The sequence below is a fragment of the Tachysurus vachellii genome, chromosome 4, assembly GCF_030014155.1.
Source record: "Tachysurus vachellii isolate PV-2020 chromosome 4, HZAU_Pvac_v1, whole genome shotgun sequence".
Classification (NCBI taxonomy): Eukaryota; Metazoa; Chordata; class Actinopteri; order Siluriformes; family Bagridae; genus Tachysurus; species Tachysurus vachellii.
In genome coordinates this window covers 24,574,615-24,701,673 of record NC_083463.1, presented here as the reverse complement: position 1 = coordinate 24,701,673, position 127,059 = coordinate 24,574,615, and the positions used below count along the sequence as shown (strand labels likewise).

The window sequence follows — 127,059 nt, the reverse complement described above, 5'->3', positions numbered from 1 at the left end:
TTTGCTGAAATGCTATATTTGTTTTATGCCAAACATTCTCTCTATTATGGTCATCTGTCCAAAGCACATTATTCCAGAAGTCTTGGAGTTTGTCTCTGTGTTCTTTCACAACTTCAGTCTTGCCCTCATGTTTTTCTTAGACAGCAAAGGTTTCCTCCTTGCACACCTCCTATGATAATTAAAGTTGTGCAGTCTCTTTCTGATTGTAGATCAGAAAGCACTTTGCACTTTGACATTTACTGTAGCACGAGCTTGCTGTAGGTCCTGTGGTGATATTTTAGGGTTTTTGGAGAGTTCTTTAAGCATCTTGCAGTCTACTCTTGGGGTGAATTTGCTTGGATGGCCTGACCTGATGGCAGTTGTTTTAAATGTTCTTCACTTGATGAATGATCTCCAAATGATTTTACGGACAGTGGACTCCAAATTCTTCTGAGATCTTTTTATATCCCTTACCAGACTCATAAGCATCATCTTTCTGAAGGCCTTAGAGAGCTCTTTCGATCTCACCATGATGATACCTCTCACTTCAACAATTAAGAGCAAACCAAAGTAAATATATAAGGTATAAATAAGGCAACCTTCTTCTGTAAAAACATTTTAATAATTTTCACCCGATGTGGTACACCTGTAGGTAATTTTATCCATTTTCGTATACAAATATTTGGAATTCCCTCCGTTCTGAGTTAAGTGCTATCACTTTTAAGTTTGCCTTTAAACAAAAACAGGTCACTCAAATATTTAGAATGGCTTTTGGTTTATAGTAATTGTCTTGGTTTTGCTATTTTATTGCCATTTTATTGCCATTTTAACTGTTCACCACCATTCATTATTTATTATTATTATTATTATTATTATTATTATTATTATTATTATTATTTTAATGCTGTGAAGTACTTTGGTTCAGTAAATGTGGGGGTGCCCTTACTTTTTCCTCAGAAGAAATTATAGATCCTTAAAAAAACCTTGCTTTGCTTTTATTTGTTTAATTATATTACTTGAATCTTCCAAAATTGTTCAAATGAAGTTAACTTGCCCATATTTTGAATTATTTAAAAAAAAAAAAACACAGATTTTCAAGGAGCGTCCAATTTTTTTTTTTTTACATGACTTTATATAATATATGACCACTGACAGGTGAGGTGAATAACACTGATTATCTTTTCCTGGTCAGTATATATCAAAAGTGGTCCAAGGAAGGAACTGTGTCTGATTTTCATCATTAGTCAATTTTCACATTATTTCAGTGACCAATGTCTCTCTCTCTCTCTCTCTCTCTCTCTCTCTCTCTCTCTCTCTCTCTCTCTCTCTATCTCTCTATCTATCTATCTATATATATATATATATATATATATATATATATATATATGAATGTGTATGTATGTTTGTATATATATATATATATATATATATATATATATATATATATATATATATGTATGTATGTATGTGTGTGTGTATATATATATATATATATATATATATATATATATATATATATATATATATATATATATATGTATGTATATATATATATATATATATATACATACATATATATATACACACACACACACACACACACACATATATACAGAGTTTTGTGGCCAAGGCCAATTATTTTTAAGCTAGCTCATTCATTCATTCATTTTTGTACCGCTTATCCGAACTACCTCGGGTCACGGGGAGTCTGTGCCTATCTCAGGCGTCATCGGGCATCAAGGCAGGATACACCCTGGACGGAGTGCCTACCCATCGCAGGGCACACACACACACACTCATTCACTCACGCAATCATATTGAGCTAGCTCAATATGATTTAAAACCAGCATTGTCATTTAGGGCTGATTTATAGATCTCTGTAAGCAAGACAGGACTAAGTGTTCAGATGTTCCCGTTCTGTGAAATGTTTGTGAAACATACCAAAATTTACTGATTTTCACACCAAAGAAAAAACAAAAAAAGGCAATGCAAGTTCAGTGTTTCACTGTAGGAATAAAATAGAAATAGAAGATAGTCAGAAGATAGAAGATTCTAAATAGAAGATATTCATCATTTTGTTTTGAAACAAAAGTCCTGTGGAAAAGAAACCTTGCATGATTACTTATATAACCCAAATGAATTCTCACAGTGGTCTGAATTCAGCAGTATGAATGGGATTTGTATGGAAGCACACAATATTAATGTTTTCATATGAACTTTGAAAAATGCTTTGATTTTTAACTTGATTTAGTTGCTGTGGTTTATATCACCTACACTGTCTTTTTATTGGTGCCCAGTCCTGCAGGATTAAACTGGTAATTATGAACTCCAGTTGTTACATAGACTAAATATTATCTATTTACTGTATAATGAAAGAATATCATGATTGTATGGATGATCACGCAAACATGAAACTCTCCTTCTGGTCGAAGATAATTTTTTGACATTGGTCTGAGAAACTAATGTTTGAACTGAGGTTTCTAAAGGCAATTTTTCATCTTTTTCTGTCCTGAGCTGCTGTAAGCTTTTTAAAGGATTACAAAGTGTTTTGTAACATCAGCTGTCTATTGAAGACAAGGTACTGGAAGTGATGAGGAAAATTTTTATTTATTTATTAAACTCTTACAAATCAGAGTAATGCTGTTTAAAGAACAATATTAATCAGAATTTGATACAATCTATGGAAGAAATGTCAGATCATAACACAAATCTCGGCCAAACAATCAGCATATGCCCAAAATATATTATGATAGGCACATACAGCATGTAGTTAACTCATGGAAGGACCATGTACTAGCACATCTCTGTTTGTGTGCCACATTTATCCTTGATCCCCCTATATTAAACAGGTAGACAGATATTTTCTAGTCTAATGAGACATGTTGACGTTGGTACAAAGTGCTGTGTTTGGTGGAACCCCAGCATTGTTCATCACTCTGAGAACAACATGCCCACAGTAAAGCATGGTAGCATGGTGTTAAACTGGTTTATTTGGTACGGTTGAATCTCTGATTTTTTGTGGACACCCTGTTCTATTGTCATTGGTGTTAGGCCATATTCGTCTTCAGTTTTAGAAAAATCAAGTTGTGTTGTGCTGTAATCAGTGAGAATGTGGCACAGAGCAGGATGGATCACCTGATATGGCTGCTCCTCCAGGTAAGAAGTAAACCAGTCATGGTGGTTCCAAGACTCATGTTGAAAGCATGCTGAACTGTCAAGGAGTATGTTAAAGTATATGTTGTTTCTGAATGTCCATCAGGGCAGTTTCTGTGGTGCTTCAAAGCCATTGTGGCTCTTGAGTAAGACAGAGACATTTGAGTATACAGTTCATGGAAGAACCTTAGAAAGAATACAGATAACGGTGGGTAGGTGCTGATGTTTAGGTTTTCAGCTTCAGTCCACTTTCAGAGCTATATGTTAGCTTGGCCCTACATTCAGATTGGAAGCTGTGCAGCTCCTGCCTTAAAGCAAGATCCTTTTCCAAGGACCACACAGTCAAAATATTGTGCAAAGAGCCTGTGATTGAAGAGCTGATTACAGTACAACAATAAATCCATGTGACCTTACTTTTCACAAGAACTTTTCACTAGTCATTAACCCCATGAATCCCTTCCTTCAGAGCAGATTGTAACAGTGGCAGCAGCTGCTCAACCAGCAGAAGCCACCCAAAGTATTACAAAGTGGCAGAAGAGGACCTTGGCAATTACCACAATGGACCATGATGTCTGTCTGAGAGGGAGAGAAAATCCAGCTATTTCCATTGTCCAATCATTCAAAAAATACAGAGCATTTTCAAAATTTTGTCAACATTTTGAAGTCGTATGGGTTTTGCATGTGAAAACAAAGAGACAAAGTGACTGAGAAGTCATGTAGCCTGGACTATTCCCTTTTAAATCTAGTTCCTGTCAAGTTTTTTTCTGCATGTTTGCAAATCTGACGGAGATTTTCTTTGGCCCTATTACCTTTGGCTTGCTCATTGGGGATCTAAATCTACACTCATATAGCACATTATTAGGAACACTTGTACACCTACTTATTCATACTTGTGTCTAATCACCCACTTGTGTGCCAGCAGTTCAGTACATATAGATACAGTCCAGCAGCTTTGGATACTGTTCAATCACCAATCTTTATTATGGGGAAATGTGATCTCAGTGATTTTGTGCTATGATTGTTGGTGGTTTGATAGGCTGGTTTGTGTATTTCTAAAACTGTTGATCTGGGATTTTCAAGCAGAAAAGTCTCTAGAGTTTAATCAGAACGGTGTGATGAAGAAAAACATTCAGTCAGCAGCAGTTCTGCAGACAGAAATGCCTTGTTAAAGAGAGAGGTCAATAGAGAATGGTCAGACTGTGTTGAACTGACAGAAAGGCTACAGTAACTCAAATTAACACACTGTACATTTGTTGCATTTGAATAGAAAAGAATCTAAGCCAGGGGTGTCAAACTCAAATTCACAGTGGGCCAAAATATAAAACTGAGATAAAAAACCTGAATATTTATTGAACTGCAACTGATATGTAATGTTCAACCTTTTTCATATGGAAACAAACTTTAGTTTTGCTTGAACACAGGAATCGGAACAAACAGCTTGATATTACAAACACATAAGAAATTAAATTTGAAATAAAAGACACATCAATGGTGTTCATTTCTTATTTAAATAAATAAAATAAATTATGCCTCTCACTGTATCATTTTAAGTTCCTTTTTGAAGTGGATCTTTTTCAAAACCAACAAAACAACCAAAAATAATAATTTCATTCAATGAAAATCCAACTTTTCGACTAGTGTCTTCTTATGTTATATTCTTTCGTTACAGACACGTTAGCTCTGCACACAAGACAAACAGGTCTGTCCTTTATATTCGTGAACAGATAATCTGCCTCCCACCTGTCTTGAAAGCTCCTATTGTCCCTCTTTTGTTTGTGGAGGGTGGAGTTAACTTGCCCGCTTGCTGTTCGTGACTACGCGTCAATACAGTGGCAAGGCATTCTGGGATTTGTAGTATTAGCAGAGCATGCGGCTAGCCAGCTGTAATGCACATTTGATATGATCTCGTGGGCCAAATATAATTACACCTGAGTTTGACACCTCTGATCTCAGCTAAGTACAGAAAGCCAAGGCTGCAGTGGATCTAGTCTCAGCAAAACAGGACAGTTGAAGACTGGAAAAATTGTTGCATGGCCTGATTAATTTTGATTTCGGTCAAGGCACACGGATGGTAAAGTCAGAATTAGGCACCAACACCCAACCTACCTTTTGTCATGAGTCCTGGCTGGTGGATGTGGTGTAGTGTTGTGGGGAATTATTTTTGGCACACTTGATCTAAATTTAACGTATCTGAATCTTTCCTTAATTTATTATTTTCGTGTAAAACAACTGACTGACATTGCAGCCTTCCACAAAGATGAACTTGTTTCAATCATTCCTTGTTGAGCATAATACACTGTACTTTACCAACTGAGCAAGATTGATCATCAGATAAATTAGTTATTTGTGCTGGATAAAAGATTTTTCTTCTAGTTATCATATCTAGTTATTGCAAACTTGTATATACATGTTGCTAGTTGGAAAGAACTACAGATGCAATGCAAATGACTTGTTAATTGTTAAAATGAAATGACTTTTTCAAAAATCTATAGTATGATATTGCTGAGCTGGTCTGACAGTCCTGTATTATTAATTCTCATTCAGGGATGTTGGTTCTGGATTGGCTTGTAAATTTGTTTTATATCTTATGCCAGTGTACAGTAGCTGCATCAAACATTATGCCCCAGCTTTGTGCAGAAAAATAACTCTATAGTGATAGGTGAGAGCCATCAGCTAATCAGAGAGAGATTAAGTGTATGAGAGATTAAAGCAAAGAGCAAAAAGGAAAAATGGGGTCATGATTGATTTCTTTTAGGTTTTTCTGGTTGAACATGTAAGAAAAATTGTAAAGTGACCAGAAAGTTGTGTTTGAGAAAATCGCTATTATATAAATGATACTTATTACTATAAATTGCTAATACATTTCACCTCAGTGTGAATGAGTATTAATAATTACTATACAGTATGTTGCTCAAAGCAAACTTACATTGCAAACTCAGGTAGTGTCCCCAATTCGATCCTGAGCTCAAAACTTTTGTAGTTTCACATTGTCTGCTTGGGTGTCCACTAGGTCCTCTCAGGGTTTTCTCTCATCTCCCAAAAGGTAGGTGGGATAGTTAATAGTGGACAGATAAATGAATGAAATTTTTTAGCACATACACACATTTTATATGGTTTTACTTTTCTAATAATTACCCACTTAAATTGAACCTTTTCTTATATTTTTCCTTCTTAAAATCATTCACTGGATTGTCGCCTATGCTATAATTAGAGGAAGCAGAATCCCTAAAATGTGCTCTTATTAACATATACAGTAGGTAGGTGATTATTATAAAGTGGGTGATGGTAGAGTGCAAAAAACTGTCGTTAAGGATTAATTAATAATTATATTCTATTCCATGACCATGTCTTAGCACTATTATCATTAATCTCTTTGTTATTAACATTTCATACTATAGGAAAGAATCATTTCTGTTGTAAAAGACATTGAGTAGAGTTGTGTATTTGCTTTTTTGTTGTTTAACATGGTATGACATGATGCTGCTGGTGGTTTCTGTTAATTATTTAAGACTTGAAAATATTCCTAGATGGTTTCACACAGAAAATAAAAAATTAAAAGAGATGGGTTTAGCAACGTCACTATAGTACTGTTCTGCAACAGCTTTGAACTTGATGTACATGTATTAGTTGTGTTGAGGTCAGTTCTCTTTTATATAGTTATTAATATTTAATGGTCAATAATCATTGCATTGGAAACGTATTTGCAACCGGTCATCATGAAATGGAATAATTACATTTTTTAAACAAGTACAATATTGTTACTCGTCAGTAAGTCATATATAAATAATGCAAATGCTTCCAAATAGAGCCATACTGTAATATTGGCATTATAATATTTAATGTTCATAATATTCACTGTATTTTAATCTCTGAAAGGTAATTTTTATTTGTAGACCTTTGGAAACAACACCAGATTTCAGCCCATATGCAGATGGAATGCAATTTTGTCAGTGCCAAAACAGACCTACTATTGTCCATTGCTATCAAAAGTGCAGCAAATCCATCACTTTAGATGTTCATAACATGAATATTTTGAATAAATGTAACCATCTCCCTAACTAACTACCAACCTTTGTGGTAAAATAATTACTCCAGGATGGTAAAACATTTTGTTAATTATTTAGCAGCTTTTTTAAAGGTGGACCATTTAAGGTGGATATGTTATGATTAGATTTCATAGCATTTCTGATCAAGGAAATATGATACATTTTAGATATTATTTCAACAAGAATAATGTGACAGAAATAACCAAGTGTATATCCATGTACAGAATTATATTGGCAATAATATGGATGATTCTTGGTGATCTTGGTGATGGTTAAATCAGTAAGTATAATTTAATCCAGTCACATTTCTTTACCTGGTTACCGTTCTTAGGAAAACCTTAAAAAAGTAAAAAATATTCTAGTGAACCTATAAGGACCACCACCCAAAACAAAGTCAGAATAGTTCTGATTTTGAATGGATATAAATCTGCATGAATTTATGAGTATGAACTCGGACAGTTTTGGCTTTAATTTGAAACTTTGTACAAAATGTACAGCAATTGTGAGACATGGAAGGAAAAGCAACATGTACACTAAAACCATGTATCATCGAAAGAGTCGGGCATGAGGGTAATTTGAATCTCACTCACTTATTGCTGCAGCGAGTTTGGAATAGGAAACAACAGCAAAAGGGAAATAAATGTCATAAACATCTTGCAGAAGATATGACCGTCTCAGACTGGTCAGTAGTTCTCAGAAGGGTTTTTTACTCAAAAATGTTGCTTTGCAAAAACAAAACAAAGTATAAAATGACAAATAAATAAAAAGAATAAATATAATGCTGGTGACAAAGGTGGACCAATAGAGCACCAAGAGGCTGGCCCCTGCTCCTGTGTGATGGCTAGCAGGACAGGAATTTGGGTTAAGTCGTAGTTATGTTTACAAAAGCAGCTCTTGTCAGATGCAAAGTCTTTTAACCAAATCTGAATTTTCTGAACAAGTTTAACAATTAAATGGCACTTACTATTTCTCCCTGTTTTTGTCTTTTCACTCTTTTTTAGCAAAGGGATTTGGTTTGTCAGAAAAATGAGAGATTTTGCATTTGGATTTTTTTGGAATCTCCTTGGAGTTAAAGCTATAAAACAGTTAAGCCCAATTTCCAACCTCATGACACACAGTATATGGCCAAAGGTATGTGGACACCTGATTATTGCATTTAAATGTTTCCACCACATCCATTACTAACTTGTGCATAAAATAAAGCACATAGCAATGCAGTCTCTACCATCTATGCAAACTTGGTTGTACTGAAGAGCTCAGTGACTTTAAACTTGACACAGTTGTAGGATGCCATAAAATCGTGTAACCTGCTAAATCTGTCACTGTCATGTGTGTTAATATTGTCAAATAGAAGCATCTAGGAGCTACAGCACCTCATCTATAAAGCAGTAGACCACATAAATACACAGTGTAGTGCTGCCAACTGCTGAAGTACATAGTGCAAAAAAAAAGAAAGAACATTGCTCACTAAATATATTCACTCACTATATACATTCAATCACTATATATTACCAAACTGCCTCTTGAAGCCAAATCAGCACAAAAACATTGTTGTCTGAAGCTTTTTAAAATGGGTTTTTACAGCTAAGCAGCACACAAGCCTAAAAGCACTATGTGCAATGCCAAGCATTGGCTGAAGCAGTGTAAAGACCTGCTGGAAAAAAGTCCATATGGAAATGGAAAGTTATATGGTGTGATTTATTATGGGTCACTGTCTGCCAGTCTGATGGATCATTCTGGGTTTGAAGGATGTTAGAAGAACACTACCTTAACAGAATGCATAGTGCCAACAGGAAAGTTTGTTGGATGTGGGATAATGGTTTGGGTTAGTTTTTTAAGCGTTTGGGCTATGCCTTTTAGTTCCAGTGCATCAGTGCCTAAACTCATCAATTGGTCTATTGAATGAATTAGGACACATTCCCACAGACACTCTCCAACATCTTGTAAAAAGTCTTCTCAGAAGCATGCAGGTTTTTCAAGCTTCCTGTTGTATGTGTATGTGTGGCATCTTAACATCAAAATAGGTGTGATGGTCAGGTGTCTACTTACATTTGGCCATATAGCGTATGTATCAACTCATCAGGTTATGTTCAGAAATATTAGGACACTGACAATTGTATTATTTTAGCTGTCTACTAACATATACATACAGTATGTAGCTGAAATTAAATAATGCAAAAGTGAACACATTCAGCTCTAATTTTAGGGTATATACTCTACATCTTTGCTGTACAATTCCCACCCTTCTTTAATAAAGGACCAAAGGTAATTGGACAAATATTATATATATATATATATATATATATATATATATATATATATATATATATATATATATATATATATATATATATATATAATAAAAAAGTAATTTTTAATATTGGGTAGTAAACACATTAAATTTAGTGACTGGATGAAGCCTAGAACCTGTGGACATCACTAGACAATTTTTTCTTTCCTGCCGTTTTGCTTACTGCATGTTTTCAGCTTCAGGATGTGAAATGAATGCTTAATTAGTTTTGCTTAATGCTTATTTGACCAATTTATTTGACCAACATTGTACTTTCTTCTGAAGTACACGTTGGGTTATTGCCCATATGCAGTGAAAAAAGCCATCCAGTAAGTGTGATGTGATGTGTTTGAATGAATTTGCCAGCAATTGCATCAATGAATACAAGGGAACCAGGTCCACTGACAGCAATACATGCTCATGTCATTAAATGAGGTGGTATGCTTCAGAATATGAGTAGCTGATTCCCTTCTTCATACTCTTCTCATCATTCTACTACTAGATCATTATTTGTCTCAACTGTTCATAGAATGTTGTCCATAACTTGGACTTTTTAAAACAACATTGGCAAGATAATCAGTTCTTTCTAATTTGGGGTTTACATATAGTTTACATCTTGCTGTAAATTCTCTGTAATTCTTTTTTGGATTGTCGACTTTGACAAAGATATGCATACCTATTGGAAGGTGTATTTAATCTGGCCAAGAGTTTAAAGTAAAGTATTTTTTCTTCACTAGGGAAAGAATTTTTCTTTTGGTGTTCCTGATCTACTGAATGTGTTCTTGCTTTTTTAGACAGTACTAAATGATTGATTTGGTAAAATGGCAAACTTGAAATGAGCTTTAGACATCTGTTTACTTCTAAAATAATGAGGGAATAACTTGCGCCTGACCATTGAAGAGCTGAGCCAATTGTCCGATTACCATTGGTCCCTTAAAAGTAAATAATAAAAATAAATAAATGAAGTGTGTACATTTTATCCTATTTGGGTGTAAATACTGAAGGTATTTAGCTGAAAGTCTGTCCTGTGAGTTCATATTCTTTACTTAGAATAGAATAGCTACTTTAATAGACAACTAAAGAATAACTTTGTCAATGTCCAAATGTAATAAATATCTTTTCTCACACACACACACACACACACACACACACACACACACACACACACACACACACACACACACACAAAAGTGGCTATGAAACATTTACACACTCTTTTTAAACTGGATTTGTCTGTGATGTAAAAAAAATGAATCCCACATAAATCATGTCAGAGCTTACCCTCAATATGTAATTACAATGTAAATTAAGTAAGTGAGAAAGAATCAGAAACACATATATGAAATACAGGGAAAATTAGCTGGACAGGGACAATATCCTGGTTCCAGAAGTGTGCGAGCCTTTATAATTGTGGATGTGGCTGTAATCAGGATGAGCCAAAAGTATTCAATCTTGTTCAAAAGTAATTGTCAAACACATCATTCATAAAGTCGGTTAGCTAAACAGGAAAAGGAATTTTACATTTTAGCATGACAATCACCCAAATCCTACATCCAAATCTACAAAGTATTAGCTTAACCAATAAAAGATCAATGTTTTTGAATGACCTAACCACAGCCCTGACATGAACTAAAAATCTGTAGGGTAGTCTTTGCACAGGAGATGCCCTTACAATTTGATGGATTTAGAAGGATCAAGATGTGCCATGCCTATAGACTGTCACTATAAAGTATTACTATACTATTAAAGCATTACTGGGGTGTCCACACTTCTCTAAACATTTTCTGTTTTTTTCTCACTTAATTTTAATATGGTGTGATTTCACATTGAGGTTGGCGGTGGTTCAATGTTTTGTTTTTATGTCACAAAAACCACTTTGACAGGGTTGTGGACACTTTATATATCAATTGTGTGTGTATATATATATACTGCATATTAATTATGTTTCTCATTTTCTGTACTACATAGGATCAGTTTTTTCAATGATAAAATATACATTATGGTCAGGGAAAAATACATAAAAGAAACAAAGACGAATGGAAATGCATTAAAAGAAAATGTCGACCGTTATACACAGCAGCTCCCCACACTCCGACGAATGGCACTACATGGAGTCTTCTTCTCTTGACATAAGACCAGTTTTGCCATTTTTCTTCTATTAATTACATTTTTTTTTAAATTAAAAAGAAATTTGGTTTTAGATCAGTACAAAAAATGTTATGCAAGAGTGTGAAGAGACTGAAGATTTTTTTGGGTTGCATGGAAATGAAGGAGGTAGGGTGGAGCTGAACAGCGCAATGTAACATTACCTTACTTATATCTTAGCTCATTTTACACGTACAATCATGATCAAGGCACAGGGAGCTTCTACAATTACTTTTTTCTTCAATAAAGTTGTACAAAATATTACATTTTACAGTCTGTACAAGAATAATAACCAGCAAAAAAATACAAATAAATTCAAAAAGCCAAGATGAAGGGGGAAAGAGAGAGAGATAAAAACAGGAGTAAAGTTCCTTGAATTTTGCACCTCTTTTAAATCTCATGAAATTTTCTACTCTCAGTCCCAACATGTCAGTGTACAAGATGACTGCAGTAGGGTAAGGAAGTGTGAAAGGGAGAAGATGCAGAGAGACAGACTGATGGAGTGAATGGGAGAGAAGGTTTAAAACTGTGAATAAAGGCATTATTTGCACACACAGTGCATAACACTCATGAAACAGAAGAGCTCACGTGCTGTTACAGGAATACACAGATGTATATCTGTGTGCACGCACGTTTAATGATTTATTTTATTTTTTTGCACTGTAATTGTAATTCAGCATTAATCTATGCATTGTATGTTCTCACTGTACATTCTCCTTGTTGCATCTGGTGAAAGAATCATGTGATGGGTCTTGTGTTTGAGTCATTCTCTGCTCTGCAAGCACAGCAACCCGGAGCTGAAAATACTCCATAATTCTAACCCCTTTTTATGCATTCAAACTAACCATAAAGGTTTGCATTCTTTCACCATGTCTTTGAATTAAGCCATCATTTTAATTGTTTCCATTGGTTAGTCCATTTTGGGAGAAATGGGGAGACAACAGGCTCACTCAAGCAAAGAGCGGAGTTTCACAATAGTGGTGTGCATGTGTGTGGTTAGTACATCATTAGACACATGGCTATTGTTTAACATACACAGGACAGAGGGTGTGAAGACGGATTGTACAGGTGTAAATGCCATACAAATATCTTCCTCATCTTGGGCAGAGCCTCAAAAAGTGTGCAGATATTCGGTAGTCCTAGTCAAACTTTTATTATTTCCTTTCTTTCCAAGCATATGTGTATGTATTCACCCACTCTCCTTTGACATTGGTGGTCATTGGCTATATTGTCTTCTCTTGATTGCACAGTCACCCTTGTTCATGAATGATACAGTATTCGCTTTGCCCCTCAGCTATCTCATGATGGAGAAAGCTTGTGTCTGTGTGTCTCTTATATGTTGCTGTGTGTCCTGGAAACTCATAAATAGTAAGTTTCATGGTTGAATTTTTGGGGCATGTGTAGGAAGCCTGTAGAAAGTTCTAGACTGGGTTCCAGTGATGATTTGGCAATCACAACAGCTCGTATTGCCGGAGATGCATGCGCTGGATGATGTCACGGCAGTCATTGAATACCCGGCGGATGTTTTCTGTGTCCACAGCACAAGTAAAGTGTGGATAGCAGTAGTGGCGACCATCCCCACTTGCTGTACTGATCCTCTGATGGACAGATTTAGTTTCAGATTAGATACACACAGAATTTTTTTCCACAACTAATGGCTACAAGAGCAAAGTAATTGTCACAACTTATGAAAACATTTCATTCATATTTTACATGTTCTCTTTTATTTATTTGATTGATTGATTGGCCTGATTGATAGGCAGTCAAATCATGTTGTGTAGTGTGAATCTAGATATTAAAATATGGAAAATGGTCAGTGCAGCAGCTGTGCCATATTATTTTAAGAAACAGGAGAAGATGAAAAACCCAATGAAATGTGAGGGACTGAGTTGTAATAACATATAAGGCCTGTCAACTTCAGTATGAGAATCCAGGACATGGATGTGTACAGTGTACATATATAACATGGATGTTTACAGAGTAAATAACTCTCTATGGTAGCTACTATGTAGTCACTGTTATGCCAGAAACACTGTTATGCCAGAAGAAAATGTCTGATTTTCTTCACAAACAAATTTCATTATAATATATATCCGCCTAAAAAAATTTCATAAAAATTTTCCTAGACAAAGAAATGGTTAGTTGTGGGGAAAAGATAACAGTAGGGGGAAGATAGGAGCAGAGGAGCAGAAACCTTGTCACTGCAGAATTTACTGTACTGTAGAAATAGAGGCATGAGAATTTAAAATAAATACGCTAGGAAGATGGAGCTGCAATCAGGGTCTTTTACCCAAACTTCAGTAATTTAACTCCATATGGTTCATACAATCTATATTATGTGAGAATATGTAGTATTTATTTAGCTGAGGACAGCTTTAGAGATTTTCAGCAGAATATCATGGGATTAATTATATTCCTCATGAGGAACCAGACAGCACAGAAACTAGCAAGAGTTTCCACCTGAATAAACTCCAACTACACACTACCATGCAGTGATTTTCAGTTTTGGAAAAAAAAAAAAAAATCAATAAATAATCAGTAAATCAATAAGCTTGGACCAAATTACAATGTATGGCCAAAGGTTTATGGACATCTGACCCTCACATCCATATGGGCTTTTTGAACATTTTACTCCAGATCTGGCTCCCACTTTGCTATTATATTTTTATATTATACTTTTTTGCAAATGCTTTCCACTAGATTCTGAACCGTTGTAAGGATTTGCCCATTTAGACATTGATTTTGTGCAAGAAGGCCTGAGTGCAGTCATCATTCAAGCCAATCTTAAAGTTATTTAGTGTGGTTGAAATTTGGACTCGATGCAGACCACTCATGCTCTTGCACCTTAACTGTGGCAATGTCTTTGTTGAGCTTCCATTTTTTTGCAACACTTTTTTTGAAAGCCAAATATGTGCGATGGTCAGGTGTTCACAAACCTTTGGCCATATAGTGTTTGTGTTTGCCAACACAATGCATAACTTGGTCTGTGGTATATCATCTGCTATGTCAGTCAAAGTGCTCTTTCTTTGTATGTGGGCATTTATTGACTGTTTGTTGATTAAGTATATCGAATTCTCTAGCAGATGGTAGAAGCCTCCCTTGCAAGGCTAAGCAGGTGTCTCCAGGCTGGCTTCTAGGTATAGCTATTAACTACTGTCTGCTCTTCTATTGTTGGTTCCTTGGGGATAATCTTTGCATTAGAATGTCTGTGTTCACTTCCTATAACAAAGTATTTCTAATATTTGTAGACATGCTTGTGACAAAAACCTAGGCTAAAATAAAGATAGGGAGCAAGCTAACAGATCATGCTCATTTAAATACACATGTAAACCTGAAATATTTAATAAATGTATGCTAAAGTTTATCGTATTATTTCATCCATATACGTTTACCTCATGAAATCATTTGACTCACTTAAAATCTATAGTAAATAAAAGCCGAAATAAAGTTGTCTACCATTATTAAACCTCTTTATGAAAATAAAGTAGATTACCTAATTGACATGTCAATATATTATGTTAACAAGAAATATATGTTAAAAAGAAATGTGTGGATTTGAAAAAGTGAGCTTGAATTCCTTTAAACTAGGTATATGTAAACATTTAATATCAGCTGTACTTTATTTGTTAAAAGTCTAGCAGTCGCATGTTAACTGGTACAAATTAACCCTTATTCTGTCTCTCCCCACTCCCTATATAAGAAATAGAATATATTGCCAAGAATATTAATATTTGCTGCCAAAATGTTTTGCTGACATAGGGCAAGATGAGAAACATGCATGTACAGGGTCTGAGGCCATTATACACTAAATTTTATATATAGATATATGTATATATATATATATATTATACACACCTTGAAGTCTTACTTCATCTGCCTTGTTAATATACCAGTTTACCTAGGGGAATGTGTTGGGCTGGGAGTGTTTCCAAATGAGATATTCATAGAATCCTTGAACCTCCACATAGAGCAATATATTAGCATTAGTCAATATAGGGAAAAAAAATTCAAAAGCAAGTTCTCTTTGATCAAAAGCATGGTGTCCAGCTAAGGGAAAATATACAAAAATAAAATCTCTATGTCTGTGTGTGCATGTGTGTGCAAAGTGAAGTAGAAGTGTGTTCATGCATAGCTGTGTTACTGCAGCTGAATACACTCACCAGGAACTCATCTCGGATGAAATATTTTGCTCTTGTAACTCGTGGGTCCTCCCCCAATTCAGGTGTAGCTAGAAAAAGAAAATGTTTAGCAGGAAATGCACAGTGCATTTTTTTTTTTATTTACATTTGTGAAAGTGAAGAATTAAAAGAGAAGGATTGAGAGACAGGCAAATTTACTGTGTGGTTCTTACTGACCATCATCTGGTGTAGTGTAGCGTGAAAACTCTGGGAAATACTCCTCTATTTTCGATTTTCCCGCCAGAACCTTCTCAGCTAGTAGGTCTTGCTTGTTTAGGAAAAGAATAACAGAAATGGTTCGAAGCCACCTGGAAATGGTAGGGTGGGGGTTTGGTGAAATATGATAAGTTGCAAAATGAGATAAGCTATAACCACATATTGTAACCAAACTGGAAACACTTTTTAATAAATAAAAAACAATAATATGCCCTACCTATTGTTCCATATGTTCTTGAACAGGTTTAATGCTTCTTGGAGACGGTTGGTTTGATTGTCTTCTCGGATGACCATATTATAGCTGCTGCTGGCTACCACAAATATAATGGCAGTCACATCTAAAACCACACAGATATTAAATTACACAATAATCCACAGTAAATAGTTCTACAAATATATATATATATATATATATATATATATATATATATATATATATATATATATATATATATACCCGGAGTATCCTCCGGGTACTCCGGTTTCCTCCCCCGGTCCAAAGACATGCATGGTAGGTTGATTGGCATCTCTGGAAAATTGTCCCTAGTGTGTGATTGCGTGAGTGAATGAGAGTGTGTGTGTGCCCTGTGATGGGTTGGCACTCCGTCCAGGGTGTATCCTGCCTTGATGCCCGATGACGCCTGAGATAGGCACAGGCTCCCCGTGACCCGAGGTAGTTCGGATAAGCGGTAGAAGATGAATATATATATATATATATATATATATCATTCCACAATAGACATGACAGATTGTACTGCATTTGGAAAATAGTATACATCTTTGTACAATTGAGTCATTTAGACAATAAAGGACTACAATCTCACTCAAGAAATGTATGAAATATGCCATAAAAAAACCCTTTTACCTCCTTATTTAGGAGCACCAAATAAGAAAATCTACAGTATATATAATATTCATATCATGGTGTTTATGAAAAAAATTAATAATAAAATAAATAATGCATTTTTGTAGAATTGTACCCAGAAGTACAGTTTCCAGAGTTTAGATAAATAGTGTCATGAGTCTGTCTGGCTGTCTGTCTGATTGCAAATAACTAATCATCACAAATTCAGTCACTTTCCTAAGAAACAACACTATATGGTTACTCATGGACAATATAGTATTAAACATAAATATGTGTCTCACTCATCAACCTTGCTTACAGATAGTTTGGTGTAGAAACTATGCATATGATCATGGTGATGTATCAGCTCCTTTCAATTGTGTACACTTATGAGGAGCTTCCATCTTGCTTATTGTCAGATATATCAGCATAACTGACAAGGTAATTACTGATTTTATTAGTCACAACAAGGAGCAAACAGGGAACAGAGATGGAATATTAACAAATTTGTATAGAGTACATCTAAAGACTGATGATTCTTTCCTCAAAGATTTGACATACATATCTTTGTACAGAAAGGAATGGTCTTTTTTTTTTTTTTTAGCCAGAATCTCTTTGCTGAGACTGATGTTTGGCTTATCATTCAATTTCATTTGTACAGTTCAATTTTAGTTGTTCAATTTTGAAGGAACTTTTTCACAGGCAAAATTCAGTGAGAAACTGGAGACATGTCTTGCATTTTCAAGCCATGTGGTAAATAATGAAACATATTACATATATTCATATTGCTCATGCTACAGTTCATTACATGTACAAATGTGTCAAAAGTAAAATATACATTAATAAACAGGGGTTTGCACACCATCATAGGATGTCTAAATGTAATTGCGGCAAAAGAATGCACACATGCAGCCATACAATGTATATTAAACAATGTTATAATGTTAAAAAAAATGAATACATATATTTCTTAGACAAACCATTTAGGTATCACTCTCCTTCATGTGACATTATCTCTTATTTATTGGCACTTGCACGAGTAGCCCTGTTAAAGTTATTTTGATTATCTATGGGAATTTGAAAGCACTTTTGTGAAATTAATCAAAGTCTAATATGTACAGCTGTGCTTATGCATGTGTGATACAGTATGTGAATCCTTATGCATACTTTTAGTTTTAAGGCATATAAATTTCACAATTCTTGTTAAAAAAACACTTGAACTTATATGACATACAGTCTCCTCCAAAATGATACTAAGATGGTTCCCATTGTGGTAGATGTCTCTGCTAACTTGGCCACAAATGAGAATACCATCGTGGATCACTACTGTTTAAAAGGGACACACACTGTTTTTGTGCTTTCCTTATATCTGTTTTTTTTTTTTTAAATTATGTCAGAGGTTGCTGGAAGAGCTGCATGGTAAAAATATTACTGTATTGTGTAACTATCTGTTTCTTGTACAAATGGCAATCAACTTTTGAATCTTGTAATGTACTGGAAATAATCAAGACCATTACTTTTCATTTTGACAGAAAAACTAAGAATAAGAATGCAAAAATCACAAAAAAAAAAAAATACATAGCTGAGCCAAAATAACCATCCAACAAAAGTTATTTTTCTCTTGATTATCTAACTGGTCATGGTCAATTCCCTCCCTCAATTCAGCTCTCCCCTATCACATGACTATCAACCAGAGAGCAAACATCAAACGGAGAGGGCGAAAGCCATCAATTGCTTCCTCCCAATTATGTGAAGCCAAACAACCACATCTTATTGATCATGTATCATCAGAAAAAGTATGCCCACTTCCAAATACACGGTCTCACAGATGCCAATGATTGACACGTGTTGCTGTGATTGATAAAGGAGAGAGTATGCCACCTCTCCCTCATTCCCTGTGAGCACAGCCAATTTTATTCATGTGGACTCCCAATCTCTCAAAACAAACAACTGTACGAAGCTGTAGTGCAAGCCTGGAAAAGCATCACAAGTGGAGAATGGAGCAGTTTGGTGATGTCAATGGATTGCCAGTTTGATGCAGTTACTGCAACCAAATATCTAGTGTTATTTACTTTAGTTTTGTTCACCTAAAAATTGAGTTATCTGCCACCAAAGGTGCTACTAAAATCTGATCTATGCTTTCAAATTCTCAGATCTTTTCATCTCAAGCATAAATGTCTTCAGTGTATAGTCAAAACAAAAGAATGGGCCTTACATTTCCAGTACTCTTGAATGGGACTGTAATTTCATAAGACATCCTCTAGAAATTTACAACCATCTATGAAAGATACATCGAGTAAGAACATTAAAAACATTTACCATTAAAACACTGGATCCATTTCCTTCGTTCATCTCTTTGACCACCAACGTCAAACATGCTGGAAGGAGAGAATGGGAGTTGGTGACAGGAAAAGGCAAGTCCAGAAAATAAAAATTCCCACCATGGAAACACCTGCTTTTTATTAGTAAATTAAATAATGTTTAATCTTATATTTGATATATGTACTATATTTAACATATATTGTGTTATATAACATATGATGTGTTACTGTGAGGTAATAAACAATCACTCTAGTTGAGGTAATAAACAATCATTCTTGGTTTGTAGCTGCAATATGAATATATATATACTGTAATTTATTTATACTGTTACATGATGTCTCAGTTAAATAACTGTGACTACATTACTAGTATTTTCCACATTTCAACTCACTGAAAATTAACTTTGTCCACTTGGAACCTTGTCTCAAAGATCCCTGAGGTCAGCACTCTGCATCTCAACAAGTCCTAGCATGAGAAATAATCAAGAGAAAAATACATTTAAATTTTTTTTTTGCTTAATTGCTTTGATCCAGGAAAGACATTAACACCAATTCTACTAATAATATAGGCACAATAGTAAAGCTAATAATAATAAGCGTCATCATCATCATCATCATCATCACCATCATCATAAGAAGAAGAATTAGAATTTCTATAGACTTGTATTTTACCTGATCAGTAGGTGTATAGTCACTTTGCTTTATAGTGTCAATCCTATCTAGGAAGCTGAACAAAAGGGACAGAAAAAAAGATAATTAATAATGCCACATTAAAAGAGGAAATAAAGCATATCTGTGCAATGATTAAATTCTTATTTCCTGTTAACTCATGGTAGAGCTTATTTCTTGAACAATTCAAACTTCTGTAATGAAAAAGATTTAACTATTTGGCCAAAAGTATGTGGACAGCTGACAATTAAACATCCCATTCTAAGACCTTCTACTCCTACCTTGGCAAACCATGTCTTCATGAATCTTGCTTTGTGCACATGAGCACTGTCATTTTTGAAGTTACAGTGAAAGCCCACAGAAGGCTGTAACAGTCAGGTGTCCACATGCCCATGGCCATACATTTCATCTTGCTAGAAAATTTACGAGAGATCAGCATGAGAGGTCATGTTTTGATCTGAATGAACTAAGCACACCAAAAATCAGACTTTAATAAAAAAACATTGTAACTGCAGTGTCAGGGACAGACAGCAGGTGGCACATGTTTCTGTTGGATATCAAGGCAGGCAGTGTTCTGAGTCATAGTGATCAGAGTGTGTTCAGTCAGATGCCACTATAGTCAATGGATCTGCCCTAGTGGGAGGAAACAGCGACACAGAGAGTGAAGAGAACAAGAAACAGAGAGAGAGAAAGGGAGGATGCTGCTGTTTCAGTTCAGACACTTTCATGCTGAAAAGCATTGCTACATAGGGTGCAAAAATAAACCAGACAGCGAGCCTAATGTTATGGTAGTCTATGAATGGCTTTAAAACTAGTAATTAATGGTAAATAAATAAACAAATAAATCCCAGAATTCTTAAACTACATGACTGTGAATTTGCTGGTTGTTAATGTAAACAAAACAGTAATTATTAGAGACTTATTCATTTTGCTGATGAGCAAGAAATGACCAATTTGAACTGGCAGTATTCCAAACTAATTTATCTACTTTCCTCTTCAAATAATAATAATAAATAATCCTCAAACAGATACTACCAGATGAAATAAAACCTCTGTTAAAAATGATTAATTCTGCACTTAACACTGGTTATGCATTTATTCACCTAAATCATATAAACTTTCCAGAGAACAAACCTGACCTTGACTCTTGTCAGATTTCTATACACACTGACTGTCCACTTTATAACTAACACCTATACACCTGCCCGCTTATTCAGTTGCCCAATCTTGTGGCAGCAGTCCAATTCATAATGTCATGCATATACAGGTCATATACAGACTTTATAATGGGGGAAAAGCAAGTTTTTGTGACTTTAACCATGGCATGTATGCTACCAGATACAGGTACTGTTTCGACTGTTTTAGAAACTGTTGTTCTCCTGGGATTTTCACACAAAAAATTCTCTAGCGTTTATATAGAAATGTGAAAAACAACCTTGGTGAGCAGAAAACACTACAGCATGCACAAAACATCAAAGCTTGATATAGATATGCTACAACAGCAAAAGTCTAAAGTCTGAATATTAGAAAAAACCCCGCTAATCTTCTTCTAGACTCTTTCAACCATGGGTTGTTCATTAGGGGTAAAACTATCATAAAGCTTTTTTAAAAGAAATAAAAAATATAATACACAAAGACCAAAAGAAATAATACAAAGCTTTTTTATATCATGTAATAATATTCTGTAGACCATAGTGTTTAACCTGTTACACTTCCAGGGGCATATGTTCAGAAATCATAACACTACCACAAAATAAAAACACACTTGACAATGGTGAAGCCAAAAATAATCTTTAAATATGGGCCAGGGGATATTATGAAAAAACTCAACAGGCAGATAAACAGGCAGGCCAGTGGAATACCCAATTTTGTCTCACGCACACACACATATATATATTTATTTATTTATTTTACTATCTTGAAGATAGTTAAGATCAATTGTTAATTTCAACAGATGCATATAGCAAAGAATACACTCCAGGTTCAATAACCTCAACCTTGCACACACACACACACACACACACACACACACACACACACACACACACACACACACACACACACACACAGAGCATCACATGAGGCATATGACTTGTATAACAAAGAACCCTTTCTATTTAATATAATGCAAGCATTTATGCTCTCAGGTTAAAGATAGGCACATCAAAAATTTGCTTAAAAAAAACAAAACAAAACTACAACAAAAACAACAAAAAGACAGAACAGAAAAACAGCTGTATGAACTAAAATGTCATCTAAAACACCTCAAACTACACAATCAGGCTATTACCATTATTAATTTATTTAACCATTAAATCTAATGCTGTTATACCTAAAGTTTTTATTTGTAATACTGCATTATTTGAATCTATCAATATAACTCAGATCTGAGTTCTATTGATCTATAGTTAAAATGCTCACTGCATCTGAGAAAAATCTGCTCATGCATAGTTACATCTGAGCAAACTACTAATAAAACAAATTTTAAGTAGTACAATGTTCAATATGATCTGTTCTCCTTGATGCACATACACCACTTCAGTTTACATTGCCATAGAGGAGCAGCAAACGGAAGAGAGCTGAAAAGAGGGAGCGGTGAAAAAGAAAGAGAACAGGCTGGCTCTCCAAAAATAGCTCTCCGGCACCCTGGCCTCCAGTGCGGTTGTCATAGCGACAGAACCAAAGGCACTATAAATAGACTATCAGCTCCAAATCTTGTGTGACTAGAGAGAAGCCAAAGAGTGCAAAGGAGAGAAAGTAAGTGATAGAGAGAGATAAAGAGCATGCAAGAAAGGCAGAGAGAGAGAGTGGGAGTGTGCATATGTGTGTGTGAGAGAAAGAGTGAGCGAGAGAGTGAGCGAGTGAGCAAGTGTGTGTGCGTACATGTGTGTGCATACATGTGTGTATGAGGGAAAGAAAGAGCAAAAGAGTGAGTGAGTGAGAGAGAGAGAGAGAGAGAGAGAGAGAGAGAGAGAGAGAGAGAGACAAAAACAGTGGAAAGGAATGAGAGGGGGTTGGACTTTAACAGAAGAAAACAGATTTGTGCTTAGAGAATGGGAGGAGACAAGAAGAGAAAGAATGCAGCAAGGAGAAAGCTGTAAAAATGTAGGATTTACACAGCTGTACCATGTAATTGTTGAATACAACAATTTTTAATACAATGCAGGTGACTACATAATTTATAAAGTATGTAGATGCTTCAATTTGTCTGAGGACTAATAAATTTTGTAACAAATTATGTTGGGTTTTTATAAGAAGCTTCCAAAATTTACTCTCCTGTCATTTACAGTGATGATGGGATATAGCATGCTAGTTACTTGCATAACATATGAAACCTGGGTGACCTCCAGGGACAGTGTGAATCTGATTGGAATCCTGCCTTTTTTAAAAAAATTAATTTATGATCTGCAATTGACCAATTATTTTTTCATCTCTCTTAATGACAGTAAATATAAGTCAAATCACTGTACACTGAAAAAAATAGTTTGCTTAGGTGATACAGGTCATAAGGCTTTTCCACAATATCTCAGGCCAAGCCACATCATGAGTACATCATGAAGGGGATGAAAGAAATCATCACAAACTAGTAGAGACTAATAGCACAACACAAACCAATGAGCCAACCAAACTGTGCAGGCCACATTTCATTTCACATCGCCACATTACCGTAGCTGAAGTAAAGGCAGTGTAAAAGCAGTTATTGTGCTGGATAACCAAGTATTTTGGGTTAAGGATGCAGGATTGTGTTCTTAAAACCTCACCAGGAGCACTCGATGTACTTCACAGTCAGAAATAGTTTTCAGATATTGCCCTTCCCAACATCTATCAATCAGTATAAGGCCATCTTCTAAAAAATAATGTTGAGCTTTACAAACAATGTACAGAGTTCCATGTCAGCCCATGTCCATATTAAGCTTAAAAGCTCAGTGAATCTCACGTTTTAACAATAAGCCGACTCAGCAGCACAGCCATTTCCTGACTGTCTTTTAATTAAAATAGCCCAATTTTATCTTGATGTATTTTTAGAGTTATTATGAACTTTTGCAACAATTGTAAAACTTACTGACTGCTGCTACTATTAAAAAATAATATTTTAATTTATTTAAGGCACATAGCCTTTTTGTTCATGAAAGCTTTTGTTTTACAGCAAATGTTTTAATAAACGAAAATATATTACCCAATAAATCAATCCAGACCATCCCTAATTGGAAATGTCATTAGTATCGACCAAATGTATAATAACATAATAACAAAAGTCCTCTGAGCTATGACAAAAGTTGACTGAGATATCATTTGTAATGATGTATAATGTAGTACTTGGAATAATTAACTATCACAGCATGTATATACCAATCATCTTTTTTTTATTTATCAGGAGCTACCTCACAATTATGTGGTCCTCACCAATTTCTATAAACAAAAGTGACCAATATTCAGGCTGGGCAAAATAAGTAGAATATTCTGTAACATTTAAGGCCACCATAAACAACTACATTGTCTTTTACAATCTTTTGGACAAATTTGGGCAAAACTCTTGACATGGCCATTCCAAAATAATGATTTTTTTTTTATCATTAGTCATTCAGCTATCGATTTGCTGATGTGCTTGGGATCTTCTGCAAAGGCATAAGCTGCTGGACAGATGGCCTTTTGGACATTTGTCTCAAGAATAATCTGATATAAAGTGGCGTTCATAATTGTCTTAGTGACTGCAAGTACTCACGACAAAGAGATGCTTATTGTAGTGTTGCCTGCCACATCAGGTCTATAAGCCAAGATGTCTTTGTTAGTATGCATTAGCCCTGTGTTTCATACCACACAGAGCATGACATTTTAGTGCCAAAGATGCCCATTCAGAGCAGTGGCACTTGCAATTCAGTGAGCAAATTGCAGGTACCCGTCTTCTGTATTCAAGAGATTCAGGCACTGATTGCATGAGCAAATATCTTGTAGCATGGTTATTTGTAGTTTTCCACTTAGTATAGTATGAACTATGGGGGAAAGCTAGGCAAACATGGAGAAAATCTGTATGGTGTGCTGTCCTTTAAAACAAGGGGATACTAATTAACTGTAATCAAGCTAAATTAGCACACTCATCAAAACACAGTGCAGAGTATGTAGATTGTTAGCTACAAATAGACTTTGCTATTCAGTTAGTTGTTTGGGAATATATTATATTCACAGTCAAATACACTGAAAACAGAACCAGATGTGTCAATAAAACTCTGAAAAGAAAGTATTCAGAGCAGACAAAGCCAATGTAAACTCTGTATAAAGCAAGATTCAATTCTCTGGAGCCCATAAGGATGAATGCTCATAGACAAGAATATGAGGAACATACTATTGCCTCACATTTACAGTTGTGTTCAAAATTATTCAACCCCCAATGCTGTAAATGGTTTTAGGGAATTTAGTGTACATTTGTAATTGTATTCAGAATGAAATCCTACAAGGACTTCTTAAAGAACCATATGCAACTAAAATGACATCAATTAGTTTTGTAATACAGTAGTAAATGTTTCTTTTGTGAATTCTTCATTGACATAATTATTCAACCCCTTAAAGACTACCACTCTGAAGAACAGAGGTTCAATGAAGTGTTTTCAATCAGGTATTGAAAACACCTGTGGATATCAGGGAGCAGCAATAAAGCCTAATAAGCACCAATTAGGCAGCTTTAAAATGACTGTGATACTCAGCTCCTTCTAGACATTTACTGGTGTGGTTACAAACATGGTGAGGTCAAGAGAATGGTCCAGGAAGACAAGAGAACAGGTGATTACTCTTCACAGGAAGGGCAATGGCTATAAGAAGATTGCAAAGATGTTAAACATACCAAGAGACACCATAGGAAGCATCATTCGCAAATTCAAGGCAAAGGGCACTGTTGAAACGCTACCTGGTCGTGGCAGAAAGAAGATGCTGACTTCGACTGCTGTGCGCTACCTGAAGCGTAGAGTGGAGAAAAGTCCCCGTGTGACTGCTGAGGAACTGAGAAAAGATTTGTCAGATGTGGGTACTGAAGTTTCTGCTCAGACAATACGGCGCACCCTGCGTAATGAAGGCCTCCATGCCAGAACTCCCAGGCGCACCCCCTTGCTGTCCCCAAAGAATAAGAAGAGTCGACTGCAGTATGCCAAAAGTCATGTGGACAAACCACAGAAGTTTTGGGATAGTGTTCTGTGGACTGATGAAACAAAATTAGAACTGTTTGGGCCCATGGATCAACGCTATGTTTGGAGGAGGAAGAACAAGGCCTATGAAGAAAAGAACACCTTGCCTACTGTGAAGCATGGCGGGGGGTCAATCATGCTTTGGGGCTGTTTTGCTTCTGCAGGTACTGGGAAGCTTCAGCGTGTGCAAGGTACCATGAATTCTCTTCAGTATCAGAAGATATTGGATGACAATGTGATGCAGTCCGTCACAAACCTGAGGCTTGGAAGACGTTGGACCTTTCAACAGGACAATGATCCCAAGCATACCTCCAAGTCCACTAGAGCATGGTTGCAGAATAAAGGCTGGAACATTTTGAAGTGGCCATCGCAGTCACCAGACTTAAATCCGATTGAGAACCTCTGGTGGGACTTAAAGAAAGCAGTTGCAGTGCGCAAGCCTAAGAATGTGACTGAACTGGAGGCTTTTGCCCATGATGAATGGGCGAAAATACCCGTAGATCGCTGCAAGACACTTGTGTCAAGCTATGCTTCACGTTTAAAAGCTGTTATAACTGTAAAAGGTGTTGTACTAAGTACTAAGATTGAATGTCACTTGGGGGTTGAATAAAACTGATAATGATGTGAGCTCAGAAAAGACATTTGTGGTTATTTCATTATAAATGTTATGTTATATTTGTCTGACCTACATGTGCCTCTTTGATTTAATTGTAAGCAGGATGACTGAATGATCATAATCAATGTCAAACCGACCAAAACAATCAATTTCAGTGGGGGTTGAATAATTTTGAACACAACTGTACACCTGTTCCTCAACACCCTCTTGTTTTCATGAGAAAACTTACCATTGAAGGACATTTTGAAACTGTAGACCATTCCTTTTCTCTGAACACCATATTATTCAGGAGGTATGGTGTTTTTTGTTTTCTAGCATAAATAGCGCTCAATAATCAAAACTGGACATTTAAAGATTAGGAAAAATGAAACTGTCCAGATTTGATGACCAAATCTGATAATTTCAGATTCCTATTCTTGGCTGAGAAGTAAAACTCAATAAAATCTTGTTGTTGTAGCCCATGCAGATAGCTGTAAGAATTCTCATGTGTACAGGTGTTCCTAATAATGTGGATGGTAGGTGTATATTTGTATCTGCTTACCTAGACATCTACCATTTGTAACACACATTTGTATCCCAGCTGTAACCCTCATCTATTTTAGCTGTAATCTTCTTTAGTGCTACAGTGGTTACTATTCTCTAATATTGATTACTGTGTTTTCCAAAGGTTTTTGTTGAAGTACCTTGGTTATTTGTAGTAGTTGAGGCTCTCATATTTATCATCTCTCATATTTTTCAAGCACAAGACCACAAGAACTCTACATTCACAGTGGAGCATGATGGTGGCAGCATCATGCTTTAAAGCTGCTTTTTTTCCAGTCAGGACTGTGGATTTGACCAAGTTTTAATAAAATAAACTGGTGTAATAAAATCAAAATCTGCTTCAACAAGTATTAGTCCAGGGGTATGCTTCAAATCTTTACATTTTTCCACTGATAATGGTACTGATTATTGTTTCATTATTGTTTAGTTAAAAGTTATTTAACATCTGGTAAAAAAAAAAAACAAAAAAAAAAAATTAAGGCAAAGTCATTAAAATGTTCCAAAATTAAAAAAATGTAAAATTCTATTTAAACTTTATGCACCCTTAAATAGACTAAATAATACTGAAAAATATTTAAAATAAATTGATGGCTCCCAAAATATTTTTATAATGAATTTATAATGAAATACTGTAAATTAAGTAAAAATGAACACAAATGATAGACAATGACAGGCAGAAAGAATAGAACCATTTATCCCTGCCCACTTATATTTGCGACAGTGGGGACATGGTTGAGCATCAGCTGTGAATAGAGAAGAGGTGGGTCAAAGCAGCAGGTTTGACCCATGATTCCTTGATGATTCTCACCTGTGTCTTATTACTGCCAGTCTACTTATTTGGATTGGCTCTTTGTGTTTTCAGTAAATCCTGTAACCGACAAGAGTGAGAGAGAGTGATATAGCCGGAGGAGATTGTGAGACATGCGCACACACAAATACACCCATAGACATGCAGATGAGTGTTAATATGACTTGAAGCAAAAGCCACATAATACACAAGGCCACAACACCAACCCAGAGAGCAAATTAATCAGGCTTTTAGCATGTAATAGACACGTTTAAACAAACTTCAAGTATTTTAAAGATCTTGTGGTACAGTAGATAGGATTTCCTTACCAAAAACTTTGTACATTGTGCCAACTAATTCTTTCCAAAATAGCCGTAGCTGCTCACAGTGCAAAATATAATTAAATTATTCCCTCATGGGTTGCACACTATTATTTATATTTATATCAACTTTTCTGGTGTTGAATATGTTTTCATTATCCAATTATACTAGATAAATTTAAAGTATTGATTGATAATGTTTGTGCTTGAACAAAGCTATTTATCCATTTATTTTATGTTAACTTTCATCTGAAGATTATCAATCCAAACCAATCTTTCATTATTTCATGAAGCTTAGGACAGTACTTTGGCTTTTTTTTATTTTTTTAGCAGTACCATTTTTTCTACTGCCATTTCTTCTATACTGCTTAAGGAAGGACGCTGACACAAATGTTTCTTATAGATGATATAAAATTCTTAAGGTTTCAAAAGCCATCAGTGTTTTCTGTGCAGAAATGTCTGCTATCTTCTTTAAACCTTTATGCAAGCTCAGCTCCTGAGTTTGATTTACTTGGAATAAAACCGAATTGGAGAGAACTAATATAATACAGATGTCTCAGCTGTGACATATGCCATACCAAAAGGAGTTTTAGCAAAGGACTTCTGTTGCTGATGGCTGATTAGAGTAGTGGGGATGCAGAACAGATCATCAAGCTGGTCAAACTGGATTAATTGGTCGCTTGGCTCTTGATAAGAACAGCAAAGTGGGACTAGTGCCACTGGCAAGCATACCTGGCATACCTATCTGCCAGGGATCACTGGTCTAGGTGTCTTCTGTTTTCCTCCTTCTCTCCTTCTCTCTTTGTCCTATTCCACTACCGGTCATACAGTTCATGGAATTGATGTGTGGGAGCCTCAAAACCAGCCCTCCAAACCCAGTTTCCTTCCTACCTGCAACCCCTCCACGCTTGCATATCTACTTAACTCCATAATTCCTCATTCTCTCTACATTGGAGAAACCATTTCCCAATTATTCCCACCAGAACCAGGGCAAAATCCAGGCATGTTTTCAAGAATCCCACCAGGCACTTCCAGGGTCAGCATCCCCTCATGTAAGCAGAAACAATGAACTGGAATCCTGAAGTGCTGCAAGCCTTCCCCAGTTGAACAGGAACTGTGTATACAAGAAAGTACACATCGGTCCTTGGTGGACTCAGGGTATTACCAGACCACTGTCCATCAAAACCTAATTCGATATGTGTAACTGGGAAATACGTGATTAGTGATGGTGAAGTGTGTGCATAGGGATGTTCTTGAGTATCTGCTGGTGTTATTATTAAATTCTGCTGGCAAAAGCATACAGTCAAGAGAACAGTTAACCCTTATCTCGCCCATCCATTAATGCTTGGGACAAATTGCCCAGGGAATCAGGCAATAGTAAGAGTGCGTAATGGAGGTTTGGGAATGGGTCAGGATACTTAAACATAGTTATGAACAGCAGCTATGTTAATCCCTCTCCACTGCTTCTCTCTTTCTACCCATCCTGAGGCATCCAGAAATTGTACCAGATCCGAAGAAGATTGCAATGAAGATTTTTTTTACCTCCACTGAGATGAGGACGACTCTGAGAATCCTGAGGTATCTAGAGATCTACCAGCTCCAGTTGGATTCTGCGATACCACTGAGGAGATGTGAACTCCATGTGATATTTTGCATCAATACAACATTTGTCAGACTGTATATTTATAATCACACCCTCCAGTGTCACCCATATGAGGATGGGTTCCCCTTTGAGTCTGGTTCCTCTCAAGGTGTCTTCCTTTAACATCTAAGGGAGTTTTTCCTTGCCACTGCTGCCTGAGTCACCTCAGACTTGCTCATTGGGGATAAATACATACACATTTAAATATATCTAATATTAATCTTAAATTTTATATTCTATTAAACTTTATATTATTCTTTATATTAACCGTTTGTTCTATGTTTATGTTCTGTAAAGCTGCTTTGAGACAATGTCAATTGTAAAAAGCGCTATACAAATAAACTAGAACTGAATTGAACATAGTTATTGTTGGTTACTGGTACCAAAGATCTATTACATGTGCTCATCATGATACCATAGCTGGGCATTCGGGGAAGGATAAAACCAAAAACTGTCTAATGGCTCCTTTTTCTTGTCCAGACATGATACAGGTTTTTGCTAATTATTAAAATCATGTTGATATTTGTACCCAATATGGCCACCTCAATCAGTTCTAAGAAGGTAATCCTGGTTTAATCAAACAGTTGTAAGTTATGATTGCTGATATGGATCTGTTGTTTTTTTTTTTTTGTAATCCTCTTTTTTACTTATTCCTTTTTTACCTCCACTCACTTAATACCACATCTTTACAAATTTGGTGTCAAAATACTCACCATAAAGTGAAACTCAATAATAATCAAAAACATTTTCAGAATTTTAAAACAATATGACCAATAAGATAAAGGTTTAAAGAAAAAATAAAAAAGCTTAAAATGAAATGAATTTTAGATTTAAAAGTAAGACGTGTTGACGTGATCTTGGTAATGTCCAACTTGTTAAGCCATGGGCTTCAAAGAGCTTACCAAAAAGGCATATGATCGCAATGTTCAAAATATTAATCAGAAGAGGGCTACAAAAATTGACATTGGAACACTGTAAAGACAATAACTGTAAAGAGAAAATCTGGCACAACAGTGACATTGCTAAGAACAGGATGACCCTATTAAATCTATGAGAAGACTAGGAGAAAACAGCCCTACAGCAGCACTGCAACTTGTAAGCACTGGTTGCTCCTTACATGTGACAACAATCTCCTAAATTCTTCTGATGGGATGGCAAAAAAATGTATAAATAAAAATAAAACAGTGACCTGAAGCACACCTTCAAATCAACAAACCAAGATCAAGGTTTTGGAGTACAGATCTAAATCAATTTGAAAATTTATGGAATGACCTGAACAGGTCTGTGCAAAGCAGCTGCCAGGCCAAATGTTAAAATGCTTTTGTAAGGAAGAATGAAAACAATATAGGCAAAATATTGTCCAGATAACCATGCATGTGCTTTAAGTAACCATACCATTCTCCATTTGAGCCTTTCTTCTTGAACTTTCTTTCTTTGTCTTCTTCCTTCTTTGCAACACTCTTTTATTGGTAAAACACTCAATCAAGAGTCATCTTTGCTGACAAGATTTCTTAAAAAAAAAATCCACCTTGTCTATCTGTTTGTGTCTCTTAGTCTCTTACACATACACACTCCTGCTGTCTACTTGTGAACAGACTAAGGGAAGAGAGACCTAAACCTCTCTCTCTGTGCTCTGTGTTTATATAAGCACACAGAAAGGATGGGGCACTTCCAGTCTAAACAGCTCAGCCTAGCATCCACAACAACCAACTTAGAGAAAAACAAAGACAGACAATATTGAGCAGCTTGCCATTTAGTATGCGCATAATGCTTTCAAACATACTTTTCAGATATTTTTTTCACCATACTAAAAAATCTAATGTGCAAAACAAGAATGGAATTGATTTAGTATGAACACAGGGACACATTTTATCAAAAAGTTGCAAAATTCCCAGTCCTTCTTAGAAATCATAGTGTTCTTCCAGTGTTTATCTTCTCAATTAGCAGTGGCATGGCACATAAATATCTAAATAAGCTAAGAAATGATTAAGAGTAAAAAGCTAACATTTATCAAATATGCTTTTGTTTAAACACAGACTCTTCTCTTCTAGCGCTTCTTCAAAAACTCAAAGGAAAACAAGAGGAACAGTATAAGAGAACTGTAGTACATATTTCTGAAAATATTTAAATGCATTTCCAATTTTTCAACTTACTTTGTGGGATGCTTAAGTACCAGTACAATATAGCAAAGGTTAGTAAACTATTAAACAGAAACTCTTGACAACTTTTGCACAAAGAGGACTGATGATATGCCTGTGTTTAATTTCAATTAATCTGAATCCATATGCTAAGTTTAAGTCTTTGGTCCATGCTCCTCAAAGTGGGATCTGAGGACCACTCATCTATAATGTCTGACCTACCATTAGAAAAGCTTTATATGTTTTATAGAGATTACTGGTCACTTAATTACTCAAAAGTAAGGCCTATAAATAATTATAATGACTGGTTTATAAATGAAAGGTTAAGAAAAGGTGAAGAACAAAGCTTCATGGATACAATAAACAGCCAAAATACTATTCAACTCATAATTATAATGAGACTAATATTTAAATTGTTGGCTTATATTAGGATATGTAATGAGGTGGTTCTTTTTAACAGTTACAAAGATCTCTGGTTGTAAACAGAACCCTGATCTAAATCACAGTATAATGGGAAACATTTAAAGCAATACAGTTTTTAGATAAGAGATAGTAATTAAGGTCAGGTTATCTAAAGCCCACCATTTACCAACAGGGAAAGAAAGAGAGAGAGAAAGAAAGTGAGCAAAAGAGAAAGAGGAAGATTCAAAACTCTATACTCACTACTGAGCACAGTCAATCAGCTGATACTCATTGGATCTCTCAAAGCAGGCTCTTACTCCCTCGTCCTGCCACAGGGTCTTTGTGTGTTCATAAAATTCCTGCCAAAATAGATGGAAAAAGTCTGAGCATAAGAAAAGGAAAATAAACTAGGGTTTTACTAATTAGTATTTGGCATGATGTGTAATATAACATGAGGTATATGTTTTTTAATACTCACATTTATCTATGCTATACTGTCAATAACATTATTGATATCAATACTATGTTGATATGGCAGTAATCACAAATAGTGCCTTCACATATTGTTTCAAAGGAAATTCTGTATCCTTTTATAAACAACATTTAAAGTAAAGGATGTCTCAGTTAAATCTAGTCTTGTAGAGCCACATTATTGCAAGGTTTAATGTTTTCCTTACATCCAGATGATGGCATGACTATGATTATCAATGCAAGGGTGATGATCACATTAGACTGTCTGCCTATGTCATCTCATCAATCAATAAATTAGATGTGAAAGGTCACAACGGAGGGTGCAGCAGTGCTGCAAGATAGTGTGGCCACCTCACTGCTCATAGGATCCCTGGTCCAATCCTCAGTGCCAATGTTGTCCATGTATACACAAGGTTTTTTTTACTGGTTTTCTTCCACAAACATAGCGATAAGTGGCATATCTAAATTTCCCCTAGAGGATTAATGAGGGTGTGAATGTTCACAGTCTCTTCAACCACAAACTTGACCAGGAGATAATGTCTACTAAATTGAATAAATGAATGAATAAATAAATGACAAAATAAGTAGACCCAGACTAGTAACATTGTTGAAGTGCTGCACTTGCCCACTTCCACTTGATGGCAAAAATATGCTGTTTCGAGGCATTCACAAACATACACAAATAGTTCATTAAATGCACAGCAGGATTTCTATTTATAATTTAAATGTTACTATCAAACCAATATTTAGAATTCACAAACTATGGAACTTAAGGTATCAACATCCATGCGACAATCAAAGTCCCAAAGATTCTGATCACCTTTTCTTCGTTCTGATTCTAACATGATGTGAGCATTAACTGAAGCTCTTGACATACAGTATATACAGGATTCTTTGCACTATTCTCCTGATATGTGATTGGCTGGTTGGATAGCTGCATTAACAAGCAGGTATATTTATTAAAGTGGATGGTTAGTGTATTATAGTGTATAATATAGTAAAACACGTATAGCAAAAGAAGCATTATATAAAAATAATTGCTGCCATTTGATATTACTTGTTTGTAATATCTTTAAAAAGAATAGCTGAGAAGGACTGCTTTCGTCTCTTATTTTTATAGAACTGCTAGAATAAGAAAGCCTTGGTTCAGTTTACAAAGAAAGGGTAACTAGATGGAAACTTTGCATTTGCTGTTGGAGTAACTGAAAATAACTGACCTTTGGTTGCTGCAATTAAATGTGAATAACACAATTGTCAATTGTCTAACATCAATATTAATAGAATCAATGAAAATGTAAAATATAATTGTAAATATTTTGTATTCAAGATTCTGTACTATTATTAGGTCCCTGTTTAAATGTAATCAGAAATGGAATGCTTTATTAATCCCCAGGGGGAAATTGGGTAAGCAAACTAATATGCATTCCTTCAAGTACATATGACAAATCTTAGTGTAGTGGTGTTGGGTCAAGACTTAATGTTTATAAAATATCTGTCCTGGAACAAAACCAGTTGAGAACCTCTGCTCTAAGAAACTGCCATGTGTTTCCCTTGAGAGTGTTATTTTACCTAGCTGTGTGGTGTCTGCTTTGTTGTTAGCAAGTTTTTTCAGATAAGTTTTTCCCGGGAAAACAAAGCCAATATTTATGCATATTAGCTAGCTGCATAGCATTAAAAGTGATTGCATACATACATGCATACTGTATCTAGTAAACAGATGCTTATTTGTCTTATATTAGATCTTATATGAACATACATATCAAGTATTGTTCTAATTGTTTGACTGCTGAAATCTGATAGACATAGTGGTCATGTTTTATTTTTAGTAATTCAATGATGATTACAGCATCCATGTCAGATTATCCAGATCAATAGAGCGACAATACATTAATCTCAAAATGGACTTTGAAACAGCTGTTTGGACCTAAATACAGTCCCTTTTAATGAATACATCTGAACCTTTGCAGACATGCTCAGAAACTTTTATTGAATTGAGTTCATGTATTACAACTGTTTATGTAATCCAGCTCTACCTCCTTTAAATTTACTGAAATATGGCAGCCATATTGTTAACAGATATGTGTTTAATCAACATATAAATTCACACTCTGCTGTATAGTTTGGCACCACAATTCTGAAGATATAATAAAACCCTAGGACTAGTTAGCCTTAGTATTTTTAACATAGTAACATAGTATTTTTATTTCTAGCAATTGTTTTTTGTAATGTTTTTTTTCTCAATGTAAACCCTGTGAAGTGCCTGTTGAAAGCTAACTGTATGCAGGTGGATATATTTTTAAGTAACCAGGTCCATTAAGTTCCACTTGCAAATTAGTGGATTTTGGGTTTGAGCTTTTAGGTTTAAGTTTATGATATCTGGGTGAAATTACCCACAGCATAATAAATGAGACTTGAGCATAGCTTTTAGCAAGTGCAATTATTATTATGATGTATTATGCTGCAATTACTATTACTGGTGAGTTTAAAACCAATTCAAGTAATATATAGGACTCAAATTGTAATATTGTACAAAACTTTCTGGCTTAAAATCCTTAGTGTGATCCTATTAGTTTAGACTTCTATGAAGAATGCCTAGACAATATAATGGTTTGCTAGGCTCATAAGCATGCACATTGTTTCACTCAGTTGTTCAATTCACTTTCCAATGCTTCTGCCCCATTTCCAAAATTCCCAAAAAAATAAAAGCAATAGTATTATCCTATAGCAACATTGTAGTAAGAAAAACATAACTAAATCTTAAAAGGCAGATTAGAGTCTCTCCCCTGTCATCTCATGAAGAAAAGTACCTGCTAAAGTAGGCAAAGCACAAGAAGACCCTGAATAACACTGTGGATTATATAATTATTATAAGTGCTAATTACTGCAGTGGTATGACACAGGGTATTAAAAAATGATCATGATACATACCGAAGTGAATTCAAAGTCTTTTTGATTGGTTAAATTGAGGATGTACTCGATTCGAAACTGGTTTGCTGGACAGGCTAACTGAACTGGAGGTACCAAACTGTTCATTGCAGTCACAATAGTCTGTAGAAAGAGCAGTTTTCACATGGTTAAAGCACATCTTTAAATATAGTATTTCTTACAGCATTTGAAAATTCACTCAATGATCTGTGAGGATAAACACTTACCTCTATAGCTTCTTTTATGTTATTCTTAATATCCTGAATTTTCTGTTTTTTCTCTCTGTGAAACAAACAGCCTGTCAGTTATTTGGAGTGTATTAAAGATTTAAAATCAAGCATTTTTTACTGTCATCCAATCAATCAAAATACAAAATAAGACTCGGTGAAAAGGTTAATAGAATTGTTCAACAAACTCCACAAAAAATAAAAATAGTATAAACAAACATATTTTAATAACAGCATTAGTGCTTATTAAACATTAATTAAGTGTTCCTAATAAACAAGTCACAAGGTAAAAACCTTGAGAAGAACCAGACAAAATGACTGAGAAATAAATCAATAATCTTACACAAATGTACACAATTAGAAGTCATATAGTAGCTGGTATGTTGAAAGGATAAGCTTCAGGCTCATAATCATTGCAAATTTCTAAAAGAATTTAACTGCTATACTCAATTGAAATTGGAGTATAGCTGGTTTCAAATTATGGCCATAAATAGGCAGGGGACAAACCAACAATAAATACGTGTAATATAATTTTTCCCTAAATGAATATTATGCATTACTGTGACAGCAGGCAATTTTTATTTTGGGAGCCCTGCAGACTCCAAGTGTACAGAGGAACTGGGCTCAAGTCCTTCCTGTTAATGCTCATGGGCTTGTAGTAGCTCATAGTGTTACTTTAAAGCCCCAGTACTAGAGGTGAAGTGAACTTTGTGTACCAAATTAGTGGTGCATTTGGGCACCCAGACACTTATGCCAATTTAGACTGACTGACCCATCCATAAGACTCTACGAGGCCAACAGGGCAGCTTCCAAATCTAGAGAGCTCCATCCAGAAGTCAACGGGGCAGCCTCCAATGCTCAAGCGCTCCCTCCAGAGGCCGACAGGACAGACTCAAATGGTCGATTACTCCCACTGGAAGCTAATAGGATGGCCTCCAAACCTCAAGAGCTAACTCTAGAGGCCAACCGTACAACCCCAAACACTAAGCCCTCTCTAAAGGCTGCAGGGCATCATCCAAAGCAGTGCTCCAAGTCTCATTCCATGCTAAGGCAAACAGGTTGGCCTCCAGCACAGAGATCTCTCCAGAGGCAGACAGGATGGCCTCCACCACAGAGCTCCTGGCCAACAAGGCAAACTCCACAGTAGAGTTCCAAACCCCGTAGTAGTAGAGTTTTGCAAACAACCAAAACATATGCTTGGATGCTATCATTCATATGCATAGTATAAAGAATACATTAACATTCACAGGGATGGGTCACTCAGTGGCATGTCTGAACCAGGCGAGTTGTATTATATGCAGCTCAAAAAAAAATAAGGCAACACTTAATTATCACGCTATTGTCAATTAATCTTTAGGAATATTAATCTACCCAGTTAGGAAGCATTAAGCATCGCCATATAAAGGCATCAGCAAGACAACCCTCAAAAAGTGAATGGCCACAGACAATTGGTCTCTTTCATTCTTTGGCCTAATTTGTCTCTAATTGTGTGTTTTGTTAGGATCACTACTTTTGTCACTAGCACGAGGCAGTACTTGTAACCCAATCAGGTTGTTCAGGTAGTCCAGCTCCTCCAGGATGGCACAACCTTATATGCCCTACAAAATGACCTTCAGTAGGCTACTGGTATGTATGCTTACTAAACTGTCAGAAATGGGCTCTAGTAGGGTGGCATGAGTGTCCAACAATGTTATTATGCCTGCAACATCCTCCAACATGACTGGTTAGACAGCTGGTCAGTGATGGTCAGGAAAGGAATATCCTTAGCGGGTCACACAGACCTCCAAATGGTAGCCAATAGTACCCTTACTGCTGTTAAGTACCAGGATAAAATCCTGATATCCAATTTCAGAACTTGACCAGGCCCAGCATTATGTGGCATCTTGACTGGCCCTTACATGCTCCAGACCTGTATCCAGGTGAGAATATCTGGAACATTATGTATTGGAGCATCTGAAGCTGCCAAGTAGCACCACAGACTATCTAGAAGCTCACTGATACCCTGAAACCAGTCTGGGAAGAGATCTCCCAGGACATCACATTTAATCAGGAGCATGCACTTTCTTGGGCCATACACACTACTGTCGAACATCATGAATTGTCATGATAAATTTCATGCAGGTTGGTCAGCCTTAATTTTTTACTTTGATTTTCTGTGTGATTTTGAATCCAGAACTCAGTGGGTTGATACTGTTGGTTTCGATTGACCATTTTCACATCATTTTGTTCTCAACATTCATTCATTCATTCATCTTCTACCGCTTATCCGAACTACCTCGGGTCACGGGGAGCCTGTGCCTATCTCAGGCGTCATCGGGCATCAAGGCAGGATACACCCTGGACGGAGTGCCAACCCATCGCAGGGCACACACACACTCTCATTCACTCACACAATCACACACTAGGGACAATTTTCCAGAGATGCCAATCAACCTACCATGCATGTCTTTGGACCGGGGGAGGAAACCGGAGTACCCGGAGGAAACCCCCGAGGCACGGGGAGAACATGCAAACTCCACACACACAAGGTGGAGGCGGGAATCGAACCCCGACCCTGGAGGTGTGAGGCGAACGTGCTAACCACTAAGCCACCGTGCCCCCCCTTGTTCTCAACAAATAAGTAAAATTTCCAACTTGAATATTTCATTCACTAATAGATACATTTTTACCTTTTTTAAGCAGTATTATTATACACAGTCCTTAAAAATCAAAACAAAACCACAAAGAGTTGTCCACAGTATTCTCTCAGAAATTTCCTGTCTACTTGGTCACTGATTCATTAAATGATCAATTTGAATGCATACTTAATCTTTTTGAACACTGAAAATCTGACTGACAGATTAATATTGCTATGGCTGTGTAAGCTTAACACTGAATGTCTGGTTAAGAGGAGCATCAAGTTGTTCCAAACCTCATGCTCTATTTGAGGTTGCATAATTCATTCTCAGTTTGGGACTTCTGGAAAACTAAACATTTGTCCTGTTGTGCTAGCTTACATTATTTGTATTTCAATCTCAGTTTGACTTCCAATTAAGTTTGTGTTTAATCAGGAGATTGCTAATCATGCTTAATTGAGGGGAAAACTTAGTGCATTTGCCATAACATAATCCACTTAAATGGCTTAAATACAGTAAGTAAATAAGCTCCATCAGTGGAGGTGCCAATAAGGCTCAATAATAACACAATAATAAATGTAGCAACTTCAATCTTCAGTGTCTGTATATATATATATATGTGTGTGTGTGTGTGTGTGTGTGTGTGTGTGTGTGTGTGTGTGTGAGTGAGTGAGTGAGTGGGTGAGTGAGTGAGTGGGTGAGTGAGAGAGAGAGAGAGAGAGAGAGAGAGAGAGAGAGATGGGGAGAGAGATGGGGAGCCACCCAGTGTGGCTACATTTAAAGAGTCAGAATGCTACATACAGGTCTGCCATCATCAGCAAGACAACTTTTTATATATGTATTTTGTTCAGAGCTTGAGAGTTTCTCTAAGTGTTCTGAGAAAACCAAAAAAAATACATTTGAAAATGTAATATAAATTAATATAAATTTAATATAAATAAAAATATAATATGGTAATATAAAGCCATAAGGAACACATTAAGAACAGTAACACTACCACCGTCATACCAATTATTTAAGGACAAAAGATTTGAAAAATATAAATACATTTTCAATCGTGTTTCAAATAGTACGTATGCCCTAAATAAACACTAGCTATCTGCCCTCTCCAAGATTCTGTTTTTAAGTTACCTGAAACACCAAAGACACAATGACAGCATACTTTAAAACACTTTGTTTCTTATTTTCATGTGTACTTTGTACAATAGGTATATGTTGCTGTATAATATCAGAAAATATGTCATATTCAATATATATGTCGATATAGCCACGATATATACAGTAGTGTGAAAAGTGTTGGTGCTGATTTTATTTTTTTATTTGCACGTTTGTCACACTTTAATGTTGCAGATCATCAAACAAATTTAAATGTTAGTCAAAGATAACACAAGTAAACACAACATGTAGGTTTGGATTTTGTTTTCCCTTAATAATAAAAACCTTAATTTAAAAACTGTATGTTGTGTTTACTTGTGTTATCTTTGACTAATATTTAAAATTGATGATCTGAAACATTAAAGTGTGACAAACATGCAAAAAAATAAAAAATCAAGAAGGGGCAAACAATTTTTCACACCACTGTAGCACCATTATTTGACACCAATATCAGCAAAATAACAATATTCAGGGTCAGGATCTGTCCATCACTACCCTCAAGCTTCTTTACAAAAAATAAAAAAGTAATAACTAACAGCATAAATTACAGATGGTAAAAGGAAATGCACTGAAGTTTATAATACAATGAAAGTCTATTGTTTGCCATTTTTGTTATATCATAGATCATGCATAAAGTAGACATGGAAATGGCACTTACTCAGCATTGAAGCCATTGACATGTAAAATTCGCATCTGTTTTACTATAGTGCTTTTGCCCGATTCTCCAGCTCCTAAAGAAAAAGGAGATTCAAAGCATTTATGAAGAACAGGTCACTGAAAAAAATAATAATACAATTTACAGTTAAAACCAGTCTAAAAATGCACTCAATGGTATGGTACCAAATATGTGTACTATATTAAAAAATCTCCTAATCCTAATCTAAATCCTAAAACACTGCCCTAATTAAGTCATTGATCTGAGAGCTGTCTGGGTTATGGTCCCGACATTCTAATTGGCAGGCTCTATTGACATCTCACTAACAAGGTATGCTACCAGTATGCTAAACCAGTCAAGCATAAACATACACAGTGGTTCAAGGTTTTGGATTGTTAAGCCTTTATATGTGAACAACATAAAACTAAGTAAAGAAAAATCTAGTGACTGTAGCATGCATATTGCTGGTATGATTTGGCTCTACAGAACACCATTTGAAGGAGTATCAATTGGGAATAATGACAGTCATCCAGTACAGTTAAAATAACCCAGTTACTTTAATAAAAGCCAAGGGAGGGATTGGCAACATCAGCCTTGTGGTTGGTAGAGAGATTGGTGAGTCTAATATAGTGATATATAATGGAAAATCATGAATATTAATTCCAGTGTTTCATTTGAGTGAAAGTTGCTAGCAGGCCTTTAGTGAGACCTAAGTTCATGTTTTGTGATGACTACTCATTAGAAATCCTATCAAATGGGTGCTGAAATCTAACTGCTCAACGCCGACCATGTTTTTAGTCATATCTCCTTACAGATTTCTAAGTAGATTTTAGTTTCAGTCAGTGCAGATCAATCCAGAAAACCTAACTCTGTCCCATATTTAATGACCACGCCACAAAATCTGCATACGTATTCAGAACCTTGTTTCATGTGAATCTATGCAAATAAGCATAAGTTGCAACTATTTTAATTAATTAGGCTTTGCCCCTTCAGATTTGATTGTTAGGTGTTAGCCATATTTTTCTAAACATATTTTGACAAGTATTGTTCATCAAATGCTGCTGACTCAGCTGACAAAACAAAATCCTAAAATACAAAAATCCTAAGACTAATTCACAAAAGTAGGTTCCACAAATTATGCAAATTGGCTCAAAATATGTATTTGAAGCTAAATTGTCCAAATTGGATATTGGTTTAAAATTAGCCAAGGAATTAAAAGAAAAAGAAATTTGTTCTTTAGGCATCAGATTTATGGGCTAGAAAATACAATGCTTCACAGTGCTGCTATTAACCCACAGTGCTGCTTATCTCTCTTGAATATGAATAGAAGATTCTAGTACCCACATCATGGAAAACCCTTATTTTTCTTGCATTTCACAGGAGGTTAATGTAATACTGTATATAAACATTGTTATAGTTCCATTTACCCCAAACCATTCAGCCCATATATATAACTGACGTTAATTCTTCAATGTTGTGATTCACATTTACAGATCAACACTATTCAGTCTAAAGCGCAATTCACTCTACATTTTTTTTACTTGAATAGTTTTGTTTTTTGTTGTTTTAAAAACAGGGCAGCCAATTAGTACAGGGGCCACTTCATATACATCTATATAAAAGGCATACCAAAATGGATATTAAAAAAAATGTTATTCTGATTCTTTGATTTAATAAAATGAAAGCATTCACTAACACTACAATGTTAAAAGTTATTTTTCCTGCCATGTGCTATGTGTGTGCAAGGCAAATTATTTTTGACTGTGAAATCAACCCCGGAACTTTGAGGTTGAATTTTTCAGTGGCTGGATTCAGTGAATTGACTATTTTCACATAGTTTACTTACGACTTACAAGAGAATTAATTCAAATAGCTTCACTACTTCTTGCTATAACAATGCATAATACATATAATTCATGAAAAAATTATATTTTGAAAAGATAAAACTTTTGTTTTGTATACTATTTAATCATCTGAGCCAATTTTAAATTTAAACAAATAATTTATACACAGTACAAATTTTTATCTAAAACAGTTTGTGGACACCATCACACCTGATTGTGTGTTTTAACATCCCATTCCAGATTTTATCCCCATTTTTCTGTCATAACAAAACAAAATTGTATTTTTACTAGATTTTGGACAGTGGCTATGATTGGCTATGAGGATTTGTACATTTAGCCACAAGGGAATTAGTGAGGTCGGACACTGACATTGGGCGAAGAACTCTGGGCACAGCTGGAGTTCCAATTTATCCCAAAAGTGTTCAGTAGGATTGAGATCATAGCTCTATGCAGGCCGCACTTGTCCTTCCTCACCAACCTTGGCAAACTTGTCATAATGTACTTTTCATTTCGCAGAGGGAAACTGTCATGTCGCAACATGTTTGGCCTAGGTCACTTGCCAGTGCCAGTAAAGGGAAATTGTAAAGCTATAGCCTACAAAGAAATCCTATACATTGCTTCCAACTTTGTGGCAATAATTTGAGGAAGGCGCGCATATGGGTGTAATAGCCAGGTGTCTAAAAACTTGTGGACATGTGGTGTAACATGAGATAAGCCTTGGACAGATCAATACAAGCCAAACCACTTAATTTGATAGATATACTTAATTGGTAAATGGGCCTTACTCAAGCAGTTACAACATGCTTCCTCTGTTTCTTACACTGTCCACACTGAGGTGATTTTTCACACTTTAGAGAGGTCATACTATTATTTGAAATGTTCTCCTAAATGCACTGCCCCAACATGCCACATCATGTTTCATAACACGGTTAAACTAGTTAAAGATCTTCCGATTAGTTACTGAATGAAACAATAAAATCATTCAAAATATTATTCATGGCTGTGAACAGAAATAGACCAATACTGCTTAAAACTAACAGGACATTTTTGTTTTTGTTTTTGCCTGTTGGCAAGTTCGGTCAATTGAGTAAATTGCTGTTGTAACTGCTTGGACCATGTAAACTACATACTACAAAAACTTATATTTAAGTAGCACATTGGGTACTGAAGAGGAAAAAAGATATGATTGGGAAAAATACTGAAAAAATCCTTCTGTTACCATGCCTCAACAGATTTGTAAAGATGATTCTGATGAGGGAGAATGTAATTTTTGTACACAGCTTTTTCTTACCACAAACTGACTTCAAATAGCACATTAAAATTATACTGTCAATATAAAATTGAATGGCACTATTTGTAAAAATAAGCAAACATACAAAATGAATAATACAAAAACTTACTCATGGAACACTTTATTAGGAACACTACACTTTATTAGGAACACTATATCTTTGCTTTCAAAACAGCCTCATTTATTCATAAAACATTTGATTTGAGATTTTAGTCCATGTTGTCCTGATTGCATCCTGCAATTCCAGCAGATATTTCAGGTGCATTTTCATTCTTCGAATCTCCCATTCTACCACATCCGAATGGATGGATTCAGATCCGATTACAGGAAAAGCCACTGAACAACACTGAACCCATTGTCATTCATAAATCCAGTTTCACACGACTTTTGCTTCGTGATATGGTGCATTATCATGCTGGATGTAGCCATTATAAGATTGGTAATCTGTGGCTATGAAGGGATGCACATGGTCAGCAACAAGACTATGCTACAGTATTCAAGAGATGTCTGATTGGTGTTAACTGGCTCAAAGTGTGCTAAGAAAACATTCCCCACACATTGCACTACCACCAACAGCCTCACTGTTGACACAAGGAATGTTGAAACCATGCTTTTAGCACCAAATTATGACCCTTCCATCTTTCTGCCTCAGAAATCAAAATTCATCAGACCAGGCCATGCTTTTCCAGTCTTCTTGTGCATTCTGAGGTGCTTTTCTGTTCACTGCAATAGTACAGAATAGTTATCTGAGTTACTGTAGCCTTTCTGTCAGCTTGAAACAGTCTGGCCAATCTCTGTGGAACTCTCTCATCAACAATCCATTTCTATCTGCAAAACTGTCATTCACTGGACTTTTTTATTCACTGCACCATTATAAGTAACCTCTCATTCTAAGAAACTGCATTAAAAATCGCAGCAGATCAGTTACTGAAATACTCAAATCAGCCAAACATTCAAGCCATATTCAAATTGAACAAGATCACATTTTTGGTTGATGTGAACATTATCCAAAGCTTTCATTCCAAATCTGCATGATTTTATGCTCTGAAATCTTGCCACACAATTGGCAGACTAGATAATAGCATGAATGCTTAGGTATACGTATTTTCCTAATAAAATGCTCTGTGTTTATATTGATGTACTGTATAGTTTCATATGAAATGCAAATTCTTTTCACAATTAGTACAATATTTTCAGTAAAATACTATTTTTCAAATTATCAAAACACCCAGAATATTTGTATGGTGAAATATTTCACTCCTGAATTGAGACCATGGGTTTTTAACAAGGTTAAAAGGTTTAACAAGGACATGAGCAATAATTTGGGCATTATTCTAAAGAGATGCTACACAAAATTCTTGTCTTTTTTGTTAATCACTTTTTTTTTAACAAAAAATAACAATTCTTCAGTAGTGGGGGAAAAGAAGGGGATGCTTTTGGTTCTGAGTACCATGTGTCACAGGTTTTGGACATCTAGTCTCTGGAAGGATATCCTTTGTTAAATTTTTCCTAATATTGAATCTGTGCATCTTGTTTGCTTCACTCTATCTTTCTCACATGCCAAACTCCTGTTTAATGTTTGCTATAGTTACAGCCAAGGGGGTCGTTCTAAATGAATAGAAGTCTACAGCTTATCCTAGTTTTCATGCCTGGCTTATTCTTTTTTATATACTTTTTTCCTTACACTTTAGTAACATGTAGAAACTGTAGCAACAATAACTTAATAATTTTTGAGAACTTTTGGCACACTCTTGTTAACAATATTGCTTAAGTTCTTTGAAATTTTAGGGCATTCAATTATACACACCAACTACACCAATTACACTAATTTCCAACACCTTGATTTTTTTATTTAGCCACTCAGATTTGCTAATTTGCTGGTATGATTGAGATCACTGTCCTGTTGCATAACCCAAGTTTAGTCCAACTTAAGTAGACTTCATTGTTGTCTCATTAACTACAAATATTCCAGGTCCTGTGTCCAAGGAAAAGGCGCAAAAAAAAATCATCCATGAAGGTGTTTGTGGAAGCATGATTTTACTATAAGCTTTTAACTGTCTCTCATCAACAAGGAATTTCTGTAGAACTCCTGTTCACTAGATAAATAAAGGCATAAGTGCAAACTGCTTGTATCACAACTGGAATTGTTAGGATTTTTTCCCTAATTATCAGGGCCCAAGCATATAGTCCTACAGCCATTAAACTTGGTCAACAAGTAGTACAAAGGCAAATGAGATGGGCCCACATGGGCTTTCAATCACATTGTAGCCCATGTCTCAAGAAAATAAAAGAAACCCTACTTTTGCAAACTAGTAAAAGGATTTGGGACTGAATTAGGATTTACTCAGAATGATGTAAAGCTCAATAAATATCCAAAATATGTTTATAAACAATATGGACATGCTATGTCTATCAATTTTAAGGACACTAATTTTGCTCATTATATAGTGGATAACTTCATCTGAATATTTTTAAATTAAATCTAAAATAATACTGTAATCAACAATGACCCTGATGAAGATCTTTCCATTACAGCACTGCTGGACACTATAGTATACAATCTTAAAAAATTAATGGTTTCCCATTTGAGTCTAGTTCCTCTCAAGTTTTCTTCCACAGGTCATCTCAGTGAATTCTTCCTTGTCGTTGTCTTAGCTGACTTGTTTATTAGGGATCCAGTTAAATCTATATCTATATCTGTAAAGTTGCTTTGTGATAATGACCATTATAAGGCCAAGTGCCATATAAAGAAAAATTCAATTGAACTAAACTGTAATGAATAAAGGCTCATCACTTATTGAAAAATATTATGCTGCATTGCAATCTATACTGATGTTTTGTAAATATCATTTAATTTACTTAAACTAAGTGTCATACATACACACCCAAAAATATCCCAATCTTCACATGCTTGGTATAAGGGTTATGGTGGCTAGACTGAAGTCCTTTTTCAGGAAAAACAAACAAGCAAACAAACATACAGAAAACATCCAGGTTTTCCTAAATTATGTCAAAACATGACAAAATGTATTATGGTCTGATAAAACAAAGGTAGTCCTTTCTGGTAGTAACTACACAATATATCTGGAACAAAACAAAACAGTTCATCATCTGAAGGATATCTGTGATCTACCTCAGTATTTTTGTATTATTGTTTTGTAGTGTACAGATTTCACTCCAATGCATCACCACTTACTTATACTTACATGTATTGCATCACTACTAAGGGATTAATGTCTTCAGAAATTAATTAATTAATTAATTAATTAGTTAATTAACAAATTAATGTCTTCAGAAGATGATCAAGACTCCGTCAGGGACCAGAACTAAATCCTATCAAGAAACATGTGGAACTTTTTAACCAATGGTATACACACTTATGAAACAAGGAAACTGTCAATGTGTTTCTATATTTTTCACTTTACTTTTGCTATGTCGGTTGTTATAATACGTTAAAGGTGGAAAAAGATCGGACATGGTACATCTTGGTTCTATATTTGAAACAGAGATGTGTGACTTAACATCACTTAAGTGACAGTTTTTATTCTCATTCCATTTCTAAATATTGGTTTTACTCTCACATGTATTTAGGCTATGTTTCACTGGTTTAGTAAATATATCATGCAAATATCTATATTGAATAATTGAAATATATCCATTTTCAACTCTAATAACTTTCACATAGATTAATTTGAAATGCTGAGATTTAACACAAACTTTTCTGTGCTAGTTTTTTAAATTGTCAATATTGCATGTCGAGGACCTGCTGGAGGAGAGACCTTTTCTCCTATCATTAAGGTTAAATGTTTAACTCTTGCAGGTATTTCAATATTATATATTAGGCAAGGGCATTTTTTGTCAGTGTACATGAATAAACATGTATGTGCCTTATGTATACGTAATGCAAATAAAGGATTAGCAGGCAAGAGGATTTTTCATAGGAAAGTTTAATTAATCAGACACAGATTGGTTTATATACCATTCTATGAACTCATTAAGCAGTCTAGAAGCTAACAAGTTTAAGCTTAACTACCAGATGTAGTACAGTGATATTTCAATTATTTAGTTCAAACTAGTGCACTTTTGTCATTTTGACAGCTTGGGCACTAAAGTGTTTATATACATTATTATATCTTGCTACAGTATACACACTACAAAACATTACTCATAAGATATTGTAATTACAAAAAGCACCTAGGGTACATCTCAACATGTCTTCATTCTGCAGCAGTTTTAGTTATTTAGGTACCCCTTGATCTATTTCCAAATTTGTAAAAATGCCTACCGCCAGTATGTATTTTATCTAATTTGATTGTTCTTGGTAGTATCCATGTTTCCACTAATTCAAAACCATTGCAGACATTTCAACAATGTTGTTAACTTTTACAATGTGTAACTCAGTCGTAACAATAATTAAATCCAAAGAAATCTATGAATTAACACAAATATAATGCTGTACAAAAGGAGGAACAGTCTTTGCTTATAGTAGATAAATAGCTTTAATGGCTGAGCTACTAGAAGATTTACAGTCATGGGGAAGGAAAATCATTGAAGTACACCTCCATGGTATATATAATTGCTTAAACAATAGTTATGTATTCACTAGCTTCTATATTATAACAAACAAATAACCTCGGGTATGCAAATACCTGTGCCTATACAGCTTCTCATTGTAGTTGAGGTTTGGACTTGGCCATTCCAACAACTTTATCTTTGGTTTTTTTCATGTTGCTAAAAAGAATAATATTGGTCTGGAACATCTGTTATTTGTTACAATACATTTTTGTAAACCAAAAAGTTGTGCTCCATAATCTTTTTGGAATAAAGAGACTTTTTCCTAGCCAGGTTTTCCTGAAAACCATACTTGTTTAGCCCTTTACTGATTGTACTGTCATGAACATAAATATTTAAAATGCTTACAGAGGCATGTAGGTCACATGATGTAGCTCTTGGGATTTTCTTTATATCTCCAAGCATTGACCTTGGTCTGAATTAGCTGGGACACCCACTACTGGGAAGATCAGCAATCGTCTGGAATGCTCTCTATTTGCAAACAATCATTCTTGAATGGTGAATTTCAAATTATCTGGAGATGAGATAACCTCATAAAACTTCTTGTATTCGTGTGCAGCAACATTTGCTTCTCTGGGGTCATGGCCAATGTTCTTTCAACTTGGTATCATATAACATACAAGGTGTTCCAGAACACCACTGTACCAAATGTTAAGCTTTTATAGCAATAATCAAACTTCTTGTAGCTTGATAGCTTATTTGAACTAATTTGTTTCCCTTTAATAATAGTAATTAATGTCAATACATTTTTTTTTTATTTCACAATAATACTTCCTCATTGCTTGTCTGGGAGTGCCTAGCTACTGTGTCTGCATTCACCACCACCTTGGAAGGAAAAAACTAGTGAAGGATTTAAATTGGAATTCCATCTAGACCTGGATCTATTATTGAAAAATGTAATGAATTTACCGAACAATTTACACAGATACAAAAATATAATTTCTTGTGAAATTCAAAAAGGATAATAAGTTGATAGATTGTTCTTTTTGTAATCACTAATTTAATTTATTTTTGCACTGTACTCATGCAAGGAAATGGTGTCAAGAATTGGCTAGATTCGGACATCTTTTTGTTAAGAAAATACTTTATTTGGCCTTATTACTTCCACACAAAAGAAAGAAAATATACATCAAGACTATTTCTCGTTCAGATAAAAAATATGGACAGTATACAGTATGCTCATCAGCACAATCATCTGTTCAGCACATTTTTTGTATTGGTCCTCACCTGAAAGGTGCTCTAAATTGCAATCAACTTCGACATCACTTGCAAACACTCACTCCCACAACTCTGACTGACAAGTTTCCGTGCAAGGTATCAGGAACGCTAATGCAAAAGGATTTATGATTCTGTTTGAATGTTGCCAGGTTTTGTATACAAGTCAGAGGAAGTGGAAAAGCACTGTACATTGTACATTTCTGTAAATGAAAAGGCCAACAGTAATACACAATTAGCATTTTCGTTTTAATTGAACACCACCGTACCAAAAGTTAAGCTTTTTTTTTTTTTTTAGCAATAATCAAACTTCTTGATGATTAACTAATCTTGTGCATTTCATTAGTAACACTGAGTTGCTAATTACTCTCAATGATTGTTGGAAGGCTGCACTATTTTTTTACTCCTTGTTTCTGAATGAGGTGTACATTTGTGGGGAAAAAGTCACTAAATATCTATGTTATTCTATGTTTATAGAAGTTGGTGATGGCCACACAATTGTTATTTAGGTGCTAATAAATAAAAAAATAAGATAATGCTTCCCCTTTCCCATTAGCTTATTGCATGATTTGGTGACATATTTCATTATTGTTTTCAGCTCTCTATGAGTTTGGCCTTATAGAGTTTTTTTTGTCATCACTAAATGTAAATCCACTGTGCCATTGTGGTACTTTACAGGCATTTACTCACATAATCTATATAATAGCATCCACATGAATGCCAGGACCCAAAGTATTGAAATGGCCAATTCTGTTGTTTTTTTTCAATATAGGATTGAAAAATACTTTTGCATTTGAGATCAAAATATGGACGACTAGATGATTTAATTTTCTGATAGTCTGTGACAGCCCACTCTAGGTATAGATAGGCAACAGATAAACATATAGCAACAGATATTTTTCTAGAACATTAATTTAAATAACACTTAAATAACACATTTGATATCCCATGCTTCCAAAAATTACATCAAGCCAATGATCCAATGAAATCACTGTACTTTTATACTCTCCTTTTCCTATGCTTTTCTACTTTTGTGCCGCAGTATGAAAGTATTTTCAGAACAATTTTCAAAAGGAATTACAAACTGTATTGCTATTGTTTTTTTTTTGTTTTGTTTTGTTTGTGGATGCATAAATTGTGACATAATTAAAAGGAAAATGCAAACTGCATAATACTGATTTTGTTTACACCAACGTAGAATTTCTGGCAAATTTTAAATGGGAATGCAAAGTCATTGGAAATTACATTTCCCAAGTCTTACAAGTTATGACCCTGTCATACTGAAATAGCAACAGAAATTACCCCATTTGCTATTTTATTTTCTCTGATGCACACAAAGTCTGCAAAAAATTTAAATGGAATCGTAATTCACTTTGCATTTGTATTTCCAATCTCTTGCACAATAACCTGTCAATAAGTCTTGAATTGTGCTGAGCATCCCATCTGTTTCTGATTTACTTGACAGGTCAACTAATTGCTTCCTCTTAATAATAGTATTTCTCAATAAAACCTTTTTTATTTTACAATAAAACTGCCTCACTCCAAATTGTATATTTTGAAGAACATTGCTAGTTTGGGAGTGTCTAGCCACTGTGTCTGCATTCGCCGCCATCTTGGAAGGAATAAATTAGTGAAGGATTTAAATCTGGACCTGGATTTATTATTAAACAAAGTGAATGAATTTACTGAACATTTTATGCAAATAAAAAAATATATAATTTCTTGTGAAATTTAAAAAGGATATTAATTTGAATTGTTCTTTTTGTAATCACTAATTTAATTTATTTTTGCATTGTACTCATGTAAGGAAATGGTAGAAGTGAAATAACAAATTGGTTAATAGATATTGCTATATCAATATGATAGGGTCATAAGACTTGTAAAATGCAATTGCAAATGGACTTTCCTTTTCAATTTGAAATTTGACAGACATTGTACATTTCTGTAAATAAAAAGGCAAACATTAATACATAGTTAGCATTTTCATTTTAATTCTGTCACGATCTGTGTGCAAAGACAATTTGCAACTCCTTTGGAAAAATGGCTGAAAAAATACTTTCATATTTCAGCTTCTTTAAAGTTGTTTTTGGGTCCTTTACTCTTGTCCTGAGGAGGGAAAATGAATGGTCAATTGATTTAACATCTAGTGATTGACTTGGCCATTCCAAAACCTTTTATTTGTCTGCTGATGAAATCCTCTGTTGTGTTTGTTGTCTGTTCTGTGTCATTGTCTTGCTACATAATGAAGTTCCAATTTGATGGGATGTATTTCTTTGTAAATTAACAGACATTGTTTCTGTAGACTTCCGAGTTCATTATGTTTCTATCATCAGTAGTTAAATCATCAATACATGTTAGCAAACATATTCTAGAAGCAACCGTGCAAGCCCAAGTCATATCACTACCTGAAACTTGCTTGAGCAGTAAGGTTGTATGTTTGGAATTATGTGCAGATCCTTCCTTACCCGCATTTTGGCCATTTTAACCATTACTTTGATAGAAGAAAATTCCACTTTGGCCTTCTGAATATTACTGCAGAAAAGTAGTTTGCATCTTGATGTTTGTACTCTATATTTCTGCTCTGAATGTCTTCTTCTGATGGTGAATTTACTAGCCTCTGATCAGAGTTGTGTCTCTTTGATGGTGTTGCTTGATCTTATCGCAGCTTTTTATACCAATGACCATGCTATTTTACTTAATAGGCTAGAACATCTTGTTGGTGTTAAAGGGACAGCCCTCTCCTGGCTGAGGCCTTATTTGACTGATTGCTATCAGTTCCTAGATCTAAATGTTGACTACTTTAAGCAAACTACGGTGTTTGGTATTCCGCAAGGTTCTGTTTTAGGCCCATTGCTTTTCTCCCTATATATGCTACCTCTTGGTGCAATTATTTCTAAACATGATATTAGCTTACTCTGTTATGTAGCTATATGTTTCAGCTAAGTCAGATGTGAGTCACCAGCTTAATAAGATTGTGTGTAAGATGACAGTGGATGCTTACTAACTTCCTTCTGCTTAACTCTGACAAGACAGAAGTGCTTTTACTAGGACTACAGGCACCCAGAAGTAAGCTTTCTGATTACAGAGTAACTCTGGATGGTCTTTCAATTACATCATGTGCAGCAGTAAAAGACCTTGGTGTGATTATTGATACCGGTCTCTCATTTGAAGCTCACATAAATAATATCACAAGGGTAGCCTTCTTAGAAATATCACCAAGATAAGAAATATGATGTCATTGCATGATGCAGAAACACTAGTTCATGCATTTGTTACCTCTAGGTTGGATTATTGTAATGCTTTACTGTCTGGATGTTCCTGTAGGAGCATAAACAAGCTCCAGTTTTACAGAATGCAGCAGCTAGAATACTAACTAGAACCAGAACATATGAACACATCACCCCTATCTTATTCACATGGCATTGAATCCAATTAAAATTCCGCACTGATTATAAAATACTATTACTAACCTATAAAGCACTTAGTGGTCACGCACCATAGTACATGTCTGATCTTTTGTTTTTGGTAGTATTGCAAGTACAAAAGGCTACAATGGGGGGCAAAGCCTTTTCTCACACAGCCCTGCAGTTATGGAACAGACTTACAGTTAGTGTTCGGGACTGAGTGTTTAATTTCAGGCTGAAACTGAAATGTCTGAATGCTGTCGCATTACCACCCTTGCAAATCGCTCAGGTTTGCAGGCTATGGAGTGGTGGGACACTTTATGGCCCAGGAAGCCCTCATGTCTGTGTCACCTTCTGGCTCTAGCCTTTTAGTTATTCTGTCATAGCTAGTCTTTGTGGAGTCCCTGTCTGACCTTTGCACATAATTTACATTGTCCATCACCTGATTACAATCATACCAAACAATTTTCTTCTCCCTCTCTCTCTCTCTCTCTCTCTCTCTCTCTCTAGCTATACATGCCACTACCGAGCTCCCAGAGTTCTGAGTTCCTAGTCTGATCATCTCTTCTTACAGACCTACTTCGTCAGTCCTCACATTCTACCGCTGGATGGAGTCTCGTCACCCTAATGGTCACCCTGCCGGGATTGATCTGCATGGTCAGACAGTGACTCATGGGATTGCAGTGGATGGAGCCACCCGGAGACTGTCATGCCTTCTTTAAACCATTGCTGTGTCAGACAGCGATATGGTCTGGTCTTTATCAGCAACCATTTGAAGACTTTGGCAGGAAGGAATTAGTGTTGGGTCCATGGTGAACTCAGAGTATGCGCTGACCAATTAGTTCCTCAGGAGCTTTCGTTTGCACTATTATAAACTGCTGTAGAAAGGATATTATTTACATTTACATTATTTCCTGTCCAGTGTCACCCAAATGAGGATGGGTTCCATTCTGAGCCAGTATCCTCTCAAGGTTTCTTCCTCAAATCATCTCAGGGAGTTTTTCCTTGCCACCATCACCTCTGGCTTGTTTATTAGGGATAGATGTTAGAGATATATAGTCTTTTATTTTCATTTTAAACTTTAAATGTATGCCTTTATTTATATTCTTATTTTTATTTATTTTTATTATTTTTTTCTGTGTCTATATTTCTGTAAAGCTGCTTTGATACAATGTGAATTGTTAAATGCACTATGCAAATACATTTAATTGAACTGAAATTGAATTAAATTGAACTGTGAACTTTACATGGTACATTAGGATGATGCAAATTGTACTTTTGCAATACTTGTCTTCAATTTCCCCCCTTTCTCAACTTCAAAATGGTTTGCTTTTCTCCAACAGACATCTCTCTGGACTTCATGATGGTTCAACCTTTTTAACAACAAATACAGTCTTCACAGGTGAAACCCAGGTCTCAAAATAAGAGTAGACTTTCAGAAATATTAATTGTTTAAAACAAACAATCTAAGAGTTACAAGAAACACCTGTCAGTCATACTTACTATAATACTTCTGGTTGGGTTCAAGTTCTAAGTTGTTTAGCACATGCAATGTAGATGTAAATATCTAATGTCACACCCAATTGCATTTAGTGTACAGCAAAAACAATGGAACTGTCCTTATTGTTCCAATATTTTGGATATGCGACTGTATAAATATTGTTCGTTTGAAAAAAAATACACCTTATGATATCTTTTTATTTATTAGGCCCTAAAAAACAATTGTGTGGTCCTTACCAATTCCTAAAAACAAACTAAGTACCTTAGATGACAACACAAAATATTCAACATAAAAAAATGTTTTTTTTTGAAAGCGGCCATACTTTCTTTTCTGCATCTCTCTCTCTCTCTCTCTCTCTCTCTCTCTCTCACACACACACACACGGCCATAGTTTTTGTATGAGGATACGATTCCTAATTATTGAAGAGTTTCAGCAACATCTGTTGCTAACTGCTGAATGGGTCATGCTGAAGTAAGTGTTTTACTGTGAAATGGAAGTGTCTAGGAACAACAGCAATGGTTGTTACACAAACCCATAGAACGGGGTTGCCGAGTGTTGAAGCACATAAATATTTCCCATCATGTTGCATCACTTAGTACAGAGTTCCAAATTGACTCGGAAAACAACTTCAGGAACAGTGTGTCTGGAGCTTCATGAAATGAGTTTCCATGGCTGAGCAAAAGTATACCGGCAAAAGATCTCAAAGCCAAGCATCAATTGGAATGGTGTAAAGCATGCTGCTACTGGACTCTGGAGCAGTAGAAATGTGATGAATCACGTTTTACTATCTGGAAGTCTAATGGATGAATCTGGGTTTGGCAGATGCCAGGAGAATCCCACCTAATGTAATTCTTAATACCAACAGTAAAGGAGGAATAATGGTCTGGGGCTGTAGGGTAAGGGTAATGTTCAGGTTAACAGCATACAAAGCTTTTAAAATTCATGGAAACAGTTTGGTGAGGACCCTTTCTGGTTCCAGCAGGGCTCTGCCCCTTTACAGAAAGTGAGGGACATAAATAAAGGGTCTGATGAGTCTGGTATTGAGGAACTCCAGTGGTTTGCATAGAGCCCTGACCTCAAACCCACTGAACACCTTTGGAATAAGCTGGAATGCTGACTGTACCCCAAGCCTCCTTGCCAAACATCAGTGCCTAACCACACTAATGCTCTTGTGGCAGAATGGGCAAATACCCACAGTCACATTCCAAAATCTAATGGAAAGCCTTCCATTAGTGTGAGCAAAAAATATCAAATGTTGTCAAATGCTGGAATAACAGAATATATTATACTGGAAAATGTTGGCAGATGGTGATGCTTTTAAGAGTCAGAATTAACACACAAGCTGTAAAGAAGTGTGTATTTCTAATATGGCCAAAGTGATGCAGCTGGTTATCTACGCAGATAATATTCACAGTGAACACAACGATTCTGGTTCACAGCTATGTCTCTTGCTCTTTGTCTCACACTCACAAGCACAAACACACACACACACACACACACACACACCTGAGTCACCTCAGACAAATTAGGTCATCAGAAAGCCATCAACAGTTGATAAGGCATAAAATGATCAGTACATATATTTTTGCAGCAATAAGCAGTACTATTGCATTTGAAAAAACCTACCCAACAGTAGTAGCCGATGGGTCGCTCTGTATATCTGTTTGTCTTTCTGTAACTGTTTCTCTATCTTTTTGTTTGCTTCTCTCTGGGCCTTCTCCTCATTACGTTGGTCTTCTGTTTTACTGTTGCCCAAACACCCCATCTTCCCAATGTCCCAATAAAAAAAAGGAAAATGTTTGTGGATGGGGAATGAATGTAAAGAAATGTGTAAAAAAAAAAAAATAATAAAAAAAAAAAAAATAATAATAATAATAATAATAATAATAATAATAAATAAATCCTTGTTCAAGGATTTACGTTTTCAAATTCCAATTATTGGGAATTCTGACATTTCTATGTGCACATTCCGAGGAAGAACAGCACACGGGATGAATGGGGCAATCGTTTAAAGGGATGAAGGGGCAATTTTTAAGCAGTGCCTTTAAGTGAGTGCTCAGTAGGAGCTTTAGGAAAGAGACGGAGGGCTTGTGATGGTGGTGAAAACACCAAGGCCGGCCTACACACAAGGCCGAGTCCTCCCGAGCGCTTTGGTGCAGTAATATCCGAGCGGGAGTTTTACACTTCGCCTTGTGCTTCACGGCGTTACATCAACATCTTAGTCTTGCTGTTCCAGAAATCCGAGTGTGATTTAACACGTTTCTCGTCGTCAATCCATAGTCGCTTCCCCAAAATGACAGTCGCGGCCGGCGCTCGGCGCAAAACCATCAGTCACCACGAAACGGGGTTTTAATGTTCGTTCCTGTTACATCCGTTCATCGACACATTAAGACGTGGAAAAACGAATTATTAGCGTTTTAATAAAAAACCTGAAGAGATAAATGTCTCCCACAAACTGTCGGCCTGTGGTTCATTCCGCCTGGAGCCCGTGGCCGACATGAACCTCTTTAAACTCCGCTATGAAATAATGTCACATCACAAGTTGTTGTTTTTTTTTTGAGTGCTGTTGTTTTCTTTTGTTGTTTTAATTAAATCCCAAAGTTAAACGTTTCTTTTCCTGCTGGAATACAATGATAACAGACGGTTTTTGTGGCTATTCAGATCAAGAGGCTTTTTGTCTTCTCCGTTAGCTGATGTCATTTGAATTCGTCCTCACATCCGTCAGATTTACGCAAACGTTCCGAGTGGCAACGCAGCGGCTCCGAGCAACGCGAAATTTTTCACTGCATCTCAGTCCGCTGTCAGCTTACGTTTTGTGTTACTCGTTTTGAATTCTCCTTGCAGATAGACAGGATTATACATGTGCACGTACAGCCGTGAAGAGAACCCGTTTAAAAAGACAAATACCGCAATGACAGCGAGCTTTTGGCGGACGGATCGTGTCACTTCTTGGATGGACGCGAGCGGATCCGCTTGCCGAGAGTGTTTTTGGCGATTTTTCCCTTTTCTCATTGAATCGTACATTGAGCTAGATAGCGTTGAAGAGATGGGTGGGGCAAACAGCTCTCATTGAACCCTGTATACCGACCGCGGCTAATCACATGACATTCACAAAAACGTCAGCAAGTAGGACTTCTGTGGCCCGAAGGCGCCCTCTTTAAACACACACCAGCACCGTACACTGGAGCTTAGTGCACATGCAACCTTCTATAACAATCCAGCGGCAGCACATCTGTCCTGAGGAATTTCCCGTGCTGGGAAACTGAGTTTTATTAAAAGCGCGAGTCAAACAGCTGTTCACTAGACCCAGTAACGCTGTAGAATGAGCGCGTTAATACAAAGAAAACATCGTTCACGTTACAGCTGGAGCTATTGTGCTGTCATTTAGACACCATCACACGAGCAGGAGCATGTTGCATTAAATACAAGCTCAGTACAGACAGACACAGAAGCAAAACAAAGTCCATGTCGGTCCCGGTACCGAAACAACGTCGGTTGTGAACATTGTTTTGCCTCCGTACGTTGAAACGATGTTGATTTCTGTTGGTTGAAACATCACACATTCAACAATTTTCTGCTTTTTTAATATCAAGTACTTTAACAAATAGATAAACCAGCCTGTGTAATCATTTATTAAACACAGACCATATTCAGATCACACATTCAATTCATGTATACATTAATAAATCTATGTTAATATACAGAAAATTATTTACAAAAATACAAAGACAAAATATGGGAAAGGGATAGATATATAGTACTTCAAATGTTAAGTTAATCTTTTTTTAAAAAATAATTTTAAACTTTAATTGTATATATTCATTTATTTATCTTTATCCTTATTTCTTCTTCTTCTTCTTCTTCTTCTTCTTCTTCTTCTTCTTCTTCTTCTTCTTCTTCTGTTTCCATACTTCTGTAAATCTGCTTTGAGACAATGGGAAATTGTTAAAAGCTCTATATAAATAAATTGAATTGAATTGAAATATAAAAATATAGAAAAAATCCAAAAGAAATGAAAGTAGACTGAGAAATGAAGCTTGTCATTATCAGCACCCTTTTCTTCAGCATGACATGAAGGGGAGATGTAAGAGCGCACTTTAAGAGACATGACTTACAGTACATCAGAGTTCTCAGACATCTTTGCATCTTTATTAGTCTTAGTAGATAACAGGATTTTTTAAACTATACCTCACAGTGAGCACTTGAAATGTTACCACTGAAGACAGAGCACAAAGAAACCACTAGTTTCCACTTTCTACTAGTAAAGCACTAGTAGAAAGCTTTCCATTGCAATTTATTTATGAACTAAGTAAGTACTTTGCTCCTGCAATATTTAGTTGGTTATGTACCTTTATACTCCCATGCATCAAGGCAGGGAGAAGTCTGTTGTGCTGTAGGTAGGGCTGATAGGTACAGGCTGACAGGTTAAGGCCACCTATAAGATCCTGATGTCTTCAACTGGGGCTCACAGAAAACTTGTAATAAAAATAATTTAGAAACCTATTATAAATGATCTTATCTTCTCACAAAAGGGATAAAGGTTCATGTACTTTATATGTAGCAAATAGATCAGTTACTAATCTGTTATATCACAGAAAAATTCTCTTCATAATGTAAAATATCTTGCTAATATTTTGGAAATCAAATAAATAACAATGACAGTATGTCTTAAGACACATAGTGAAACTTTAGAGCACAATCAACACAATCCGTATAAAAAGGTGAGACAATGCACTTGTATGACAGTACACCAGGATATGGAAATTGGTCACATTATTGTCATGCTGTACCAATACAGTTGATGTTACTAACAAATAAAACAGCCACATTTAAGAGTAAACTGTATTTTACTTTATATTGATATACTGAAAGTCATTTTCTCTGCTTTAAATCTATTTTATTTTTTTTTTTAAAAATTAACTTGAGTGGTGATTTCTTCACAATTTTACATGACATAATGTTAGCTTTTTGGAATTCCAACCAAAACAGAAAAACACATACTCAGGAAAAAAGCTGTCAGGACATCTGTGTATTATTAATGTTGTTAAAGCAACGAAATGCAATTAAGAAGTTAAAATTACTTTAAAATGCATTGATCACTCTAAAGTTTTGTAACCAGGATAAAAAAAATGTATTGTGCAAATATAATTCATGTATTACTCCAGGAGGTGGCAGCATTTCATTAATATTGCTCTTAGGAATTGTATAAAAACATCTCTCTCTAAGGCCCAGCAACCGGTAATTATACAATTAATAACACTATTTACTTTTTTTGTTCTTGGTTAAATCCTTAATTGCTTATGCCATAAAATTGTAAAAAAAAAATAGCCATTATAAACAGGATATCAATATTTTAAAATTTACATATTTTAATAACTATTTTCCTTGAGTAAAGTGGTGAATTTACATATTATTAGTCACATAAAATCAGAAAAAAACAAGTAAATATTAAAATCTGTTTCTGACTGTAAAGGATTACCACAGTGCCAAGACATTGGTAGATGCCTGGAAGTGTGATGAGTGTGGCTGGGTGCCCATCAGAGACTTCCAAAGGTTTTGACTAAGGTTTTCTTCTATCTGTGTCTTTAGGACTGGCCACAGCAGACCAAGATTGCTGTGGTAAGGAATCACATCAAAATGCCACCACTGCACAGGGAACTCGGCATTCCTAATCCTCAGTTCTAACATTAACAGTTTTCAAATTGAAGGTGAACATGACAGTGTCAGAGGAGCAAGTCAAGGACAATATAACAAAAAATTACATGAGCATACATTTGGGGGCTGCTTTGTCAAAGTAATTTAAAATAGAATAGTACATTTAAAAAACATTTATATCATATAAATGGATGTTATTTTTTATTTATATGGTGTTTTTTCTGACTTTTCATGGATGAAAGATTTGTCCATTTTCTCAATAAAAATCAGCACGTTTCTGATTCTGGTGCTATTACTCTGTGCTGTTATGTTCTCTGAGGCAGAAGTAGCAATCAAGCAGATAGTAATTACAGTTCACATTCACTTAAATGCATTTTTAAGTTTTCTTACCGTGGGTGGCATATACTTGTTGATAATTGTTGTTATATGGTATGATGATAGACAAACACTATCACATTAAAAATTTTGGTTGAATTACAAGAATAAGAGTTCAGAGTTATTTTATGTAGTGTCTTCTGCACCCCACCACTTTATTTGTCCCATAAAACAATACTACCACCTAATGGATGAGGCAGAGACATTTGACTTCTGAAGTATTCATAGCAAATAGTTGATTTCCCTCACTCCTCTACAAGCAGAAAAAGAATTTAAACAACAAATGTAATTATTAAAGATCGTCGCAAACAAATTGGTTCACAGGCTAAACAAATATATATATATATATATATATATATATATATATATATATATATATATATATATATATAAACCATATTTATATATTTAAATATGGTTATTCTTTTATGTTAAGTATGTTAAGTGTGTAATGCTAAGTGCTTTATTAAATTGATGTGGATGTCGAAAATAAATTCAGTGCTGCAATATAATAAAATTAGATCAACTTTAAAGGCTCAGAATACTTTCTAAATGCATTGTGGGTGGGTAAAAGCAACCAGTTACCATTACATTAAGTTTAGCACTCCAGGAGCTAAGGCCAATGGTGACGTGCCGGTAATGGCGTGAATGAATGTGACACCAATTTGTGTCTGAATGTCCCAGATAGTCTTATCATACACAGGCATGATGGCCAGAAAGTCATCTCACATACCTACTTGCCAACATTTTTTGTCATGTTGTATTTACTTTGCCTGTCAGTATTAATTTTTCATTCTCATTTATAAAGACTAATAGCATTATAACATTTAAAAAAAATTCACAAGGTAAGTTGTAATACACTTTAACAATACAATTTTAATAATGTGAATTACTTGAATTACTAATGATGTAACATTGCTTAATAATGTTATGTCTGGAATTCAACAGTTTAGAAATGGTAAAATATGCATTCATGATTTCACTGAAACAATATTCCATTACATCTTAACCAAAAGTAACTGTAAAAGAGTTTCTGTATATAAATAAACAAGAGAGTGGGAGAGACTCCCGCATAATGACATCATCATCAGTATAATACTAACAGTCGGCACGCACAGTTATCTTCTGCTTTGTATTGTGAGTCTGATCACCATGCGTGAGATTGTTCATCTTCAGATCGGACAGTGTGGAAATCAAATCAGTTCAAAGGTATGTAATAGCAAAATTGTTATTTTAATTTCAACTGCAATAGTAAGATTATATGGCTTGCCCTATGAGAAAAATAATATGGTTTAAAAGTTTTTAAACATTTAACATATTCAAATACATTGCCAAATAAACCCTTTGGTTCTTTTGAAAACATGCAAATATTTGTACAATTAAGTAAAATTTAATGTAGCGTTTGAGAAGAGAAGTATAGTATATTAGTAGTATATAGTAGAGTAGTTTACATAGTTGACAAATAATAATAAGTACAGCTAACATAGTTTTTGTTAGGGCACTGCTGTGAATTACATCAGCATTTTGTTTTGGACAAGAAAAATGACCAGAATTAACCAAAATAATGGTTAGCTACCGAAGATTGCAATATTGTGTACATATCTAGTGTATTGCACAGGAGTCTTAGTATTTTGAACATATTTAATTGTACATTCTCTTCATTTTAGTTAGTTTGAGAATCAATTCAATGACAAAAGTTGATGTGCAGGTTTGTATTTGAACATTATTTCTGTTTAAAGTTCTGGGAAGTTATCAGTGAGGAACATGGTATCAATGCAGTGGGAACCTATGAGGGGGACACAGCGCTTCAGCTGGAGAGAGTCAGTGTCTACTTTAATGAAGCAAACGGTAAGAGATATTAATTCGGTATCTTAAATTTGCTCTATAGTTATATATAATTGTCTGTGTCTAGTTATAGTACTGCAGACATTTACAGACACATGCTGTATTACTTATGTGTATTTATTTAAGTCTATGAACAAATCTTGTAAATTTTTTATTCTGAAAATGCCTTTTCTGTTTCTCAAACTCTTTCCAAATTATTTTCCTGACACCCCCTCCTTCCATTCATGAGTACTCATAAAATAAACTTTTTTTAAATAAACGAATTTATTGTCCTTATAATTTGGTTAATCACCACCTAAATTAAAAAGCATTTCCCACATCAATATAAACAGGGTTGAAACTGAACATGCATACATTAATAAGATTGAAATAATAGAGATACTAATAAAGAAAAGAGTGTACAAGAGTGTCTTATCATTATCAGTAGTTTACTCCAGTAGCCATACTGCTTTAATGAGCTCCAAAATAACCATGTTTCTACCATAATTTGCTGATATAAAAGTCACAGAAATAATGCTTTCAGTTATTTAGTTGTTGCTTTGTATAGCCCACATGCTGTGGCACTGTTCATAGGCCAACATGTCTCTGCTGGAAACTCTCAAAAATAATTATTTTATATTAACTTGTATGTTCTTTTGCATGATTTTTGGTCATTCCTGAGTGAACATTCCCCACTGTTGTAGGAAATTCTTCCCCTAAAATCAAATAGCATTACAATGAATTGCTATTTAAAGGACCCCATTTTGTCTAGCAGCAAAACTGTATCCCAGAGTCATAGTAGATTGTAATAGTTTGCACATGGAATTTTTCCTGAATACAACAATTCAAGATAAGTAAATCTTGGAACATGTGACTGACAGGTGTTTCTTGTCGCCCAGGTTTGCCCTATAAGATATGAATGTCAATTGTATCTAAGGGATGAGCCACAAAGGTTCTGGAACCAAGATTATCTCATACCAAAGGCTTATGATCCAAAACAAACAATCTTATAATTCAAGAACAGTGGAGGTGATGTCATGGCTTGGGCTTGCATGGTTGCTTCTGGAATAGGCTCACAACTGTTTATTGATTATGTAACTCATGATGCTAACAGCAGGATGAGTTCAGATCCCTACAGAAACATACTGTCAGCCAATTTCCAGAAAAACACATCCAATCTAATTGATAAGGAGCTTCATTATGAAACAAGACAATTTCCCAAAACACATTGGCTACACAAAAAAGGACTTCATCAGAAAAAACAGTGGAAGGTTTTAGACTGACCAAGGAAATCACCTGACCTTAACCCAATGCATTTTGTTCATGCATTTCACTGAACAGCAACTGTTTGATGATATCACTGTGTTGTCAGCTTGAAACAGACTTGAAGGGACAAGCAAGCAAATATTGAGTGTTATTTGCTTTCATTGACTATTGCAAAGACCATTGTAAGACTATTTATAATGTGCCTTTACTTTTTACTAAATGTAAGTTCTTATTCATATTTTTTGATATAAAATCCAAATGTCTTTCATTTATAGTAAAAACAAAGAAACTGGCCTTGCCATTCTAATATTTTTGAAGGGCAATGCATATAAGAACAAACAGCTCATAAACAGCATTTACTGTTCTCTTTAGAATCACAAGTTTTAGAGTCATTCAAAAAATGGATCTACATCGAGATTAAAATATTCATTTGAGTAATTACTAAATTTTTCTTGTTTTGTTTACTTAGGTGGGAAGTATGTCCCCCGGGCATTGTTGGTGGATTTGGAACCAGGAACAATAGACAGTGTGAGGAGCAGTCACATTGGAGAACTCTTCAGACCGGACAACTTCATTCATGGTGAGATCAAGAAAGAGATTTATCAATTAAAGTAAAATATACTGATGGGAATAAATCAAATAGTAAGATTAATTGTTTTTCCCTCAGTAACCTGTGTGACCAGAAGCTCAGGTGTTAAGGCTGAGGCATAATGCACCAAATAATATGTAGAGGACTGAATTAGCTAAAAACTCTTTGGGATTTTTTTGCGTGTAAGTTTAGATACATAATAGCTAAAGGTTACAAAGTGAGATGTATATTGCTATAAGTAGAAAGCCTAACTATTTTAACCATTCTTAGGTTTCTGTTTCTGTTAGTGTAACTGATTTTCTCATGCATTGAACTGACAGGGACTTCTGGAGCTGGAAATAACTGGGCAAAAGGTCACTACACAGAAGGTGCTGAGCTAGTTGAGCAAGTATTAGACCGTGTCCGTACTGAAGCTGAAAGCTGTGACTGCCTGCAAGGCTTCCAGTTTGTTCACTCCTTGGGTGGTGGTACTGGTTCAGGAATGGGCACCCTTCTCATCAACAAAATCCGTGAAGAGTTTCCAGATCGAATAATGAATAGCTTTAGTGTCATGCCCTCTCCTAAAGTCTCTGACACGGTAGTGGAGCCTTATAATGCCACACTGTCCATTCACCAACTCATTGAGAGTACAGATGAGACATTCTGCATTGACAATGAAGCTCTTTATGATATCTGTTTCCGAACACTGAAGCTCACCAACCCAACATATGGAGATCTCAATCATCTTGTGTCTATGACTATGAGTGGAGTCACAACTTCTCTGCGCTTCCCTGGTCAGCTGAACGCTGACCTCCGCAAGCTGGCTGTCAACATGGTGCCTTTTCCCCGCCTTCACTTCTTTATGCCTGGCTTTGCACCTCTCACACCTCGAGGGTGTCAACAATACCAGGCCCTTTCTGTTCCCGAGCTCACCCAGCAGATGTTTGATGCCCGGAACATGATGACGGCATGTGATCCCCGTCATGGCCGCTACCTCACTGTTGCAGCAGTTTTTCGTGGCCACATGTCCACTAAAGAGGTGGATGAGCAAATGCTTGCTGTTCAGAAGAAGAACAGCAATTACTTTGTGGATTGGATCCCCCACAATGTTAAAGTGGCCGTTTGTGACATCCCACCACGTGGCCTTAAAATGGCAGCTACCTTCATTGGAAACAACACAGCAATCCAAGAAATATTCCGGCGGGTCGGGGAGCAATTTGCCATGATGTTCCGCAGGAAGGCTTTTCTGCACTGGTACACAGGAGAAGGAATGGATGAGATGGAGTTCACAGAGGCCGAGAGCAACCTGAATGATCTGGTATCCGAATACCAGCAATATCAGGATGCCACAGCTGAGATGGAGTGTGAGCCAGAGGAAGAAATAACAGAGGTAGAGGGAAATCCAGCAACAGTAATAAACAGCAGAGTAGATATAAAAACTGAGACTATGAGTGAAGATTAGTCTAGTGAACATTTATTGTGAAGAGGGTTATTATGTTACCAACTGTGTTACATCTTGAATACCAAAATATGTTTTATTAAAAATGATACTATTACTACAATTTATTGATATGAAACCACTGGAGTGACATCATCCATAATTTTGTTTTCATTAACGACTATTAATTTCTACTATAATGAATTCTTTGTAATGTTTGTAATATTTTTCAAAACATGTACAACTAACATGTTAATGTTTCAAAATTTAGTAGATATAGTATATAAAGATGCTAAATACAATAATTATGTTTGAAAAACTTTTTAACATTAGATGACATTTTTTCTTCTTTCATTTTTTAATAGATTGAATTAATACCTAACCTTTCTTTCTTTCTTTCTTTCTTTCTTTCTTTCTTTTTTGAATAGACTAAATATCTTTAAAATACTAAACATGCTAATACCCCCATGAAGATCTGAAAGGCAACCCTAGACTTCCAAACAGGCTTTCTGACAGGACATGATTAAACACGTGGCTCTGAAGATAGTGATAAGCAGCACAGAAAAAGTTTCATTAACCACAGATGACAGCGAACGCCACTGTAAGCTACAGTATATTGACAGCATTTTAACTTCCTTTAGACTTAGCCACTGAAAAGGATCACCCCTCCCTTTAGTCTCATGCCTTTCTTCCTAAGACATGTACTTGCTCAGAATATAGATCTAGTACCATAATGCAGGAAGTGCTGGTGAAAGCAGGGTTTTGCCACACATGGATTCTAAGTTAGAGAAGTTATTACACTGACTGAATTTGTTTAATTAGGCTGGTGTGCATCTTAATCTCAAAGTCTGCCTCCACATTGCTTTTTTGTAATCAATATTTAAAAAAATTATACTCATAAAAACAATAAAACTGTATGAAATCTGTGAATATTTTATTTTTAATACTTTATTACTGACCTCCATAAATAAATAAATATATACCGAATGGCCATTTGAAAACAAAAGGGTGATCAGTGACCTTTGCACAATACTGTACATTCCTTTTATGCTTAATTATCATATACACATTAAAACACATTATACACAAGCCATGAGGATAAAAAAACTATCCCTCTGGTTAGATACATAGCGTCTTAGCTTAACGCTAGCATTCGTCACAATCACTTAACACAGTTCCAGACAACACCCAGATGAGCTTATCTATTTGAGCCCTGTGTGTTCTGCACACTGTGTTCTTTGAATGGGGAACATTGGCTTAGTGGTTATCAATTTTTGCCTCACACCTTCCGGTTCGGGGTTTCATTCTTGCTTTTGCCCTATGGGTGAGTTTATCATGCTTTACCTAGGTTTGGGGGGGTTCCTTCTACATACTCTGGTTTCCTCCTCCAGTCCAAAGACATGTGTTGTAGACTCACTGGCATCCAAATATATTTTCCAAAGTGTGTGAATGGTTCTGTAAGTGTGAGCAAACTTGCCTGGGTTGGTACTCCATCCAGGTTGCCTCAAATGTCCAAGTCCCCTGGAATCCCCCTGTGACAATGTTTAATGTAAGCAGTACAGGATATTTATGTATGTATGTATGTATGTATGTATGTATGTATGTATGTATGTATGTATGTATGTATGTATGTATGTATGTGTGTATGTACTTACGTATGTACAGTATCTCACAGAAGTATCTCACCCCTCAAGTTTTTGTAAATATTTTATTATAACTTTTTATGTGGGGGGCACGGTGGCTTAGTGGTTAGCATGTTTGCCTCACACCTCCAGGGTTGGGGGTTTGATTCCCGCCTCCGCCTTGTGTGTGTGGAGTTTGCATGTTCTCCCTGTGCCTCCGTGGTTTCCTCCGGGTACTCTGGTTTCCTCCCCCGGTCCAAAGACATGCATGGTAGGTTGATTGGCATCTCTGGAATATTGTCCGTAGTGTGTGATTGTGTGAGTGAATGAGAGTGTGTGTGTGCCCTGCGATGGGTTGGCACTCCATCCAGGGTGTATCCTGCCTTGATGCCCAATGACCCCTGAGATAGGCACAGGCTCCCCGTGACCATTTCGGATAAGCGGTAGAAAATGAGTGAGAGAAATGAGTGAACTTTTCATGTGACAACACTGAAAAAATTACACTTTGCTAGAGTGTAAAGTAGTGAGTGTACAGCTTGTATAACAGTGTACATTTGCTGTCCCCTCAAAATAACTCAACACACATCCATTAGTGTCTAAACCGCTTGTCACAAAAGTGAATACACCCCTAAGTGAAAATGTCTAAATTGAGCCCAATTAGCCGTTTTCTCTCCCCAGTTTCATGTGACTTGTTAGTGTTACAAGGTCTCAGGTGTGAATGGGGAGCAGGTGTGTTCAGTTTGATGTTATCAATCTCACTCTCTTATACTGGTCACTGGAAGCAACATGGCACCTCATGGCAAAGAACTCTCTGAGGATCTGAAAAAAATAATTGTTGCTAGGCTATAAGAAAATTGCCAAGTCCCTGAAACTGAGCTGCAGCATGGTGGCCATGACCATACAGCGGTTTGTAACAGGCCTCACCATGGTCAACCAAAGAAGTTGAGTGCACGTGGTCAGCGTCATATACAGAGGTTGTATTTGGGAAATAGAATGCTGTTGTTGTATGAATGCTGCCAGCATTAGTATGAATACATGTTGTATGAATTCTGCCAGCATTAGTATGAATGCTGCCAGCATTGCTGCAGAGATTGAAGGGGTTTGGGATCAGGCTGTCAGTGCTCAGACCATACGCCACACACTGCATCAAATTGTTCTGCATGGCTGTCGTCCCAGAAGGAAGCCTCTTTTAAAGATTATGCAAAGAAAGCCAGCAAACAGTTTGCTGAAGACAAGCAGACTAAGGACATGGACTACTGGAACCATGTCCTGTGGTCTGATGAGACCAAGATAAACTTATTTGGTTCAGATGGTGTCAAGTGTGTATGGAGGCAACCAGGTGAGGAGTACAAAGACAAGTGTGTCTGGGGGGACCATGAATAACAAGATCAGAATCAGAATCAGAACGATCTTTATTGCCAAATATGTTTTCACATACGAGGTATTTGTTCTAGTACAGAAGCTCCACAGTGTAAACAGAATGGCATTGACAAGACATGAACATATATATAATATGGACAGTTGTATGTATAGTGAAAAAATGTGCAAATTGAAATATAAATGTGCAAATTGAAATATAAATAAGTACGTATGTGTTTTAAGTAAATAATGTAAGAATAGAGTTGTGTGTTCGGTGTATGTCAAGTGTAAACATCTGTGGCAAAGCACGATCACCCTTTGGAGACTGGGTCTCAGGGAAGTATTTCAACATGACCCATGACCACAAACACACCTCTAAGACAACCACTGCCTTGCTAAAGAAGCTGAGTTTAAAGGTGATGGACTGGCCAAGCATGTTTCCAGACCTAAGCCCTATTGAGCATCTGTGGGGCATCCTCTAAAGGAAGGTGGAGAAGGGCACGGTCTCTAACATCCACCAGCTCTGTGATGTTATCATGGAGTGGAAGAGGGCTCTAGTGGCAACCTGTGATGCTCTGGTGAACTCCATGCCCAAGAGTGTTCAGGCAGTGCTGTAAAAAAAATGGTGGCCACACAAAATATTGACACTTTGGGCTCAATTTGGACATTTTCACTTTTGTGCTCACTTTTTTTTTTTGTTTCACTTTTGTGCTCAAAAGTGGTGTACTCACTTTTGTGGCCAGTGGTTTAGACACTAATGGCTGTGTTGAGTTATTTTGAGGGGACAGGAAATTTACACTGTTATACAAGCTTTACACTCACCACTTTACATTGTAGCAAAGTGTCATTTCTTTAGTGTTGTCACATGAAAAGATATAATAAAATATTTACAAAAATGTGAGAGGTGTACTCACTTCTGATTAAAGTTAATATGATGCTGTGAAAATGAGCTGACCAGACTACTGAACTGGGAAAACCATGGGAACATATGACCCTTTGTCATGTGCTCATTCTATGCCATATAAATGTGGGGAAGATATTATCCCTTTATGACATCCCACATAACTAACATAACTAACAGAACAATTGTTATTGGACTCAAATATAGAAGGGTTTGGAAAACAATTTAACTATGATGCAATTATTCAGGCCTTATTCTGATGTCAGTACATATTGGGTGTATTGTGGCCATTGGAGCTTATTTAAATGTCTTCATTTTCCAAGTAGTTGAGGATCAGAAAGTCTACATGAGCAGTGCGTCTTTATACTTTTCAGCCTGATTTTGCCTGTTCAATCATATTGTGGATTCTCCTATAGCATGTGTGAAATTCGGATGCATTTTTGTTCAATGTTATTCAACTAACATCAGTATTTATAATAGAAGACAAACATTTCAAATTTTAATGTACATTTAGTTTTATTCTTCACCAAAAGTGAACAAAAGTAAAAGCATACTTTAGACCACTTCAGACATTTCATTCAGAGATAAGGAGATCCTTAAATCAAAGTGTTAACCACAGATATTTCTTGTACAGCTTAAAACCCCTAGGTTTTTGCAGTTTATTATACTAAAATACAATAAACAGAATATTTGATTTATTTTAATATGTTATTGTTATATATACATGTTTTATTTATATTTATTTAGAAATAACAAAAATTAATGTTTATATTAATAATAAAGAATATTGATAGGTGTTGTCCCTCAGAACAGGTAATAATTTATTACTTAACAGATTAAATAAATAAAATAATGACGTCATCTCGGCAAGTGTTTAAATATTGTAGTATTTTCGTGCTTAGTCCTAGAAAGCATGAGGTTTCGCTTATATTTGAGAGAATTTAACAAGGTTACATTCGTTTTTTATAGGTTAAACCCAGAGAACCTCAGTGCCATCACCTGGACAAGCGACCGGATTGACATCCATCGCCGAGATCCTCTGGAGACTTTGGAGTATTGAAGATAAATAAGAGACGTCACGAGGCGTTTTCCACCTTTTAATGATTTCTGTATTCGTTTTGCTTTAATGGGAAAAGCCACTGTTTACTTCTCCCGTGATCGTCCACAGTAAGACGACATCATCTCACCAGCTGTCGCGCACCATCAGGCTGTGACGTCACGGCGAGTCTGTCTCACGGCAACACAGCAATTCAGTTCGGATATATTTGTAGCGCACTATACCATTTGTCATTGTACGGTTTAGTACATATAGTGGTTGAAAGGTCACGTGTTTTGAACACAGCGAACCGAACGTCAAGTGCAACATAGTGGAAGTGCGAGAGCTTCAGCAGGTCTGTTTGTGCACTGAGGTATAACGCGACTGCCAGAATCGCAGGGACATGGCCAGGCCAGAGCAGATCCTGATTTTAGAGCCTCAACACGAGCTGAAATTCCGAGGTGAGTTATGAAATGCGCGCTAGACGTGGATTTGGGTGTAAGTTAAGGAGGTCATTTGATGCAAAGAAGCGGTTCTGTGACATGGCGTTAAATACAGGCCTCAGTTCTGTATTAGACGTCGTGAATGTCGACTTGCTTTTCGTTAGCTTGGTTGCTAAATAGACAAAAATGCACTTTAGTTTACAGTAAGAGTTTTAGGCGTTGAGCAAAGCGAAGGTAAGCGATGTTAGCGTTAACAGTAACTAGCTAGCTTTATAATGGATGTGTGTCCACAGTGGAGCAACATCAACCAGGCCCACTGTATTCTTTCCATTAGACACTCGATAGTCCAAGGTCTTCCTAAGACGGCTTTTCACCTAGCAAGATGTTTGTTAACAGTCACACAGAGATGTTACACTGCGCTTTACTGCAGGTGCTTCTGTTAAATCAAAATTTGTCAGTATTAAAAAACAATAACGGAAGTGTGTTAACACACACACACACACACACACACACACACACACACACATGCATTTTGGAATCCAAACAAATATGATATGACTAATGAAAATGGGCTGTTTTTCACTTTTACCTTCATGAATAATTCATTTATAAGCTAATATGAATTTGTCAGAATTAAACAAAGTATTATTTAGGTAGAATATCATACCACGAAGCTTATTACTAAAAAGAGTTTATGGACACTATTCGTTTGCTTTGCCTGGTCACCCTTAAAACGCAGGTACAGTGACAAGCTGCTAAAGTTTCTGACCGTTTTCTGTTCTTTATGCAACGTGTTATGACAAAATCACAGAAAGTTGTTTTCTGCATTCATTTAATTTTTTTCCTAAGACACTGTCCAGGTGTTTACGATATATTATAATATTACATTATTAAATAATTATTACCCAAACTAATAAGAAAATAGCATAAACTTTTATTCAGATCCAAACATTTCTGGTCATTGACAAAGCTTCTGTTATCATACTTGTCTTCCACAGTATGTTGGAGTTAAAATAAAATCATAAGACAACAAAGTGCAAACTTTCAGGTGTAATTTAAAGGTATTTACATCCAAATCTGTGAATTGAGTAGGAATTACGACACTTTGGAATCTGTTGCTGTTACCTCTCATGAAAGGCTAAACAATTTGAACACACCATTAGATAGATGACCATGTCAACTATTTGGTACATTCCTAAAAATAAAGAAGACAAAGGTGAGCTCAGCACCAACAAAAGACTACCGAAAGCAACTGCAATAGATAACAAAATAATTATTTATCAGAAGAACAGCTGGCCAGGTCAAGGACACCCACCAAGGTAGGTGTATCTGTGTCGGTGTCAAAAATCCAGTAAAATATCACAACCAGAAATACAACAGGTTACATACAAGATGTAAACCGTTGGAAAGCCTTAAATACAGGAAGACAGGATTAGATTTTTCCACAAACATTTATTTATTTATTTTTTTAAAAAAAGAAAGAAATAGAAACAATATGGACAGATGAGACAAAGAACAGATGTACCAGAATTATGACAAGAGAAGGGAGAGGGCTGCTTGTGATTAAAAGCATCCCGTCCAATCCTATGGTGTAGACATTTGGGCTTTGAGATCAAAAGATGATCAGAAGGGGGTCCCTCAAGAACAGTTTGGTGAGGAACAACTCATTTTCCAGCATGATGGAGTACCTTGCCATAAGTCAAAAGTCATAACTAAGTGGCTCGTGAAACAAAACAAAAACTTTTTGGTCCATGTCCAGGACACTCCCCAGATCTTAATCCCATAAGGACTTGTGGTCAATCCTCAAGAGGTGGGTGGATAAAACTCCCCCACAAATTCTTACAAACCTTTATGCAAGAATGGGCTTTTATCAGTCAGAATGTGGCCCAGTTGATGATTGGCAGCATGTCAGGGCAAATTGCAGAGGTTCAACATAGCAAATATTGACTTTTTGCATAAACTTAATGTAATTGTAAATAAAACCTTTGACATATATGAAATGCTTGTATTCATACTTTAGTATACAATTCTAACATACTGACAAAAAGATCTAAAAACACTGAAGTAGCAGACTTTGTGAAAATAATATTTGTGTCATTCTCACAAAATTGATACATTGGTCATTTCAAAAACATTTTTTAAAATTTGCATACAATAAAAATCTGATGTTTAATAACATTGTGTACCACACAAAAAGTAAATTTTTATGTTTTAGAATTAGTATTCCACTGAAGTACTTGCATTCAGAAAACACAGCACTGCTTGATCAGGATTATCTCTTGGTGGTCAGCAGTAATTGGCCAAACAGATAACCAGCAAAAACCAGCAAAATTAAACACAGTCTCCTTTATCTTGATTAAAGTCCATTATAACAAGGATGTTCTCCAGAACTAAGGCAGTCCAACACATCCTCCTGCAGATTCAAATATTTCAGGGACATTGTCTCTACCATCTGCCATGCCCCTAAGAATAGTATAGATTGTGCTACTGCTACTATGATTACCATTACGCTGCATTTTCTAGAGATGCACTGATGGCACAAACCACTGTATAACGTTTGAGCAGTGCTAAACACAGCAATGTTTAGGACAGAAATGCAATTTAGGGAAAACTTCAGATAAAATATGTTTGTTGTCACCAGTCTAACTGCAAATAATGTAATATTACATCTGTAAATGCAGGGGATAGTGACAACTAAAAAATCTCAAGACCTTTTAAAATCATTAAGACGTTTTTGTAGCTCACCATCCTTCTAGCAGTCTAAAGTAACATCAGAATCAGAAAGAGCTTTATTGCCAGGGATGTTTTCACATGCGAGGAATTTGTTATAGTGACAGCAGCTCCACAGTGTAGCAGAATGACATATACAATATGTCAATTAGTATACAATTAATTAAGTAATATACAATTAGTATGTACAAATGTACAAGTGTGAAATGTGCAATTGAAGTATACATAGTATATGTTTTATGTAAATAGTGTGTGAGAATAGTGTGTGTTCCGTGTATGTTAAGTGTTCATCAGATGGATTGCCTGAGGGAAGAAACTGTTCCTATATCTGTTTCTTCTGGTGCTCAGGGCTCTGTAGCATTGACCAGATGGCAACAGTTCAAAGAGGGAGCGTGCTGGATGTGAGGGGTCCAGAGTGATTGTTTTTGCCCTTTTGCTCACTCTGGAGAAGTACAGGTCTTGGAGAGTGGGGAGAGTTGTGCCAATGGTTCGCTCAGCAGTCCGGACTACCCTCTGTAGTATTCTGAGGTCAGATTTGGTAGCTGAGCTGAACCAAACAGTAATTGAGGTGCAGAGGATGGATTCATTGATGGCAGTGTAGAACTGTTTCAGCAGATCCTATGGCAGGTTGAACTTCCTCAGCTGGCGATCTCTTCATTTTCACAATGGAGCCTATGTGACTGTCCCACTTCAGGTCCTGGGAGATTGTGGTTACCAGGAATCTGAATGACTCCACTGCTGTAACAATGCTGTCCATGATGATGAGTGGGGGGAGAGCAGGGGGGTTTCTCCTGAAGTCCACGATCATCTCCACTGTCTTGAGCGTGTTCAGCTCCAGGTTGTTGAGGCTGCACTAGACAGCCAGCTGTTCCACCTCCAGTCTAAGCAGACCTTGATGAGGCCGATCAGTATGGTGTCATCTGCAAACTTCAGGAGCTTGACGGAGGGGTCATTAGAGGTGCAGTTGTTTGTGTACAGGGAGAAGAGCAGTGGGGAGAGGACACAACCCTGGGGGGCACCAGTGCTGATGGTGCGGGTGCTGTATTTGAGTTTTTCCAGTGGCACTAGCTGCTGCCTGTCTGTCAGAAAGCTGATGATCCACTGACAGACAGAGGATGGCACTGAGAGCTGGGTTAGTTTAGGCTGGAGGAGTGATGGGACGATAGTGTTAAAGGCAGAGCTGAAGTCCACAAACAGGATCCTCACATAACTCCCTGGTCTGTCCAGATGCTGCAAAACATAATGCAGTCCCATATTGTTTGCGTCATTCACAGACCTGTTTGCTCTGTAGGCAAACTACAGAGGGTCCAATAAGGGTCCAGTGATGTCCTTCAGATAAGCCAACACCAGTCTTTCAAATGATTTCATGACCACAGACGTTAGAGCCACAGCTCTAGTCATTTAGTCCAGTAATTTTGGATTTCTTTGTAACAGGGATGATAGTGGAGCTTTTGAAGTATGAGGGGACTTCACACAGCTCCAGTGATCTGTTGAAGATCCGTGTGAAGATGGGGGCCAGTTGATCAGCACAGGATTTCAGACAGGCTGGTGAAACGCTGTCTGGGCCTGGTGCCTTTCTTCTCTTGATCTTCTTGAAGACCTGACACACATCATCTTCACTGAACTGAATTTTAGGTGTGTGCAGAGTCTGGGGTTCCGGGAGGTGTGAATTGGGCTTTTTTTAAACCTGCAGTAGAACCCATTCAGGTCGTCTGCCAGTTGTTGATTCATCACAGTGCACATGGTGTCGTGTAGTTGATGATGGCTTTCAGACCTTAAGAGCTAAACTAAAGTAAAGTAACATGCCCATATACTCCAACATCTCCTTTTGTGGTCCAAGGATCTGGGCACAGGGTGTGGTTTGTCAGCACCATTTCCATACAAACACACAAAAATCTGTCTCGCTGTTTATGAAGTAAAATACTCAGATTAAAAAGCTGTTGAAGGCAAATGCACAACTCGACTGGTACAAGACCTTCCAATAGGTTGTGGCGGATATCAGAAGGGAAGCCTGTGATTGAGTGGCAGTTTTGCAGTGTTTCACACAGAACACACAGTCACCTTTTACACCACACAATCAGGTTGTTAAAATATCATGAACAGAAATGTCATGACTGTCCTGTGTCCTCATGGGACAGTCCCCCCTCAGTCACACTTTTAAGCTGCATTTTATATATTATGGCTAAACAGAACAAATGTATTTAGCTCTGAAATTCTCAAATGTCAACCGAGTCAATTTAAAAATAAAAATAATACTCGGGAGTCATTTTACTTAAAGCCTGCAAAGTGTCAATTAAAAATAATTTCTTATTTAATTAATATTAGTTTATTTATTAATTTTTGCTATATGTTAGGTACTGTACATATGCTGTTATCATTAAACAGAAGTTAACAGTAAATGCAAAGATAATTGAAATGCTAACCTAAGCCACCCACATGTCTATACTTGAAGTACTTACAGTACTTATTTATATAGCATATCAGGTTCTTAATGTGGCATTAGCAGTAATATTTATGGATATGTTCTGAGAGAACTTTGAATGACTTGCATTTTAATCCAGTCGGTCTGAAGTGAAGCATCTATCTTTGTAAGAGGGAATTTATCAGGCTCTCAGTAGGTTCAAAACGTCCTTAAAAGTCAAAAGTCGCCACATGGGGGCGTTTTTGTTCATGTTGAAAAATATGATGATAAGTGAATCTATTATTTGAAGTTAAATTAATTTAAAACTTTGCCTTTAGTTGAAACAATAAGTTAACTTTGTTAGATGAAATTAAGAAAAATAAATTAAGATAGTGGAACTGCTTTACGCTTTTGAGGGTTTTTTGCTTTCTTTCTTTTTTGTTAATAATTAACACTGTTGTTTGGGGTTTAACAGTGTACTAAAAAATAAATACCGCTATAACCACAAATACCTTATACAAACTTTCAAGCATGGTGGTGGAGGTGATGATCTACAGGACATGGGGAAACTTGTACATACTGAGACAATGTTGAATTCCATATATACCAAAATATTCTTGAGATCAATTTGATCTGTTCAGCAGCTTAAACTGACACAAAATTTGGTCATGCAACAGGATAATGATCCCAAAAAAAAAAAGGAATACTTTCAGAATTTTCCAGACCTCACTTCATTGAGATGCTGTGTGCATAAACAACTGCCTAAAAATAAGAAGTGAAGTAAAGCAATGCTCTGAAGTAAAGCAGAGGGCCAAACCTTCTCTAAAACAATACTGAGAAAGATAAACTCGTTCAGAAAATAAGATAATTGTTATTGTTTCTTAAGGTGGGCTTGACGTTATTGAATTATAAGGTGCACATATTTTTTACCTCCACCTGGTTTCTGAATGTTTGCTTTTTGTTTTAATTTATGGATTAAAATGATTACACATTGATTTATTTTTAGAAATTGGTTAGGATCATACAATGTTTTATTTATATATATATATATATATATATATATATATATATATATATAAAATATGGCCTGTTATATTGACCTATAAGTTAAATCACATGCAAAAAACACTATTTTAGCTAAGCAAAGTAATTGGAAAATGTTTACAGTAGCGCTGTAAAATACTGTATGGAACTGTAACTGTAGGCAGCACATTAATTTAGAATGATTAAACTAACTGGATCTACCTGTGCATTCATGAGTTTGAACACACACCTTCCTTCCAATCAGAATCAAGTATTTAGACAAGTGTGTGTTTGTGTGGGAGAGAGTGAGAGAGAGAGAATTGAGCTGAGCTGAGTTGAATTTTGCTGAGAATAGAAGCCCCCCAATTGTTATTATAAAAGGTGCCATTTTCTAAGGTTTCTACTATATTTTGGAAAATGGCTGTGAATTTGTGCTCATTGAGCTATAAGGGGATTTATGAGGTTAGGTACTGATCAGTCAGATGAGAAGGTCTGGTGCTCACGTTCCATTTTATCCAAAAGACCTCAAGGCTATATGCAGGACAGTAGAGTTCTTCCACACATATCTTATGGTATATATTAAATAGATATTATGCTATACTACAACCTCTGGCAAAAAGTATGGAATCACCCCTCTCAGAAGATGTTCATTCAAATGTTTAATTGTGTAGAAAAAAACACAAGCACATATATGCCACAAAACAATTTTCACTCAACAATCCAAACTTCTGGCTGTATAAAACACTTTAAAAAAAAAAAAAACAAAGAAAGATAACTATAGTCAATTACAACTGTTTTTACAGATCAAACAGAGGAAAAAAATATGGAATCACACAAATCTGAGGAAAATGATATGGAATCACCATGCACTTTGAATTTCTAAAACAAACACCTGTATCTGATTACAACTGCTAATTAGTCTGCAGTTAAAAAAGAGTGCTTGCACACATTAGTGATGTGTTGAACCAAGATGATTGACATAACTCATGGCTCCAACACGAGAGATGTCAGTTGAAACAAAGGAGAGGATTATCAAACTTCTCAAAGAAGGTAAATCTTCACAGAATGTTTCAAAAGATGTTGGTTGTTCCCAGTCAGCTGTGTCTAAAATCTGGACCAATTACAAATCAAATGGAAAGGTTGTAAAAGGGAAGCGTACTGGTAGACCAAGAAAGACATCAAAGCGCCAAGACAGAAAACTTAAAGCAGTATGCCTTGAAAACAGAAAATGCACAACAAAACAAATGAGGAACAAATGGGCAGAAAGTGGAGTCAATGTCTGTGACCGGACTGTAAGAAATCACCTAAAAGAAATGGGATTTACATACAGAAAAGCCAAACGAAAACCATCATTAACATCTAAACAGAAAAAAACAAGGTTTCAGTGGGCTAAAGAAACACAATCTTGGACTGTGGATGACTGGATGAGAGTTATACTCAGTGATGAATCACAAATCTGCATTGGGCAGGGTGTTGATGCTGGAACTTTTGTTTGGTGCTGTTCCAATGAAATTTATAAAGACAACTGCCTGAAGAAAAAAATCATTAATGATATGGGGTTGTACTGTATGTCAGGTAAAGGTATGGGAGAGATGACAGTCATTACATCTTCTATAAATGCACAAGTTTATGTTGAGATTTTGGACACTTTTCTTATTCCATCAATTGAAAGGGTGTTTGGTGATGGTAGCATCATTTTTCAGGATGATAATGCATCGTGCCATAGGGCAAAATGTGTGAAAACATTCCTACAGGAAAGACGTATAATGTCAGTGGCATGGCCTGCAAATTATCGATGGGCGTTTTCCGCAAATTTCACATTCGAATATTTGAGCTCACAAAAAACGAATATTCGAATATTCGTTTATTTAAATTAAGTTTAATGAGAGATGTTATTTTTCAGTAACATTTATTGTTTCCGTCATTTTTGAACAAGCTTATACACAATAACCTTTAACAATGTGTGCAAACAAACAAAAAAGTACAGAGCAAAAGCAAAAAAAAGTGAACAAAAAAAAAAACCGTAAATAAAGCCGCCTGCAGCAATTAGGCTATTGTACAGAACGTAGCCTAGGCTACATTTAACTTTGAACCTTTTAAACTGTCAGCAAATCTTTTTTGCTTTCTTTCTATTGTTTTACATGTTCTTGTTAAGGAACACAAGCATGTCAACATGATCGAAGGAAAGTCGGCTCCTTAGTCTGTTAGCAATAAGGCCGGCTGCGGAGAAAACGCCCTCTGATGGCACAGACGTTGCTGGGACACACAAGTAACGGTGTGCTAAGCGACTAAGTTTTGTGAAGCGCTTCATGTTTTCGTTCCACCACTGAATGGGATCCTCATCTGGTGGAATACATGGCTCCAGCAAGAACTGTTCCCACTCGTCTCGGCTGGATTCTCTGTAATCATCGCCGAAGAACTGGCTCAGCCTTTTCCGACGAGCGGGCATTGCCGCATCCTCTTCATCGTTGGTGGCGGCGGCTGCATCCACGCCAAAGATATAGCGAAATTCGAATAGCATTTTTATTTATCGAATAATTACAGCAGACCGAATATTCGAATGTTCGACTATCCGTGCACACCCCTACTGCAAATAGTCCGGACCTCAATCCAATTGAAAATCTGTGGTGGAAATTAAAGAAAATGGTCCATGACAAGGCTCCAACCTGCAAAGCTGATCTGGCAACTGCAATAAGACAAAGCTGGAGACAGATTGATGAAGTATACTGTTTGTCATTAGTTAAATCCATGCCTCAGAGAATTCAAGCTGTTATAAAAGCCAGAGGTGGTGCAACAAAGTACTAGTATTGTTTTTATTTGGTGATTCCATATAATTTTCCTGATTTGTGTGCTTCCATTTTTTCCTCTGTTTGATCTGTAAAAACAGTTGTAATTGATTATAGTTATCGTTCTTTGTTTTTTTTTTTTTTTAAATGTTTTATACAGCCTGAAGTTTGGATTGTTGAGTGAAAATTGTTTTGTGGCATATATGTGCTTGTGTTTTTTTCTACACAATTATACATTTGAATGAACATCTTCTGAGAGGGTTGATTCCATACTTTTTGCCAGGGAGTGTATACTAGGGATTTGACTAAACCATTGTGACAAAGTTATAATGAATACAAAAGCATCTAACTGCCCTCTGTCTGTGTTTTTAGGTCCATTCACAGATGTGGTGACCACAACTTTGAAGCTTTCTAACCCCACAGATAGAAATGTGTGCTTTAAAGTGAAGACAACTGCACCACGTCGCTATTGTGTGCGTCCAAACAGTGGAGTGATTGAAGCTGGGACCTCGGTTAATGTCTCCGGTAAATAAATCATTTGACCATGCTGAGCATAATTTGATAGTTTGTGATCATTTATTTAAAACTTAAATTCCAATTTCAATTCAAAGTTAAATTTTCTTATTCAAGTCAAGATCACACAGTTATTTATAACATTTCTTTTCTTCTTATGTGAAAAATGAACAAGACCAGTTCATGTTTGCTACACCACAATGCAGTCCTTTTTATAGTTTTATTTTTATTGCAGTGTGCACTGTAGCTGGGCATTTGTAGCTCTTTTAAAAACCTATAGTAGAATCCTCCGCAAGTAATGCACAGCTAATAGCATAGATCTTAATGGTCAATGCCTGTAGGAATAGAACATAAATTCTTTTTACTTTTAATAATTTATTCAGCTTTTCAATATCTTTATACTAGACTCCTATTTTTATTATAATCAATAAATTAAATTAATACATTTAAATGAAATAATAATCAGGTAATATTTAAGAAGGTTGTACTATGCCCCAGATGATAAAACCGGAGTTACTCTGTAGTGAGAGCTTACTTCTGGCACCATGTGGTCTTAGGACAAGCACTTCTTTCTTATCAGAGCTTACGTAGTAGGAAGTAAGTAAGCTTCTGCAGTCTAATGTCCTTCAAACATTTCTCAATCTAATTAAGCTGGTGCCTCTCATCTGGCTTTGCTGAAACATGTTTGTTGAAGCTAATACCATGTTTACAAAAAATATTATCCAAAGGTAGCATTTATTAGAAGATATACCATTTATTAGTATGTCTATAGAAGTCAACATTTACATCTATAAACTGATAAGGATAAGTCAATTAAGACCTGAGCCAAGAGAAGGCTGTTCCCTTAACTCCAACCGTTTTTTTTTTTAGAGTATTATGATCATCTGGCGTTGTAATTATATAGCAGACCAACATTGAGGTTCAGAGTCGTAATTAATGTTGTCTCATGAGATTTGATCAATTCTAACAAAAAGAATGCCCTTTCTTCTTTAGCTTTTTTGCCTTGTTTGATTGATAAAGAGAGAAGCAGCTGGCACTTAAGGTAAATTCTAAAGAATTATGTTTGCTTTTGCATATCTCGTAAATATAATTAGAAATTAAAATGGCAAATTTAACTAAATTGGTAATATTATCTGGTTCACTTCAAACTTATCATCTTGGGGAGTTTTTCCTTGTGCCACTTGTCCCATTGTTTAAAGTGAAATACAATTGCTCATGTAATACCCCAAAGAGAATTTGACATTGTTATGCACACTGTATGCAGAAATTTAAAGGACTGATTTGGAATAAAATATGATTTAGACATATGAATACATTATCATTTATTATTTTATTTTTATTATAATTGCCAAAATTGATGCTGTCTTATCAATCTGAGGACACACCTGCCCATGATACAGTATTACTCCTTCACAATATCTTTTGAAGAGGGCCTTGATCAATAGAAGAGGACACAGTGACACTTTTTAAAAGATGAAAAACATTTTCATACAGATCTTCAGTAGTAATAATTGTGTCCTCTCTTCCTTGGTTTGAGTGTACTGCATTACTTGATTAATCTTGTCAAAGGTCCACTGGTAAATTCTCTAGGGCAATCCACTCAAAGACTGAAGAGGAGGAGGTCTCATTACAAACTGAGTCCACCAAGGCCTCATGTGTCCTGCCTTATATACTCCTAGAAACTCCTAGCCTCACTGCCAGACCAGAAACCCTGCTTGGGTTTTCTGTTCCCAGCTATACCTCTCTCTTTCACTTATGACAGCATTGCCAGGGTATGTTTATATGCAGTGTTTCTGCCTCATCTTGGGTCTGTCAGAGCTGTGCAGTGTACTGCTCAGTTCACATGGCCCAGACACTCCTAAAATATGAAATAACCAGTAATATTAAATGTAAATGTAAAATGTAAACAATTGCTAACAATGAACGATGCAGACCACAATACTTGCATAAAATGACATTATAATGATTATCATTTATAGAGACAAATTAGAATTAAACTGACTACTGTCAGAAAAAGAAATCATTTCAGTAAAAAAACAAAAGATTCCTGTAATTGGAATGACATCAGATAACATCACAAAACAATGACGTTCATAGCCTGAGATTTATTCTGCATTGAAAAATACTCTAATGTTAACTCGTTAGATGTTACTAGTCAGAATGGTTTTGCTTATTTTCAAATACATTTTTGATGTGTTTTTTGCAGTTATGCTGCAGCCATTTGATTATGATCCCAATGAGAAGAGCAAGCACAAGTTTATGGTGCAGTCGTTAATGGCCCCACCTGACATGACTGACATGGAGGGTCTGGTGAGTACTCATCCAAAAGCGGTAAAGACTTGGGTGAAAAGCGGTAAAAGATTATATGGGACTAAATCTCGGAACTGTGTGGAATAAACAGTGTACCTGCAGTACATTTAATGTTAGATTGCTATTTTATTATCACAGTTTACCAGTAATTATATAATGTATACTATATGTCCATAGGTTTGTGGACACCTGACTATCACAGCAATATGTGCTTGAATGAAAATCCCATTTCAGATTTGTCTAGGAAGGCATTCCATTTACTATAATTTTAAAATTAGAGTATTAGTGAGATCAGGCACTGATATCAAGTGGGAAGGCCAGTATATACATTCTTCTCTGAAAGAATTGGAAAAGCAAGGCCATTTTTTGTTTTTGCAATACTCTATGTACACTCCCTGACAAAAGTCTTGTCGCCTATCCAAGTTGTAGGAACAACAAATTAATAACTTGTCCTCTAGTTGATCATTTGGAATCAGAAGTAGCTTATATGAAAGGCAAAGGCCTCTAGATTATGTTTATTTTACCAAATTAAAATCTTATCATGCCTTGATTTTTAATTATTTAATTAGGACAGAAAGGTCAGACTTTGTGTGATCAAAAGTCTTGTCACTTAACAGAAATAATGTACAGTACAGAACATAAAGTCATGGTGCAGTGGAAAAAGAATTAATATTGTGTATAACTCCCATGAGCTTGGAGGTCTACATCCAAACGTCTCTGCAATAACTCAAATAACTTATTAATAAAGTCCTCTGAAATGGCAAAGAAAGCATTCTTGCAGGACTCAAGATTCTTTGGTTTCATCTTCAATGCCTCCTCCTTCATCTTACCCCAGACATGCTCATTAATGTTCATAATGATTGGGCTGGCCAATCCTGGAGCACCTTGACCTTCTTTGCTTTCAGGAACTTTTGCCCCTTTTCCACCGAGGCAGTTTGAGTGCTGGTTCGGAGCCAGAGCCTACTGTAATATAGAACCAGTTCTGTCTTTTTCGACAGCCAAAGCACCGGCTCTGAACCAGGAAAAGTGGTTCTTAAGTAGCACCAAAACGTTGCTGGTCTACACTTAAGAACCGCTTGTGACAGGGGCTGTGGGCGGGGCTACTTTTAGCGCATTTGTTAATGTACCTTAAGTATACTAATGTTTAATACACTTTTACTTTACCGCGATATGATACATTATCAGCACACATGATAGTAGATAGCTACATGCTAAGGCTAAGTTTTTTCTGTGTTAATGATAAAATAACGTTATGTACTTTCTCGATAACAACCTCCGTTTATACAAATTACATGGAGCTGCACGTACACATTGGATTCGCCACGTTTGGATGTTAATGTAGGTTCACAAAGCCATGAGCATTAACAGTAAAGCAACATCCACCATTGATGTGTTTGTATTTGCCGCTGCTGTGCTAACGTTGCTGTGTAACGTGACACGTATACAGTGATGTAAGACTTTGCTCTGTGGTGGCTCTCTAGCCGGTGGAAAGGCAAACTGGTTCTTAGAAGGTTCGCCAGTGGAACCAACTTTGAACCAGCACTAGCTCTGAACCAACACCCGGTTCTTTTTGGTGGAAAAGGGGCATTTGATGTGGAGGCTGAAGTATGAGAAGGAGCACTATCCTGCTGAAGAATTTGCCCTCTCCTGTGGTTTGAAATGTAATGGGCAGCAAGAATGTCTTGATACCTGAGGCTGTTGATGTTGGAGTCCACTCTGCAGATCTCTCGCATGCCCCCGTAGTGAATGTAACCCCAAACCATGATTTTTCCTCCACCGAACTTTTTCTGTGTGAATCTTTAGTCCATGCGGGTTCCAATAGGTCTTCTGCAGTATTTGCGACGATTGGGATGCAGTTCAATAGATGATTCATTGGAAAAACCAACCTTCTGCCACTTTTCCACAGTCCATCCTTTCTGCAAGCTGTGGGCCTTGGCAAATGCAACACGATTTTTTTAGTTGTCTTCTGTTTAATGCTGGTTTTTAATACAGGGGTTTCTGGTGACCAGTTGTTATGTACCTCTGCTGCAGTTGAAAAAGGTCTGGCCCTGGACTGTCGAACCAACAAACGGTCCTCTCAAACAGTTGTCTGCCTGACCTGGGCCTGTCATGAACTTCTCCTGTTTCTTCAAATCTTTTTCTTATCCTCTCCACTTGACGTTTAGATACATTAAAGATGTCTGCCACCTCAGCAGGAGACTTGGTCTTAAGGCTCTTGATGATCAGTACTTTGGTCTGTGGTTGAATCTTTGACATGCTGTCAGAGGTCAGGATGCATTTCAAATGAAGGTTGGTTGTGCTGAGGTTCTTCTTCTACACACCTGGGAATGTGTTAATTGCAGTATTTCTCACAGGTGATGCTCTAATCTGAGATTGGTTGAATCCTTTAAAGATGTGACAAGACTTTTGTTCACACAAAGTCTGTCCTTTCTGTACTAATTAAATAATTAAAAATCAAGGCATGATAAGATTTTATTTTGGTAAAATAAGCATAATCTAGAGGCCTTTGCCTTTCATATAAACCACTTCTGATTCCAAATGATCAACATTTACAGCAATCTCTATCTCTATTGGATACATCAATGCTGGTACACTAGGTTACATAGTTAAGATACCATGAGTTTAAAACATTGTTCAAAGTTACAATGAAATTTGTATGTATGTATTTATTTATTTATTTTTTAAAATACATGCAAAAGATAGGGAAAGAAGTGCTAGTTGAAGTGTTTCCTGAATAAGTAGGTCTTCAACCGCCGTTTGAAAATAGCCAGTGACTCAGCTGTCCGGACCCCTAGGGGAAGTTCATTCCACCACCTTGGTGCCAGAACATAGAAGAGTCTTGTAGTATACTTGCCTCTTACCCTGAGAGATGGTGGAACCAGTCGAGCAGTGCTGGTAGATCGGAGGGTGCGGGGTGCAGTGCGAGGAGTGATGAGGGCTTTGATCAACTAGAAGTCAAGTTATTATTTGTTGTTTCTACAACTTGGATAGGTGACAAGACTTTTGTGAGTGTAGACATTTGGGTTTGATCATATGATGTGTATGATCAGATAAAACTCAGAATTTCAGCTTTAATTTACTGATATTTATATCTAGATGCATTAAACAACTTGGATCATGGCACCTTTTGTGGCAGACCACCCAACTTTTAGGTGAGCAAAAGTATAGAAACAGATTTTCTCAGAGAAAGTAATACTTAGTATTTAGCAAAAGTAGTAAGTTGCATTCTTCATTTTTGTTTCTTTTCCAGGTTTGTACTACAGCTTCTTTCAGCTATTTGTTTTGGGTGGGGAGGGTTAACTTCCGCTCTTAAGGAGGTGAAATGCATGCTCAGTTGTGTTGAGGTCTGGTGATTGACTTGACCATCTTTAAACCTTCCAAAATTTCCTAAGTTCCTACAAATTTGATTGGCTGCATTTCACTGTAAATTGGCAGAAATTAGGTTTCTGTACAGTTCTGAATTCCTGGTGCTTCGATTATCATGAGTTTGCAAGCCCAAACCATTATGCTACCTCTACCATGCTTCCCTGATATTCTTGTGTGTTTTGGATCATGAGCAGATAATTATTTTCTCTCAACACTTTGGGTTTTTCATCAGTTTGATAGGGTTTAATTTTGGTTCCATATCTTTTGCGCTATGCATTCAATCTATATATTTTTCTGAATAATTACCTTACAGTTCTTAAAAGCTGATGTGTACCTTGCATATGGTGTGGGCACTACATATATTTTTGCTTTATTATAAGTGTAATATAGTCTTCATTATACAGTGTAATATGATACCTTCACCTGTTCTCTATTTTCCCTTGAATTTTAAATTGCTGTATTTGCTATGCCCAATGTTTTATAAAATGGCTATGTTAAATATTCCCTCTATTCTCAGCTTTACAATGGCAGGCTTTTCTATGCAACAAATTAAATGCAGCATTCACAGTACAAAACTTATGGGACATTACTCAGGTCTCAAACTAAGGTTATATATTCAGTACGATTAACTGTTTAAACAGTCGATCTAACAAGGAAAAGAATGAAGTCCTCTCCATGCTTTTGATCACTTGAAATATAGATGGGTTCAAACAAAAGATATTTAAATATAGATGTAAATATCAGGAAATGTAAGCTGAAATTCTGTTCTCTCATCTTCATCATCTCTATCTATCTATCTACTGTATATTCTATTGAAGAGTATAAGAGAAAACAACTAAATTGGTTATGCCATTCCAATACTTTTGAAGGGGACAAGGCCTTTACAAGGTTTATTTACAAGGCCTTCTAATTCATCTGAGGTATTAAGTGTGGTTTTAGTCAGTGCTCTGTACAGAACACTAAAATTCTTCTACACTAGCTTTAACCTGCACACATCTTTAGTTTAGACCAGTTGAACTGGAGTTCATATGTCATCAGAGACTGACATTACTACTATTTCTAATCCTTGAGATCCAACTAACTATAAATACTTGAAAAAATATCAGATTTCTGGCTCTTAGGTGATTTTTATACAGGTAATTGGCTGACATTAGGACCAGTCACTTAAAGGAAGTGCTTCTAATCTCAGCTGTTTAACTGTACAAAAGACACCTGTCCAAGAAAGCAATCAATCAGATTCCAAACTCTCTACCATGGCCAAGACCAAAAACATGGCCAAAGATGTCAGGGACAAGATTGTAGACCTACACAAGGCTGGAATGGGCTACAAAACCATCGCCAAACAGCTTGGTAAGAAGATGACAACAGTTAGTGAAATTATTTGCAAATGGAAGAAGCACAAATTAACTTTCAATCTTCCCCGGTCTGAGGCTCCATGCAAGATCTTACCTCATGGAGTTTCAATGATTATGAGAACAGTGAGGAATCAGCCCAGAATTATACATGTATGGGAGGATCTTGTCAATGATCTCAAAGTAGCTGGGACCATAGTCACCAAGAAATTGGTAACACAACACAGTGAAGGACTGAAATCCTGCAGAGCCCGCAAGGTCCCCCAGCTCAAGAAAGCACATGTAAAGGCTTGTCTGAAGTTTGCCAATGAACATCTGAATGATTCATAAAACTGGGTGAAAGTGTTGTGATCAGTTGAGACTAAAGTCTAGCTTTTTGGCATCAACTCAACTTGCTGTGCTTGGAGGAGGAGGAATGCTCGTTATGACCCCAAGAATACCATCCCCACCACCAAACATGGAGGTGGAAACATTTTGCTTTGGGGTGTTTTTCTGCTGAGGGGACAGGCCAACTTCATTACATCAAGAGTGGATGTTGTGGAGGTTTTGGATGGGCTTTCCAGCATAACAATGATGCAAAACACACGGCTAATGCAACAAAAGAGACTGGGGACTGAGAACGGACTGCAAAACACCAGAGCAGTTAATGCAGACACTTCTCTGGCAGACGAGCTGAACAGCCAAGACGAGCTCTGGCAGACGAGCCTAGTTTCGAGGCTGCAGCTAACAGCACTAACAGAAAACACGTTCACGATCTTGGAGCATGACGTGAGGAAGGCGTTCAGGAGAGTAAACACCAGGAAATCAGCAGGACCAGAGGGCATCACAAGTTGGGTCTTGAATGCCTGCACCAACCAGCTAGCACCAGTGTTCACAGTGATATTCAACCTCTCCCATGTGTAATATCCACGTGCTTCAAACAATCCATCATTGTTTCTGTCCCGAAGAAACCCCAGCCCGCCTGCCTTAATGACTATCGCCCTGTAGCCCTGACCTGTGTCTTGATGAATTGCTTCGAAAGACTAGTCAGAGACTTCATTCCTTCTTCACTGTCTAGGCCATCTTCAGTTTGTGTACCGTCTCAAACACTCCACGGACACCATCACATACCTTTACCACACTGCCCTGAGCCACCTGGACAGCAGAAATGGCAATTATATGAAAATGCTGTTTGTCAACTATTTAACTATTCAAGCATTTAACTGCATAATTCCCTCCACACCACAACCCCAGGGTAGTGTACTGAGCCCCCTGCTGTGCTCTCTGCACACTCATGACTGTGTGGCCACTTCCAGCTACACCAACATCAAGTTGTGGTGGGCCTCATCTCCAAACAATGATGAGACAGCATACCTACAGGAGATTAAAAGCCTAGAGACATGGTGCCAGACGAACAATCTCCTTCTCACTGTCAGCAAGGAGCTGACAGTGGACTTCAGTACGAAGCAGGAGGGGAACTACCAACCACTCACGATCAACAGGACCCCAGTGGAGAGAGTGGACAGTTTCTGGTACCTAGGTGTTCAAATCTCGTAGGAGCTGTCATGGTCCTGTCACATCAACACTAACACTGTGGTAAATAAGGCTTGGCAGCGTCTTCTCCACCTCAGACGCTTTTGCACAGTATACATTGCACACTTCACTTTAATATTACTTTGCATACTGTCATGTATAGAAATATATATCTGCCCTGTATATATCTAAATTGTAAATATAACACTCATCCACATTCCATCCTTTCACTGCTTATTGTACAGATATGTTTTTATTTTTTATTTTATTTATTTTTATATTTTTGTATTACGTTTCAATTGTATCTCTCTTTTGCACCCATTTTACTATCTTGTTCCTTATACTTAAATTTAACTTCATAAGGATCAGTCATAAAACACATTTCATTACATGTCATACTGTGTACACTCTTCTTTTGGGCCTTCTCCCTCAACATCCACTTGGAGCTACCCCTTCCCCAGAGAAGCATTTTATGTCAGTATTTTGTATCACCCATTTCAGCCATTAGGAGAGCCAGTGTTCCTACATCTGCAACATAACCTGAACAGGCCAGATGGTACATGGTACTGACTGTTACTATCTTTGTTTCACTTGTGTTCATGTTTTGCATTTTCTATCTTTTATTTTGCTCATTAATATGCCATTTGGAGACAAAGTTTGTGACATTTCTTGGTTTGGTGGTACCATTTTAGCTCTGCGTGCTATTTCTGGAAGTTGGCTGATTATTCTTAGAGACTTGTTCCATTTCTAGGGGAATTATGCCTTTTTTTGCCATTTGGAAACATTTTATCTCTGAGTAACCTTACACAGAATTTTAGTGATTGAAGGTAACTCCTCTAAATGTTTATGCCTCTGGACAAGCACTCAGGAATGGGATTTAAGATTACCATTTGCTTTTATGTTATAAATGTCTGTGTAAAAAAATCGTGTGCGTGTGTGTGTCTATATATGTCTATATATATGTTTATATATAAATTTTAATTCATATATTGTTTATAGGTAATTGTCTAGGCCTTCTACTATAAAATTCCACTTCTTTTTTAATTATCCTGCAAATAAATCTTACTTTATTTCTGTTGCTTGTACATGCACCATACATGTGTACATAAAAAAATACACCATGTAAAATAAATATTTATTCAAATACAACAAAATATATACGTTATGTACAAAAAACATAAAAGACTCCTGATACCTTGGCAAACCAGTTTGTCTTTCTTACCCTCTCTTCCTGACCTCAGTAGCATTTTCTATGATTGCTTTAAACACTAGCCAAAGCAGCTTTTCCATTTTACTGTATATCGTCCTTCTGGAAGTTTCCAAGGTATTTGAAGTGTCTGGCAGCACCAGCGTTGGCTTTAAATGCATATGTTTTTAAAACAACCATAAATTAAATGGTTCCCACCTGATCTACACATTTTTGCACCAGGTCAGTGTTCAAAGTGTCATTAATTGAACCTGTCATTGGGTGGTGAATATTTTCAAAACAAAAGACAACATTTAAAAAAAAGAAGTAGGTCTTCAACCAGAATAAGCGTACGTGTCAGGCTTACCAGATTTTTTAAATGTTCCCATCAAAAAACTGGCATTATCAGTCAGAGATCATAGAGGATCAAAAAGAACTGAAAAAGAAATAAAATAAAAAGAACTGGAGTTTGTCAGAGAGCTGACATTTATATTTACTGCATGTGTCAAATGCCCTTATCCAGTGCAACTTACAACAGTGCTTTGAAGTTTCTATAAAATTGATATATCAATGTTGGTTAATTAGATCACAGACTAAGAATACCATCAGTGTAAAAACTGTTGCTAGATAATATAGCAAAAATGCATAGACATTTTTTCTACCTTAAGGAGAGTGAGAGAGATGCTGTTTGTAGAGAAAACACTGAGAGGGAATTCATATGTCTAACTGAAAAAGATGTAACAATCTACATAAACTTATAGTAGTCAATCTACATAAACTACATAAAAATATCTATCTACATTTTGTGTCTTACTGTTAAACATTTTTGCCTCTATTTCCTGCGGAGTATACCTTAAATATATCTTAGTAAGCTCTGCCCACAATTTATACCTGAGAGGAAACCATGACTACTCTTGATTAGACATCTGTGAGAACTAATTAACATAGACCTAATTAATTAATTAGCACAGTCACCTTCAAACAACACTACAGAATCATAAGTACTAAAAGCATAAGGTTCTGCTTCCTGCTTCTGTTATCTGCCATTATAGATAGGGAAAAGAGACTCTTTTTTTCTCATACTGGTAATGTTAATGAGGAAAAGTGAAAAATTTGTACCTTTGCGAAATATGGATAATGTGTTAAATGTCACACAAGTGTTCAAGATGGCGCCGCAGATGACCGCCTCGGCACGACTCTCTCTCTAGTACTTTCACTAGTGATAACTTACACTAGAGAAGAACTGCTTAACATCGGGCAGTTCACTCCAGACAACTTTTCACCAGTTTTCCCAAACCCAGACAGTTTTTTGGAAATCTTAGTTGGAGGAGCAGCTGCGCTCTATGGTACATGGAGGAGACGCCGGCGAGGGAAGCGCACCGGTGCGCTAGTGAAGCTGTGACAGAGGGGATTTATAACTGCGCTCCCATCGATTCTACATGGCACACCTCCGCTCACTGCCGAACAAAATGGACGAACTGTTTCTTCTCAATGGAACAAACAAGGACTTTTCATGCTCCGCTGTTCTCTGTTTTACTGAAACTTGGCTCAGTCACTCAATCCCGGACAGTGGATTACTTCTCTCGGGCTTCCACTTACACCGAGCGGATCGTGTAACGGTGCTATCGGGTAAAATGAAAGGCGGCGAAATCTGTTTCTACATTAACGAACGTTGGTGTACAGATGTCACAGTGCTGAATAAATACTGCAGCCCAAACCTGGAATCAGTGTTCGTTAACTGTAAACCGTTTTATTCACCGTGGGAATTCTCATTCATTCTGATCGGAGTTTACATCCCACCGCAGGCCAACGTGATTGATGCACTGCAAAACCTTCTGCAAATACAGTAACAACAAGCCATGGTTCACAGCCAAACTGAAAAAACTTCAACAAGCCAAGGAAGATGCTTAGAGTTTGCCTACCGTGCAAACACATCAGTGGGTGATGCAGTCAACATTGGACTGCACTACATTCTGCAACACCTGGACTGCCCAGGGACATATGCCCGGATTTTGTTTGTTGACTTCAGTTCGGCTTTTAATACAATAATTCCGGAAATTCTCCACTCCAAACTCCTAAGGCTCACTATACCCCCTTCCATCTGTCAGTGGATCACCAGCTTCCTGACAGGCAGGAAACAACAGGTGAGACTGGGTGTCACCTCCAGCATTCGGACAGCCAGCACTGGCGCTCCACAGGGATGTGTCCTCTCCCCACTTCTATTCTCCCTCTATACTAAATGACTGCACTTCAAGTGACCAAACTGTTAAACTCCTGAAATTTGCAGATGATACTACGCTCATCGGTCTCATCCAAGATGGCCATGAGTCTGCATACCGGCAGGAGGTAAAGCGGCTGGTGCTATGGTGCAGTCAGAACAGTCTGGAGATAAACACCCTCAAAACTGTGGAGATGATAGTGGACTTTAGGAAAGACCCCTCAACACTACTCCCCCTCACAATATCCAACAGCCCGGTGTCATCTGTGGAGGCCTTCAAGTTTCTGGGCACTACCATTTCCCAAGACCTGAAATGGGAGTGCAATATGAACTCTATCATCAAAAAGGCCCAGCAGAGGATGTACTTTTTAAGTCAATTAAGGAAGTACAGTCTGCCACAGGAGCTGTTGGTGCTGTTCTACACTGCAGTCATTGAATCTGTCCTGTGCACATCCATCACCATCTGGTTTGGTGCAGCAACAAAATAGATTGCAACAGATTGCAACGCACGGTAAAAACAGCAGAAAAATAATTGGCGCCCCCCTGCCCACTCTCCAGGACTTGTACGACACAAGAACCAGAAACCGGGCGGGAAAAATCACCACTGACCCTTCACACTCTGGACACAACCTCTTTCAGCTCCTCCCTTCTGGCAGGCGCTACAGAACTTTGCTTACTAAAACTGCCAGACACAGGAACAGTTTCTTTCCCCAGGCAATCACCCTAATCAACAACTCACCATAATTATATTCACTGCTTCTTATCATAAGTGCTGCATTATCAGAACTGTCAGTCATCACATCATCTGTATATTACACACTACTTCTGCTGTATATTGTACAAAAAGCATAATATTGCACAATATTGTTATTTGCACTCCTACACTTTATGTACATAACTGATCAGTCATATTCTATATTCATATTTAATACTCATTCTGTCTATATTGTATCTCATCGTCTGCATTGTCTTGTATAGTTTATATAGTATAGTGTTATTTATGTCTGTACTTTTGAGAGTCACAAACAGCTGGAACCAAATTCCTTGTGTGTGTCAACACACTTGGCCAATAAATCTGATTCTGATTCTGATCATGTATGTGCAGAATTTATGTAAATTAAATGTGTGTGAGCAACCACTGAATGCTGAAGATTTGTGTCTTAGTCACAGTTTCTTCAGGAACTGCACATTCTAGTTACTCTTGCAGACCATTTTTATTGTCTACTGTCTACTTCTTTCACATTTTTCTTGTTTTTCTCCTTTTCTCATACAGTGGAAGGAGGCCAAGCCAGAGGAACTGATGGACTCTAAGCTGCGATGTGTCTTTGAAATTCCAAACGAGAATGAGAAAACGGTATCAATGCTTTTAAAACCACTAACTCAAAAACCAAAAACGTATGATCCCTCTGATCAAGATACTATGGAAATGTTTGTGTCAACGTGAAAACAAATGTTGTACACTCACTTTCCATTTTATTATTAACACATGTACAACTATACACTGTGTGCACAATTATTAAGCAAGTTGTATTTTTGAGGATTACTTTTGTTATTATACAACTACAGTGTTCTTGGTCAATCCAAAATGTTAACAAACCCTCAATCCTGAACATTTAAGTAGTAAAAGTGAAGTTTTGGGTTTCTTAGGAGAATATTTATATGCACACCGTTATTAGGCAACTATCACTGAAATTAAAAAAAAAAACCCTCAGTGACCAAAATAGCCACCCTTCTTTTCGATAACAGTCACAAACCTTCCATTCACGGAGTCAGTCAGTTTCTTGATCTGATCAGAATCAACTTTTTGTGCAGCCGCAACCACAGCCTCCCAGACACTGTTCAGAGAGGTGTACTGTTTACTTTCACTGTAAATTTCCTGCTTAAGAAGGGCCCTAAAGTTCTCAATAGGGTTTAGGTCAGGTGAAGAAGGAGGCCATGTCATTAGTTTTCCATCTTTAAGGCCTTTACTGGCCAGCTACGCAGTGGAGTACTTTGATGCATGTGATGTAGCGTTGTCTTGCATAAAAATCAAAGTCTTCTTGAAAGATGAAGACTTTTTCCTGTACCACTGCTTGAAGAAAATGTATTCTAAAAATTGATTGGCTGTAGGTCGGGAGGCACGGTGGCTTAGTGGTTAGCATGTTTGCCTCACACCTCCAGGGTTGGGGGTTCGTTTCCCGCCTCCGCCTTGTGTGTGGAATTTGCATGTTCTCCCCGTGCCTTGGGGGTTTCCTCCGGGTGCTCCGGTTTCCTCCCCCGGTCCAAAGACATGCATGGTAGGTTGATTAGCATCTCTGGAAAATTGTCCGTAGTGTGTGTGTGTGCCCTGCGATGGGTTGGCACTCCATCCAGGGTGTATCCTGCCTTGATGCCCGATGATGCCTGAGATAGGCACAGGCTCCCCGTGACCCGATATAGTTCGGATAAGCGGTAGAAAATGAGTGAGTGAGAGTGAGAGTGGCTGTAGGTCTGAGAGTTGATTTTGAGTCCATTTTCAACCCGAAAAGGTCCAACTAGCTCATCTTTAATAATATCTGCCCATACCAGTACCCCACCTCCACCTTGCTGCCTTCTGAGTTGAAGTGGAGCTCTGTGTCCGTTAGTGATCCAACCTCGGGCCAAGCCATCTGGTCCGTCAAGGGTCACACTCATCTCATGATTCCACAAAACCTTTGAAAAATCTGTGTTCAGATATTTCTTGGCCCATTCTTAACGTTTCAACTTATGTGGCTTGTTCAGAGGTGGTCGGGTTTCAGCCTTTCTTACCTTGGCCATGTCTCTGAGAATTGAACACCTCATACTTCTTGACACTCCAGGTAGGTTGCAGTTGTGGAATATGGCAGCACTGGAGGATAATGGGATAATGTTTGATTCTTCTCAAATCTTTGGCAGTTAATTTGCATCTTTTCTTCTCGACACATTCCTTGTGCAGTCAGTTAAATCTCTTTTTTGGCCCATGTTTCCTGAGGAGAAGATTATGCCTAATAATTACGCACACCTTGATATAGGGTGTTGATCTCCTTAGGCCACACCCTCCCTCGTTACACAAATACACATCACCTGATATGCATTAAATCCAATAAGCATTCAAGTTTATATAGCTTGGAGTTGGAAATTATGGATAAAATGATGATATGGTCAAAATAATCACTTGCCTAATAATTGTGCACACAGTGTACATTCATGGAGTTAACAAATCAGCCAATTATATGGTAGCAGCACAATGCAAAAATCATGCATATACAGGTCAAGAGCTTCTGGTAATGTTTACATCAAACAACAGAAGGGATTAAAAATGTGGTGATGGTGATCTCTGTGACTGTAGCTGTGGAATAGTTGTAGGCTGGTATCAGTATAATCACTGATCTGATATTACATATACCACTGATTTTACAGTATAAACCACTGATTTTCACAAGCAACAAAGAATGACATTCCATCTGAGCTGACATTCCATCTCAGCTCAGAACAAGAATCTAAGGATAGACTTTGCCCATGATGGCCCCAGATCAGTCAAGCATATGCCCATTGTAGCCTCAGATGTCTGTTCTTGAGTGGAACCTGATGTCTTCTGCTGTTGTAGTTCATCCACCTAAAGTTTTGATGTTTTGTGCATGCTGATATAACTTAATTATGGTGGTAAAGAATGATGACATGAGTAATATATCCTTTCTGACAGCTTAAACAAACCTAAAGGTTTTCCTTGGGCCTGTCTTTATTAAAATGGTACTTCCTCCCTCAAAACTCATTATGATTTCTCATTATGATTTTTGATGTGATTGCTGTGTTCATCGCTATTATGATTTTTTTTTTTTTTGCGCTACTGACACGATTGGCTGATTAGATACCTGCATGAAAGTGAACAGTGAGTGTGTATTTTGCATTTCTGTGAAGTGTGTATGTTTGTACTTTCTCCTTTTAGATGATCAGATTTAATCTCATGAGTTTACTCTCTGTGTGTGTGTGTGTGTGTGTGTGTGTGCGTGCGTGTGTGCGCAAACTGTTCATAGCATGATATGGACACAAGTAAGATGATTTCCTCTAGTTTTTTTAAATCGGATTCATCCACATTGTCCATGAAGTTGGGGTCCAGTTTAGATGATGGAGATGTGAAGAGGATTATGGAAGAGTGCAGAAGACTTCAGGTGGAGGTGCAACGACTAAGAGAAGAAAACAAACAGATCAGGGTAATTTTTTTGTTTCATAGACTAGCTGGCAGATAGCTTGAAATATGACATAATACTGTATGTGTGACAAGATGAAGGATCGAGTGTTAAATACTATGGAAAAGTACATCACAGTCCCTATTTCTTATACTTAGCAGGAAGATGACTGTCTGCGGATGAGGAAGAACACAGTGATGGCAGCTCAGCATTCCACACCTTCATCTGTCACTGTGAAGGACGAGGGCTTGAGCATCAGGGTCATCGCTATAATTGTGCTATTCTTTGTCATTGGCGTCACTGTAGGGAAGTTGCTCCTGTAAAGATAATGGAGAGTTTCGTGACAGCATGCAATGTGAATGAAACAAACCTAACAAACGTATTTTGATGCTGAATATTCAGTTGCAATGCCATATCATTTTTGGATAGTGCTGGGTCACTGAATTATGTAAAATGAAAATAAACATTATTCCACCTTGTGTGCAAAATATTAGGGGAATACATAAACCAAGCACTGTCCCTATAGTGACAAAATGACATCATTCAGGCCATTCACTGAACTATTTTAGAAACACTAGTGCTCAAATATTCATACAAAGCTGTTATCTTATATACTGTCATCTTAATTTCAGAGTTCAACTAAGGTCAGTTAAAGATTATGACTGTTTTGTTTAGACAGAGTGCAGAAGCTTATTACATTTACTTATATTTACACTAAAAGCTCTTTCAAATAATGACCATACAAATGATTATTTATTAAATGTATATGTGCGTGCACACACAATGAATATTAAAAGTCTACACACTCCTTTTAAAATGAAAGTTGTTTGTTTTGGAAAAATGAAATGAAGCCTGGTATTTATAGCACAGACAAGTGAAGAATAGACAGTCAGAAAATATCAGTACTATATATACTAATTATATTTCTGCAGCTCCTTTAATGATAACATAGGTCTCTTGGCAGCTTACCAGTTCTTGGTGATGTTGCTGTTGTGTTTATGTTTTCTGTTTGTTGATGATTTGTTTTTGCTGTGTTTCATTAAATATCTTATGTTTTGGAAATTAATTATACTCCTCTAATATTTTATACCTTACCATAATTTGTGCATCATCTTCAGCAGTCAGACGAGACCAAAAAGATAAGAAAATACTGCAGACAGATGTTTATTGGGTCAGTCGGAACAATTTTATTGGTGACATCTGTATAATAATTACTTTTGACCATGACACTGAATGTGATTGGTTAATTCTGTACAAAGCCACATCCATAATTATACAAGGGTGTGCAGACTTATGCAACCAGATAATAGGAATATTGCTTTTGCTTAAATGTATGCATTGTAATGACTGTGTAGACTTTTTATATCCATTGTCTATAATCCATGGTGTGTCTATGAACTCAAACCTTGCATCCAAAGTTATTTAATTAAGCCAGAGAGGAGTAAGGCATAGGGCTGATGTCAGAGAAATGCTTCCAGTGTTGATCTTGAGCTTGGGGCAGATAAACTTTCCTATAGTGTTGGTTTCAATATTTCTTTATCTTTTTTCTTTTAACGGTTGATAGTGTCTGATAGTGTGTCTAATTGTGTGTCAACTAGGGCATAAACCTTTTTGTTTTAATTTTTTTTTAGATATTTATATTTTTTGTTTGTTTGCATATTATATTATGTATTTACTACAGGTCCCTTGTCTAAGCATGACAAAGCTGTAGTTTTCTTAAAAGTGGTGTGGTTGGCAATTCCCTTAGAGATGCTCATGAGAAATAAACTTGCCGGTCCAACACTATGTGCAAACTTAACAAACTGAAAAAACCCTATAGGTTTATGCTATAGCTTTGACAACCACTACACTACCCAGTGGCATTTCCTGTATCCAGTACTGCTCATGTACAGTCAATTCCATAAATGTTTCGAAATTGAGGGAGATGTTATTTTAGCTGTCTACCGCAGTATATTGTAGTTGTTAACTAATTAACATTAGTTCAAAATGTAGACTTTCTGTTTTAAGGGCATTTTCAACCATATGGATGAAAAGAACCCATGGACATCACCAAATACTGGGTTTCTTCCCTGGTGATTCTCTGCCAGGCCTTTATCGAAGCTTAATTCTGTTACTATTACTTCTTCTGCCATTTCTTTTCAGTTGTTTAATTAAAAAATAAAATGCCTGCTTAATTGGATTCAGGTCAGTCACTGTCCAATGACTTGATGCAGCCGACTGAATCAGAACAGATAATATAGTCCTATAGACTTCTATAGACAGAATTCATCTTGCAGCAGTTACATCATCAACAAATAGAATGAATCCGTTCTATGAATGAGTTCTATTGGCAGACATACAGACCAAGGGGAGGTGGTATGCTCTGGATTATGACCCATTCCCTTTCTTCTACATACCTGTCTTTCCTTATAATTCTGGAACAAATTGAACTTTGTTTTATCTGATGTTGTTCTAGAACTGTAAACTTTGTGGTAAAGTTTGTTGAAACCTGATCATCCTTTTCAAACACCCTATTATTTCTTTAGTCCCCTTTAATACCCTCTTGTTACTACCACCTCTCTTCTTGGAAGGATTTCTTTTAGATTGTAGAGGTCAGGGCTCTATGTGACCCACATGAGTTCCTCTACTCCACTCTTAGCAAACTGTATTTATGGACCTCCCTCTTTTACACAGGGGCATTTATCATGCGGGAAGTAGTTTCAAGCCAATGGAATAGGACCCCTTCCCTTTCAGTGAAGGAAAATTGTAATGCTTCTGCATACAAAGCACACCCTTTACAATTCTGTGCTTCCAATTTTGTGGCACCAGTTTCTGAAAGGCAGAAATATGTGTGTAAATTTCATGTGTCTCCAAACTTTGGGAGAGTTATGAAGGGATTATTCTTTACAATGGAAAGTAACCTACTGCAATATTCCACAGTTGTTTTCCATGTTTTTTTAGGCCATTGGTTACCTTTCGCCAGTACATATTTTCTTTCTAGGAATCTATCAAATATTTGATTTGGCCACACCTGATATTTTGTTTGTACATCATAAAGAGAGTTAACAGCATAAAACTTTACAAACACAAATGCCACACACCTCTAGACCTTTAATCTGCTAACTTCTATGCAGTTATAATGTGTAAGGTTCACCTGGCCATGAAACATGAGCAAATTATTGTCCCTTAAAAAAGAATATATAAAAAGAACTGTAATCCTTACATTTTCATTCTGTTTGCATTCATATGCATATCTACGGTATGATGTGGTAGACTACTAAATAACAATATCTTTGAAAATGTCCAAATGTTTATGGACCTGTCTGGTTTTTTTTAAGCCAAAAGGTATTAAGACAATTGCATGGCTCAGAATTAATCTTATAGTGTTTCTGTTGTATGTTATACACTGTTTATTCTGCTGCATTAGGCTGTAAAGTTGCTGTACTATTGAAAGACCTCTGATTTGACTTTTTTCTTGTTTTTTGAGATCCTTTCATTTAAGCTATGAATAAAGACTTTTATTGCACAGCACTGTTTCTGTAAAAGGAATGCACTAAATATAAAGAATATTTTCTCAGTATCTGTCCATGAAACAGTCTTTTCTGCCATTTATTCAGTGTTTGAACCATGAATGATGGCATCTAAGAACTCCTCTTATGCACACTTAGACTCCTCAAACTCCATTTTTGTATGCTGTGTTATCATTGAACAGCTTTTTTTTAATGTGTGTTGGGGCTCTTTCAATATTTCATTACATGTATTTATATAATCTGAAAAGTTTTTGAAAGTAGTTCCTTTTATAAGACATCTACCAGGAACATAAATTTTAATGAATTTATCTGCATTTTGCTTTCAGGCTTTGTGAGATTATTTAGTCCAACATGTATTTAGTACAACATACATTTGTTGTCTTCTTGTGCCACAAACCATTTCATATCATGAGGAGATAAGTTAACAGTTTTGTATGAAAAAATAAATACTAATATTCATAGTGAAAAGTCTATTATGGTGTAAAAAATATTTCCCAACTTGTTGGGCTATATAGCATTGAAGAATTAAATAAAGTCCTAAGTTTCACATGGTTTAAAGTGTTCCCTATATCTAATGTCACTTTTTAAAATGTACTATATTGCCAGGATTATACATATTTAAAAATTTAATATTTATTGGTGATAAAAGCAAGGACATACTGTGTTGTTAAGTAGATAGCTCACTATATCTTATTGTTCAGTAGTAGCCTCAGGATTTTACACAGTAAAATATACACTGAACAAAATTATAAACACAACACTGTACATTTTAGAGAGGCCTTTTATTGTGGCCAGCCTAACTCACACCTGTGCAATAATCATGCTGTCTAATCAGCATCTTGATTTGCTACACCTGTGAGGTGGATGGATTATCTGGGCAAAGGAGAAGTGCTCACTAACACAGATTTAGACAGATTTGTGAACAATATGAGAGAGAAATATACCTTTTGTGTATGTAGAAAAAGCATTAAATCTTTGAGTTCAGCTCATGAAAAATGCGGGCAAAAACAAAGTGTTGCGTTTATATTCCTGAGGATATTGCACAGGTTATGCATAAAATGAAAGGGTGGGCATGTGGTAGCCTATTCATTGGGCTACCAAACGGAAGGTTGTGAGTTCAATCCACCAGGCTACCACTGTTGGGACCCTGAGCAAGGCCCTTAACCCTCAATTGCTCAGTTGTATAAAAATGAGATCATGTAAGTCACTCTGGATAAGGGCGTCTGCAAAACTGGGAAATGTGATAAATGTATGATCCAATGCACATTCTGGAGATTCTGATGTTTCCTGGAGGCAAATCAGTTTCTCTCTGGACCAACATGCTCTTGAATGTGGTATAAGTGCCTTCCTTTTGTTCCTGTGCCCCACTCTTTCTGCCATATCTTATTTATTTCTCTATAATCCTTCTTACTTCCTTTTTACTTTAGGATAAATGAACGTCAATATGTGATTGTTTCAAAGCCTGCTTGGTCATAATGTCTGCCTCCTCATTTCCTTTCACCCCTATATGTGATGAGCCCCACAGGAAGTTCACGCTAAGTCTTTACCTACTAGATCTAAAGAGAATCATCAGTGCTTCATCAATCAAGTCTTGTCTTGCTGTAGTTGTTCCATTTGACAGGCTACTTAACTCAGACAGTGCAGCTGTACAGATTGCTGACCTATTAGGCTGTACTTTCTCTATCCTCTGAAGTGCAAGCCCTATGGCTGATATCTCAGTTGAAAAGACAGAAAGGTTATCTGAAGTTCTTTTTAACATTTTTACTTTAGCTTGTGGGATATAGAATAATGCTGCTGTATATCCGGTGTCTGGATCCTTTGATACATCTATATATTTTGGACTGCTTTGTAATATGTGTAGTCAATGTATGGTAACACTGATTCACTGATTATCATGTTCTGTTATTTATTCTGTTTTTCATTATGTAGCTGAGTATCCAATAGAGGCATAGGGTAGAGCCAGGGAGGAATTGATACATCAATCATGTGTTTTTCTATAATTTTTATGTTCTTTTATAGTATTCTGTGTGCCAGACTAGGGAGAAAGAACAAGAGGCCCTTGTTCTAGCATTTAACATTGTACATGCTAGAAAGTTGGGAACTTTAGTGGAGTATGTGTGCATGTGCTCTATAAGAAATGAAAATGAAATGTGGCCTTGTTGAGGTGATAATTCAAAGGGATCTTCGGTAACCAGAGAGGTGACAGCATTCTACATATACCTCTCCATGTGTCTGTCCTCTTTTCCACAATGCCCCTTAAATTCACCTCACCATACCATTTTATAGCTTTGTTTTCCTTTCCTTACTAAGCCTTTCACATGGTTTATAAAGATTAATTAGAGATATACTTCCTAATATTTATAACTATAATTGGGCGGACAAGCTTCGTTCAATGTGACAAACTTGTTTGGTTTGACCTATGTTTCTGTCAAACACAAAACACTAAACATCTGATCAGTAATCATTTCATTAGCCATAAGAGTTTTAGATGTAACAGTCCTAGCTTCAGCAGATGCTTCACTGAGAAGAGAAAACCTGTTAGACATGTGAAGTGGAGAGGAGTTGGGCTCCCGTGGGCAAGCCTTAGCATTAGCGTTGGCTTCGCGACTATGCTGCTGAGTCATCACCCATTCGCCCTGCTGTGAGGGCTCTAATGCTAGAGATGGATGGTTACTAACTTTGCCTAAGGCATCCAGATTTCCCCCTACAGAAACTACACTACTATTGCTATCTCTCTCTAGGGTATGAATGTGCACCTCTAAAGCTAAGATCTTCTCCATCAGAGAGCTAACTAAAATACACTTATCACAAGTAAAATTAAAGCCAAAGACAGAGGAAGAATAAATGAATGATTACATTCCTTTGACTTGAATCAGATCGAAATATTAATAAGATCTGAAGAGCCACTTCCAACTTTCATGGGTATTTAAACCAAACACACGTTACTGTTAGTGTGAAGTATTATTCCTTAGTTTTTATTACAAGCGGTTTGTTTACTTAGCAGTAAACAAACCGCTTGTTATAAACATATATAATTGTTAAATAATTACAATTAATTACAAATAATATGTTATATAAATAATTGTTCAGACTGTGTTTCAACCTATGCTTTCTTTATGACAACGATTTTTGCCATACAGTTTATTGGATTATCGAAATACACACTGAATTCACACTGAAGATTCACATGTTTAAATTTGCCACATTTTACGCCGGATGCCCTTCCTAACATAACCCTCTCTATTTATCTGGGTTTGGGACTTGCACAGAAATCACTGGCTTGCAAGCACTCTGGCTAGGTTACCTTTTAATAGTGTCAATGTTACATAAACATTCAGCTGTCGTTAAGGTCAAGGGTCAAGATTCATGTGACCTGGAGATGATTGTCAGCAAATACACGGCTCAGAATTTACTCTTTATTGATAACTGGAATGTTTTCTGGGAGCGTCCTGAAAAGCGACCACGGCTATTCCGTGCTGATGGCCTTCACCCCAGCAGAGTTGGAGCAGAAATCCTCTCGGACAACATCTCCAGGGCGCTGCACACCTTCTGACTGGTAAACTACGATTTAAATCTAGATTTCAATGGCCATCCTTCACCTCATCATCACATTGATACAAATGCACACATAGCTTATCCTATAGAAACTGTGTCTGTTCCCCGCATAGTGAGATCAAAAAGTAAATGCATGAGAAGTTCTCTAAATAATCTTACTGTAATTAGACCAGACAAATGCCAAAGAAACAAACAAAAACAGCTCCTAAAGTTTGGGCTTCTGAACATTAGATCACTTGCACCCAAAGCACTTATTGTAAATGAAATCATCTCAGAAAATAGTCTTACTGCACTCTGCCTTACTGAAATTTGGATTAAACCAAATGATTACATTGGTCTAAATGAGTCTACCCTGACAGGATATATCTACAGTATAAGCATGAGCCTTCTCAGAATCTTTAGTGATTTCCTTACTGTTACTCAAAGAACACGGAATAGATTTAATTATTTTGAAGAGCTTGTTCTTAATGTTACACACTCGCACATGCACATTGCTATAGTGAACGTGTATAAACACCCAGTGCCCTACACTGATTTTCTTAGAGAATTTGCAGATTTTCTTTCAGACCTATTGGTTCGTTTTGATAAAGCATTAATTGTAGGAGACTTTAACATTCACATTGACGATACAAACGATGCTTTAGGACATTTATGGACCTACTCAACTCATTTGGGCTTAAACAAAACATGACTAGAGCAACTCATCATCTTAATCATACACTAGATTTAATAATATCACACAGAATAGATGTCACTGATATAGATATCATACCTCAAAGTGATGACGTCACAGACCATTACCTCATAATGTACACACTACCTGTAGAAAAGACTATCTGTGTCTCCACGTTGGGGGGCACGGTGGCTTAGTGGTTAGCACATTCGCCTCACACCCCCAGGGTTGGGGCTTCGATTCCCGCCTCCGCCTTGTGTGTGGAGTTTTCATGTTCTCCCTGTGCCTCAGGGGTTTCCTCCGGGTAGACTGGTTTCCTCCCCTGGTCCAAAGACATGCATGGTAGGTTGATTGACCGTGTGTGATTGCGTGAGTGAATGAGAGTGTGTGAGACAAAACACCTGCACCATGGTATAATAGTCATACTCACACCCTCAAGAGAGAAACCTGTAACCTTGAGCGAAAGTGTATAAAAACTAAATTAGATGTTTTTAGAATTGCGTATAAGGACAGTATGTCCAGCTATAGACAGGCTCTAAAAACTGCTAGGGCTGAGCACCTGAAACTCATAGAAAATAACCAGTACAATCCCAGGTTTTTATTTAGCACAGTGGCTAGATTAACAAAAAAACAAAAATCCAAACACACTATTCCATCACAGTTCAGTAGTAATGACTTTATGAGATTTTTCACTGATAAAATTGAAAGCACCAGGAACAAAATAGTTGATGTTCAACATATGAGAGCACTTTGTGACCCAGTCTGACCTAAAGCTCTACACTCACAACTACAGTGCTTTACAAGTACAGGACAGGAAGAGTTAGATAAGCTTATTACTACAGCTAAATCACCAACTTGTTCACTTGTACCATTCCAACTAAATTACTGAAAGAAGTGTAACATAAAGACGGTGAGCCTCTTTATATTATTTATATTCAAGTTGGCAGTTATTAAGCCACTCATTAAGAAACAGAATTTAGATCCTAATGAACTATCAAATTACAGACCAATTTCATATCTGCTGTTTATGTCTAAAATACTAGAAAAGGTTGTGTCTGTTCAACTGAGTTCTTTCTTACAGGAGAACAATATCTTTGAAGAATTTCAGTCAGGTTTCAGGCCCCATCATAGCACAGAAACTGCACTTGTGAAAGTTACAAATTACTTGTTTTTAGCTTCGGACTAAGACTGTATGTCCCTATTAGTTCTACTTGACCTTAGGGCTGCATTTGAAACTATAGATCACAACATTCTCCTAGATCGCTTACAAAATTACACAGGTATTCATGGACAGGCTTTAAGTTGGTTTAGATCCTACTTGTCTGACCGATACCTTTTTGTAGAATTAAATGGTGAATCCTCCAGTTTATTGCCAGTTAATTATGGGGTCCCTCAAGGATCAGTCCTAGGACTTCCACTTACAGTTTCCACTGTTGTGCTGACGATACACAGTTATATATCTCACCAAAACCAGATGAAATAGCTAAATTGTCCAAAGTAACTGAGTGTGTTAGAGAGAAAAAAGATTGGATGAGCTGTAATTTTCTGTTGTTAAACTCTGATAAGACAGAAATACTACTTATCGGTCCAAAAGCCAGTACACAGAAACTCTCACAATTCAACTTCCATTTAGAGGGATGTTCTGTTACTAGTAGCATGACAGTGAAAGACCAGGGTGTTATATTAGACAGCAACCTGTCTTTTGAAAATGCTATCGCCCATACTACAAAAACAGCCTTCTTCCACCTTTAGAAATATTGCCAAGCTGAGAAACATCCTGTCTGTATCTGATGCTGAGAAGCTAGTTCATGCATTCATGACCTCTAGACTGGGCTATTGTAATGCATTACTAGGCGGTTCTCTAATTGTTCCATGTCAACCTCCCAGTGAAACTTCTGATGTTTAATATGAACCTGATGTTGAAAATATTGAGGTGACAGACAATGTAATGACTGAAACTTACAAGAGTACTACCTTTCAGAATAGTGCACCAACTGATATTGAAACTCAGCCAGAGATTGTACCTCCTGAAATATGTAGATCAAAAAGGGAAAGGAAGCCTAATTTACAAGTGATACCTTGGGGGTGCCATATATTGAAGCTGTTGCATCTAAGCAATTTGCGGGAATGTAGCAGCTACAGATGATAGTGGCTATAACCATTTACATGCTTGGTGGTGCAATTCAGATGCATTGTGTATTACCCAGATGTTTACCAGTCATGTATAACTACGTTTGGAAAAAGATAAGCTCCATTTAGATAGTCCCAGTGCTTTGTTATATTGCCAGGGGGGATGTAGGGATGTCTAAAACTATACTTAGAACTGGTATAATTGCTTTTTTTTATTGAATGTTTATTTTACATTTAACTACATGTACCAGCATTCTTTGTTTTTATGTTATGCATGTTGTTACTGCACGAAATATTGTTTGAACATTCAGTATTCACATACAGTATGTGTCGGTCGGTTGGTCTGGTCGGTCGGCACTGTTTCTGTTACTGTTTACTGTTTATTATCTCTTGTGTATTGCATTTTTTGTACTTTTTGTATTGTCTTGTAACTTTGTGTCTGCACTGTCTTTTGTCCTGCACTGTCTTGTTTGTCTTGTCCTGCACTGTTTGCACCAGGTTGCACAGTTGCACTTTATGTGGCTAAGAATACTTACAAGTCTTTAGCCCTGTCTTTGTTTTTATGTAGCATCATGATCCTGGAGAAACGTTGTCTCATTTCACTGTGTACTGCAACAGCTATATATGGTTGAAATGACAATAAAAGCTTCTTGACTTGACTTGTTGTGCCAACACATGACATTTTTATTTCTTTTTTTACAATAATTTTTTACATTTGTTGTATTTATGTTGGTCAATCAGCATTTAGTTACTTCCTACTTACAAGTAAACATTATGTTACGTGAAAAGGACTACGGTGGAAGAGGAATGCACATGACGATTGGTATGTTGTGGAAGTTTTGAGAAAATAGCACACAAGTAGGCACAGGAGGACAACATGGACTTGCACAACAGGACTCAACAGTATTCGTTAGCAAGAGAGAGGAAGGGCCCTGATAATTTGTTGCATTAAGTTTTTAGAAACATGATTCAAATACAGAAACTGAAGAAAGAAATACATCGTTAGTCATTGGCTACATTACTAAGCCTGATCATCTCTGGATCAGGATAACATTACAAGGTCTGCCTAAGCTGATTTTTAGCCTTGAGCCTAGCTATCTCATCTCTGATTCACTCTGATGCTCTAATATTTTACACAAACTGTCTCTGGTAACAACAATTTCTAGTCAGAAGCAACGTCTATTCATGCATACAGAAGGTCAGACCTTGACAAACAACCTAAGGTGTGAGCAGCACAGGTGTTTGATCCTGTTGAAAGTAAGTGACACTTTTGGAGAATTAATTATTTGTTGTACAGGGCATAAATTGATAGACGGAACTTTTTGTCACCCATTATGTTTGTTACAGGGTGCATTTTTCTTTATGTTATTATTTTGGATCCATATAAAAACATTCATCTGCAAATGGTAGCACCTAACTGAAGACTGGTATCCAAGCAATGACATTATAAGGATTACAACTACATCAAGACTATTAGAGATTCTTCTAGATGGCTTGAGAAATGCTTGAGAAAAGGATGGAAATCATTGCGAGTTTTATGATCGTGTGCGTGAAGTCGACATGGATTTGAGGTTTGCCCGTGTTTCCACCCAGCTGCAAGTCATTATTGTCAGGATGGTGAGCATAAGGACCCAAACAGAGATTGTAGCAATAGGTTTGAGAGAGTCTTTAATAAGGTCTAAAACCTACCAGTAACAGGAGTAATCACAGGTCAGAATCAAAATGCAGTTAATGAGTACAAAACACAGTCTCTGGAACAGGTAATAACAGGGCAGTGAATAACAGGGAAGAAGGTGTACAGGAAATCCTGTATAATTCAATAATCAGAGCAGAAAGGCAAACAGGAGCAGAGTCAGAGCATTCCAGAGTTCAATAACAGTGTCAGAAACAGTCCAATACCTGAAATACCGAGTAATGCAGAGCAGGCAGGACCAGAGAGGAGGAACAGGCAAACCAAGAAGGAGAATCACATATAACAGGCAGGGTCGTCAACAGGCAGGCAAAGTAGGAGAAGCAAAGATGGGATGACTATCAGGAGTGTAAACAAGCTGAGTAAACCATTTGGTGAAGAACAATGTGTTGGCAGCATGCTTATATAGCACAGGCCAGTAAAATGACCGATACCTAAAAAGTGAAACTCAAAGATGTTTGCCGACCTGTACATAATGTCATAGAAACCAGAAATGCACATCGCGAACCAGGAAATGCGGTGGAGTGCCGTGACAGTTCTTGTGGTCTGTGCCATGTGTGAACTGGCCATCATGTTGACATTTTCCTTTGGACGGGACACAAGTGAACTTCATTTTAAACTTATTCATATTGAATTATCCTTGATTTCTCAGTTTGTTTGAATGTGCACCTACGATTGGGCCCCAACAGCTAGCTAAAAGAAGGTGGAACAGTAACTAAGCGACTTGATCGAACTGATGTATTGGTCTTACTGTAGGTTTTATACTTTAGAGTGTGCAATTTGATTCTATAGGTTTTTGGTGTTCCATATTCTGCCCAACATATTCTTCCTGAGATAAGTGTGAGGAGTGCATATTGGTGAGCTTTTTACAAACACTTTTTTTTACCTCAGGATCAGTGGTCAATATGGCTTTGACTATTTCTAGTGCTTGCCTTTTAAGATTTTCCATAAATCCCTGTATTTTCTCCCAATATTCCTGGTTGTTCCCTACAGTACTTAGATTGTCAGAGAACAGGGTGTCTTCACCAAGTGCAGGGATAACATAAAAAGAGGTTTAATTAACAAACAATAATTAAATAACAAAGGCTACAAATAGTAGGAACATGGGAACACAAAACACAGAAACAAAAAACAACTCTGTCTGTTTACACATTGTTTTTTGTCTCGCACTGTTGCACTAGGTTGCACCCGTTGCACATCATGTGGCTAGGACTTAAGTCCTTAGCTCTGTGTTGTTTTATGTAGCTTTATGTCATTTTATGTAGCACCATGGTCCTGGAAAAATGTTGTTTCCCTTTTTTCAATTTAGCTGGCCTCTGTTTCTTTTGCAACCATGACCATGAGCACAAGCCAGCTTAGGTTTTCAAACACCTCCCATGTTACTGGCAGATTTAGGTCACATTTCTTTTTTGGCTAGGTAAGCAGTCAATTTGTCTTTGTCATCTTCTTTTAAAACCTTTGTTCATTGTTTGCCCCAACAAATAACACTGGGTATTTATAAGGCATTTATTTGGCATCTGCCACAATTTCTATGTGAATTGGCAGACAGGTGAAGAGAGACAGGTGAATATAAGACCATGTCTCTTAAGCTTTTTATGGTCTTGCTTTGAAAAGACCCAAAACAATCCATTCAGTTTACAAGAATGGTAGAGAGGGATCGCAATTTAAATATACACATACACACACAAGCTCACACAGCTCTCTCAGCACTCAGCTCTTCCTTGCAGTTTTTATTTTCTTTCTCACCACTATTGATCACAGAAACACACACAACACTGATGAGTCTCAATCACCACAGGTGTGTGATCCTTGCCATGCTTCAGCCATCTCACTCCTCATAAATTGGTGCTCAACCACAACTCCGCTTCCACACTTTCCTACCCTGAGAACAGCAGGGCAATACTGCATTATTTGTGGAAGTGGGGTGTGGTTGATCGCAGGTAGTGAACTTTTTCGAGTGTGTCTCAAAAGCGTGGGACTGGCCCAACACCCAGTAGGCAGTCTGTTTGTTGCTGCTACTGTCAGGGGAGCACTGCCTTGTGGCTTAATAGCTGCCAGTTGTGAAGTCAACCTTAAGAAGCAGTTCATCTTCTCCCCGACTTCTGAATGAGCCAGTGAAAGGGTCCTGAGTCACCACCCACTGTCACTAGAAAAGGCAGCCCAGCGTTATCTTCTCCTTCCCCCTTTCTCTTTTCTTCTTTCTCTTTCTTCTTTCTCTCACGCTTCCTCTCTTCCCTCTCACCTTCCCCCATCCCAAATAGGTAAATTGCCCAGAAACCAGTGTTCTGAACCCAAGCTTTTCCTCCCCCTCTGGGCTTGGGCCTGTATGTTGGCCTTGTGTGGAATTTGGGGATTTCCAAGAACAATGGCCTGTGATGGAGGTGGAAATGTTGGTCTGAATCCCTGTTGCTTCAAAAGCAGTCTAAATTGAGCTGAAGCATACCGTAAAATAATAAATGTCCAATATGCTGGTGGATTCAGTATGCAAACAAACCTCATTTCATCAGTAATTGGTTCAAGGATAGACATCAGGAAATTTAGTTAAGGTAAAGTGTGTACATGAGGATGTCTATATATGTTGATGCCCATCATTATTAAATTCCAGGGAAAAAACATAGTGTGGATGGGACAGTTAGTCCTTGCCTCACACATCCTATGAGCTAAGGCAAATAAGGCAGGGCATGACAGGTTTACCACCACAACCTCCTCAAACTGTGGAGAGAGATGGACCCTGTGGTTGTGGTTGAGCTGGGACTGAAGGTAAAACTAAATTTGGTGGCTAATCCACCCATACCCTGTCTCCTATCTCTAAACTATATGCCTGAATAACAACACTGTTTTGAATTAGTTTAAGCAAATCAATGGATACACCCCTACAATTAAAATTACAATTAAACTTACTGGACCAAAATACTACACATTTTGATAATCTCAAATTGTTACACTCAACAATGTCATAATTCACTTAAATCTTAAATAGATCCAGCATGAATTGTATAATAAATTCCCATCCAAATACTCTACAAGTCACCCAAACAACACATTTACAACTTTTTCAATTAACAAAATTTATTTGTTAAAAGTGTGTAGGATCCATGTACAGATTTATGGACAAAGATCAACAGCAAACAAATTCAACTAATGTAATGGCAAGCAACAGTAGGAAAATAATCAAACACCAGTAGGACAAAATGCATTGGCAAACAAATCCGAGAAAAATCATCAAACAAGGAAAAGCGGTAAAAGATACAAAATGAGAGTACTCATAAGAAAAATGTATTCATATGGCTTTATACATACACCAAGAAACAATACTGCACTGTCTGTAAAAACCGGGAGTAACTTTGACCCGATAGTTATATCTCCTCAAAAATCTTTAAATTGTACAGTCATTTCTACAGATCTAAATTTTCTAAAAGTAGATGAAAAGTAGATAAAATTTCCAAGTAGATTACTGTAAACAAAGATGCGATAACCATATAACAATCAAAGATCTGGATGCAAAGATCCCAGATTTATAGAAAACAGAAGGCAGTCTGTAATTACTCTTAGAAACTCAGACTATAAACTGCTTACCTATATGTTTACTATTCGTCTTCAAACACGGATTTCAAACCTTATGACAGAAACACAATCTGGCTTCTTAAAACAAAAGATCAATGCATTATAAAATAAGGCTAGTTAAGGAAACCTACAATAATTAAAATTTTGGTCAATGTTCAATCTCAATTAACTGTTAAAAAGATTCAGATATTTTCAAATGATTTAGGGTTAATATTAAGCTTTAATAAATTATACTGGATGGAAAAAAACGTATTTTATTTTTCCGACATTTGAAAACTCTGACCTCTCATCTTATTAAGGGCTTTGGAAAAACATTTTAAGTCATTTTTGAATATTTTCAAAAATGACTTAAAATGTTTTTCCAGTAGTGGGGTAGTAGTGGGGGGATTTAAAGAATCTACATTTAAGGATGAAATGTTTTGCTAAAATAACAATATCATTCATAGATATACACTAGATGTCGCATTGAGGTCATAAAAATGCGTCAAAACCGCCGCTTTGTACGGTGTTCCTTTACCTCAAATGCATGGACGATGCCGGACTTTTGTGCTGCATTTGGTTGTTCAAATGAACGAAATCTAAAAACCAAACAGCAAGGGATTACGGTTCACAAGTGAGAATGTGTTTTATGATATTGAATGTTAGGAAATTTTATTTCTTGTTCCGTTGGTTTGTTTCAGTCCTTGGTTAACGACCACAGCTAATCCATGCTAGTTACCCATTAGTTTTTGACAGTTAGGAAAACAGACAATGTTTGTAGATTCTGAAGCTCTTAATAAGGACATTAAAAATTGACCCATGCTTTTTTGCTTAAAGGTGAAAAGACCCAACTTTATGTTTGTTCTGTAAGATTCCCTTATCTGTCAAACATATTTTATTAGATTGTCCTGGACTTAACACAAGCAGAATGCTCTTTTATCAAGTTACTTCACTTAAGGACATTTAATGACATTATGTCTGAAAAGGTTTTGGATTTTTTTTATCGTATGTTAATAAAAAAATGTATAATATGACGCTGTTTATATTTGTTTTGTTTTTATTGTATTTATATGATATTTGTGTTTTTGTAATTGAATTTTTGCCATGACAATAACTTTTGATTGCTGACATGGTATTAAATAAAATAATCAGAATCTGAATCTGTTTGTAGATTCCCAAGTGATAAACAGAGACGTCAGTCATGGAGACGTCAGTCAAGTTGAGGGACACTAAACACTTTTTTTTAATGGTTAACTCAGTTGGCAGTCCTGGAAGGATGTCACCAGTTAGGTTGGCAGTTCAGCCACAAAGTCAAACTTTGTGGGGTTTTTTTTTTTTGGTTTATGTGACTTTAGTACATACTTATTTAATGTTACAAAAATATTGCAGGAAAAGAATAAGTAAAAGATTGAACAGTCTTTGGCACCTCAACTATCTAACTTTCACATTATGGTCTCAAATTTGTGATTTGCTTCCACCTGCAAATTGCTTTGTGTATCATATTTAATAAACCAATACAATTTAAATGTTTAAATGAACATGTATAGTCACACCATTGTAGCAGTGTTGCATGCAGTAGGTTAAGGTAAGTAGTGATTGTTCATTTGAAGTTTACTCAAGTGGAAGAACGTAACTAATAAACTTACACCTACTAGCACTATGCATTATATTGTGAAAAAGTAGATTACCTTAATATCAAAACCTTAAATTTTCCCTGTACTTAATGATAAATAGATGTCTAACCTTTGGAACGACCAAAAAAAAACTAGAAATCGCATTCATGACGATTTACGGTGATTTTATTTCTTTGCCTACATTGACGCTAATGCATTAAGAGGAGGGGGTCCCCTGTACCAAGATGGCGGCTCAGTTGACGCATTCGTTCCAATGTACTGCCGTATACAAGGCGACATCTAGTGTATATATCTATGAATATTATTAAGCAAAACAGAGCAGTCTTTGGGTATTCCAAATAAGACATGATGTAAAAAAAAAAAAACTATCAGCAACCACCTTTTTTTCTATCAACAGTTCTATAACATTCCACTTCCGTCGCATTTCTTCAACGTCATCACCACTACGCTAAATGTTTTCTGTTCCCTGATAATGAACTTTTGCTTGCAAGAGCGAGAGAATAAACACAACGAGACGGTAGAGAAGTTTTTCTTTTCGGCATGATGACGTTCATTATACCCGACAATCTCAGTTAACACAGTGTAGCTATTAAACCACATGTATCCGTGCTACTTATTTGCTCCCGTGTGAGTGTCGCACAATCTGCAACGTCAATCCTATGCGACAAATGTTATTTGGCTAAGTAGTTAGCTTGGATAAAGTGTCTAATGGACTGTGTACGATAAATTGCCGAAGTAATGTAAGTAATAGTTACTTTAAACAGTCATTTTTTAGTTGCATATATGAATTATACATACATTTAACCATGTCGTTTTTTAAATGAAGGGCGGATTACTGGAAATCTCAGCCCAAAAAATTCTGCCAGTATTGCAAATGCTGGATTGCAGACAACAAGCCTGTGAGTATCTCATATTCCTGGTGCCAATCCCCTACATCTACAATTAGTATTCTAGTTGTTGCTGTAACGTAGTTGTTTTGTGACTTAATATATTGAACACGTTCTTTTTGTTATGTTGGAGCAGAGTGTAGAATTTCACGAGAGAGGAAAAAATCACAAACAAAATGTCACGGACAAAATCGAAGAGGTAAGTTTAAGTCCGTTGCTACGTTTAAGGAGCTCTAAATGGGCTTTGATAACGCAATAAACCATCGAAAATGACATATTTCACTTGTGCTGTTTTTGTGGGGGTACGTTACAGACCACTAGGGGCCGCTATAATCAAAGATTCAGACAAAAATATTTATCATCTCCAGCCATGGTGTATTTGTGTAGAGATAAGAGTTGGGTGTGTGGTGATGGTTTATATTGGCAAATATTTTTCACTCTTAATCTCCTGTTTCATTACAGATTAAAAAGAAAAGCACCGAAAAGGCGAAGAAGGACGAAAAAATGTCCAAGGAATTTGCAGCAATGGAAGAAGCTGCTTTGAAAGCATATGAAAAAGACATGAAAAGACTAAAAGCAGAAACAGGTAACGTCAAACTATGTATAAGAAAATTTGTTTTATTTTTACATTACTCTATCGCTATTTCTACTAAACTATTTGCATGTTAATCCATGTTTTCTTTTCTTAACCTATTTATGCACTTTTTTGAGGGGTGAATCTTGTGGCAGGAGTTAGGTTATATGTGTATGCACACACCTTTTTCATATTATGCACAATTGACAAAGAATTACAACTAAAAAATAATAAATAAATTAGACTTACCATTAATTTGAATCATCTTACAGGTTAACAAAAATGTTTTGGCCAGTAGAGTTACCTAAGAAATGTAACTTATTAGGAACAGTTTGGTCATATGGTACAAAACCATAATCAGGTATGGAAGTGTGACTTAAGTGGGCAAATAGTCATTACAGTTTTCTATCGATCGTGTACAGTTTGTGTATTTGGATAGTACAATTGAGGTTTTGTATTTCCATATTGTTTATTGTTCTACAATGTAATAAAAGCTAAAATGTAGATAAACATAATGTTATTAATGTTATTGTAATTAATGTAAGCTTAAATAAAGATAAACTGATTCCTCAAATTTTGATTTACTCTATTCGTTTAATTTAGAAACTACTGTTTTTGCTCATGCAAAAGCTCAAATATCTGAGGTTGGAGGTACTGCAGGACCTGACCGCGAGAGTGAATCTCATGACTGGGTGCAAGGAACAAGTGACAATGGACAAATATACTACTATAATGCAAAAACTGGAGGTTGGTTTCTACCTAAACCTGATGTTTTGCTGCATACAATGCTGCCAAAACTATTAAACACTTCAGATAATTTGTTGACACATGACTGTGTTGTGCACAAACAACTTAAGTATATCACTGATTTTAGAGTCTCAGTGGGAGAAACCAGAAGGGTTTCAAGGTCAAAGTGTGTCATCAGCTACAGACAAAACTAAGGTGAAATATTTTATATTTTAGTTAATATTTTATTTGACTGTGAAAGATATATTAATCTTTTAACAGTTTAATATCAAATTGAATATTATGTAATTCATATGCAATAAATAAGTTCATGATAGTGATTATAAATAAATGAATAATTTTAAATACTAATGCAAAATATAGATTTACATACTGAGAAATTTTTACAGAGTGTATGGATGGAAGCCACAAGCCCAGAGGGATATATGTACTACTATAACACAGAGACTGGAGGTGAGTTCAGGTTTACATAAGATATATTCTTACACCCCATTTATATCTGGTAGTTTTCTGGGTATTATTGGGATTAAGATCTATCTCTAGGTGTCATAACTGACTGATGAAAATAACCTACAAAAACATCCTTATACATTGTACAAGTGTAAATGCTTGTAGATATAGTCACATGATGCAACAGTGTATAGACAGGTTCTCCATACTTTAACATTTGTTATTCAAAGCAATGTATAATCAAATACATATATAAATTTTATGTAAAACTGCTAAATAATAATAAATTCTAATAATACAAACTTTCTACAAGCTGTTTGTCAGAAGAATCTGTGTCAGAAGAAATATTTGTCATTTTTCAGAGTCTACATGGGAAAAGCCATCTGCGATTTCTCCAAAAGGGAGACGCCCAAATAAAACAAATGTGGAACATGTGTCTCAGTCAGAATCCCCCTCTGGCAAAGAGGCTACAAGTTCCAAACAGATCCATGCTTCTAAAATTAGCTTCAGGGTAAGAGACTTTCTATATAGTACTATATATAAAAAGTTTTAGGCAGGTATAAAAAAAAAATGCTGTAAATTAAGAATGCTTTCAAAAACAGAAGTGTTAAAAGATTATTTTTATCAATTAACAACATGGAAATTAAATGAAAAGAAGAGGAAGGGAAATCCAAATTTATTTGGTTTGACCACCTTCTGCCTGCAAAACAGCATCAGTTCATCTTGGTACACTTGCTCACAGTTTTTAAAGGAACTCTGCATGTAGGTTGTTTTAAACCTCTTGGAGAACAAACCACAGATCATCTGTGGATGTTGGCTGACTCAAATCCTTCTGCCTGTTCATGTAATCCCTGACTGACTTGATTATGAGTTGAGGGCTCTGTGGGGGCCAAACAATCACTTCCATGATGCCTTGTTCTTCTCCATGCTGAAGATAATGGGTAATGATATTGGCTGTACGGAACATCCACCATGCTTCAGCACTTAAGAAAAACCCTGTCTTCTACTACAGCCAAATATTACAGATATTACAAAATTTGCCCCATCAGTCCAGAGCACCTGCTGCCATTTCACTGCACAACAACTCCAAGGTTTTCTATATTCTTCCATGAAGGCCAATTCTGGCCAGACTTCTCCAGACAGTAGATGGATGTACCTGTGTCTCACTGGTTTCCACCAGTTCTTTGCTGATGGCACTGCTGAACACCTTCCAATGTCGAAGGGAAGTAAGCATGATGCGTCTTTCATCAGCTGCATTAAGGTTCCTTTTCCAACCATTGCATCTACCATGATGAACATTTCACGTTTGTTTGGCTTCTTCAAAAGAGCTTGCACTGCACATCTTGAAACCCCAGACTAACATGAAATATTTGCCTGGGACAGGCTACATATAACTAACTACTTTGTGTCTTGTTGCTGTGCTTGCCATGGTATATGACTTGACATGAAACTTTGTCTTCCACATCCTCACCTAGTTACAGAGTTTGGCTGATCCTCGCCCAGTTCTAAGCATCCTACACAGCTGTTTATGTTATAGTTAATGACTGTTTTAACCTACAACCTATAATTGGTTATTCATACACCGGACTCTTATCCTATAAAATATGCCTTTGTGCAAGTGTACACAGTGTGCACTTGTAAGAATTTATGCTCATTTTACAGCCCGAAGGGTAGTCGGACCAAATATCCATTTGATTTAGATTATTTTCTGTTCTTACTTTGATTTTGTAAATTGATAAAAATATATTATATATAAATATATAATATTTAATATAATATAGTAATGTCTTTGTGCTAGCCAGTTTGTGTAATGCTTAATGATAATACATAATAGTCTCTAAATAATGGTAAATTGTAAAATAAAGAGTACTTTCTCTCCAGAAAAGAAAGGACGAAGTATCAGATCTAGCGGCAAATGATGAAAAAGAAACTACATTTGAAGAATTGCAAAAAGAAGAAAAAAATGAAGGGAATGGAGAATCAGTTGTGCCTGCGAAAAAGATCAAACCTCCTGCTAAAACAAACAAAAAGGCAAACCCATATGGAGACTGGGAACAGATTCAGGAGGTTGAGGACCCATAGTAAGTACATTGTTGCTGTAATTAACACTGATGAATAATATCATTGTACATACTTTATCAAGTTTGTAGTGATAACATGATGAAGATAATGTCATTTGATGTGCCCAAGTGTTTAAGGATATAATTAATACTCCCAATGTCCATGAAATACATTAAATAGAACAGTAATTATATTTTTATTAGTTTATTTATTTGTACAATAAAATGTGTTGTCTTCATCTGCAGTGAAAATGTGGATTTGCAGCTGCCACATAAAGAAAGTGGAGGTGCTGCATCCATGTCCTCTGATGTTCCCCCGGAGCCCAAAGCTAAGTTTAAGGAACGCACCATCACCTTTCTGGGAGAAGAAAGTAGCGTGGGAGCCATATTCAAAAAGAGAAAGACAGATAATGGTAAACCCAGGAGTCTTCGGCAAAGAGGGAAGGAAGATTGAAGATTTGATGCCATGGCATCAGATCCCACAAATAATTGAATAGACTACTATTTTATACATATGTTCTGATCATTTCTGGAAACTTTTTAAAATTTGTATTGTTACCAGTTTGTGGTGTGAACTTGATTTTTTTATTGTTAGCAGTTTGTGGTGTGAACTTGATTTTTTATTGTTAGCAGTTTGTGGTGTGCACTTGAAAGAACTTCTATAAGAATATTTGTATATCCTTTCATAATTCTTTCAGCCGATTTTTTATTTGACTTCATGAACACATACTTAACAAGCAACACATTAAAGCTACAAACAGTCATTAACTGCTTTCACAGTTCCTATATTAGTGTTTGTGTGTGCTTATTAAAAAATACATTAGACAACATAATGTCAGAGAGCTAGTCCACCAGTATAAATAATTGTTACAGATTTGTGGAGCAGTTTTTATGGCAAGGCTGCGCTTTTAGGGTGGGTGGGATAGTGTCCATCTAAATCGGGAAGGTGTTACTCTCTTTCCTGCAGTTTAGCACTTATTCTCTGAACAGGCCTAACTAATCATTGACAATCTGGAGCCAAGGAGTTCTGGCTGACCATTAAAACGAAATATAGAAGCACTCTATGTTTGTATTAGTAACCTGATTAACATAAAATTAAATCATATTTAATCTACAGACAGCACTTCTGATCTGAAGCTTGGACTGTTAGTTTTATTACTTATACATACTTATTACTTGTTAATTATTACTATTACTGATGAGTAGGTTAATGTACTATTTTTAACAAATAACGTGTAACCCAAATAAGTATGTAGCATTAAATGAAGCTAATGCACCTGGATATTGTTATATACCTCAGCCTCAGATAAGAATGAGATGTCACAGCTAATTAGTATAATATTTAGATTTTATAGTAACATTTTATTTTTTTAAATATAGACAATATTATTTACAGTCTGAATCTATTATCTCAATTATACAACTAAAATGTGTCCTATTCATAACATATGCACTTAGCACTGCAAAGCTGCCACTTAGTTACAACACCACCCACCGTTTCACCTTTGCTCACCTGAGTTCTAGCACTTCCGGGTCACACAGATCACTTCCAGCACTGGACTGGGATGCTGCAGCATGGGACAGTGACAGCCAGGTGTGTGTTTCCTTTGATTACATCTTCCAGCTCATCCAGGAAGTTTTCAAGTACCGTATTATTACAGCTCCTTCAGCTGAGCCAGGGTGGGTGGAAAAATGCTGACTGCCCAGAGTGGGTGGACTCCTGCTGACTCCACAGAGTGGGTGGAAAAATGCTGTGCTCAAAGCCATCTGTGGGGACAGGCTTAATCATGCATTACAAAGGGAAATGGCCTGCAAAGAGGAGGGCCTGGATGAATCACAATTAGGGGAGACCAGGGACAGTTGTAACGGGACGGTTGTAACACCTTGAATTCCTTCAATCAGAAACAACCTAGAGTGATGACACTCACTGTGCACATGCTCAGGTAGTTTCCCTCCATTTTTGCCATAAAGGGAGCCACATTTGAATCTTCCTGAGGTAGTTATCTACAAAAGATTGTTTTTGAGGTAAAAAAATGACTTTTCTTTCTGAAGTACTTTTTTGGATGCTGTTATAGGATCAAATGTCTATGAATTCAAACAAGTATTATTAGAATCACTATTTTGTAAGCTAAAAATATAAGTGGCTAACAAGTGTCAAACTAGCAGTCAAGCTAGCTCACGAGATGAAAACATGGTTGGTGATACTGGGATGGTTGTAACGCCCTGTTCTGGACAACCATACCTCCCACCTTTCTGTGGAGGGGATTGATTTTTGCAAGAGCCATTGCATCGTCCTCCTCTCAGTCCCCCCACACTGTTCCCATAAGCTGCAGCCCTTGGATCGCAGTGTATATGGGCCACTGAAGAGGCTGGTATACAACTGCTGTGACAGCTGTATGAAAGTTCATCCAGGAGCTACAATGTCCGTTTATGATCTGCCAGGCATTGTGAAGAGTGCCCTTCCCCGTGCTGCATCACTGGCAAATATTCAGGCAGGGTTTGCCTGCACTGGAATTTGGCCTTTTAATAGGAATATTTTCACTGACAGTGACTTTGCACCATCCCTAGTCACAGACCACCCAATGCCAGCAGTGACACCAGAGGTTCCATCTTCCTCTACAACTCCATCACCCAATGTGGCAACGGTGGCATCCTCCATGCCACTTAGAGCATCATTTCATGTGTGGTGTCCAAGCCTGAGCCATCATCCTCTGCTATGGACACAACTTTTTCACCTGTGTCCATCCATCCACACCCAAAAGCTGGCCCAAGAAAGCAGACGACAAAGGCAGGAAAAGAAGGGAAACCACTGTCCTTACAGATACTCCCGTGAAAAAACAACTGGAGGCTGAGAAAAGCAGGTCTGCAGCTAAAAGAAAAATGAATTTCAGCAACAGCAAAAAATCCAAACCAAAGAAGCAGAAAATTCAGGACTCATCTGATGATGAAAATGAATTCTGCATTGTGTGCTTGTAAAGCTTCTCCAGGTCAAGGGAGGTCTGGCTCCAGTGCTGGTCCTGTAAAGCCTGGGCACACAAGGACTGCACAGACAGAAGGGATTTTTACACTTGCCACAACTCTGACTCGGACTAGGCCTACCTATCATGTTTAACCTTTTTTGAGGTGTTTTACCCAATAAATAATTTTCTTGCATTATAATTTGACAGTTTCGTCCTCTTTTTTTGTCATTTGTGTGGAAAAAAAGGTAATCATTACTTAAAAACATGAAATGAATAGTCACAATAACATGACTGATAAATAATATTTTCTATTTTGAGTATATGATTGATTCATTATGTATATTTTAGACATGTTACAACCGTCCCTGACATGCGTTACAAGCGTCCCTGTACACTGGGACGGTTGTAACAGTGGAGAGACTGTATTAAAATAAATTTTGCAACCTGTAAATATTTCATAAAACCACTTAAATACATTGTTTCAGCAGTTGACAGATTCATTCATTCATCTTCTACCGCTTATCCGAACTACCTCGGGTCACGGGGAGCCTGTGCCTATCTCAGGCGTCATTGGGCATCAAGGCAGGATACACCCTGGACGGAGTGCCAACCCATCGCAGGGCACACACACACACTCTCATTCACTCACGCAATCACACACTAGGGACAATTTTCCAGAGATGCCAATCAACCTACCATGCATGTCTTTGGACTGGGGGAGGAAACCGGAGTACCCGGAGGAAACCCCCGAGGCCCGGGGAGAACATGCAAACTCCACACACCAGTTGACAGATTGAAGTTTATAATATAAAAAATTGGTTATTCCAGTAAAAATGGGTTTGCTAAAAATTGCAAAAAGTGTTACAACTGTCCCTGGTCTCCCCTAGTGCTGGGGATACAATTTTTAATTGTAATTAATCGCATTGTTTGATGAATTCAAAAGAAGTTTATTGCACACTTTTATTTTAAAAGTATTCCCTTTACATAGAAGCAGTTAAAATATTTCTTGTAAGTCTCAACTTATGTGATTGAATTAAATATAAATCTAAAGATATTTGCAACTACCAGGGCTTTATTGTTTTGTCTAGTTTGTTATAGAAAAACTAGTTGTGCTGAGTCCAGAGCCTCAATCATAACATTTATAATGTTTATATATAAAAATTTTTTTTTTTTTCTTTTCTGAACAGGTACCAGCAGATACATTTGGAAGAGATTTAAATGAAAATGTTCATTTAAAAGTTTGGTACCTTTCTCCATTTTTCTGTCCATGCTAGTTTATTTATGGTCCGCTATTTTTGAGTGCTGCAACAGTCTTAGGCCCACCCCAAATTCTCTCATTAGTTCAGACGCATGATGATGCCTATCCCAAAACAGTACTGATCAACATCCCATGTCTTCTGTGGCCCATGTTTTTTCTGAATGTGTAATCAAAGCGAGTGAGCAATGGACTTTCAAAATAATAATAGTAATAATAATAATTTTAAAAAACTGTGTTAATGCATGCTAAAATAATTGTCGATGTTAATTAATGAGTTAACGTGATAATAACTTGTTAATATGCCCAGCCCTAATCACAATACTTTACCATGGCCATTTGTTTTGACAACCTGCTTGCTGTTGAATTACTGACTAACAACTCCCTGCCATGCTTTCATACGACCCTCCACCTCCCCTCCAACAGCCGGGTACTTCTTCATGGAGAAGAAAGGTGGAGGCTTGAGGCCATGCACTGATCACCGAGGACTTAAAAAACCTCTACCCCCTACCACTGGTCCCATCTGCCTTAGAACAACTTCAAGAGGCTTGGTGAACACTCATGCCTCTTGAAGTTGTTCTAAGGCAGATGGTTACCATTACAAGTACCTGTTCATGTCAGGCTAGGAGCAGTATTATTGCAGAGGAATGCCAACCCAAGCAAACTGTTCCTATGCACCTATTTCTAGCAGACATGGAGGAGTGGAGACATTTGTCAGAGGGAGGGTGAACACTCTTCCATAAGAATTTGGAGGACATCAATGACAGATACCCTTAGTCTTTTTAGAACCGCTACTTATACCACAGCACCCTTGGTCACACATATCTGTAGACAGCTTTGTGACAGACTTACCCAATTCACAGGGCAACACCACCATCCTGGTAGCTGTGGACAGGTTTATCAAGACATGCAGAATACCGCCAGAGCCCTATTTACACATGTTTTCGGGAACTACAGCCTCCCAGAGGACATTGTGTCAATATCAATATAAGTCTCATGTCCATCATCCACCCCAGTTTAACGACCAAGTCGAATGCTTAAATCAGGAACTGGGCCATTACTGACGGACACACTGTAGCCAGAACCATTATTCAATTCAAGATCCTTACACAAATCAACCCTTTACTTACCCCTACAGCTACCACCCCACAACCAAATTTCTCCCTCCTTTCACGAAACACTCCTGAGACCAGCCCACCCAAGAATCTGTGCTGACAGTCCAGACACGGAACCCCCCCCCCACCACAGATCACCCGGGGACCTAGTACACACCACACTTGAATCTAGAAGGACAAGGGGCATGCTACAATACTTGGGTGACTGGGAGGGGTACGGCGTAGAGGAAAGGTCCTTGACCCATTTCTCACCGCCGAGTTCCATCGGGGTAACCCGAACGATCCGCCCTGAGACCCAGGGATCACCCAAGGAAGAGGAGAACCACGGTAGAAGAGGAGAATCACGGTATTCCTAGATTCTTTTGGTTTTTCATTTGGGGAATTGTACTTTTGGTTTGTTTGCTCTGCTGACTATTTTTGTGCCAGTCTTCGCGACTTTTTTGTATTTGTTTGTAAATTTAATACAATTTAAATTTATTTGTATAGCACTGTTAACAATGGACAAGACTCAAAGCAGCTACGTTCTACATAAATCAATTCAAATAATAATTTTGATAGCTATTCACTTAATCATCAAATTAATACAACTGTGTCTCTTCTCTGAATAGTGAGATCAAACAAGTAAATTTGCAAAAAGTTCTCTAAATTATCTTACCATAATAAAACCAGGGTGGGAATGAGGCTGCGTTTACACTGCGTGAAGCACAGATCCTATCTTTTGACCATATCTGATGTTTTTGGTCCGTCTGTTTATACATTCATGTTTAGACATGACTGGTATCTGAGTTTACATTAATAACCACCCAAAATGATTGACGGTAATAGCTTTACTATGCACATGGTAGACCAGGGTCTGGAGTCTGGTGCCCATATGATACTTATCTGCATTGATAAGATGTCAACTATATGACTAAACGGATGTAGACCACAAAATACGGGTTATATTTTGTTTGATATTTTATCTAGGGTTTATTAGATGTGGAGTTCTGCAGTGAAAAATGTAAAGATTCCATTTAGTTTAGTGATAGACAGAGAGAAAAAGAGCACGCATGAGCAAGGGAAGGTTTGGCTTTTGGTTTAATACCAAAAATTAGAAAGGTTTTTGCCTCATTGAAATATTATGTAGCTTTCAGTAGTAAAGCTTCTTTTATTCTCTGGGTAGAGATTGAAAAGCAGCTGCTGAATATGTGTTCTTTCCTATAGGAAAAGATATTTATAAGTTCCCAACTCAATAAAATGTGATGAATTGTTGAAGCGCAAAGAGGCACATCTGTTTTTAACAACATTAAAATGTTACCTGTCTTTGTTGGCAAGTGTCACTTTCGGCTTGTTTAGACATCAGATATAGGTATCAGATATATATCTGATTTAAAACCACATTTGGAAGTGGCTCAGATCAGATGTGAAAAAATCAGGTCCCCTGCAGATTTTTGTGTTTATATGCGTGCATTAAATGTCATGCCTGCCGTCAGCATGCATGTGGGCAAAAAAATTTTGTAACGTGTGACAAACGTGTAAAAAAAAAATCAAGAAGGGGCCAACATTTTTTTCACACCACTGTAGCTGTGTGTTATCAACATAACAGTGGAAGCTAATACCATGCTCTCACAAACTAATAAAGGCGTATATCATTAGCTACCTTCAAGGAAAACTACCTTTGAGAACCTATGATTGCCTAGAACCCTAAGATTACCTACTATGTCCTTCATCCTGTCCCGGAATACACTTAACCAGTGCTGTTGGAGCCCCTAAAGGCCTGTCTAATTTCACATGCCTTAAAATAGAGTCTCTATCCAAGTCGTCAAGAAGCTTTTATTGTCATTTCAACCATATACAGTATAGCTGTTGCAGTACACAGTGAAATGAGACGTTTCTCCAGGATCATGGTGCTACATAAAACAAAGACAGAGCTAAGGACTTAGTAAGTAGTCCTAGCCACATAAAGTGCAACTGTGCAACCTGGTGCAAACAGTGCAGGACAAGACAAACAAGACAGTGCAGGACAAAAGACAGTGCAGACAAAAAGTTACAAGACAATACTAAAAATACAAAAAATGCACAAAAAACAATAAACAGAAACAGCTCCGACCAGTGTAAATACTGTATGTTCAGACAATATTGTGTGCAGTAATAGTATAATGAACACAGTTTCTTAGCAGCAGGGTCCCTGAGATAATGTATAGGATTGTGCAAAAACAGCAAACAACTGAGATATTGTACAGTATGTGCAAAACGACTGAAATATTGTACAGTATGTGCAAAGGGCAAAAAAGTAAAGAAAGTGTGCAAAAACAGCATGTAAACAAATTAATGGATATATATTAGAAGTGTGTGTATTTGGTGTAGGTCTGTGCAGACTCAGTGAACAAACAAGGATCTGAACATTTGTTCAATTCACCACCCTTTCAACAAGAGGAGACAGTGAGCTGAACAGTGTGTTTGTGTAGCACAAAGACAAGCCTTTATTGCTGTAGCATTGGAAACTACCTCATACATGTATGAAAAATGTTAAATTTAAAAATCATTTGTGCCACTCTCTCAAAATTAGCCTGCACTGACTGGAATGTGAAAATGCTGACTTTAAATAAATCATAAAAAAAATAAATCATAATTCTAAAAATTGTCTCTTGGAAACGTCTTATTTTTTTTTTTTTTTTAAGAATATAATGAGTGAAACAAACGATTCATTTTTTACCGCTTATCCGAACTATCTCAGGCGTCATCAAGGCAGGATACACCCTGGACGGAGTGCCAACCCATCGCAGGGCACACACACACTCTCATTCACACACTACGGACAATTTTTCCAGAGGTGCCAATCAACCTACCATGCATGTCTTTGGACCGGGGGAGGAAACCGGAGTACCCAGAGGAAACCCCCGAGGCACGGAGAGAACATGAACCCCCAACCCTGGAGGTGTGAGGCGAACGTGCTAACCACTAAGCCACCGTGTCCACCAACGATGAAATAATTTTAATATATAAAAAAAGACACTCAGTTGTGTAAAGGGCCACTGAACGAATCAGTGAATCGGAATTGACCTTTTTGGTGAACAGCATCAAAATAATCGAGTCACTGGGATAAATAAAAACTACCACCACTTTTCACAGCCCGCACACACCAAAGCATGCACGTGTTTTACACGCTCTGGACTTGAGTGAACGCAAAATATGTCAGCACATGGAAGTGAACGAAAACGATTCGTTCGCTGTAAAGAATCAATTGGAAACAGAATCAATTCCCGAATGAACCATCTCCAACCGACGCCCCTAAAGTAACAGCTACCAAATAGCAAGACGGCTAACTATGTCCTACAAAAAAAACTCATTCAGGTACACATTAAAACTTTAAAATTCAAGCACAAAACTAAACATTACGAATACATTGGCTTAATCCAAATAATTATAACACTGCACGTTAATTGTGTCAGTATTGTACTGAAATGCAATATTTGTCAGTCATTAGCAACATTAGCCATTAACAGTTAGATGAGACACATATAGTCACTAACTTGTAAAACTATTATACTCCTTCCGTCATAAATCACGCTGATATGTTTATTTTGTTGTCTCCTGTGATAGTGAGCAGTTTACTCTCTGCAGTGCACTTTTACAGGCTACACAACAGGGGGAGTCTCAAGCTGCAGAACTAAAGGAGAAACAACAAATCCTAAACTCAGCTCAGGTTTCAGCAATTTACCTTTTTCACTACCATTTACTTGGCGTGTTTTGTTTGTGAATGTTTATTCTGTATTTTTGTTTCTTTGTATTGTATCTTTTTGTACTGTAACGCAAAATATTTTTAGGAGAAAAATAGATAGATAGATAGAGAGATAGATAGATAGATAGATAGATAGATAGATAGATAGATAGATAGATAGAACGACAGACA

At 36.7% G+C, this 127,059-nt stretch overlaps 5 protein-coding genes across 10 annotated transcripts in view; 4 read left to right on the top strand and 1 right to left on the bottom strand.

Moving 5' to 3' along the window:
* Positions 1–9,611: 9,611 nt before the first annotated feature.
* Positions 9,612–57,393, bottom strand: gnas (GNAS complex locus). 4 transcript variants are annotated; one of them, XM_060868486.1, is made up of 13 exons: positions 55,965–57,393; positions 40,514–40,586; positions 36,086–36,140; positions 35,862–35,981; positions 32,724–32,821; positions 19,845–19,899; positions 19,565–19,638; positions 19,171–19,229; positions 16,225–16,345; positions 15,969–16,099; positions 15,774–15,841; positions 15,469–15,571; positions 13,075–13,211 (listed from the first exon to the last, which is right to left on the bottom strand). In XM_060868486.1, exons 1-12 carry the CDS (start codon positions 56,101–56,103, stop codon positions 15,512–15,514), a joined length of 1,053 nt encoding a protein of 350 aa, XP_060724469.1. In that variant the 5' UTR covers positions 56,104–57,393; the 3' UTR covers positions 13,075–13,211; positions 15,469–15,511. The 4 variants fall into 4 exon arrangements, with proteins under 4 accessions (XP_060724468.1, XP_060724470.1, XP_060724471.1 ...); XM_060868485.1 differs by lacking the exon at positions 15,469–15,571 and having other exon boundaries at positions 9,612–13,211; XM_060868487.1 differs by lacking the exons at positions 15,469–15,571; positions 40,514–40,586 and having other exon boundaries at positions 9,612–13,211; positions 55,965–56,092.
* Positions 57,394–61,201: 3,808 nt separating this feature from the next.
* Positions 61,202–66,394, top strand: tubb1 (tubulin, beta 1 class VI). The gene is made up of 4 exons (XM_060868480.1): positions 61,202–61,577; positions 62,108–62,216; positions 63,928–64,038; positions 64,368–66,394. The coding sequence occupies exons 1-4, from the start codon at positions 61,521–61,523 to the stop codon at positions 65,486–65,488; spliced, it is 1,398 nt and encodes a 465-aa protein (XP_060724463.1). The 5' UTR covers positions 61,202–61,520; the 3' UTR covers positions 65,489–66,394.
* Positions 66,395–70,362: 3,968 nt separating this feature from the next.
* On the top strand, positions 70,363–99,831 carry vapb (VAMP (vesicle-associated membrane protein)-associated protein B and C). 2 transcript variants are annotated; one of them, XM_060868482.1, is made up of 6 exons: positions 70,363–70,843; positions 80,138–80,290; positions 82,485–82,588; positions 93,496–93,576; positions 96,233–96,409; positions 96,547–99,831. In XM_060868482.1, the coding sequence occupies exons 1-6, from the start codon at positions 70,786–70,788 to the stop codon at positions 96,706–96,708; spliced, it is 735 nt and encodes a 244-aa protein (XP_060724465.1). In that variant the 5' UTR covers positions 70,363–70,785; the 3' UTR covers positions 96,709–99,831. The 2 variants fall into 2 exon arrangements, with proteins under 2 accessions (XP_060724465.1, XP_060724464.1); XM_060868481.1 differs by having other exon boundaries at positions 70,385–70,843; positions 96,544–99,831.
* A 13,821-nt stretch (positions 99,832–113,652) lies between these two features.
* wbp4 (WW domain binding protein 4) lies at positions 113,653–118,623 on the top strand. The gene is made up of 10 exons (XM_060868479.1): positions 113,653–113,859; positions 113,946–114,018; positions 114,143–114,205; positions 114,469–114,592; positions 115,184–115,327; positions 115,455–115,522; positions 115,717–115,780; positions 116,140–116,288; positions 117,659–117,858; positions 118,084–118,623. Coding segments are annotated over exons 1-10 (1,095 nt in total). The 5' UTR covers positions 113,653–113,857; the 3' UTR covers positions 118,292–118,623.
* A 7,767-nt stretch (positions 118,624–126,390) lies between these two features.
* The window catches only part of LOC132843999 (coiled-coil domain-containing protein 122), a 14,974-nt gene continuing 14,305 nt past the window's right edge, over positions 126,391–127,059 (top strand). For both annotated transcript variants that reach the window (XM_060867152.1, XM_060867151.1), the window contains exons 1-2: positions 126,391–126,500; positions 126,750–126,852. In XM_060867152.1, coding sequence (XP_060723135.1) covers positions 126,475–126,500; positions 126,750–126,852 — 129 coding nt within the window. In that variant the 5' untranslated portion in view covers positions 126,391–126,474. The remainder of the gene's footprint in view (positions 126,501–126,749; positions 126,853–127,059) is intronic.

Bases quoted from the DNA above. Each gene is read 5' to 3' on its own strand.
- wbp4 (XM_060868479.1), top strand. The intron at 114,019-114,142 runs GTGAGTATCTCA...ATGTTGGAGCAG, and splicing joins GGATTGCAGACAACAAGCCT to AGTGTAGAATTTCACGAGAG. The intron at 115,781-116,139 runs GTGAGTTCAGGT...GTCATTTTTCAG, and splicing joins CTATAACACAGAGACTGGAG to AGTCTACATGGGAAAAGCCA.
- vapb (XM_060868481.1), top strand. From the start codon at position 70,786: ATGGCCAGGCCAGAGCAGATCCTGATTTTAGAGCCTCAACACGAGCTG. The intron at 82,589-93,495 runs GTGAGTACTCAT...TTTCTCATACAG, and splicing joins TGACTGACATGGAGGGTCTG to TGGAAGGAGGCCAAGCCAGA. The intron at 93,577-96,232 runs GTATCAATGCTT...AACTGTTCATAG, and splicing joins CAAACGAGAATGAGAAAACG to CATGATATGGACACAAGTAA.
- tubb1 (XM_060868480.1), top strand. From the start codon at position 61,521: ATGCGTGAGATTGTTCATCTTCAGATCGGACAGTGTGGAAATCAAATC. The intron at 62,217-63,927 runs GTAAGAGATATT...TTGTTTACTTAG, and splicing joins CTACTTTAATGAAGCAAACG to GTGGGAAGTATGTCCCCCGG. The intron at 64,039-64,367 runs GTGAGATCAAGA...TTGAACTGACAG, and splicing joins ACCGGACAACTTCATTCATG to GGACTTCTGGAGCTGGAAAT.
- gnas (XM_060868485.1), bottom strand. From the start codon at position 56,103: ATGGGGTGTTTGGGCAACAGTAAAACAGAAGACCAACGTAATGAGGAG. The intron at 35,982-36,085 runs GTAAGTGTTTAT...CTCTTTCTACAG, and splicing joins ACATAAAAGAAGCTATAGAG to ACTATTGTGACTGCAATGAA. The intron at 19,900-32,723 runs GTGAGTATAGAG...CCTTTTGTTCAG, and splicing joins CTGATTGACTGTGCTCAGTA to CTTCCTAGATAGGATTGACA.